Source organism: Cavia porcellus, unplaced genomic scaffold, assembly GCF_034190915.1.
Source record: "Cavia porcellus strain 051 isolate PalLab524CR breed Dunkin Hartley unplaced genomic scaffold, mCavPor4.1 scaffold_1, whole genome shotgun sequence".
NCBI lineage: Eukaryota > Metazoa > Chordata > Mammalia > Rodentia > Caviidae > Cavia > Cavia porcellus.
The window spans coordinates 239452723-239595897 of record NW_026947484.1 but is presented as its reverse complement, the minus strand read 5'-3'; the positions used below and the strand labels follow the sequence as shown (position 1 = coordinate 239595897).

Sequence of the window (143175 nt, the reverse complement as noted above, 5' to 3'; positions counted from 1 at the left end):
CTTTCGAGAGTGTCTTTCGATGTGCTTTGGTGGTAATCTCCATGTCCTAAATCAACAGTGACTGCAATTCTGTCAAATAAAAATATCACAATGTCTTCACTCTCCCCGCCCAGGAGAGTGGGCTGGGCTCAGAATAAGACAGAACAGGACTGGATTTGGCACCTTGTGGCTCCTGGATTTTCTCCAAAACCAAAATGACTGTGTGAGATAAATGTTTTGGATGGACTCAGGACGTCAAAATGACCCCAACAGCACAACCAAAGACATAAAGGAGGGCGCCCAGACCTGCCTTAAACGGTGGCAAGAAAGTGGCCGGAGTGTGTACAGAACAAAAAGTGGCACTTGGAGAGGGTTAATGACAGTGTGTCTTCCACTGCGATGCATTTTTTTTAATGTAAAAGTTCACTGTTTTTATCGTGTGTGTATCTAAATTTTCTTTGTCATGGAGTCTGTTCATCTTTCTTCCTATCTTTCTAATATTACTGGGATTGTTGGAAGGAAGGAAGGAAGGGAGGAAGGAAGGAAGGAAGGGAGGAAGGGTGTCTTCTCCATGTTTTGTATTTTTTAGGGACAAAACATCAGCTGATACCCTTGCCCTATTCTGAGCCCACCCACTCGCCTGTAGGGGAGAGGAGTGGACCGTCTGACGGGCGGTCGGGGAGGCCAGGTGTGCACACCTGGGCAGGCGTTTCTCTGTCTCTCCCTGTCTTTGGGACCTGCTGCAGGGAACAAGCGCTCCTGGAGGCCTTGGCTATGCCCAGGCTGAGTGGCACAGGTCCCGTACTTCGGGGGTGGGGGTCCCGCAGGCTGCTAGAGCTGCCTGGGCCTGGGTGACGGATCTGCTCCTCCCAGGGATCCGCAGTTCACATGGGCGTGGTGAGTCATACAGCTGATTTTGATGACCAATTTGCCTGCTCCTTCGTTAGTAGAGAAATTGGGCTGAAGAAGGGGTGTTACTACTCAGACCTCTTAGCACGCCGTGGAGATTTATAAGCCTTAAAAACCCAGCACCATACCTGTGGTATGATACCAAATCTATTTCCCAGGTTATCATTTATCTTGTCTTCTTTAACTTTTTTCTTCATTCTATGGAAATTTAGTCACATTATTTTCTGTTATGGATATTGGTGTTTTATGCTTAAAAAGCTCACTGCTGGACGTTCTGTTCCTGGGTTTTCTTCAGGTTGCAACCTGGCTTCAGTTTTTACATTTAAACCCTTACAAGGCTCTGCTGGGCGCCTGTACCTGGGGGAACCAGACTCTGGGAGGCAGCCGGGAAGGCAGGACCTGGAGAGACCCGGTCCTGAGCCCCTGCTTGGGTTGCTGCCACCTGGGCATGCACAGGTGCTGGTCCAGGGCCAGGCCCTGGGAGTTGCCTGAGTGGGGTAGTGGCCTTGCTGGGCACAGCTCTTGTGGCCTCCCTCTGCACCCAGATATCCGCTGGACGGACCTGCTCTGTAGCAGTACCAGAGCCAAGGGCTCGGGGTGTGTCTTCCAGACACACGGAGTCCAGGGTCCCAGGGAATGAACCTAGCTTTGAGGCCATTGGGCCCAGGGTGGCCTTGGAAAGCAGTGCTGGATGGTGGAGGCCAGGTCATTCTTGGATGCCAGGCCGAGTGCCCACCGGTGCAGAGGAGAGGGGAGTGGAAGGGATGAGGAGGGGTGGGGAGGGTAAGGGAGGGGACCAGGGAGGGGAGCAGCGAGGGGAGGGCCTCTGCACTGCACAAACATGGGGCCACTTACAGACCAAAGTCTCCTGCATGGGGTCCTCGTTACTCCGGAAGTTCCTTTCGCATGTCATAAGGGACTGTGCCTTCCGGGGGTGCAGCCGCCTCGAGGGGAAAGGGAGCGACTGGGATCTTCCCACCTGTCCACCTGCAGCCCCCAGCCCCTCGCTGCACCAGACAGGCCTCTTCAGCTCTTTGGTTCTCATGACCTTCACTAGTCCTTTGGTCCTTCTTTGACTCTGTTTAGAGGAATATGCGTGAGTCCCTGTGAACGCCACAGTGCCTTCCTCCAGGTGGGCCTGCGCCAGTTACCTGCATTTCTCATACTGAATCTCATGCTTTCTTTTCCGGGTACCACAGTCACTTCTCCGGGACTTTGGTTGTCCTTGCTTCCTGCCCATGTTCCCTTTCTGCTCAGAGCCTGAGCGGCCTCTACCTCGGCCTCCACACACAGCTGAATTCTCTGTGTCCTGCACCCCTCCAGGGCGCCGTGGGTTTCACCTCTACACAGCTGGCAGTGACCCTGGAGCCAGAAACTCTGGCAGCCCGGCCTCCATGCGCGGTTGGTCACAATTTACATAGACAATTCTAATTCCTTTGTGTAATGAATGACTCATATGTTATATCCTGGAGCCACATGGAAATGTTTTGGGGTTACCTGCTGTTCCGTATTATCATGCTTAACTCTCCCACTAATGCATGTGATTAAGACCCACTCCCGCTCTCAGCTGGACCGAGTCAAGGGGCTAAGAGGCCAGTGTCAGATGAAGTCCCTCCACAGCGAGGTGTAAGTGACTGAGCTGCCTGGCGCTCTGGGGACCCGGAGGTGGCCGACTACTTCTGGGAGGGACCCGTGGAGGCCAGGGCAGCTTTCGGCTGTGAGATTACCTCCGGGTGGGCGGAGGAGAGCGGGAGATTTTTTTCCAGGTGAAAAAAGAATAAGATGTCAGGAATTTTTGTGTCCTGGGCCCATCGACTCCCCAACCCAGAGGCAGGAGGGCAGTTGTTCCGCAGCAAGTATTTCTGTATTTGTCGTTTGGAAATTCACAAGTGTCCAAGCTGTCCACCTCGTGCTACAGAGGGGAAAAGGCCAGGCCACGGAGCCGAGGGACTCTGCCTGGTGTTCATAGATACCCTAAAGGGTGTTTGGAGGGGCTTAGTGGCAAAGCTTCTCTTACCGTAATGGTTATTTCAGATTTAAACCTGCTCTATCGACGTGGGCACCACTCGTGGGCACCATGCACAGTCTGTCCGTCACAGGCACCTCTGCCACACAGAGTGGAGGAGCCTCAGACGCAGGCATCACAGTGCTTTCTCAGGCGGAAGCAGGGTATGCCCAGGACCCGTGGAGGTGGTGCAGAGTCGAGTGTCTGTGGGGTAGTGTCACGCTGTGCCATCCTCAGGCATGCTCTGCTTTGACCCTGAGTTCTGACATTTCTGGTCCTAACTCCGAGTTCCTGCAGGTGCTAGGACTACCTGGCCGGTCTCTTTCCTCATGTCCCGTTTCTGCTTAGGTTTGCCAGAGTCGGCTTTTGAGAGGAGCCCTGAGAGGCATCCTGTCTGCTGCGTGCCTCAGTGGCTCTCCATGGCAAGCCAGTAAACTGCCTCTCTAGGGAGGATGGGAAAGCAAGGCCCTCGTTTGTGGTACTCGGCATTTGCCAGTTTCTGTGGACTTAGAGTTCCTGTTCATGGGCACAGGTGAAACAGTGACTTTCAAACACCTGCCTGGCAACATCGCTGAATATTTAGCCATTGGTGGCTGGAAGCCACCTCAAGCTGACATCAGCATAGCACTGCCGAGTCCAGGAGGCTGATGGCCAAACGTGGGCAGAAGGATGCCATGTGCTGTAGTCAGGGGTTTGCAAGGGGAAAAATTATATACAGAACACCTAAAAATAGTATTATTTATAATAGCACCTGAGGAGTCAAATACAAAGAAAGTGCAGGAGATCTGTCCACACATTAAAGACCTAGAAGACCCAGGTGAGGGCCTGGATCCCATCACAACATCCTGTGTGAGTCCAGCTGGAGACCCGGAGCCTGTAACAATGGAGGTCTGGAGCCCACGACAAGGACTCATGCGAGTCTGTGCTGGGAAGGCCCAAAGGTCAACAGTGGAAGCTAGAAAGTCTGTGCCAGCAGGGTGACAGTGCCAGCAGGCTGAGGGATCTGCACTGGAGCCAGGAAGTGATGCTCAAAATAAGGACCAGGGCTCCCCTGAAAAGCACCACGGCCATCCTCAGCGACAACGAGGTTCTGAGTTCCTCTAACAATGAGAACAGCTGAGCCTGTATCAGGAAGCCGGCGTGACAAGCTTCTCCTGGAGATTAAACAGACATCTCTTCCCCTCAAGAGCCAGAAAGTGGTGCTCACAATAAGGACCAAAGCTCCCTAAAAATCCACTCTCAATGACAAGGTCCTGAGCTCCTCCGATGATAACAACCGAGTTCATCACAGCCCGCATGGCAGCCTCCTCCGGGAAGGCCATCAGCTCCAACAACAGAAAACAGTGGCACTGCTCTTCCTCTCCACACCTTTTCCTCATGCTGGCAACACCCCTCAGGTGGGCCATCGACCCTCAGCACCATGCTGATGCAGTTCAGGTGTTTAAATTGGCCGTCAGTTTTCAATGAGGCATTCCTGGCCAAGGCCGCAGTGTTCTAGTCCTGGCCATGCAGAAGGCCAGGAGGATGACGGTGAGCTCGGGCGCTGGAGCTGGGCCAGGCCTGGACCACAGGGCAACTTCTCAGCCAGGGAGAGGCTTTCCTCTATGGTTAGGAGAAGAACTCTGTCTTCCCTGTAACCTTCACCTGGCTCACTAATGCCAGAAAGCTTGTGGACAAGCAGGGCTTGGTGCGGAGGCTGAGCGTGATCTGGGTGGCGGGTCTGACAGGGACTGTGGCTGCATAGGCTTGGCCTCCACATGGGGCACGGCTGGCCTGTGTGTCCATGTACAGTGTGGTGTGGTGGGACCAGCCCTGAGGACATCTAGTCCTTTGTGGCTTCCGGCACGTGTCTTGGATTACTGGGCCTCAGTAGGTGAGCAGGTGACAGAATCCTCTTTTAGAGGACTCAGGGAGGATTTGAATGTTTAATAAGAAAACGATGGTCAAAATATGCTATGAAAAATTGCAGAATGTCACTGGTGCGGGCTAACCTGCTCCCTCTGGTGTGTGTTGACGGGGTTTTGTAAACAGTCTGATTAATCCATGCCCTCTCATTACCTAAAATTCCACAGGTTTTTTCGTAGGACTTACTGTGTTAGCCAGCTGCAGGAAATCAAAGTGGATACTCAGTGATTTCCCACGCTTACGTCAGAAAACCCCTGATAAAGTTCACAGGCTCCAACAGCCTCTGGCCCCACAGCCCAGCAAAGAGTGGCCTTGCTGGAGGTCTGACACCCCTGGAACTTTGTACCCTGGGGGTTCCTGGTGAACCTGGTTGAGCCCTCTGTAAGTAAGCCAAAGACAAGGCGGCAGTGGTCATGGTGGCACAACCTGACTCACTCAAAGGACTCAAATCTGCTCTTCCAATGCCTGTTCCCTTCTTGGTTCTCAGAAGCGTCCTCTCCACGTAATCGGTGACATGCTGGGTAGGTCCTCAGGAGCAATGTTTAAACCTATGAACCATGTTAATCCAGAGCAATTCCAAATCAGATGTTTTCCTAAAGGACTGTAGTACAGCTTATGCTAGCTGGCACCATCAGGTGTCCAGCCTCTCACTGCCCACCGACACCAGCCCACCTGCACCAATCAGACTTCAAAGCTGAACAGGAGTTGGGGTGATGCTACAGAGGTGATGGCTGGAGGTCGCCTTCTGTGACGGCCCCAAGGAAGCTTGCAGGGTGGATTCCTTAGAGCCTCAGTCTCCTGCTGAGACCCTGGGTGCTGTGGCCTGGAAAGGAAGTCAGATCTCTTCCAGACAGGCCACGTACCTCACCCGCTCCATCCAGACTTGCTGGCTGGGAATGGTGGGTGTGAAAATGCAGAGGGGAGGCAGGGGAACCCCCTGATTTGCTGACACTGTGTGAAGAAGTAGCCAAAATGCTATTGGGCTATAAAGCTAAGAGAGAATGTGTATGCTGAAGATCATATGTATCCTGAGGGACAGGAAATGTCCCTTTCCTCCATCAAAAGCCCACGGTGGCAATAGTCTGGGTATTCACGTAGCCTTGAATTAGTGTCTGAACTTCCAACTTTGAAGGCCTAAAAAAATTCCTTTCTCCTAAAACAAACATCATGTATGCTCAGCATTAGAAACATAGAATTCTAGAGTTCAGAACTGCAGGAATCTTAAGGTTTATTTTACTAATGGGGAAACTGAGGCCCAAGGAAGGGGCTGGGTTGCAGCCAAGGTAAAAGCCGGGACTGAGGGCCCCTTGGGCACCAGGCATTCTGGAAGCTCCCCCTACACATCAGCAGGGGGTTGTGTGGCAGGTGGGCACCACCACACTGCTTTCCATCGAGTGTTACAGGTGCTTGGGGCACAGATTGGGAGGTGGTGTGAGCCCAGGGATTTGCCATTTCTTAAATTTCTAGGGCTACACAAAGCCATTGGCTTAATTGTGGTAGAGAAAAGTTAAATTGGTTCATAAGCAAGGGACTTAAGTTTTTGGTTTTGTTCTGGAAAGACCAGAGAAAAGATTGGTCCTATTTGGAAGGAAAAGATTTGTAAGTTTTTGCTTTTACAGAGGAATCCCAGAAGATACCAATAACTGGGGTGGACAGGGCCCTTGATGAGTCCTTTGTGCCCGCCATCTGCAGCTTGGCTCAGGACTGGCCGAGAGCCTCATGATTCGGAGGGAAGCAGCTGTCCTCCACTTCAGCTGGGCCTGCCCTGCCTGGAGTGTGTGTGTGTGTGTGTGTGTGTGTGTGTGTGTGTGTGTGTGGACTTCTCTTCCCTGTGGAGGATACATGACATTTCCACGGGGCCATTTTTCCACAGAGGCACGTTGAAGTAACATTAGAAAAGAGAAACGTATAGCTTTCTTTTTTTTAAAAAAAATGACCAGATAACTTGTATAGCAGCATTCATCAGCCTGTCGGTGCGGAAATAGGGAGGCTTTGGGGCCAGGAAGAGACAGGGGTGTGGGTCACATATGCTACTTGATGAGTGGGAAAAAAAGTGAGAAAGAAAGGAAGATGGCATGTTGGTACATTGGAAGGGTGCCACCGAAAAGTCCTCGCTGACAAATCACTGTGTTGAAGTCTCTTGCTTCATGCCGCAACCTTGGGAAGGTCCACCGGGGACGCTCACACCTGTGCCTGTGGCCTGGGCCTCCCAGCTGCCTCCCACAGTCCCCCCCCCCCCCCACGCCTCGAATACCTGTCTCCCACCGCTCCCTTTAGGCCCTTGCCTGGCTCTTGTAGGGCCCCAGGCTCCGACTGGTTTCTCTCAAGGGCTTCCAGAAAGGCTGAGGCTTTGCACAGGGGGGAGGATGAGGACTCTGGGTAGCAAGCCTGCCTGGGTCCTTGATGCCAGTGGTATGGGCAGCCCTTCCATAGTGTGGGCTGACCTGGGTCCTCATCCAGGCCTGCGCCCCACCCCCGGATCCCTTGGGTCTGTGCCTTGGGTGGACTCCTGAGAATGAATGCCTTGGCTGTGTCTCCCAGCTCCACTGTACCCGGGGTTGCTGGGAACTGGCAAACAGAGGCCTTTCAGGCTTTTATTCCAGCATGGTTCCATTTGAATAATTTATGATGGACCCTTGAATTATGCCCCAGCTCACATGCTGACGACTTGGGATATGACCAGAGTTTTAGGTTTAACTGATGACCAAAAATCTTGAGTTATGATCCAAATGCTGGCTGCGTATGTGGTTGTACTCAAAGTCTCCCAAGGCTAGAAAAATGCAAGTATCAGTGTGAGCCCAGATGGGTGTGGTTTTGGCCAGTGCTTTATATAATCACTATGATTACTGCTATCAGAGTGACTCCCCCAAAGCTAGGAAAGAAGCTAAGGAGGGAAGGGAGTGTAAAGAAAGCAATCACAACAGAAAAGAAGGAAATCATGGAGAAATAGGAGGGTGATGTTCGTGTGATCGGTCTCGCTAGTACATACAGCATGTCGAAATCCATCTTGACAACCTCATAGAGAAAAGGTTTGTATACGGAAGACGGCATGGCAAAGGTGCTACTCCAGTGACTAAGTCACGATCAATGGTGTGCAGGTCATAGCATGCCTGAGTCTATCATTCGGGAAAAGCCACAGCTGTAAGTGCAGATCCCCAACAGGATAAGCCATCCAGGATGATAATGGTGAGCCAGTGCCTGCCAGTAAGGGGGCTCACTGTTCTAAGGCAAGAGCTGAGGTTCATGGTGTAACTGGGCGTGGGGAAGCAGCCAGTGCCCGTAAAAGCGCTGCTGAAAATGACGAACACCACCGAGAAATGATGACACGACAAACGGCTTTTGCTCTCATCAGGTTTTCAACTGTGATGAAAGTGGCCTTTTACAGGAGAAAATGCCCAGGAGAACATACGTGACCCGGGAAGAGAGAAAATGTCAGGCCACAAGGCCCGGGAAGGACAGCACTTAACTGCTGTGTGCCACTGCGAGGTGAGCTCCAGATAAAGCCTGTCTCGGCTTATTTCCCTGAGATCCCCCAGTGTGCTCAGGAAACATCTAAGAACAGGCTGCGGTTACATGGGGCGCTAACGCAAAAGCCTGGGTACAAAGTATATATAGTACTTTTCCTTGAGTGGATGAGGGAGGCTTTCTGTCCTACTGTTAAGAAGTATCTGGGGGATAGAAGTTTACCACTGAAGGCTCTCCTCATCAGGGACAGTGCTCCCGCTCACCCTTGGGCTTCGGAGGAAGAACTGGCTGGAGAATTCCCACGGCTCTCCGTCGAGTTCCTCCCGCCTAGGAGAATCCTCCACTGCAGCCTATGGACCACGGGTGCAGCTCACTGTAAGAAGCTATACACCAAGGAACTGCTCCTGAAGCGCTTCTAGATGGTCTCGGATTTAAGCCTTAGAGAGCTCTGGAGGGAGCATTACCACACCTTTCCCCGTGTGGGGTTACAGAAGTTGAGAAATCCTGGGCCAGTGTCTAAGGACACTGAGACATTCCTGGAAGAAAGTGTGGCCTGAAATTATAGAAGAGAGAGACTGTGAAGATTGTGCAGGGGGTCCTAAGCCTTCGGCTGACCCTGCGGTGATGACACTGTCCCTACAGCAGAGTCCCTGGGCTTGCGGGTGGACCGTGGTGATGCTGAGGAGCTGGAGGAGGAGCACGCAGAGGAATCGTCTACAGAGGAGCTGCAGCAGCTTCTGGCTGAGCAGCAGACATGGCAGCCGAGGAGCTCTCTGAAGAGGAGGGGGAGTGTCAACTATCAGTGCAGCGAAGTTCTTCTGAAATAAGGGAAATCCTGAGACAGTGGACAGAGTGCGGACACTTGTAGAGGAAACGCACTCAGAGAGAAAAAGCTGATCTTTGTGTTCATCTGCTTAATGACAATGTCACGTTATACTGCAGAACGGTGTTAAGACAGAAATGGAGATCTTAGATGAGTTTTTAATTCTGAAAAGGTTGAGACGGAGTGAGCCTCCTAGGAGGCTACAGATTCTCCAAGGAGAGAAAGGGCAGCAGAGCTGGATTCCCGATGTTCTCATGGAGGGGACTGTCCTCCCAGACCACAACCACCTTCCATGCATCCTTCCCTCCTGCAGCCAGAGGCATCAACTTGAAGGGTGAGCACAGTATGAAATTGTTATTTATGGTAAACTAGGTACAGTTCATAACTTTTTGCTGGATACACTAGGAAAATTATTGGCATTTCTGGTAAATTACACACATTTTGCAATTTTTTTTTATCATGAGAGAGTTAGTTAAGGGGAGCTCTTGGAGGTTCAGAATGCATTGTAGGTATTTCCATGATTTCTTATGGAAAAATAGTCTTGACTTCAGCCAACATGAGTGACAACCAGCCCTCATGAGGGAGTCCAGGGTCCACTGTAATGGCTTGTGAGGCTTCAGCTCGGCTGTGGTGTAACATGAGCACAGTGGTCATTGTGCTGAGTTCTAGGTCTGTACCTTGGGCTTGGAGAATGCTTTAAGGTCGAGGGAGAGACAAGGGTATCACGTGGTCATCCGGGTGTTTTCTGGTTCTGGGCTTTGCCCTTGAGGAATACCTAAAGGCAGATACTGGGGCATCAGGCCTCCAAAACCCTCAAATGTTACACTAGCTGGAGGATGTATACGAGCTCTTCTGGTGGGCGTTACAGACCCCAGCAAAGGAGCCTAACTCTCACCTTTTGGATGGAAGGGGTTGGGAAGCAGCTGAAAGCCTTTCTGGATTCCAGGTGCTATACTTGGTCACTGGGCTCTTTGGTCCCCATGAAGGCCAGGCTTGTGAAAACCACTTTGCTCAGGCCACCAACCCCAAGACTGTGCACCCTCAGCCATAGCCCTAAACATAAAGATTAGGATCCTCGCTGGTGCCCCCCGTCTGCACACTTGCTCCTGCAGTGTGTGCTGTGGGGTCATTGTCCCTGGAGATGGTCCTCAGAGTCCTGGCAGCTGTGCTTCCTCTTGAGGCTGTAGCATCAGGGCCCTGGGAAGTCCGAGGGGAGGATGCTGGCTCCCCGAGCATGACCATGGACTTAGCCCCTCATCTTTTCTTTGTGTGACATGTTTTGGCACAGAGCAGAGGAGGCGGCGTATTTTGGCAACACTAAGCTATGGCCAAAATGTACTCAGCAGATTTTGACAGCTTCCCTCAAGCTAAAGAAAGGTTTTCCTGGTCTCTCCCCCATCGGCCCTCTTCCCCCACCCTGTGGGCCTGCTTCCTCAAGCAGACTGTTATAGACCAAACTGTGTCTCCCTCCAAACTCAGAGGTACGAGCCTGACCCCCAGTGCCTCAGAATGAGACCGACATACAGTCTATGAAGAAATAACTTGGCTGAGGTGGGGCCATTAGGAAGCCTTCTCACCTGCTCTGACTGCTCAGAGAAAAGGTGGCTGGAATGGGCACAGGGAAGAAAGGCCACCCACGAGCCCAGGAGGGAAAGTGGCCTCGGAAAGAGCCAGCCCTGCCAACACCTGGGCCTCGAACTTGCCCTCAGACGTGGGAGAAGTAAGTGCCTGATCTTCAACTGACCCTTCTGTGATCCTCTGTGAGAGCAGCCAAAGCCGTGTCACCCACTGCTCCCCAAGGTCCCTGGGACCGAGGCTGCTCCGCCTCATGGCAAACTGGAGCTGGCTCCTGGGACTGTACACGATCTGTAACCAGCAAGACCAGAGAGGGACCCCAAGTGACTCAGTGGACAGTGAACCACGTTGGAGCGACTCAGAGAAAATCAACTAAGACACAACTTTTTTCTTTTAGCATTTTGCTCATCTTTTTTCCTCTCTTCCCTTGTCTTTTCTTTATACTTTTCATGTGAATGAACCTTGCATCTAGTCTTTCTGGTTCACTTCACTATTCTTCACTTTCTCATTCATTCATTGATTCAATCATGTTTCCTTTCTCTCTATTTTTGGTGGGGCAGAGGGAACTAGGAACTGAACTCAGGACCTCACGCTTGCCAGGCAGGTGCTGTGCCACGGAGCTAAATCCCTGGCCTCGCTTTCATAATTTCTCTGCCGTCTGCTTCTCCAGCTCTTGGAATCTCGGGTGGTCATCTTTTGCCCGTCAGTCTTGCTTCTATTATACTTTTATTGACCTCTATGTTTTGTGCCCTATTCCTCTTAATTTACCCCCACAGTGTAACTTGTCTCTACTAAGGAACACTCACTGGTTTAGGTTGGATTTTGTTAAATAGCGGTAGATCTTGCTCTTGTGGTTAAAGATGTAAATAAATCGTTACCAGTTTGTCAGTTTCTAGGCGGTGCTTGCCCCCCCTGCTACGTTAATTGTGCCTCTTTGGCCAGGGCGCCACATCTGTTGTAATTAGTTGCTCTCCCTTGTATGACAGCACGGGGGCTGTCTGTGGTCATAACCATGGTGCAGCACCAAAGGACTGCGTGCTGAGACAACTTCTCATCTCAGTCCATGGGGAAGGGAGGATCTTGGGACAGACACCAAGACCAAGAGCCAGATACACCTCGACGACATCTCTGAGTAACCCTCAGTACTAGTGATAAAGTTATCTACCACAAGAAATTTGTAAGCACCAACACAGAAAACAAATTAAAATGTAACAGGCAAAACCAATATATAAAAAACCCCACAATTCTGCCCGCTTTTCAAGGTCCCTGTCCACCCACCTCATCCCGTCCATGCAGCTGCACCACAGTGAGCTGGGCGTGTTCCTCCCCCATCAGCTGTTGGTTCTCTGGGGAAGAAGCTCGTCCCGTGTTCCAGGGCCTGGCACAGGGCTGCTCCGTCAGAGGTGCTCGGTCATCGGCAGTGGCTGGAGTAAAACTCTGTCGCTGCATTTCCCATGTGGAAAGGAGAACTGAGCACCTTGCACCTACCTGACACGTCCCAGTTTGGGGTACGGGGAGCTCAGCAGGCTCTGGGCTCCCATGCAGGGACATGTGTGCAGGAGGGAGATGGCCTGGAAGGCTGAGGTGGTGGCCCGGTGAGCGTGAGGCAGCTGTGAGCTGCCCTGAGGGCTGCTGAGGAATGGTCTCTGTGCTTTTGTTAAATGTGTGGGGACTCCGGGGCTTGAGTTCGGAGGAGACTAAGTGCCAGGACAAGGCTGGGCATCCTTCCAGGTCTCCTGGCTCGCCCCCTGGAGACTTCCATCCAGGGACCCCTGGGAGCTAGAAGGCACAGCAGTGGCTAAGCTGGGGCCTCCTGCAGGAGCCCTGGTGGGTCAGAGCGTGTGCCTGCCCACTGGTGCCCGCCCAGCTGGCCTCCCGGACCTGAGGGGTGTGTCACAGGTGGCAGCAAGGCCCATGCTCACCTGCCCATGCCTCGGGGAGCAGCCGGGAAGGAAAGCACTGGCACCCTCCTCTCTGATCTGAGCACAGCTTTCTAATTTCCCAGTAAAATGCCCTTCTCCCTCTCCTTGGCCGGCTTCCCTGCCACTTCATTTCCTGCCGTGTTCTCATCTTACAGGGAAGGTGAGGAGAGTTGACCTCTCCCTGCTCCAAAGCAGAATAAAATGCAGAACAGATTTCTGTGGATTAAAAATAGGCCCGAATACCAGCAGCCAGTCACTCTGGGCTCTGCTTGGCCCATCTGGCCTGCCCAGCTCCAGCTCTGCTGCCCTGGGACAGAGCACACAGGCAGAGGGAGCTGGCAGGTGGCCGGGGCAGCTTCTCTGTAAAGCATGGCAGCACAGAGCCGCTGCCAGCCAGGCCCTGCACCTGCAGGGCAAACTCATCTTCCTCCTGGGGAGGGTAGCTGCTCCCCGCTGGGGTCCAGGGAGGAGAGGGTGACAGGCTCACACCACGAAGGAAGAGATGTGTCCTTAGGTGTGGGGAAATAGCAAGGTGGGTGGGACCCTCCAGAGCAGTAGAGGGCGTGCCCTTTGGGAGCCCTGCATTCTGTCTCTGTCTCTGTCTCTGTCTCTCTCTCTGATGAGCTGGCATCACAGGAGTCTGTGTCACCCTCTGGGACGTGGGCAGGATGGGGTCTCTTCTGAGGTTGGACTGCAGGGCTCGAACGAGATGGTGTGAAGGTGTTGGCTGTAAGATCTGTTACGAGTCCTTGCCATCAGCCTTCTCCCCACGGGACCCCACGCTGGCTTCGCCCCTCAGAACTGTGCTGACGCCCATGCCAGTCTTCCCCGGAGCCTGGTGTGTCCTCTCCGCATTCCTTGGTGTTGTCTGGTGCCCCTTCCTAGCAGCAGGGCTTTGGCAACAGGCTTCTGGCCGTGTCTCTGAGGCAGTGTCACAGTGTCCAGCCGGGCTGGAATAGAGGGGACACTGAGGGAGAATCATCGAACAAGTAGATGCACAAATGATGGCTATTTTTCAAATTGTGTCGAGGCAAGTTTACAGCCAAGGAATTGTTTTTTCCATGGCTTCATTCAGACAGCAGGTGCAGAGCTTCCTCACCTCGGGGTCATTTGTGGCCAGGTTAAAAGCAGAAGTCGTTTGCAAGATGCTTTTGTACCTGGATTTTGTGGCGCCAAACTCTGAAACTACTGAACAGAGTACACTAGACAGCTGGAGGGTTTGGGGAGAGCGCCAAAGAGGTGGAAGGCAGAAGGGGAGGGCGGGCGAGGAGGATGAGGAGGGAGGAGGAGAAGGAAGAGAAGAGGGAGGAGGCGAGGGTGGATTGTGAGGGGGAACCCCAAAGAAGAGGCCTGGGCTCTTGTCTCTCCCCTCCCAGGTCCGAGGTTTCTGGAAACTGGGTTGGGAGGAAGCCCTGAAGCTTCTGCTAAAAGCCAGGGGTTCCCAGTACACCCAGGAGGACATCGCGGAGTCTGTGCTCAGAGGGCACGGACTTCACCCTGGAAGCTGCCTTTGGCTGAGGGCTGTGTCAGAGCCAAGAGTGGCCTAGGGTGATGGGCACCTGGCCACAGTCGGCTGGGGCCTCGGTGAACCACGGATGCTACCTGCTCCGTGGCTAAGGTGCAGGCATTAGAAGGGCAGGTGTCCAGCGGGGCCCACTCAGAACTCAGGTGGGGACACCAGGGTTCTGTGATTTCCAGAGATCAGTGAGGCTTTGGACCATATTCTCCAGGACGCACCTGGGCCTGTATCTGGAGAACAGCATGGGCAACGCTGTGACTCCAGGTCCCAGGTGCCACAGTGACAGGGCACAGCACGCTGGCCCAGCACTCCTGGGCTCCACCTGGGGCAGCACACCCAAAAACTCAGCAGAGCCTATATGTTGAGGGGCCATTTTTCCAGTGCAAGGAAGCTCTTCATTTTTCCAGAGCACACCCAGGTCTCATGGAAGGATCCTCAGACCTAGCTGAAGTCCAACACCCGTCACTTTTCAGGGTGTCATCTCGGAACCTTGAGGAGATACCTGGAGGGGTCCAGCACCCCAGACATGAGCAGTACCAAGCTGCCTCTGGTTCAGGCCATGGAGCCCATTGGAAGAGGCCAGCAGTGGCCTGCTTCACCAGAGTTCCCAGGAGGCTGCACCCCACCTCGGGCCCTGGGGCCCTGGGCTCTGCCTGGGAGTGGGGTGGGTCCTCTTCCACTCCAGTCCCAGGGTTTCCTCCCTGGGTCAGTCATATCACCTTGTCCTTCAAAAAACCAGCTTGCTATACCATGTCACAAAGATAAAACCAGACAATTCTCACGGTGTGGCTTTCCATGGGGCTGTGGGGTGGCCCTTGCTTTGGGAGTCAGAATACATCATGATTATTTGCTTCTGAGATGAGGAAAATCCGTATTAGTTTCTTTTTTGCTGCTGTAACAGGCCGGCATGGTTTGCTAGCTTAAAACAGCACACGTTTATCATCTTACAGATGCACAGAAGCTGGGCACTGAGCTAAAACGAAGCCACTGGCAAACCGCTTCTTTTGGAGACTCCAGGGATGAGCAGGCCTGTGTCTTTCCCTGATCCCGGAGTGGTCTTCACTCCCTAACGTCTGTCGCCTCCTCTGTGCTCAGAGCTGGCATTTTAGCAGCTGGCTGGGCTGCACGTGGAGAGCAGCTTTCTGGTTGGTGGCAGACAGCTGAACTCGTAAATCTCATGTGATAAGTGAAGAAGGGGGCTCAGAGGGGGAGCTGCTCAGAAAAAGCCAGAAAGAAGGGGCTCAGAGGGGGAGCTGCTCAGAAAAGCCAGCGTGGGGAGGGCGGGAAGGCTGCTCGGAGGGAGCCTGGAAGGCAGTGCCCGTCCCAAGGCTGCTGTGGGCCCTGGCAGTGGAAGGCAGGGTTGGTGTGGCTTCTCTTCCTCTCTCCTTCCATGCTGAGCCCAGTGCCATGGACCCTGCAGATGCCCAGCAGGCATCACCACCGTGAACCAGGTCAGCACACTGTGTGAGTTTTCTTGTGGGAGCTGCAGTTGCAACAGGAGAAGGGGCTGGTACCCAGCTCGGGGACTGAGCCCGGAGCCTTAGCCAGGGTTGGACGGTGTCATTTTCCCCTACGTGCCTTTCCCTGTTGGAGATGAGTACCGGAAAGGAAGCAGCAGGTTCTGCGTGTAGCAGTCCAGCTGTGAGGCCTCACTAGGAGCCTGCCCTGGACGTCCTTTGGTTCAGGTGGGACATTAGGGACACTTGCAGTCAATCCCCGTCAGAGGAGTCCCCATAAAATGGCATCTTGGGAGCTAGAGGACATAACACAGCGGGGGACACTCGGCAGGGCCTCAGGAAGGGGTCTCTGGCAGAGCCCTCGCTGTGTCCCACGGCGGGACTGTGGGTGCTGTTTCCCACAGTGGGAGACGGATGGGCTGGCTGCAGTGGGTGTCACAGGGGCTCCGTTTTGGGCCCAGGCTCTGAGATCCTGGCCTTTGGTCAAATGCTTCTCGTAGTTTCTGCTGGGAAAGCCCTGAGCTGAGGGCCTCTGCTTACCCTTGTCCATGTATTCCTTCACCCCGACTTGGGGATCAGGTCCTGGGACCTGTGAGCTGCCAGGGAGGGCTGAGCACAGAAGTACTGGCAGCCCAGGACCAGGCGAAGCTCTTCATGGTGAGGCAGTGTTTGTTGAAGGAATAAAGGAAGGACACAGACGAAAGGAAGCTAAATGGCCAACGCTGTGACATTTCCCCAGACCGCTGTGCTGCTTCTTGGGCTGGAGAAGCTCATGTTCTGCGGACGCCCCCAGGCAGGTCCGGGCTTCCAGGCTGAAGATCAGAGTGTGCTCCTGCCTTAGAGGATGTCCTTCAGGTCACCTGTCAAGCCAGGACTGGCGACCAATGGAGGGTTTGTGAAACAACCCAGGAGTAGAGCGCCGCTCTGTGAAAACTCACATCAGCTGAACGCGTGACGTGAGGTGCTCACTGTGTGCTGCAGTGTGACAGGTATTTCTCACCATGCACCAAGGGGGACAGGCGAGAGCTGCCCCGGGGAAGGCCGGGCTCCCTGGGAGGGGAGCGAATTCTAACCACACACCTTACTCCTTCGTAGAATCAAACTCCATGAGCCACACACAGTGTCCTCTCGCGTAGACGAGGGGCACGGGTGGAGGAGCAGAGCCTCAGGGCGCTAGAGCCGAAGTCTGTCCGGGTTCTGAGCTTGAACCTGCTGCTGTGCACCGCGACTCTTGGGCTCTTGGGATCGGTTGCTAAGCTCTCCTGCTGCTCAGCTCTGCTGCTGTGCAGGGCAGCTCGCCGGTGTGCCCTGCTGCCCTCTGGTGCTAGTCTCTGGAACTCACGCCAGCCCTGACTTCTGACTTGGGTTTGATTAGCACGTGGTTCTCCGGATTCTCCGGTGAGCCTGGCTCTTAGGTGAGGGTACAACACCCTCCATGTGTGCTGTGAGGTTTCTGTGCAGCCCTTGCTATCCAAATATCCCTCCTCAAGATAGGCAGCTAATGGGGGTCCACCGATAGGCATGGACCTATGATGGGGGGGGGTGTCACCTGCTTTGGATACAACTGACGGGTCTGCACAGTGGTTTTTGAAGTTGCCTGGAGAGTGGAACCAGCTGTGTGAAAGTGGAACTTATTTGTCTTGTCACTTTCCTTGGCCTTTCCTTTTCTGATGGTATCTTACCCCTTGCATTTCCTGTTTAGATTCTAACAAAATTCCTTTTAGTATTTGACTAAATCATTTGCAAGAGAAGTGATTTTTTTTAAGAAAAAGAAATCTATACTTAAGCACAGTACTGCATTGCTCTGAGGCAAATGTCCAGTAAGTTAAAAGGATACCAAATGTTTCCCTGAGTGTTCCCCTGGATTGCAAAAGTTCAGCTATCTACAGACTGTAGACCTGAGGTCTCTCTAGGGCCTGGGCTTTATATCTTGTGACTGGCGCATCTTCAGCAATTGCTTAGAAAATATTTTGGATCACTGCATTCATTCAGAGTGTAATAATAGTTTGTTAAAAGGTCGAATGAATGAACAACAGGTGGAGCCTTGGAAGCTCGTGAGGGAGGCGTGGGAGGGCTGGAAGAGTGGGCCGCAGGGCTCCACAGCGGGACCCACTGGGCCAGACTCAGCAGAGTGTTCAGTCGCTAAGGCTGAGCGACCCCAGTGAACACTGAGCAAACCTGCAGTGGAAGCACTTTGAAGTGCTGCCTCGTGAAGATTGGGGTCTGAGAAGACAGTTCGCTTTCCTCCTGACTTCAGGAATTCTCACGATGGTTTAGTTCTAAGAACAGGAGTGGTCAGCCGTAGCCAAGAAGGGGTCAGTAGCTGCCTGTTCCATGCACGAGGTCCTGACTTCTGCACTGAGTTCGAAGCAGACTTTGTAGTTTCAGAATCCCCGAGGGTTGACCTTCCTTTACAACGTCCCATGCTGGAACCATTTTGAAAAACATACAGAAGAATCTGTAGACGTCGGGAGCGCCCGTGAAGATGTGGATAGAGATGCAGCACATTTCGGAGTCTTTGTCTATATCCGATCATGAGGACTCATGGAGAAAACGTCTCTCCTTGTTCTGGGACAGGAAAATGGTCGATGTGTGTCATGGGACAGAACGAAGCAGGGTGCTCACTGCTAGCACCGGTCGGTGTGCTGAGATTCTCCACTCACAGGGCCGTGGAAAAGGACTGACATAGCCTTGCTGGCCGCTTAACACAGTGTCATTTAATGCAATTGAATGAGGTTTGCAGGTGGCACCAGAATTCTGCAGGATCATTTAGAGCAACGTTGCCTACAGCCGTGGACCAGAACTGATGTGGCACTCGAGATGATTGTAGGCATGCTGTGGATAAACACCGTCATGTTAATGGTCACACCCTCATTTTAACACAGATTACAGAGATAGAAAATTAAAAGACCTTATCTGGGGGTTCATGAGTAGTTTTTCTCAGGACTAGGCTAAAGAGGCTATTTAAGTAAAAATAAAATCCTACCGCCAAAAGCCAAAACAAGAGAAAGAAGAAAACAAAAGAGAAGTTGTGTTAATTTTGAGAACACTAGTGCTAGAAATATAGAGTGAAACTTGTGATGCTGGGTTCTAAATAAGGAAGTCCGGGGGACCCAGTAAGTACACTGTGGATTGGAAGACGGGTATCTGCGTCCAGAGCTCTGTCCAGAGGAGAGGCCTCCTCCCAGACTGGAGCCCAGCAGACAGTGACAGCTCCAAAGCCTGCCCTCTGCCCCTGTTGGGGTGCAGCTCTCCCCAGAGCCACGGCACCCACAGTGCATCAGCGGAGGGTGAGCCCACAGGTCAGTTCTCCTCCTCCACTGGAGGTGCAGCCGGGGCAGGAGCAACATTGCCTCTCTTGGGGGACAATTGTATAGGGAGTGGGCTTTGCTCACAGTCCTGGAGGGTGCTCAGAGAGCAGCTCCACCCTCCGGGAGGGTCTCCTATGAAGCCTGGCCTTGCTCCGGACCCCTGGGTGGGGCTCAGTGTGCTGGCACAGGGAGGTACAAGGAGGCCTCACCTTGCAGAGGCTTTTCCAGAAAGGGGGCTCAAACAGTGCCCAGAGCCGGTGCCAGGATGCCATTTGGTGGTCTGGGAGTTGCTGATTGCTTTCTCTGTCACAAAGCCTTTGATTTCCACCGGCTCATGTGTACACATGTGGGTACCCTTGGTGGCCTGACCATTGAGCATAATTAAAAGAAATGATTGGCTTTCTCCTGATGCAAACATCTGGTTTTACTTGAAACAAGATGACTTAGCTGTTTCAGAAACATTCTTGTAACCCTGGATTCACATTTTCTTCTTAAAATATATATTTTCTCTGTTCGGGCCGCATGTTAATGTAAACACTCCGTGTAACCGACAACCGACAGTTTCAGAAGTATGTGGGGCTCCGAGCACCGGACGAACCGCAAGAATGATTGCGTTTTTGATTTGATCACTGGAAATCTGTTTCAACAGTCACTCTGATTTAAACAATTACTCTGATTTATACTCCAAATGCTGTAATTGGCCGAAAATGTAACCATGTGAGGACAGTTTCCTAGAGTGTGTCTTGGCAACTTTGTTTTGTTGTGATGTCATTTGCCTGCGTTTCAAGGAAGCACAGAGGAATGGCAGAGGGAAAACGGGCTGCTCCTTTTGATGGGCTTTGCTGACTCCAGGCCCAGGGTCCGCGGTCTTCCTGGCTTACCTGCCCCAAGGCCAACTCTGAAGAGCCTCGAATGCCATGCGGGACAGAAGCAAGACCCAGATCTGCAAGTCAAAAAGTGAAGTCCAGGAGATAAGGGGGCTGATCCTGTGGCCCCCGCCTGCCTGTGTAATGTGGACTGGACGGGGGAGAAGCCTAGTTTCAAACTATGCTCCGGCTTCAGTGCTCAGGAGGCTGCGAGGGTTAGTCACTTCACCACCCAGAAGTGTTCTGTAGATTAACAATGGTGCCCAAGTTCTAGTGCAGGTTTCTGTAGATTAACAATGGTGCCCAAGTTCTAGTGCAGGTTTGTGTCAGAATCAGGGGAGACCAGATGTCTGGGTTTCTAATCCACAGCAACCTCAGAAGTACAGACATGGGGGCCCAAGGTGGTCTCATTTTGTGTGGAGACTGTGTCTAACCAAGTGAGAAGGTAACGTCATAAATGTTTTATAGGACGCAGCTAAGGCAGCCGGAATGCAGGTATTAATTACCTCTGTTTGGCCTCCTGCCCTCCTCCACCAGCCTGCTCATCGCTCCTGGAGAAGGAGACACGGGGACAGCTTCGTGGATGAGAAGGTGTCAGCTCTGGGGAGCTGCAGTGGCCTCCAGTGGTGGGGCAGAGCCTTGACTCTCTGACCTCATCTTCCTAGACCATCTGTGTCCAGCCTGACCCCATCTCAAGAGAAAGAGAAAGATACGTTTCCAGTTACCGATCACCTCCTTCACGTCCCTAGGCCTTCACAGTTCCTGCAGATGTGACTCCAGTGCTGAGGGACGAGTGTCATTCTGAATTCCAGCTCCATCACTGATTTGCTGTGTCACCAAGAAGAGGCCAGGTCCTATTGCTGTGCCTCAGGGAGGATCAGCTCAGTAAGTGCAGAGGTCTCACCCAGTCTCACCACTCTGGATCTGTGAACCTGTTATTTTGTTTGTTTCTCTTATTTAAAAAGTGATAAAGACCCCGGGGGCCATTTCCTTCCCTGGACCTCACACTGTTGGAGGCCTGAGGGGTTCATAGAGAGCCTGGAGGGGAGACACTCAGCTCAAAGCCTATCTCACAACCTGGTGTGCTTTTGAATTGGACTGGTCTTTGCTATGACAAAATGCCTGAGATAGCCGGCTTATACGGAGGGAAGGTTTACTTTGGCTTCTGGATTCAGCCCACTGTTGCGTGGCTAGCCCGCTGCCTTTGGAATTGTGGTAAAGCAGATCAAGGCAGCAGGTGCCCAGTGGAGAAGGCTTCTCGCTCACAGAAGCTGGGAAACAAACAATGAGAGAGAGAGAGAAGAAGGGGCCAGGCTCCTAGTATCTCGTTTAGGACACAGCTCCTGTGACTTAGCTTTCAAAGTTTTCTCTGGCTGACAACCAAGACTGTTAGGGGACCCTAAGAACTAAACCACAGAGAAGTGTGTAACGGGGAGAACATGTCCTTCCATCTCCGAGGCACTGATGACCCTTTGATGTCTGAGACAGTGTCCATTTGTCTGGTCACTGACTGCCTTGTTGGCTTTGGAGCCCACCAGCAGAACCGACAAAGCTCATGGTTTGCCTCTCTGTACCCAACTGCCTTCCTTGCCTGAGTCAGGATCCCCTGCACCTCCCATCCAGCACTGACCTAAGAGATCCATCCACAGTGTCCGCTGCAGGGTCACTGTGCCATTTATTATGGTGGCCCATGCAGACTTCTTGGCTCCCAACCAGGTGGTCATATTAATCCCCTTTGAATGGCCTATGAGAAGGTCTGCACTCATCACAAAGAAACTGAAAAAAACTCAGAAAACTTACCCCAAATTTCTGGACTTCTCTCTGTCATGCTGCATAACTGGATTTACATTAGTATGTAGCAGACGCTTTCATAGTGTGGGGACCAAACATTTGAAATCTACGATTTCGGTGGGTTCAGGCCATGGTCGGCCAGCTCCGATGCAGAAGATGGCGGTGGAAAGGTCCAGTGGGGTAAGGAAACAGAGAGAGAAGAAGAACTGGGGACAAGGACGTGTCCTTTCAGGTCACGTCTCGTGACCTACCTCCTCCAAACACAAGACTTCTGGGGTACATCTTAGGACCACACCGTGACAACGTGGTTTTTGAATGTTGGTCGCAGGTAAACTGAATCCCAAAGGTGATACAAGGGAAAAGTCTGCGTTTTCTGGCTTCCTGCTCAGGTTGCCAGCATAGTGGGAGCTGCCCACCTTGCTCCCGGGGTTAAATTCCTACCTTTTTTCTTTCTCTACATACATCTGAGATGGGAAGCGACTGTCATAGCCTATTTATACCACAGGAAAAAAAAAATGGCGTGTTCTGAATTTGTTCAGATGATCTATGGATCCCTTTCAAATTTACATTTTTCTCCTGTCTGGACTTCTTACTTAGCATCTCAGATCTGGATACCTGATTGCTGTCTTGACTTTTCTGCCTGGATTTTTAATGGAATTGTAATCTTGACTTGACTGAAGTTGAACTGCTTTGGCTGCCTCTGTTCCACAATATCTTTACATCAATTTTAATTTAATCTTGGTGAGTGGCATCACCTTCAACAGCTGACCACGCCACAAATGTGAGTCCTCCCTTCTCTCATAGCTCATGTCCAGCTGAGAAGCAAATCCCACTGGCTATAACTTTAGGGTGCAGTTGTACCCCAATACACTTCTCACCATATCCACAATTACCTTATGCTAAATCACCACTTTTCTCACGGGACCACAGTGATAGCCTAGGATTCTTCTTTTTTTGTCCCTATACACTTGAGGATTTCATCCAGGGGTGATTTCACGCTCGAGGGACATTGTGATGTCTAGAAACAGTCTTCCCTGTCACTACTGAGGCAGTAGGGCAGACAAAGCTGGCATCTTGTGGATAGAAGCCAAAGTACATCCCAAAAATTCCACAGTGTGGGACAGTCCCTTGCAATAATTGTCTAACTCAAAAGAGCAACGAAACCTTGCTGTTGGCTTATTCTCTCAATGAGACAGGATGTTTCTAAGGGACGTGTTGGATCACCTCACTTCTGTTTCTTAAACAGAAACGCTTTCTATAGTTAACCTTACAATAAGAGCAAAACAGAAGTCATTTATGGGTCTATCATATCCTGAAGGACTCACCTCCTGTTGGCCTCTCCTGTTTCTTATTTCCGCATTCTGCCCGTTTATAGTACTCCAGCAGCATGGGCCCGTTGACCCCTCTCTAATGCTCTACACTTGCCCTTTTCTGAGGGCCTTTGCACTTGCTGTGACTTGTGCTTGGAAGCCTTTTGCCTGGTTGCTACCTTCAGCTTACATCAGACTTTGTCTGCTAAGTGAGTTGTATTGCCCAGCATCTTGCCTTCGTGTCCTGCCCGGAAAGACCCAGATGTGTGCCCTCCTTGCTCCACAGGTGCCCTCCAGCCAATGAAGGTGACAGCCCAGCGTAACTGTGACTGTAGCCTTTCCTCCCTGTGAAACCAGCCCGTGCCCACCCCTGTGAGCCACGCTGCACCCACATGACCCATTTGTATCTTTTTACAGCCTTATCAATACCTAAAATGATCTTATTTTGCTTGTTTTGTGGTTCGTCCCTCTGCTGTAAGTCTCCTGAGGGTAAGAATGTGTTCTGAAATAACAGGGTGGGCTCCCTCTGTGTTCCTGGCATTGACTGGTGGTGGTGAATGTGCCAAATGGAGCTCCAGTGAATCGCACAGCGTTCCTGAGCAGTGCCTCACTCTAACAGGCCCGCTGTTTTACTGTGATGTCTTATTTTAATAATACAAACTGAGGATTAGCTCTCTGTACACTCCCACTATAATAACACCTGACACTCCATTTGCACTGTATCCGACCAGTGCGTGCCTTAGTTGGCTAAAACACAGGTCTTATCCAGGAAATGCAAAAGACAAAAAAGCATATATTTTTAAATTGTCATGTTTTAAGATAGTGCTGTGTTACAAACGGACACATGCAAAGTACTTCTTTGTTACTGAAAATAATGCCCCCTCTCCTGCTCTGTACGCATTTGGCGAGAAGACTTGCCTGCCTTTGTTGGCCGGCTTGCCCTGGTTAGCAGCCCCCTCCCTGGCAGCACAACGTTACCTGAAGCCATCTACACTGGCGCAAAGGAAGTGGCTCCCTGCAAGTCTGCAGGGACGGCACAATGCAGGAGTGCTCAGAGGCTGTTTGGAGTAACAGGCCCCCTTTCTCAGTACAGACAAAGCCTGAGGGTGCAATGTGTTAGGGGAGCTGTGCAAGTGTGCATCTTGGGCACAAGTGTGTACATAATGTAACTATGTATGGTGACTGTGTTTCAGGTGTGATAAAAAACATACAGTGTATGTTGAAATTGAAAATCTTGTTATATGAAAGAACCATGGCTGGTAACCCTCCCCAGAATGCTCCCCTCCCTGAGACACGCTCATGGCGCCTTGTCATCTGAAGCAGTTTCGGAGTCCTTTCTTGTGTCTTTAGTTGTCCTGTCCTGGCTCCTAGATGTCCCGAATGGATTCCAAATGCAAACCTTTCACAGTCATTTGGCTTTGGGGAAGAGCCAGACACTGCACGGTGCCGGATCATGGCTGAACTGAGAACGAGGAGATGTCTCAGGGGCAAGACAGGCCCCAGCTGAGGCCACCTGGAGCCTTTCTTTTGGGATAGTTCTCTTTAATTAGCATTGTCTGTTGCTCTGAGGGGTCCTTGAACCCCTCCCTAGGTCCTGCTCAGGTTTCCTGCATTTTCCACTCAACTGCTTCCTTGTTTGAATAAATACGGGCCACCCTGCAGAGGGTCCTGGTCCCCCTGGAGCCCTAGAGGTCAGACCTCTCATCTCATTCATTTGGGCCTTTGCCGTGCACTCATTCGGGAGACTGGGGACCCAGGCACAGAGCCCGCAGGAGGGTTTTCTGAGTGTTAATCCTGGGGAGATGTGGGAGGAGCACTCTCATGTCCCCAGTATGTTGTTGCCCCTGAGAATTGCTGTGATGTGCTTATATAGACATCTGTAGCTTTGTAGAACTTATGTGCAAATTATCTATGTTCAAATTCTATCTTTTAAGAGAAGTTACTTAATTTTTCTGAGCTTCTGTCTCTAAAAACTGTCACTTGCCATTTGCTTACGATGGTCAAAAAGTTGCCAACACCTTGGTACCTACAGCGATAGGGCACAGTCCTGCAGGCGCTCGGCAGGCTAAAAGCATGTTCCCACCTGGTGGTCCCAGGTCTTCATTACCCAGATTGGGGGTGTGGTGTGAGGAGAGGGATCTGTGGGGGCTCAGAGGACTCCTTTTGTGAACAGCAGGGTGCTCTCCGGTGGAGGAGAGGAGGCCAGGGAAGGGAAATGGTAGCGGAGGCAGAGCCAGGGCTCGCTCAGCCAGAGCCGTTTCCTGCTCTTTGATGGAGGAAAGAGAGCTGGGGCATCTTCCCAGCACGAGAGGCACAGGCAGGGAGGGAGGCAGGGCAGACGGTCTTTCAGAGGGGCTACTGTGTGTTCCAGGCTGGGGGCATGTGGGGCTCTTCCTCATGGGTACCGTTCTCTGTACCTTTGATGCCAAACCAGAATTTCTTTTCTGAGATGGTCTTCTAATGACAGGATCCAGGAAACTAGACTTTGTTCCAGTTAGAACCAATTTGTACTTTTGTCATGAGGATTCAATGCGGATTAAATATGATTCTGAGTGTAAACTGTCAGCACCAGACCTGGCAAACATTAAGCCCTAAATAAAATTACAAGGTTTATTTTATAAGCCACAGTCTGATGCTAGCAGCTATGTTGTCTCTCAGAAGATTGTGTTAGGACTCAAGAGTGCATAATCTCATTTATTTAGTATTTACTGTTGGTCATTTACGTAACAACTGTTTTACTGATGTGTTTTCCCTCAGCAACCCCTACCCCAGTCTCAGAACTGCTTAGGAACCTCACTTAGAACTGCAGAACTGCTTAGGAACCAAGATTGCTTGGAGAATCAGAGAAATGGGGCTCAGCTTTAAGGCCACTAAATTCCCCTCCTTACACATGGGACGGCTTGCTTCCTCTGGAAACGTCTTCATGCGGATCAATGGAAGGATCATTGTACTGGGGTGCAGACACATTAGTTGGTTTTGCACCATGCAGCGTGGAGAGGGGTCTCGGCCTTTCCCTCTCTCTCATCCCCTAATCAGGCTCCGGTAGGGCCTGGGCTTGTGCTGGGGTTCTGGAAGTGTGATTTAGTTCCTCACAATTTGACAAACTTGGTTTCACCCTTTCCGAATGCTGCCTCAGGATGAGGCAGGACCCAGGAACACAATTCTGTGTCTTTGTGTGTGTGTGTGTTACTGGACCTTGAATCCCAGACCTAAACATTGAGATACACCCCAGCCCTTTTTAAATATTTATTTTTGAAACAGGATTTCTCTAAATTGTTAAGTTGCCCAGGTCGGGCTAAACTTGTGATCCTCCTGTCTCAGCCCCCCAGAATGCGGGGATGACAGGTGTGCACCACCATAGCATTTGAGGGTACTCATGGCACCCCAGGACCTGGCACACGGTGCCTGAGCAGCAGAAAGTCCTCCTCCAGCACTCGGCTGCCTTTCCACCTGGCACAGCACCACCCTACCATCCTGCCTCTCTGTCATGTACCTACTTCCTTGTTGTTTCCTGTTCCTCATGAGCTTGTCACCTACGTTCCTCATGCGGGGCAGGACTCCATTTTTCCTGGGAGGTGGCCTACAGAGGACTGCAGAGCATGGACGCAAGCATCAGATACCAGGAGTGAAACTAACAGCTCTTAGCAGCTGGTGATCCTGAGTCAGTTATTGAATCTCTTTCATTCCTCAACTTCCTCATCTGTGAAATGGGGGGCTTGACTATATATGTCCCACATATTTGCTATGAACATAAATGAGTCAATATTTAATTCTTCCTGAGACCACTGGGCAAGTGTCCGTGGGGATGATAATGGTGATAGTGATGGTGATGAAGGGGATGAAGGTTCTCTTTCCTTGTGACAGAGCATCCACCCAGGCCAAGGGCAGAGCTGGTAGGTATCTGTGATCCATTGCTGGGCACAGCCTAGCCTGAGCTAGGCTGTGAGGTAGCTGTGGGATGTGGGGAGGTGGTTGCGGTCCCTTAGCTGGCTCGTCCTTGTGAAGAGTCTTGAGCCACCTGCAGGAGTGAATGCCAGAGAAAGACTTTATGCCCACAGTGCAGTGAGCAGAAATAACATGGTGACACCAACTGCCAGGCCCCGGGGCCAGCGAGGGGCCTGTAGAACCCTAAACTCAGGTAGCAGCAGCTACTAAGGATGAAAAGGAAATTTTAGAATTTACAAGTCTGCCATATATATATATATATGAGAAGAGGCCAGTGCAGCCTGTTCCCTAATTAGCAAATGGCTTTCCAGTGCCAGCTGTGGCACGCAAGATAAGTGCAACTGAGACAAAAGTGCATTTTGTTAGGCTCTGCCATTCCATGGATTCAGGGCGATATCACTCAGCGACAGCTTGGCTCACTGTAAGACAGTGATCTATTCATTCCTCTTGCCCTGATTTACTTACTATTTGATAGAAAACTCCCAATTAACTTGCCTGAACAAAATCTGCCCCACAACACATGACAAGACAATGTGTAACCAACTATAGAAAGTCCTGATATCAACCTTCTGAGTATTTCCTGCTAGACTTTTGCATTTCCTGTTAACAACATATGTAAATGTTTGAGAACACCAAGATGGAGCTGATGATTTGGAATTGAAGTTCCCACCAGCCTGCCAGCATAAATAAAGCTGCCTGCCTTCCAAGTTCCTTGGCTCTGAGTGTCTTCCATCTGATTTGGTTCTGTTTTTTTGCAGCAGAGACATGAGGGACTCATTCTGTGGTGGCGAGCTCTTGTGTTTTCCAGGGAGTAAGGTACCTGAGTTACTGTGGGAGTAGCTACAGTATCTTCCCACCTAAATGCTTGGGCATTGTGGCACAGGCCACAGTGGCTGGACAGAAAATACTCCTTAGCCTTGTAGAAACTGCGCCTTAAGAATGGTGGTCCGCACCAGCCTGCCCAGTCTCCCCTGGAGAAAAGCTAAAACATTTTAGAAAGTTTTCATTTCTGCCACCAGGAAGAGGCCAGGTCCTGCCAGGGTGGACAGAGGAGGACAAAGTGAGCCAGAGGCCCAGAGGAAGGCTTGTTCACTCGAGCTATGTGAGCTCTGGACTAGTGTAAACTTCATGTAAATTCTCATTTTTCCTTTCTGTAGAGTCACATAAGAGTGTATTGTGATTTCTTGATCCAAGCATTTACTGGCCTCATGGGACAAAAGTGAGTGTCTGAGCTAGAAAAGAGGCCCCTGGGGCAGTGGTGGTGACCGAGAGCATGCACGCCGGAGCCGGCTGTGTGTTAGTGCTGAAAACTCTGGGCTCGCCATCAATGCCCCTGATTAAGCACGAGGTTGAGGGCTGATTGTTGCAGTGTGAGGCGGAGCCTTTCCCAGGAAGGCTGCCTTCAGTTCTCACCCACAGCCACTAATCACAGGGATGATCCGATCCATCCGCAATGTGGGAACAGGTGCGCTCTTGACGGGTGCGCTTCTCACTGACCCTGACCTGACTCGATGGGAAGATTGAAATGCTTTACACTGACTCTGCCTCTTACTTGGAACCTGGGACCCTTGCAATGGTCAGTGGATCTCAGATGCTAGGTTTACAATCCCATTAAGGATTTTAAATTTTATAGAAGGAAGACCTCACAATGTTCCTCACAATGGGTGGCGATAACTCAACCTTAGGGAGTACAGACTGAAAAAGAAACCCTGTTGTAAGAGCCGAGAGAATAAAACCAGACTCTCATCTGCAGGAGGAAGGCAGTGTGAAATGTGTGGGCCTAGGGCTCTGGGGAGGGGCTGTTTTGCTGAAGCGGCCCCTGATCTGACAATCCTGGTGCAGCCTTGATGGCATTAGTGAACGGAAGGCAGTGCAGCGGGTCACACATGGCACGGGCAGCTTCTCCTCGGGCCATTGTGGAGCTCTGTCTTAGGGAGTCACAGTCAGCTCAGCTCAAGCCTGCAACCGGGAAATGGGATGGGGACCCGCAGGCTGCTTCCTCGGGAGGTGGCACATGGCTGGGTGTGACTGGACATTTATAATCGGCAGTGACCCTGCTTGAGTCACTTCTTATGGTGGAAGCAAGGGGCGTATGGTAGAGGGAGAACACAGGTGTGCAGAGGAGAGGCGCAGGCCAAGCTGTGCCAGGGATTCTCAGACTTCTCAAGGAGAACCCTTTCTTAAGAGGTGGCTTCACACAATCATTTCTTTATTCCCTGCCTCCTTGGGCCAGCAATTTGGGCTGTGCTCTCTGGGCAGGCTGGGGTGCATTATTCTGTGCTGGGGTCTCTCGGGCACCTGTCACCAGCAGCACCAGGTGCTGCTGGAAGTGGCTTGCTCAGAACTGGCCCAGTGGGATGTTTGTCTTGGAGTTATGTGGTGTTTCATCTTCCACAAGGAGGGTCCGTGCTTCGGCACGGGATGTTGGTGGCAGAGTCTCAAGGGGGCACACAGAAGAATGCAAAGACTCTTGAGGCCCAGGCTTGGTACTTGCATAACATCATGGTCTTAGAATTCATACCAGACCGCAAGGTCAAGAGATAGATTCCACCTTTTTGGGGGGAGAAGCTGCAAAGAATTGTGGTAATTTTTGCACTTGACCACAGGTATCCTCTGTGCTTTTGTTAGCATTAAGGATTTGCTTGCAGCCATTTGAAGTCCATAAAATCATCCATGGAAGGGAAATCTGAGAAGAACCCCAGTGTCTGAGAGATTATAAGGATTCTTTTTCAATGTTAAAAAAAAATCTCCCAAGCTCAGCAGAATAGTCCGTGGATTTTGACAAACTAGGGTGAGAGAAATTACTAAAGGTTTCTGTAAATTTGAGAAATTTTCAAAATAAATTTGGATCTCTTAGTTATTGCAGGACTGATATGCATTAAAAATGTTAAAGTTCCTGTGAAATGAGACACAGTAAGGTTACAGTGATTGTTTAATGCGCAGCCAGTCCCTTGGGCCTCTTGTAGTAGCCTGAGGCCTGAGGAGGATCTAGGGCGCCTAGTGTGGGAGCCACCCGGTCAAGTGAGCGATAGCTTGATTAGATTCTGCCCTAGGGGCTGGGCTCTGACACGTATCTGCCTTTATTGTGAAATTTCATAAGAATCCTCTCTAGGCCCTTTATATCCACCCCCTCAGCTCCCAAATCATTTGTCTCTTGAGCCATCCAGTGAGATCTGAGAGTCACCTACAAACACTCCTGCCCCAATTGTGTGATTTCCAGGGTGACCCACGGTTCTCTCGGAGGGCGTCGGTGGCTTCCTCTGCAGCAGTCTACCAGGAGGGAGGAAGGCGGGAGCAGCTGTGCTTGCCGCTGGATGACACAGCAAGTTCTTTCCTGCCTCTGATTTCTGGCTTCTTCTGGGGGAGAGTGGGCATTAATCTTTGATACAAACAGGTGGCCGAGATAACGAGGGCTTTCCAGGCCATGCTGGGGGAAACTGGCTCCCCCAGTCTATATCTGGATGCTCCTTCCCCAAGTTTCCTGCCTTCACGAGAGGGACTTTTGCTGGGTGATGTTCGGAGGGACTGGGCCATGCCGTGGAAGGAAGGGTGTGTCACCCTCTCCAGCTTCCTTTGTCACTCTCTGCTTCCTGACACCATGGCACGGGCAGCTTTTCCTCCAGCACACCCCTCTGGAGCCTGGTATGGAGCCAGAGCCTATACAAACTTTGAGCCAAAATAAACCTTCCCTACTTTGAACTTGTTTCACCAAGAAAAGTGACTGAGTCTCTGACTATCTCCGCTTTGTTGCTCACCTTTAGTTTGTTCTCATCTCCTTGTCATCTTTCTGTCCCAAGACCTGCGTTCTCACTACTGGTACGGTCACCTTCTTAGTTGGAAAAATGCTGATTTTGACAGGCAGCGTCGCCTGGCAGGTGGGGCCCTGCTCTGCCTTTGAGGTGTCAACTGGATACTCAGGGAGCCTGTAACCGGAGTACTCTGGTGAAGGCTGGAGGACAGGTCACCCGTCTTAGACACAGGCGGACACAAGGAGATACAGGGGACCACGAAGGAGGAGAGGAGTGGAGAGCAGGAGAGAACTGGGTCTTGGTTTGGGGTGGTCGCCTTCTGAGTTGGGTTTCTCTGAGGCCTGGATGCCTCCTTCTCTTTGAAGTCACATGGTATCTTGTCAGTTTCAACACATGTCTCCTTTGGCTCGGGTCAGTTGGGGTGAAGCTATTTCACTGGTAATGTGGCGGTTTAAGACATACTGATTCAACAAATTACGAAAAGTCCATCTGATATTTGTCTGTCCTGTATTGTAGGAGCGGTGACATTTGCCATGAACTCTGCTCTCCTCACTGAGGTCTATACAGGAGACCCACATGCGAACAGATAACTCGAGTGTGGTGGGGACAGGGCGACCAAAACCAGGCGTGTGTGGAAGTCACAGATAATGAGGAGAAGGGGCCTCTGTGGGCAGGAGAGAAGGTGCCATCGAAGCCAGGTGTGGCAGAAATGGCAAGATCAAAGCCGAGGAAGAACAAAACAAGAGTGGGGTGGCTCCGGGGTGACAGGAGGAGGAGAGAGGGCGATGGGCTGGGAGCTGAGGCCAGGTGTGTGGAGCCGGGCTGCGGGGCCCGACTCGGAGGTCCCCAGCTCTGTGGCGCTTGGCGGTTGAGTTACAGAGACATGGAAAGGTGTATGTTCATTTTCCGTATTCTCACCGAAGGTGTAAGGTTGGGTAATGTGGGCACTCGATCTGTGACTAGAACACAGGTTACACAGACAGCACCCTTTAAGACGGTCCCGCAAGATAATGCCAGCGTTGAAGGGGAGATTGCAGAGTCAGGGCAAGGTGGAAACAGGTCGGTTAATAAGTTGCTCTGTCCTTGGCTCTCTCCTCTGTCCCTGCCTTCACAAAGACAAACGTTCAGAAACGAGAATGGAAATGGTGCAAGCGTCCCTAAATTGGACACCATCGTGGCCCAGCCTTGTGGCTTCTGTCACGTGTTCAGGAGACAGTGAGGTGTCCCGGGGTCATCAGCATGGACCCGCCAGCTGAGAACCGCACCATCAAAGCCTCCCCACTCCCGTAAAAACACCCTGGAAGCGGAGGAAGTGGTTCCCACCCCACCCTCCTCAGAGTCCCACGGCCGTTGCCACCTGCGCTGGCCAAACTCAAGTGAGTGTCCGTGGTGACATAAAATAGGAAACAGCCTTGAACTCTGCATGTTTCTCTTTCAACCGGAATGTTAAAAGAAGCGTGAACATTTCCTACAAAAGTGCGTTTCAGAGTTCATGTTTCCTCCTGAGGGGCTGCTTTGGAAGAGAACGCCTTATTTCAAGCTTGATTTAATCCAGGAAGTGCCTGGGGATTAGGTAATGCCAGCAAGAGCCAGCAAGCTGAAAACCTGCTCTACAGCCTCCTCCTCCTCTTCCTCCTCCACCCCCTGCCCGCCTTCTTTTAGTCCGCTAAGTCAGGGGTCAGCCTGCAGGTAGTTTCTGGGTGCTGACTTTCTGCTAGCTTTCTTATATCTATTGTCCTGCTGCCCTGCTTGTGCTACCATCCCCACCACTGGAAAATGTCCCCGTCACGTCAAGGTTATCGCTGCTGTGACCCCTGTGAGCCCTCACAGGGGTCTGTCCCCTCCAGGGAGGGATAATTAACACAAAGAGCTCGTGGTCTGCAGGGTCCTCTCTTTGCTCTCTACCCACCCTCCTGCAGAGACAGAGGAGCTGAGGCTGGCCAGGCAGCTCCGTGGTGGTAGCAGGCAGAATAAGCACTCAGCACCTGTCATCTAGGAGGAAGCCACAGGTTCATCTTGCAAAAAGAAGCCGCTGATGGGTGCTACAAACCTTCAAATCCAGCAATCCAGCAGCTCGGGGTTGGCTGGGCTGTCATGGGCACCAAAAGCATCTTTCTTTGATCAAAAGTGGAGTTTCATTTGTTCATTGTGGGCAGAGATCGAGAGGGCCCAAATCATGGGAAGACGGTGGTGGCTGGATATCCGAGTATAAACTCTCACCTGTGGGTGTGGGCAGGCACCTAGTGGGCAGGAGCTATTTTGTGTACTGCCTCAATCCGCAGGTTGGAACCTAACTTCCAAGATGATGGCATTGGGAGGAGGAGGTGGTCTTGGGAGGTGACTAGGGTGGGAGGGTCTGGCCTAGTGAATAGGATTTGTATCCTCATAAAGAGGCCTGGGGGAGCTTATTCACCTCTTCAGCAATGTGGGGTCACATTGCCATACCCTGACTGTGCTGGCCCCTAGCTCTTGGACTGCCCAGTCCCCAGGTCTGTGAGCAATGTACTTCTTTTGCTTACAAAATACCCAGGCTCAGGTATTTTGTAGTAGCAGCCTGAATGGACTAAGATGCTGATGCTCCAGACTATTCAGAGAAACCCGCTGCATCCCGTCCCCCCTGCTGGAAATCAAACTCTTCACCTCCTGGAGGCTGAGTCTTGCCCAGGAGGAGGCTGAGCCTATATCCTTCTGCAACTGCAGCTGCCAGCCTGGGAGTTTGCTCTTCAGGGGCTGTTTGGCGCTGTCTGGAGACAGCTTTGGTCTTTACTTTGGGTGGGAAGCATAATCACTGACATCACTGGACATGGCCCCAGGTTTGGACTGCTGTGGATATAGAGGGCTTTCAGGGAAGCTTTCTACTCATTAATACTCAACTGGCCCCAACCTACAGGAAGCTGCTATTTTCAGGGAGGGGGGGGGCGTGTGGGAGGCGATTTAGAAATTTGGGTCTGTGTACATGGATGAAATATCAGCTTAGCTGTCCATGGTCGCAGATGCCAGAGCTGGCTGAACACGCTCACGGGGCAGATATGGCCTTCATGGTCAGGATGGGCCAACTGCTACCCTCCCTGCATCACAGCGACTCACAGGCCATGCTGCAAAGGGCAAACCCTCCCTTCCTGTGCTCGATCTGGGATGGCACCGCTGTCGAATATGGCACCAGCAGATGCCCAGGGACCTGCTGCCTCCTTCTTACTGAATCCCCTTTCCTACCCTAAGAACGGTGGCTGTTAGCATGAAGACTCCGGAGAGAACCCCAGTCCTTGCTTTGTACCTGCGCCTCCTAAAGGAGACTGCTGAGTACTCCAGCCCCTAGAGGGCCTCAGATCATGAGCTCTGGGGTACAGGGGAGGGACTCTCAGTATTATCCCCAGCTCTAGTGAGTCCAGAAGTGGTGTATTACACACCAGAGGGAAGGGTGGGGGGATGGATTAGTAGGAAGGTTCAGGAATGGACAGTCAAGAGTGATCAGTTTCTCAGGACACTTGTTGGCTTCCTGCAGGGTAGGTAATAATTTGCTCCTCTTCCTGATCTCTCTGGGGGCGGGGAATGAAAGCAGGAGTATAAGGGGCCGCGGTCCAGCTGGGCTAGATTTGAAGAAGCAAACGTTTTCTTGCTTACAATGCTCTTCGCAATGGCCTCCATGGGTAGTCAAGCTGGCCATGACTGTGAGACCGGGATGGGCAGGGCAAGTGACCTGCCTTCCAGAGGAGCCCAGGACAGGTGGTCGTGAACGTGTACAATGTTCATGGTCATGCAAAGCTGTCGGCTTGGCTGAGACTGATTGGATTATAAGAAACAAAAACCACTCCTACAAACTGAAGCCAGATAGAAGAAGGACAGCCAGACCAGGAAGTCACTGAACAGTGACTGCTGGGCCTCGCGGTTCCTGCCGTGTGGTCAGGGGCTGCTCGTCCATCGGTGCTCTCTAGCTCACCACGGCGATGGCGTCACTGCTCTTTTGTGTCTGTTCATGCCCCCCGCAAGTCCTCCTCGTTTCTGTCCCCTGAGACATCAGCTTTTCCGAAACTACTTTAGCCAAACCTTTACAGACATTGTTCTGTCACTGCAGATCAGGATCTATCTGTATCTCTTAGTTCAGATTCTGGGGAGAGGAAGCAAACAGAGGCAGAGGTGGGACTCGATTCAGCCCAGCTCGTGCTCCCTTGCCCACCCCCTGGTCCCGCAGGCCCACAGCTGTGCTGAAACTCACACAAGAGGGGCGATGGTCAGAACAGAGCAGTGAAGATGACGCAAGAGAGTTTGCAAGTGTGTGCAGAGTGAGTGAGGTAAGCCCCGGAGCGGTGACCAATGCTCGGCATGTGGGGAGAGCCAAGGAGTCAGACCAACACGGCGCGGCTGGGAAGGGAGCGGGTGCTCACCAGAGGCGCTTGGGCTTGGGGTTTGATGGGAAAATGAATTTGAGGTTCACAGGGTTTCACACACTTCTGGAATGGGCAGGCCAGTGAAGCACTGGGGAGCTGATTGTACACGTGCTCCCCTCTGGGGGTGCTGGGAGGTAAGGGCACCTCAGCTCCTGGAATGCAGAGATGACTCTTCAGGGAAAAATGCAGGCAAAAAAAAGATTACCATGATGGGGAAAGACTGGGGTCACACAGTGTCCTCCAGTGCTGTGTCAGGGTGTGTGTTCCCAGGTCTTTAAGAGCGGAGACTGTTGGAATGGAGTCAATTTGCCTTGGGAGCCCCCAAAGAGCTTCACTCGTTGAGGTCATCTGAGGTTTGGCTGGAAGCTGGGCTAGTGGTTGAAAAAGGTGTAGCTACCCCAGGCCAGTCTGGAGGCCACAGAGTAACCACAAGGAAGAAGATAGGACTGAGAGAGAGAGAGAGAGCGAGAGAGAGAGAGAGAGAGAGACAGAGAGAGAGAGAGACAGAGAGAGACAGACAGACAGAGAGACAGAGACAGAGACAGAGACAGTAGAAGCATAACAGACTGGCCAGTCCTACCACACTGCAGACAGCACGCGCCTCTGGGTCCCAGAGGAGGAGCGTTTGGAACACAACGAAGGCCCAGGATGGGAACCCAGGGTTGGAGGCTGTGGGGATTTTTCTCTGTGGTCTGCCTGGTCGTCATCTTGGGCTGTAAATTGTCTGCAATCAATGTAAAATTTCTACTCTGCCTGAAAAATGCCTTAGCTGGGGGCAGGAACAGTGTGGAACGGTCTTCACCTTGCATCTCTCTCTCCACTGACAGGCATTAAATAGCTGCAAACCTGTGCTCCATGACGATCAGAACATTCCTGTTTCTCTACTGGAATGGTATCCTTCTTTTGAAGCAGAGCCTGGCACTCAAACTCTATGGCTTTTCTGGTGAGGCAGAGGCTCCATCTGTGGAACACAGCCCTAAAACTTCCCAGGAGAAGGACAATGGGGTGGACAGTGGAGGGTGGACAGAGAGTCTGCAGGCGTAGCCTGGGCTGGTGAAGAACACAGGTTCAGGAGTTAGCTTGGGTCCGGCTCACTGCACTCCACAGCTGTGGCTGACTTGGGATGATTTGCATTGGAGAATAGCGTGACAATAACACTAATCTAGAACATGTCACTGAGGATAAAGGAAAACATGAGGAAAAAACAGTTCTTCCTAAGACTGCTTCCCAGGACGGGCTCAGCGTCAGCTTGTTTAGGGTCGGATTCCTGGTGCTGGATGTGGAGAGTCCAGTCTTGTGGCACACAGAGGCAGGGGAAGCCAGCTCCCTGCTCTACACAGCACCTGGGAAGATTGTCACGTACTGGAGATGCCAGCCAGAGCATGTTCTGCTGGCGCCCAGCGCCTCATTGGTCCAGCTGTACCGTGTGAACTATTTATGAACAACAAAGATGCCCTCACCCTCACATTTTAGTTTTTCACATTTTAGTTTCAGGAAGTAGAACCACAGGAGCAAACTGGGTTGTGCCTTGGCTGCAGCCCAAGATAGGCTCTTCCGCCTGCCCAGCGGCCCGTGGTGAAGCACACGGAACGGAGGATCACTTAGGGTCAGTGCAGGGATCCACGCTGTTTAAAGGGCTGAGAACAATGCAGCTGTCACGTGGTCACGCTGTTCTCACAGAAGGAACAAACCAATTAACCCGTGGAATGTGGAGCCTCTAAGGGAAACTGCAGGGCTTCCGGGAGCAGGTGACAGGTCCCCACATGGAGGGCGCTGCCGCTGGGGCTAGCTTTGGCCTAGGAGAAAGCTCTAAAATGGCTGCGAAACATTCACCGAATGAATTCTGCTTATCTTCCTGCTAGGGATCTGAAAGGCACATCTTTCTGACGAGCAGGGTTTCTATGGCACAGCTGGACCCCAAACCCAATTCTTCTTTGGTGGCATCTAATGTCCCAACACTGGCATGTGTGCCCGGATCCGTCTTCTCTGACAGACTGCTAGCTCCAGTAGGGGTGCCAAGTTGTATGCAGATCTGAATCCCAGAGACAGAAGTGGACTTCTAGTGGGAGTCCAGAAGGATTTGGGGGCAAGTGAGCAGTCATCAATTAGCAACGTCTGCTTGGGCAGCGGCAGGAGCCACAAAGGTGACTCAGGATGGAGTGCTCAGTGATTTGCACATGTCTGTGGAGAGAGCAGCCACGTGCGTGAGGAGTAAAACGGAGTGAAATGTCTTCCTGACGGTCACACAGGCACTGTGTTTTAGAGCACAGACTAACAAGTAAAAATTACAATAAAAAATGAAATGGGAAAAATAAAAAATGAGAAATGTAAAAAGAAAAACAAAAAAAGGCTGTCTTTTGGGCTCCACTGAAAGGCGGTAACCAGCCCCGGGAGACCCTTGACCTCTCCATCTCTCAAAATCTGACTGCAGTGTCCCCCGGGGTGCCGGCCGGTCACACACATTCTCCGTGTAGCAGCCATTTGCTGATCACTGAGCTCAGTTTTTTTTTTTTTTTTTTTTTTTTTGGTATGTCGAATCGCATCTGGAAATGATCTAGCACTATAAATTGATGCTCAGGAAGATGATTAGAAAATTCTGATTGTGCCCAAATAAATATGGAAATATTTAATAAGGAGTTGGGGTTATGGGGTGCTGTGAGGCACATTCCTAAGTCCTCAGCCTCATTGCTTGGGCTTTACTTTGGGCCAAATAAACCAAAGAAAAGATCAGGAGTGCTGTTGGGTCCATTTCCCTGTTCTGGTGCGGAGCAAAGGTCCCTGCTGTCCTGCTCACTCTTACGCTGTCCTGATTTTGTCCTTCCCTCCCCTCTCCCTTCCTTGCTTCCTCTCACCCCCAACCTCTTTCTCCAAGGTGTTGCCATGTCGCTCAGGCTGGCTGCAACTTATGATCCTCCTGCCTCAGCCTCCTGAATAGCTGGCATTACAGGCACGGATCTGGATCAGAGCCTTAGGTTTGATTGTGGGGCAGAGTGTGTGGAAGGCAGGGAGGAGAAACTGGCTGTCAACGTGCTGGCTTCTCCCAGGAACACCCTGAGGATCCTGGGCCATGAGACCCCCACATGCCTTCTTCACCCTTTGCTAAGTGAAGCTCGAATGTCCTTTTGAGCCTAGTGTCATAGCTGTGACTAGCACAAGATCCTGTGACAGACCTGAGTCCAGTCGCTGGACTCCTAGTGGAAGACACTGAACTCTTTGGAATCCTGTCTCTCCTGAGCAGCTCTTGGGACAAAACTTTAGCCATCTGGAGGAACCCCAGCCTCCACCCACTGTATTTTAGAGAAGGAGCCACAAGCAGCGGGAGGGAAGGAAGGTTCAAAGATGTCAGATAGCACTGTGCTGGCCCCTATGGAGTGACTCTGAGCAGGCCAGGGAGCAAGAAGATGGAGCAGAGGCTGACGGTGAGGGGGAACGGGGTGCTTCCAGCAGCTGCAGAGAGGCACCATGCAAAGGCTGGGTTCAGGGTGTGTGTGTGGAGTGATGCGTTTATACATGTGTGTGAGTGTGCAGACATGCATTCATGCAGCTGCGTGTATCTGTGTGCAGGCACCTGTGTCAAACAATGGACATTTCTGCGTCCGTATGTCCCCACTCTGTGCACAGAACAGGTGGCAATATCACCTGTGTGCCTATGTGCCTGTGTACATGCTTAAGTTATTGTTAGGATATTTCACACCAAGGTGCCTGCTGGGGCCAACCAATCAGAGGAGACACTGTCAGTTTTGCTGCCTGGGCAGGAGTCCGGGGGTTCTCAGCCCGTCCCACAGGAGGGGACACGGTGACGGGCATGGGAGTATTTTGGGTATCTGGAATGCCAGCTATGAGCCAGTGGTCTGAATGTGTTTCAGGATTCCAATTTCTAGTAGTCTTCTCTGTGCTAATGGGGAAAACATCAGTTCTGCTGGCACTAAAGATAAACATGGTGAGCAATCAGGAAAATACGTCCTGGATAAGGTGGATTTGATTTTGAACCAAAGAAGCATAACAGGGTTTCTACATTACAGTATGCTCTGTTGACTTATATCTTGGGGATGATCATAACTAACTTTCTGTAAGGTTAATATAAAGATGAAAAAGACCCACTGTGCAGCTGGTGTAAGATGCCAACATCGGTGTCAGCTTTGTGCTTTACAATGACCCGGTCTGTGTTTCCAGGCATGTTTTGGAGAGAAGGCAGATCTAGAGCTTAAGCCAGTTGCCTGCTTATAAATAAATCACACAGCTGAAGCCAGGTGATCTTCCTGAGCCTCAGTTTCCCCATTCATGAGACAAATGCCGCACTCTGTCATTATGGGCTGGCCACCTTGCCCTAAGCTGTCTGTAGGTGAGTCCTGTTGTCCTGGAGACAGTGACTGTTGTATGGGGAGGGGGTGCTGTGGATCCCTGTAGTCGGCCAGAATCTAAAAGCCTCTGAGGCTGTGTCACTGCACGGAAGGCACTGCTGGGGTCTGGGGAGGGGTGACCTGAGCCTGAGACCTAAGGGCCCCTGGTCCTAGCTGAGGAGTTGCTGTCTGGGAATGGCTCCCCACGTTTGCTGAGTTGGGGTTCCATGGCTGAGGCTGAGGCTTTGCTGCCCCGTGAGTCTTTGGCTACTTTGGATGGACTGGCCAGTTCGCCCCCTCTGTCTTCACACACGTGATGTGGGAGACACTGTCCAGGCAGCTGGGTTCTTAGTGATTTGGGGGTGTGGGCGGTGGGATGGGACGGCCCCTTACGTGGCCTGTCCAGGCTGTCCGGCTGTGCTGAAGCCACCTCTCCTCTTCATGAGGCCTGCCCAGATGGTGCCTTTGGGTCAGTGACCTAGGTGTGGACCCAGTTATAGGCCTGCCAAGGCTTGGGTGCCAAACATTCCAGGAACCGACAGCTCGTTTCAGGGATGGGAAGGGAAGTGGAGGCTGATGGGTTGGCGCTCGGGGAATAGCAGCTTTCTGGAGGCGGATTGTCAGAGAGTGAAGGCAGTGAGTACTCAGAGGGCACTTACAGTGTCACATACTAACCTAAGCACTGGACGGTCTGGCTCATGGCTCCACCCCCATTTCCCACATGCAAGATGGAGGTGCGGGCAGCTCAGCAACCTGCCGCAGTGCATGAGAGTGCGGGAACTGGAGCTCAGGCACTGGGACTTAGGAGTAAGCTCTTGTGATGCCTCAGTTAGAGGACGGGGCAGGTGCAGAGCCTCTTCTTTCCCTGTGGTAAGAGGTGGGCTGAATGCAAAGCCATTGCGCGCGTGGACGTCACGTTAGGTGGGAGAAGCCCCCAGCTTTGAGCAGGGCCTGGGAGGCTCTGGGAGGCAGCTCTGGCCGCATTCCATGGAGGCTACGCGCAGTTGCTTGGAGAACCTGGGGATGCTGGAGCCTCATTAATCATGGCCTGGCCACGCTCGCCAGGCCTCTCCTCACTTGCTTACTTGTGAATTCTCACCAGGAAAGGGATGGCAAGAGGGGAGCGCATCCTCTTCTGGGATCACAGGCTCTTGGAGTCCTTGGGGAGATGTAGCTTGGACCAGCTATGCCCCAGGATTGGTCTAGAGGCTTTGCTTGTGTTCCAGAGGGCAATGGCAGGGACAGAGCTTGGAAAGACCAGCTTGGGACAAGGCAGTGCACAGGCTGCACCTTCAGGAGGACAGAGGGTGACTCTGTATGCCCAGAAGTGGGAAATAAGTGACCCTGGGAAGGGAAGGGAAGGGAAGGGAAGGGAAGAGGTAGAGGGCTGCTGGCAGAGTCCTGGAGCCGTTCATGAACCCTTTTCCTCCTGTGTCCTGGGTCCAAGTGCCCCCATGGGAAGGGGATGCCTGCCTCCTTGGTCTAGAGCCTATCACATGGGACCGAGCAGAGCCTGGCTCACTTCTGTGGCCCTTAGTGCCCAACCCTCCCAGCCCCCAAGCAAGCACAGGGTAGGCCTCGTGCAGATGGCTGAGGGATCCAAAGAACCGAGGACGAGGAACTAGGAGTCACCCGCCTCGGTCTTAGTGTCCCAGCAGAGCTCGGGGTTGGAGGGCTGGCCAAGTGGCCGTGAGGCGATATGGCAGCCTTGCCTGAGGTGACCCTGCTCTGGTGGTGCTGTGGTGGCACATGAATTCCTACTCCAAGAATGGGTCTAGAGGTGAGGGGCCAAGCTAGAGCCCTGGAGCCCCTATACCTTCCCCCAATCCAGACAGGACGTGGGGGGCCCAGGGGTGCACCAGGAAGAGGCTCAGTGGAGACCCCTGGTGACCACTGTTGCTCTTCAGCTTCTGGGGCAGTGGCTCCCCTGGCCTGGCCTAGTGCATACTACGCACTGTGGTGAAATTTCCTGGGAGCCAGGCCAGGGGCAGAGAAGGCCTCCACCTTCCCCCAAGGGAAAACCTCAAGACGGTCAGTCTCACCACTTTCCCTGCCTTGCAGAGTCTGACTGCTTAGGTGAGTGAGCTGGTCAGAGCCTCCTTCCCTGCGGAAGGACTGGAGTTTGGTTCTCTGCCTGTGGACAGCTGGGAAAGCTCACATCCAGTCCACGTCCAGCGGCAATGACCCTTCCCTCCTGTCCCTGCATGGCCAACGCAAACACAGTGGTCCTCAAGGCAGGTGGCATGGGGAGGAGAGAGCAGCTGATTCCCAGGGGCTCCCCGGGACTTAACCTCTCCGAGGTTATAGTCTTGCTTCCAGCTCTATATTTAGTCCGAAACTGCTCACCTTATTCTTTGGCACTTAATTCAACAGCCATAGAAAATGTGTTTTTTTCTCTTTTAAACTTTTTTCATCTTTTGGACCTAAGATCACATTGGTGCCAATTTCCTTTTAAAATAATTCATTACCTGTAGGCCACTGGTGTGAAAGCCCAGCAGTAGCCCCCCAATCCTCCCTCCGCAAATCCACGGGTTCCCTTGGCTGGCCCTGCCCTCGGGGGTGCTCGGCCTCTGTGTTTATACACTAATGTTTTTTCTCACACATTCATTGTGCGGCTTTCCTTAATTCGGTGTCCCACTGGGCGCCAGCGGGGAACCACTCACACATTATGTCAGTGATCTCAAAATTGAACCCCAGGGCTTTCTTCTGCCAGCGGTCTGAGCAGATGTGTGGCACACTTTATTAACTCAAGTACCCACAAGTTGAAAATTTCATTAGTTTGAGGGGAGGGCTAAGTCCCATCACGAGACCTGGTCTGGACAGATTCTTTGTGTCAATCTGACCCCTAGCAAAACGGATTATTGTTCTAAGTGAGACAAGTGACCTAATGTTCTGCCTATTATGCACACATGGTCTGTAACCTTTTAAAATACGAGTGTGGGAAAACAGTGCGTTCTGCTATATCCCTGGCCTCGGATTCCTGACAGGTGGCAGCCAGCCTCTTAGCAACGCCACAAGGAGCCTGAAATGATCCAGGGGCACGGTGGCTCCCTCAGGCCAGGTATGGCATGGGGTCACCAGACCACCTGCCGGGAGGAAGGAGCCCGGAAAGGCAATCTCAGCCTCCAGTGCCACCCTGTGACAGCTCGGCCTGGTGGAGATCTGCGACAGGTGCAGGAGCCCCCAACCCTACTGTTTATCCACCTGGGAAACAGGGCTGGGAGACAAACATGGAAGCTGATTTGGTTTGTTGTGCAAAAAGAATATCAGGGCTCCGGGCTGAGCCTCGAGTGTGGACCACACCCCACAGGCCACCTGCAAGGCCCCCCGCCCCCCGGGTCTGTCTCCCTCCTCATTGTAAAGGATCTTCTGCTCACCTGTCAGGCACCACAGTCCACATCTGGTAAAAGGATCGTGGAGAAATGGCACGCACAGTCACATCCCTGACTACAAATTCCAAGGACAGGTTGAGTGCAGCAGCCCTGGAGGCCTTCTCAGCAAGGCCCTGAACTGGGGTTTGTGGAGGACAACAGGGAGCCCCGCTGTGGGCCAGGCATAAGCTGGTTTGGAGGAAGCATAGAGGAGGAGCCCCAAGGCCAGCAGGGAGGGACGCTCCATACACAGAGGGTGGACGGAGGACAGCGGCTGTTCTGGCCATAGGACTTTGGGCGGCCCCAAGGGGAGCAGGACTAGAGCAAGGCTGAAAACAGGCTGCTGGATTGGAGCCTCAGAGGAGGCCGGGGGCGCGATACCTGTGACTGCCCGCAGCACACTTGGTGTGGATGGGGTGTGGGTCTCAGAGGCAGCGTGGTTCCCAGGCTGAGAAAGACACTCCCAGAGAATACTCCAACCACATTTCTGGTGGCCCCTGGTCTGCAGGGGGAGCTATGGAAGGGACAAACCAAGCCTCATGGGGTGCATGCAAAGGCTAGGCACCTCAGTTGCAGCCTCAAGGCCTGAGCTCGGGCCTACCAGAGTTTTGGTGACCTGGCCTCCCAGAGAGCTGGGCGTAGGACTGCACTGGCTTCTACCTTCTGACAGACACAGAGCAGAGCTGGTTGTAAAAACTTAATTAAATGAAATATTTTAACAAGAAATTCCAAGAACAGAATGCCCTGCTCAAGCAAGCCATTGCAAAAATAAAGCTGATGGAGTGTGTGTTCTGTCCAGCAAGGGATAATTTCCGCAAGGAGCAAGGGGATGTCTAGGGCTGCCCTGTGCTGGACAAATGGCGGGCAGGATGTCCTAGAGGCCGAGTGCAGTGCAGGGCTGTGACCTGGCTAGGGAAAGCGTGGGCCCCTGACCAGGATTCATGATTATCCAGGCCTTTCCTTAGCGCCTTCCGTGTGCCAGGCAGTGTGAGCAATACTGGGTGTGCAACGCTGGCCAGTGCACTCAGTGCTCCTGTGAGACAGTTTACAGGCGAAGACGTGGCAGGTCAGGAAGATGGTGTGGCAGGTACCTCGGAGGAACAGCTGGGACTAGCACCCAGAACCTCAGACCTAGGTGCAGGCTCTTCACTGCCCCACCTTCACTTTCCACCACACTGAAGGGGGCACCGCCTGGGTTTGCTTGTCCACGAAGTTGCAGCTGGCTCAAACAGGGGTAGCCCCCGAGCTGCAGTGCACCATGCAGCTGTCCTGGGGAGGGGAAACAACCAATCTTCCTCAAGCAGAGGAAGGTGGGCTGGGTCCCTTGTTGACACCTGTAGACCCAGGGAACCAGTCCTATCCTGCTGAGGTGTCACATTCAGTGTCATCGTAGAGGGAGCATCGGAGAGGGGTGGAAAGTTCTGGAAGGTTCTGAAACAGGTGGGACTCAGGGAGGGCGATTACAGTGAGTGAATCCCAAGTGAGCAGCAGGCCTGGCGTGTGTCAGGCAGGGAGAGGAGCCCCCTGGGGGGTGAGGGAAGAGTCTGGGTCTGAAAGGTTGTGGTTCAGGTGCGAGCTGCTCCCCAGGGCCTCCTGTGTTGAGGGCTTGGTCCCCAGGACAGCTACGATCAGAGCTGGGCCCTCGGGGGGCTGGAGCATGGGGTGCAGACCTGCTCAGTGGAGTCATCATGGATGCATCTCTGGCTGATTGGGCTATCAGGAAATGAGGCCCTGTGGGAGAAGCAGGTTATTGGGGGTGTGTTATTTTTTTTAACAGTGTCCCCCATCCTCTGCCGCTTCCTCTTTGTCTCTGATAGAATTTTTTGGCGCAGAAGGGAACCATCTGATAGGATTTTGGCATGCCTGAAAAGATAAGAAATATGAAATAAAAGAGACCTTTATTTTAAGAACATGGGAGAGAGACCCCCTGACCCTCCGGGGTCTGGCATTCTCTCTCCCAGACACGTGGTATGGGGGCATACATGTAGCTTAGGTTTGGGGTGGTGCTTAAGGGGCATTAAGCCGATTGGTATTCATTTGGCGCCACAGGTAAATTGCCTAGGGGCAGGACAAGCTGACCTCAAGACAGAGCCCCTTGGTTTCGCCTCCAAGGCTTTACCAGCTGCAGCATCCCAGCTGGGGCGAACACCTTTCAGTCTCCCTCTCTGCTCCTGGGCTGCTTCCTTTTGCCTTGCCATGGGCCCAGAGGCAACATAACCCCAAGCAGCCATGGACTAAGGAAGGGCTCTGAAACCATGAGCCCAAATCCACCTTTCCTCCTTTAAATTGGCTTCCTCAGATTAGTGTCACAGTGATGAAAATCTGGGGGCACAGGAACTGACTCCCCAGGGAAATGTGCCCCCTTCACCAACAGGGACCTGTCCCTGTCCTGTGTTGGTCCATGGCCTGTGTGAGAAACACGCCCCCCACACACAGGCAAGGTACCTTCATTGGCTCTCTTGACCGATTATTTTCTGACCTAGAAGTATTTCTTTACAGCAGACTCCAATCCCTCTAGACACTGGGTGTATCCATGGCCCACCAATGGCTTCAGTAGACCTGGATTGGTATCAAACCAATTTCAGAAAATTCCATAAAAATGCAATCTGCGAGGAAGATTCATCATAGGCAGAATGTCCACAGTGAGAGGAAACTTTGCCTTCCAAAGGTATTTCTCTTATGTTGTAAGTTTGAAAGATTCTTCGATTTCTTCAGGTGAATACCAGAAATTTTCAGGAACTGGTGAGTGTGTAAAGTTAAGCAGGGCTGGGATTGGCTGAGAGGTAATATGATAGTGTAAGTGACAGTTTTTGTATGAGTTCTTTCTTTATGCAGGGAGGGGTGAGGAGAGTAGGAGAGAGAGAAAGACACAGAGAGAGGAGGCGAGGGCAGGGAAAGGAAGGAAGGGAAGGAGAGGGAGAGGACAGGAGGGAGGGGAGGAAAGAGAACGTCTTCCCGTGGACTGGATCCGCAGGGTCCCTCTCCTTGCAGAGAGCTACAGATTTCACTCACTTTCCTCTGTGCAAAGAGCTCTTCTTCTGGGGAAAAGCAAGTATGCGTGGACCTCTCTTTTTTCTTCCAACTTGCTCCGTGAAAATTGCTTGAATTTTTTTGTTAAACCGATTCTTTTACAAACATGTAGCTTGAGTCATTGCCCTATTTGATTTATAAAAGGAGGGAAAAAATTAATGCTGGCTGCTGTTGGAAGCTGTCGGCCTAAAATCCAATACACAGAGAGGTCTCCTAATTGGAGGAGTATTTGCTTAAACAAACAAACAAACAAACAAACAAACAACAAAAACAAAACCAGTGCAACGGGCCTGTGGCCTATAGTGTGTGAATCTCTGCTTCTCCCCAGACACAAGCTGCATAAAAGAGCTCTTCCTGCGCTGGGTGGGGTGGGTGGGGCCTGGGAACCCAGGTAGGTTGAGGGAGGGGTGAGGAGAGAGACAGAAACAGCTGGCTCGCAGGGCCAGCCGTGGGTTGGAGATGTCCAGAGAACCTCAAGGCCCAGTGGGTTTTGTAAGATATGGAGGAGGAAGAAGAGTCGGGAGGCTGGAGAATGTGGGCAGACTCGGCCCTTAGCCCCGGCTGATTGTGGGCTCCATCTCTCTGTGTATTGGATTTGCTTGAAGCAGGCACCTGCTTAAAGAGTGGTCACATTCAGTTTTCAAACTGTCATATTGTGAACGCCATAAAGGTGAGACTTACGGTGGGACAGTTATCTAGTCAAGGTCACAGAGGCCAATGCATCAGCACCACAGGGACCAGAATGTAGGTCTCCTGACTCCTAAGCAGAGGTCTCTCCAGTCACATAGAGAGCCCTAAGGGGGCCAGGTTTCCCCTGGGTTTTTTTCAGACCTCAGAGACTCCATGGTGGAGCCTTTGGTTTGTGCAGAAAGAGAGGGGATCCCTTTGGTGGGAGGAGGAGTTGGGGCATCTCAGCAAGCACCATGGCTTTGCCTCACATAGAGGACTGTGCCCTAGAGTCTACTGTACCTGTCAAGCAGAAACAGTCAGCTGGGCATAGCCTGCTGGACCTGTGAAGCAGGAGAAGGTGAGAGAAAGGAAGAAAGAAGGGAAGAAAGAAGCCAGCTTGTAGGAAAAGAAAAGCAGAGCTTTCCTTGAGCAAACATGTGTACCTGCTCCACCAGCTTTTATGAGGTCCTGGAATGTTATTGGCTGGTGACCACCCAACCATCCCACCAACAACTGGAGCCCTCAGAAGGGAGCTGGAGCTGACCTCGGAATGTGAAACAGTGCTTGGGGAGATGAGCTAAGAGGTAGGGGTCTGTGTCTACCCATTTATCTCTGGTTATTAGACACTTTTAGAGGGAACATCTGTTTGTCCCCTTTGGCACCACTTGAGGGCCATTTGGGCCCCTTTTTTGACTGAATGAGGCCTTGGCCATAAATTAGAGAGGGGCCCTAGCATGGGAAGTTGGAGGGATTTTTTCTTATCGGAAAAGAGGAAGAGATGATGCTTCTATTGATTAGTCTTCATGTCGAAAGCCGAAGGAAAGTGGAGAGTCCTCCAAAGACACCTGGTCACACCCTGTCCAAACGGGCCCATTCATCCCGAGGTATCCTGGGGACAGTGCCACAGTCTATGTGGGACCTGAGGGCCAAGCCAGAGCACACAGTTAGATCTTACTTCTGAAGTGCCAGGGACTTGGGGTGGGCTTCGTTATTTGATTTCTTCTTCAGTTTAAAACTTGAATACTTGTGGTATAGGAAGAATATCCACTCACGTTTTTGGCAGGACTTTCCCACATCACCTCATGGCACATTTTTAGGAGATTTAAATGTTGATCTCAGAACAACAGACCAATAAATGGTACAGCAGGAGAGCTCTTAGTTTTCTAATTCCATTTCTGAAGATCTATGAAACTGATATACTAATTGGTTGAAATTGTCATTTGCTCTGGATATTGTTTCTCTAGCCTATATCATCAGTTTTCCTGCTGGAACGTTTTCTACCTGGGCACACCACTGCAAACTGAAACTTATCACACGAGCACACAGGCCTGCCCCAGCTCTGAAAGTCTGAGTCCATACCTTACATTAATAATTACACTCTTAACATATTCATGACTCTATTTTTGTTCCATAATTCTCTAGGTTACACAGGTTCAAAATGTCACAACTGTGAGATTTGCTTTACTCTCTGCTATAACTTGAGTGTGCTCTCAAAATTCACGACTTGGGAAGTTAGACCTCAAGGCAGTAGTAGGAGTTGAAGTCTTAAGCGGATCTTATGAATGGGCTAAGGTTTTCATCAAGGAAATGGGTTATTAAAGGAACGAGTTCCACCTCGCCTCCTTTCCCATCTCAAGCTTGTTTGTCCTGCTGTTATGGACACAGCAGAAAAACCCTCACTAGAAATGAGAGTTGTGCTTTTGGACTTCTTGGCCTCTGTGACTGTGAAAAACAAATGCTTTTTCTTTACAAACTATTCTCTCTGTGGTATTCTGCTATATCAGGAGAAAACAGACTAAAATACGTATTCTTCCCTTTTCTGTCTCTCCCACAACTCTTCCAATGCCTACCTCCAGCGACTTTGACATAGCTCCATCTCTAACAGTTGTTGTACTCATCTTTTGTGTTCTCAGTAATCAGCCACCTGATCCTATCATCTTGGCCTCATGGTGCTATGTTTATCCTCCTCTTTCATTTCCACCAGTTCTAACTGGACTGAGGGGCTCATCAAGTCACTGATGGGTCTTTCTTGTTCTTGGACTCCCATCCACCACAACTCTTTATGTGTATGTTGGAAGGTCTCTAAGTTGCACCTTATCAGGGGCCTGACCTAGATCCCTTATCAGGGGCCTGACCTAGATCCCTAATCTCCCAAACGAGTGTATGGCAAAGGCTTAAATAAAATGAGACAAGTGGTATGATTTTAGGGCTCCAGGAGGGTCAAAACCTGTTGTAGTCAGGGGTTGTACTCAGAGAACAATTAGGATCAAGACATGGAGTTTATAATATTATTTTTATAATGGTCACCAGGAGTTAACACAGGGAAATGCAGAAAATCTATCTGCAACACCAAAGACAGATTATTTAGTCAAGAGCCTAAACCCCATAGCAATGTCCCACGAGTCCAGATAAAACCCAGAGCTCAGGACAGTGACTCCCATGAGTCCATCTGGAGGTCCAGAGCCCACAAGAAGGACTCACACCAGTCTTTTTTATGGATCTGTGCCGGGAAGGCCCAAGGGTCAGCAGTGGAAGCCAGAAAGTCCATGACAGCAGGATGAAGGAGCTATGCTAGTTGGATGAGGGTTCTACACTGGAGCTGAAAAGTCACACTCACAACAAAGATCAGGGCTAACCTGAAAGGTACCACAGCCATCCTCAGCGACAGAGGCCCCGAGCTCCTCCGATGACAAGCACAGTTGGGTACATGCCAGGAAGCAGTGTGATGCATTCATCCTGGAGACCAAGAGGCACAAATCTTCCCCTCCAGAAACAGGAAGCAATGCTTGATGTGAGGACCAGAGCTCCTCTAGGAGAACCAATAGCTCAAACAGCACTTGTAGGAGAACCCACAATGCCTCCTTAACACCTCAACCCTCAACACCTCCCTTCTTCTCCACCTATTTATCCTGGCAACTTTCCTCAGGCGGAGTATCTCCGATCAATGCCATGCTGATGTAATCCAGCTGGCATTAAGTTGACCACTAGTTCTTAATCCATAACAAAACTCTTTAGCTGAGTTCAAGACTCTGAGGGCTAAGACAAAGACTTCTCTGGACCACCATATTTATTAGGTCCAAAACAAAGGGTGGGGAAACTGAGGAAAATGTGGGAAATGAGTCGGACCTTGGGAGTCACTTCAAAGACTTCTCCAGGTAGTAAATCATGTCAATTTAGGAGACTGTCTTATCTCCAAGATGGCATTTGTGGTAGGAGTGACTGCAGGAGTGAGATACCTTCAGCTGCCTCCTAGTGGTCTCCAACAATCCCTCAATGAGTGTGTGGTGAAGGATTTAAACAAATGAGACAAGTGGTATGATTTTAGGGCTCCAGTAGCTGAGTTCAAGACTCTGGAGGCTGAGACAAAGAGCTTATCTGGGTGGCCCATATTTATTAGATTTTCAAATATAGAAGGGACACTGAGGAAAGCACAGGAACTGAATATGACCTTGGGGGTCACTTCAAAGACTTCTCCAAGTAGTAAACTGCCAATTTAGGAGAACTGTCTTATCTCCAGGATGGCATTTATTGTAGGAGCGAGAAGGCAAGAGTGAGATTCCTGCATTTGCAGTCTCTATCTACTTAATTGGGATTGCAGCCTGGTGTCCACAGCTGTGGCCTCATCTTGTCCTTTCATGTATCTCTGGCCTCTCAGGCCACTACAGGTCTCAGCCAGGACCAGCGAGTCATACAGGTTCACTTACTATGAATCAGCTGCCATCACCAGGCAAGGGGCCGAGTCCTAGGACAGACTCACAGATAAATATAGAAAGCCACTTAGGAACATTTGTGGTCTGCAGCAGCACCTGATATCAGTCTCTTCCCCCAAACCTCTCACTGCATACCCTTCTTCAGGGATTCCCTTCAACACTGAAGCCTGCAATACTGCCATGCTGCCCTTTCCAGTGTCTCCCTTCTCCTTTTCCTGTACCCTGGCCAAAGTGCACTGACCACCCGAGCGTTCCTGAAACCCATGGATGGCTACTCGTGAGTGTCCTGATTTGCAGCTGCCCTTTCTCCTGCATCTGCTTATTAAAGTGTATGTATCATGAAGATCCTTCTCAAGTTTTTCCATAACAATTTTCTCTTCTATTCAATAGTTATCATAAGACAACTCACACCAGCTCCAATGAGACATGGAAGGATGGCAAATACCTGGTGAAGGTAGCCAGATTGCTGAGAAAGACTGAGTGAGACCTCAAGGCAAGAGCATCTTACTGATGTTCGTCACCTCTGGAGATCATTCGCACAGTACTCAGCAAAATGGAAAGGTGTTCACACCTCCATTCTCTCTCCATTTAATAAGTACTTTAAAAATTATCTAATAATTAAAAAAATCTAATAATGACATTTTCTTTCTACATGATATTAAATGTTATGAGATTTCCCCCCATATATTGTTTCAAATTGACGTTCATGCAGTCCTATAAGACAGGCAGGGTAGATACATAAGGTAAGCAAGGCTCAAGAGGGTAAACAATTCACCCAAACTATGAAGCCATTGTTTGAACCCCAAGAGGATCCTCATACTCAGAAGAAGACCAAAGAAGGATGGAAGGAAAATCTAAGCCCTCCAAGGACCCTTTCCTCTTCCAGACTTCTTCAAGATGGTAAAGATACTCTGAGAGCTTTGAGTGAGGGGCATTTCCAGCGAGTCTGCTAAGTGGTTCTGTGCGGCCCGATCACTTTGAATTCATGTTTACTTTTCCCTAATATCATCCCAGGAGTACAGGGACTGTAGACTTCTTTTGCCCTCCTAGTCTAGCTATAGTTCCCCACCTCTTTTCTGTTGAAAACTCCATAAATTCTTGTTGCTCTCAGATTATCATGGAAACTAATCTTAGAACAACTAAACTAAATTTAGTTTACAACAGAACTAAATTTAGAACAACTAATGTATCACGCTGTGCTCTGTATTCAGTTCTCCTTTAATCTCATCCTCAAAACTGACCCCTTCTTTACATACTTATCCATCCATCCATCCATCCATCCATTTATTCATCCATCTATCAAACAGAATGTCTTTGAATATCAGATTCACATACTACTATGTATTTGACTTCCTTAGTTTCTTTCTGGCTTGTTAATTCCAGAGAAGAGAACCCTGCTAAGGTTCCGATAGGCTTGTGCATTTTAACAGTGAATTTCATCAAGAGGCTATAAAGGCTTAATGGGAAAAGGGGGAAGTTAGATAAAAATGGGTCTTTTCCAAAAGAGACTTTATGTAGGACACAGTGGCCAGTAACCTCTAATTTGTTATTCTCCACAGGCTACATCACACTTTTCCTTTGGTGTCTGATGCCACCGAAAGCAGTGTTCTGTGTCATAGCTACTTTCTCCAGTTTTGTTAGTGAACGTTGTGTTGTGTGAATGCTTTGAAGCTTTCACAAGGGCTCAGGTTAGAGTTCTAACCAAGATTTCTAAGGTTTAAAATCAGAATTTGTAGTGGGTGCATGGAGCAGAAAAAGAAATCTTTGACTTCTGATTACATTTGGGATGTTTAGATATTGCATTGAGGAAAATAAAAAAATTCTTAATCACAGAAATGCTGGGAATTTTCTTCCCCATCCCTCCTCTCTAAACCATACTCCTTTGCCTCTGGTGGCTCCTGGCTGAGTACAAGGAGACTTCCGGGTCCCTGTTGCCATGAGGCCCACGAGGCCAGGTTCGGCCACCCCTTCACACTGTGGCATGCTGGGTGAAATAAAGAGGCTGTTGATTTACCTGTCTCAAAGCCTAACAGAGGCAGGCAAGTGGGTAGGGAAGCCTGTGTGGCACCTGAAGGTTAATGAGATGCTCCTCATGATCAAGTTATGTAAAAATCTTCGGGAGTACCTTTTCCTTCTCACTTAGCAAATACAGTTCCTGAGATCAACTGCCTCTTTTCTCTAGGTGATAAAAGACTCTCTTCATAATGTTCTCTTTCTCTTTTCTATCACATAAGTCATGATATGGGTTCTACTAGAGGCGTTGAAATGCCAGGATAATTGAATTGATACCTCAACTGTGTGATCTTATAATACAGATGAGCCACATCGAGTGGTATGATACAGAATACAGAATCCATTTATTTGCCCCTTCCCCATCCCGGGTTTAGCAAAATAAGTCAGATCCTGATTTTATTTAACTTGAAAAAAAAATGCCACCCCAAGTTCAGAGAGCTTAGAGCCCCCACGCCAGCCTCAGCACAGGTCCAGTTCATGTGCGTTCTGCCTTTAGTCAGGTGCCTTTGCAGGCTGGTGCAACCTGTGTTTTATCAATAGTTTGAGTTTCCCACTCATTATGTGCGAAAGTTTAATTGTCATACACCCATAAGTGAGGACTGCTTTGAAAGATTAGATAGTAATGATAAGTTCTCCTGAAGTCAGCTGGATGGAGGGGCTCCCACCCTTGGCTGTGGCTGCTTGTAGCTTTGCCAGTACCTCGGTGATGTATCTTAGCAACATGTGGTAATTTTCAATGGATAGGTCAATCAGTCCTTGGAACAAGGCAATGACTTTTTCATGGTAATCAGAGAATTGGTCTGAAAGCTCCTGCAGTTTAGATGTGAACTGCTTCTGGTAATCAGAAACAATCTCCTTCATTGCAGTGGTCAAGGTTTGAATTCCTTCCTGAGTAGTGTTAGAAAGCTCTGCAATCTTCACCCTCCCCTTTCCGTCTGCATCCACAAAGATGCTAAGATACTCTTGGACAAATCGCTCAACCTGGGTTGAGAGCTGGGAGGCAAACTTGGTAGCATGGGCTGTGTACATGGAATGGAGGTCTTTGAGGGAAGCTGCTAGGTGCTTGATCAGGTCAACTATCTTTTCTTCAAGTTCATAGTATTTTACTGTCCAGCCGATGATGCTTGGGTCAAAATACTCTTCACGAAGCGCCTTTACATAGTGATGGATCTGCAGCAATCCCTGGGAAGTAGTCTGAAGATAGAATTCAACAAGCTCATTGATGTGAAGGGATAGGCCCTCTTTAAGCACACCATATGTAAATGGGATGTATGTATTGATGACTTCCCTTACAGTATTAGTGAGGTGACTAAGTCTGGTTTCCTTTAAGGATTTAATTTCTGCTTCTATCTCTTGGAAAACGATTTGTAAAAAGCTTTGGAGGTCACTTAGTTTCTCTGAAAATTTGATAGACTGGAGGTCAATTAATGCCTTTTGAACTTCTTGTGATAAATATTCCAACAGTTTCCTACAGTTCAGAATCACTTCTGTTAGTTTGTAGCGCCCTGCATCATAAGGAAGTTCAATCTGTAGGTCTCTGATTACTTCTGATTTCTCCACTAGGTCTTGGGTATAGGAAAGCAGCTTCTCTAACCCATTTTGGAGATTTGAATATACCTGAGACAGTATTTTCCCTATTTCCCTCATGACTATTGTGCAGAGTTCATCCCTAGTGTATGTTCCATTCATCCCCGGAAGCTGGATTCTGGTGAGCTTCAGGAAATCAATGAATGAGTGGATCAGGTGCTTGGCTGCCTTGTGGTACTTGTGGGTAACTTGTATCAAACTGTCAAACACCTCATCTTTGAGTCTCTGGGAGTTGTTTTGTCCCTCCTCAGCTAGCAGGTCTTGGTACAGATCCTGGGCATTTTTCTTCCACTCCTGGTAGGCTCCCGTAGTGCTGCTGGCTGCAGTCTGGACCTCTGCCTCCAGCTCCTCGAGCTGCCTCCGGGCTGTTCGGAAGGCTCCTTCCGCACTCTCCCGCACACTTCTCTTCAGCTTTGCAGAAGCGTCTTTCAGGTTGAGTCCCGTGTACTCCTGGTGGTATTTGTCAGCATAGTCATACAAGGCTCCTGTGGCCTTCGGGACATTGTCCTTTAGAGAGCTCAGCAATCTGGAAGCCGCTTCTTCTTCCCAGTTAAATCTCATCTGGGTTTTGTCACCAGATTCCTGGTACTTCCAGTCCATTTTGAGTATGGTGAGTTTTTTGTCTGAAGAGGACTAAAACCAGAAAAACAAAAATAAAAACAAAAAAGCCAGATGAGAGGAATATGTTTTCAATTACTCTGATTATGTCATACACTACAGTAAAACTTCATTAGCCATTAAAATAAAGATGAAAAGATCTTTCATAATCTGAAGGGGATTTATCTCCTATATGTCAACTCATGTGTTTGTTTTATGGTTAAACAACCTCACTCCTGTTAATTTCTCTTTATCATACGCACTAGAAAGAATTAAAAACACACTGGGCGTTTGACAGCAACACTTAACATAGAGGCCTTCCTGGGGCTGCAGTTTGGAAGAGGAGGGAGCCGAGAAGGGAGGACAAGGACAATCAGTAGGAAGGAAGTCGTGTGGAAATGAGAAAGTCCTCCAGGGCCCAGCCAGCAGGCCTCTGGCCCACCGGTTTCAGTGTCACTGTCCAAGTCCATGACAAACCGTTAGTAACAGAGTCCGTCTCCCTTTTGGCAGTAGCATCTTCCATGTGGCCCTGGCAGAGCTTACAAATGACATGAGAGGAATTTGATGTGCATCCTTCAATAATTCTATTAGGCAAAAGAACTGTGAAACTCAAAAAATATGTTTTGAGATTTAGCTCAATGGCATAAGCGCTTGCCTTGCAAGCAGGAAGTCATGGGTTCGGTCCCCGGTACCGATAAAAAAAGGAAAAAGACAAAAAAAAAAAAATGTTTTGAAAAGCAGTGTACTCCTCATAAGGCAGAGTTTTCCATGCATTAGGAGGGGGAATCGGGAGGGGGTGTTAAGATGTGTCCTGGGTGTGATGAAACTTAGCGAGCGTCAGGTACTTCCTGGAGAAGTCTGCCATCACCCGTCACCTAGCTGGAGGTTGCCCTAAAAGACTTGTCTGGAGTTGAAGGTAACTGCTCGGATTTGCTCTCGGGTGTGTTCATCCCCAGGACTCACCTGAGGCTGGAAGTAGAGGTTGCACTTGAAGCTGCGGTCACCTTCTGTTTCCAAGTCCAAGCCCACAGTGCCTATGGCCGGAGAGGCTGCCGAGGAGGACATGCTATTCCTGTCTTCTTGGTAGCGTAAGTGGAGCTCGGTGAAGGCAGGGCTTCTGAAGTCCAGGCTCGCCTCCCCTTCCCAGTCCCTGAGAGCAGAAAGGCGCGTGAGTCACAAGGAGAGGGGTACAGAGACGGTGGGCATCGCAACGCGCTCTGAAGAGAGACAGAGTTGCAAGGAAATGTCCTTACTCCAGTCCTTTGTATTTGCCATCTTCTTCGTATTCTGCACTGAGGTCACTGTGGTCCAGCGTCCCTTTGATCTTGTAGCTCAACATGGCATCATCAATTTTGTACGTTCCCACAACTGTATAGAAGGGATTTGATGTTTCATTAAGTGAATAATTCCGAGACACAGACATTTTCATTATGAAAGCTAGGAATATCATACCTTAATCAGACATCTTACATGTTTAAAGCATGCCATGTGGGCATAGTTTTTAATTTTATTTGTTCATTTTAGTGGTGCTGGGGTTGAACTCAGGGCCTCACCCATGCTAAGCAAGGGTTTTACCACCCAGGTATACCCCACTACTATAATTGCCATTGTCTTTTATTTTTATTTAATTATTTTTCTTTTTGAGATAGAGTCTCTCTGTGATATTACATTGGCCTCAAACTCCTGGACTCAAGTGACCCTGAGACCATAGCAACCCAAAGAGCTGTGACTATAAGTACAGGCCACATTTTGTTTAATAAAGAGAAGACATTATTAGTGCTAAAATCATTATAGCAAAATCTCTTTGAACTATTCTTCTTAAACATCAGAGGATTTTCTATGATTTGGTTTCTGCATATGTATGTCCTATTTTCTTTTAAATTTTGTTACAGAGAGTAATTGCATCGCTAGCCATCACTAAGTAAGTAATTATTTCATCACAACTCATGCTGCAAACATAGAGTAGCTGGGAGAGAAATCGGAACTTTCCTTACCGTTTAGGTCATACTCCAGGAACTGTAAAGTTGAGCTGCATGTGGAATCCAGGAAGGTTTCAACATGATCCGCATTGTTTTTCAACCCAACATTCCAGGTGGCATTATAAAGGGGAGAAGCCACCCCAAAACGTGCAGTCAGGGCTCCAAAGAGAGGAAGGAAAACTCCGGCAGGTACAGAGAACTTGATGGAAGGAATCTCAATTGTCTGCTCGGGCACGGTGATGGTGGGCAACTCAAAGTCCCCAATCGTGCTGGCTACCTTATTGAGATCCAGAACAGCACCGGCAATCCGAAGACTCTTTGGAAGCGTGAACTGGGACACAGTTAGCTGAACTTCAGGCACAGTTATCTCAAAATAGGGCACTGAGGAATTTCCTGGCTCAGAATATTTTGTGAAGACATTCACTTGAGGGACTTTTACCTTGGGCAGTTTTGGTAGGCTGACAGCAAATGGTGATGAACTTAACTTCTTGTAGATTTTTATTTCACTGAAGTCAAGCTTGAACGATGGAACCTGAAGATTCGTAAATGGTACTTGGAATGTGGGTGTGATGAGATCTGAGTACGGATCATTCAGTTTCAGCCCTGGGATAACGAATTTATCAGTCAGTTCTTGCACAGGGGCAGACAGAGGAAAGCCCTTGGGGTTTTTGGTGTACACAAGAGCCGTAGCTGCATGAAGATGCTGTCTCTTTCTAGGGCTGGTGGTTACATCCAGTTTTAGGAGATCCCATAGACTCTTGTCATACACTGGTAGGTTGATAAATTTCAGGAAGTGTAGGTGTCCTTCTAAGGTTCCCGCAATGTCAAAGCGTGCTTCTTTCTGGTCATTAGAAAGCTGTAGACTGTTCTTGAGAGTCCCAGAGTGAATCTGAACCTCACTCTTCCAGCCGAACTTCTGGTTCTCAGTGTTAGCGTTCAGGACCACTTCCTGGCCAACGTGAGGAATGTCAAAGAGGGAACTGAGCTGGCGTGCACGGACTTGAATAAGCGCTGACACTGCTCCCGGGAACAGTTCCAGGGTAGCTTTGCTTGTATGCTCTCCATGTGTGGAAAGGAGAGGCCGTAAGCGGTCTTTCATGCTGTGTTCCCACATGGTGTATATCCGCAAGGGAGTGGCTTCCCCAGCGAAATTTTCCTTTACTTCCACGTTCCAGATACCATCAACTTTAGAAGAACCTTGCAGCTTCACAGAGGACCGGGTAGCCTTGGAATTCAGGTAAGTGCTGGCCTCACTAGCGAGAGCTCCTGAATACTCCCGTGAGAGGACCAGCCCTTTGATATCTGCTTTGGTAGAGGACTCAATGGAAAAGTATGAAGTGAGGCTTTCTAAGCTGAGCTTGTGGTCAATCGCCCCTTTTGCAGTGGGGAACATCTCTGGGGCATTGAAGTCATACTTTAGTTCAATGGATGAAGAGGCAGCAGGTTTTGACTTGGTATTTCCATTAAGCTCATGCTTGAAATTCATTCTCAGAACTGGGACGTGGACTTTTGCACTTGTGGTTAGCGATGCTTCCATGTTTTTCTTGGTGAAGCTAATGGTACTGTCATGACTGCCTTCTACAAATTTGTTACTCAGAGACAGAGCCGTGGCTAACTTCAGTCCTCTTTTCCTCGTCAAACGTAAAGTGCCCTCTAATTTGTACTGTAGTGCATCGATGACAAACGAAGAGGAAGAAAGGAAATGAGCCACAATATCTGACTGGTTATAAAGTCCAGCGTTGGTATTCAGGGTGATGACACTCGATTTAAAGGAAAAATCATAGGTCATGTTGCCCATGGCTGGAATAAAAAGACTGCTTACATCACTCAACTCCTTGAGATCTGGGAGAGAAAGTTTGAATAGATTCCTAGGGATATAAAGCTCTGGCAGTTCGATGGATGGCAGAACTAACGTGTATGAAGGCACAGAGAAATCAGAACTAGGGACAGTGGAGCTAGATGTGTTGATTGCTTTGGGAATCACATGGCTGAAGGGCCATATCTCTGCTGAGAACGGAGACACCTCAATGCTGATGACTGGAATGGTGTATCCAAGATACTGAAAGGTCCTGGGGGGAGCATTGCGGGATTTTTCAGCTCTAACCTCATCCCATTTAAATTTCACTGCCTTGTAGGCTGTAGTAAGGAAATCCAAAGAATTATCTCTGACATTCGCAACATAGCTATCCAGGGAATTGACATTCTCATTGATAAACTTATAAAACCTTCCCAAAGGAATTGCAATGGAGTGCTTGTCTTTGTTTTTCTTATACTGAATCTTTACATTTAAATCAACTGATTGCTTTGTTGTTTTCAGGAATTCTTTCAAGCCAGTTGCTTCCCAGATGTTGAAATCTTTCAGTGAGGGAGTTGTGAGTGCTATGTAAGATACATTCATTTCAGGGATTGTTAAAGGAACATTTAGGAATTCCAGGTTGGCGTCTCCATTGATGGACACATGAGCTTCAATGCTGTTCTCATTGTTAAGGGCAGAGAAGTTTTGATTGTACTTATACTGATTGAACCTAGCACTTGCCTGCCAGTTTGCCTGCTGGGCAGCAGGACTCACAAGTAGTGCATAGTTATTTAAAAAGTCTATCTTCCCTGTCAGCTTTAAGGGAAAGCTAACTTTCAAATTTCCTTCATTATTGGCGGACGCAGTCATCTCAAATGGCTGGGCTGAAACGAAAAGAGAGTTTTTCAAAGTTCCAATCACTTTTCCATTTAAATGAGCATTGTGGTCTCCAGTTATTTCTACCTTCCCTTTATCAAGTAGGGCGATGCCTTTAGCGTTGAGAACACTATGGCCCACATGCTGGGATTCCACATCTGATGTAATGTCAAATTTAGAGAAGTTCAGGAAGCCAGATTCATAAGCCAGGTTCTGGGTCACTCTTACGTGTTTGCTGTTGATCTTATTGGCCAATTCAAGGGAGGCAAGGGGTCCTTTCATGGTAAAGCTGATTTGTGACTCGTGTGTCCCCTCATCTGAGAAGTTGGGACAGGCCCATTTCCATGACCCTGCTCCAGAAGAGGTCAGCGTTACGTGTCCAGCCTCCAAGCGCGTGTTGACATCATTAATCAGCTCGGCCTTGCTGGAGAAGTCTAGTTTGGGGATGTTCAGTTTGTGGGAGTACTTCGTGAGGCTATCCAGGGTAAGCTGGTCCTTTATCTTGACTATCATGCCATTCTTAAGCTCCAGTGTGTTTTTTTCGGTATGAAAACTTGCCACGGTGCCTGATTTTCCCTCAATGGCATTTGTAGAAAATACTATTTCACTTCCATGCCCCATTCTTAGGTACTTGCTGGAGAAATTCATGGATTCCTTCAGAAGCAGTGGATCGGTCATAGGCTCCAAGAGTTGTGCATTTGCTTGAAAATCAAAATTGAAAATTTCGAATTTGGACTCTCCTTTGGCACCGATGAAAGCTTCAATTCCCGCTTGGTGCTCTGAAATAGTCACATTGTGTACATTAGCTTGTGCATCTATGGTGAAAAGGGGAAACTGGATTTTCAAAATGCTATTGAGCTTGCCAAAAGCAGGGATCTTGGCAGTGTGTGAGATGGGAGGAAGCTGGAATTCTGGGATGTGAAGGTCGGGAACTCGAAACTCTGAAAGGTTGAGATTCGGGATTGCAAACTCTGGGATTGTGATTTCTGGTAAACTGAAATCTGGTAGCATGAGTCTGGCAGGAAGGATGTTCTCCACCTTCAGGTCCCTTAGGTATACTTCGGGGACCGGCCACCGGAGCTCACTGCTCAGCATCTGATCGATGGTTCGGATAATCCTGACTTTTATGTCTTTCAAGTCAATTGTAAAGGAAGGGATGTGGAACGTGTTGAGGATAGTGAATTGAGGCGTGGAGAACCTGGATGGGATTTTTATGTCTTTCAGCTCTTTGAAGTTTATCCGAACTGATGGAATCTTCAGATCTGTCAGGGGAACTACGAAGTCTGGAGTCTGGAAGGTGGCTTGCTGAAGAGCACGAAGACTGACTTCAAAGGCAGGCATGGTCCCAAGAAAGGTCTGGATTTTAGGGACAGTGAACCCTTGTTCCACCAAAGCTGTCACATTTGCAGCCCAGGCTTGGATAGAATATTGCTCTGCAAGGTCAGCGAGGTTCTTAGCAGTAAGACCCCACCAGTCAGAGATGTAGGTGACTAACGTGTTGTAGACCTGTCCTACCAGAGACAGGTATCGCTCAAGTTCGTGCTGGATATCCATTTGGTAAATTCGGTCTCGCATGTCTTCTAGAGTCTCTTGGAATTTTGCTTTTATGGGAAGGAAATATGCAGAATTTAGTGCATTCTGTAACCAATCAACAAATAAGGTTATTTTGGTGTCCTTCAGCTTTTCCAGAAAGGCAGAAAGCATGACCTTGACATCCTCTATAAACAATTTCAGTGCTTCAGCTTTCTGTGGTAGGTCCAGATAACTATTGGCTAGCTGAATCACTTCACGGATTGTGTCATTGGTTTCATTTACAAACTGGTGGTAGTCAAATGACCTTAATTCCTTTACCAATATATCAAGCAAATGGTTTACGTCTTCAATGATTGTTTTAAAAGAAAATTCTTTAAGCTCCCTGATAATATCATCAATAAACACAAGCAGTTTCTCATAGCAATCTTTTATATCAACTTGTTGTAGAGCATTGCTTAATTTCTGAACCATGTCCTTCAGTTTATATTGGTGGGCTAACTGTACTGATTTATCTATTAAAACTTGGATCTGTCTGTCTATGTCATATTTCTTAATTAACTCATGGGCTACAGCTCTAAAGGCATTGATTTTCTCAACTACTTCAAAATCGTTGATAAGATTTATAACGAAGTATTTGACATGCTCAATAATAGTATTTATTTTTTGAACTGGAATTGTAGCTCTGAGTTGATTTAAAAGTTTTCTGATGTCAATAGCTTCAACCTGCTGTTTTAACTTTGCAGCAAGCTCCTGGATATCTAGGTTCTGAATCTGTGTTCTGATCTGCTCTAATTTTTCCTGTATTTGGACTCTGATTTGGTACTGAGTATCTACATTTTGAATCCAAGATGCTGTACTGCTTGCCATTTTGTTAAAATCAACATTTTCAACAAACAAATATAGACTGTGGATTGTTCTTACTAAAGTTACACGGATCTGATAACGTTCATCAAGACTTTTTAAACGTTTAGTAATTTGATCAATAATCTTAGCAATAGCTCTTTTTACATCACGTAGATCATAATTATTTATAATATAATGATCAAATTGCATCACATATGTCTGAAACTGAGAGAGTTTTTCATTAAGGTTGATTTTGACAGTATTCAATGCAGTTTGTAGATCATTTTCTGTGATTCTGTAATTTTCTGCAAAAGCAGTCAGTTTCTTCTTGGCACAGGCAATTTGTCTCTCCCAGTCGAGTGCATTTAGATGCTCACTAACTTGCTGTGGGAGTTTGCTCAAGCCTGCACCGTATTTCTTCACAAACTGATCAATATCGATGCGTTTCAGTTCTCTCTGTATGATTTCCAGTGTAGTTATAATTATTATTCGATTTCTCTCCAAATATTCCGGCAGTGTTTTAAGGAATGGGAGGCTGATAGTGTGGACATCTTGGTTCTTATCATATTTCACAAAAGCAACAACTGTGAATTCTTGGGGCTGCTCGATGGCATCTTTCATCTGTAAAGCATCTATGACATTGATGGGCTCACTGAGCAGAAGTGGCACTTTAATTGGGAAGTCTAGCACGGTGAGGTCAGCCAGGCCTCGCCCGCTGAGCTCCACGCCGATTTTATCTTTGGTGTTGTAAGCATCAAAGTCTTGGCTGTATTCATGGTTGTTCAGCTGGGTCTTGAGTTTCCAGGTGCTGGTCTGCTCGGTCGGAGTGAGCAGGGCACTGAGTCTGTGATCAAGAGCCGCACTGATGCTTTTCCCGGACGAGAGATTGTGACTCGTGGATCCTTTGTAATCATGAGAGAAAGTAAGAGCCAAAGGTTCTGCTTTCAACAGAAACTTGCTATACAGCTGCCCGGTGTGTTCTCCCCAGAGGGCCAGTTTCCCATTGCCATTCACATGTGCGTCAATGGCCACGGTAAACGGGGCCAGCGCAGAGTGGACAGCGCTGTTGAACCGCAGGGAGTCCGAGTGATAGTTCGTACTGATGTCAACCGAGGCGGCCAACCCGGCGATGCCCGTGCTGAGCCGATGGCTAAACTCCGCGCCCTGAATCCTAGCTAGAGTATCTGCTTTGTAGCTTGCTGATAAGTCAGCGTAGGAAATGGTGTAGATGTGCTTTATTTCATTATTTTGGTAGGCTGCTTTCAGGTTACCGCCCACGTTCAGCTTCAGTGGTTCTAGGCGTAACTTTCCACTGCTGGTCAGATCCAGAGCGCTGTATTTCAGGTCGTTGTTTAAAGTAGTTACAAGAGAGAAGGGCTGAAGCTGAAAGTTAAAATTCTGCTTGTAAAACTTGTCAGCGCTATAGATGTTGTCAAGTTTGGAAGAGAACTCCAGCGACAGTCCTGCAATGCTCAGACTGTTGGCGTGGTCCAGGGTCATTTCCCCATAGGAGCCCATCAGGTCGTTTGAGACCTTCAGTCCTTCTCCACTGAGTCTGAAGCTGAAGACATTCTTGCTGTCCACACCCATTAGCATGGCCTGATAGGCACTTGCCAGGGACACCTCTGTGAGGGCGGCTTTTCCATCCACGCTGAATTTTGCGCTGTGTTCTCTGAAGCGGCCGTTTGCTGCTAACTTCATAGATGCCCCAGAGAGGCCGAGTGCCGCATTCAGTTCGTTCTCCAAAAACAGGGGGCTGTATTTCAAGTTGGTTGTTGCACTGGTAGAGATCCCATCACGGGTGATCCTTAGGGTGGCCTTGTGAGCACCTGCATTAATTTTGTCAGTGCCCAGAATGTCTGCGTTCAGTTCAACGCCCTGGGAATTCAGGGATCCAGCCAGCAAGGAAAAGAACTTTAGTGACTTGTAATCAGCCTGATACTCAGAACGCAGCAATGCGTTTTGCTTAGAGAAGGTCAGGTCCACCTTGTTAGAGGTGGCCAAGTTCTCATAGTTGCCACTGGTGTCAGATTTCAGGGTCAGCTCGTAGTTTTCGTACTTCAGCGAAGCGGTGTTTTTAAGGGTGCCACCTTGGAGATTAGAGGTGGATGTGAGGGACAGGGCGCCATCCTCATACACTCCTGTCATCTGGTTGGTGCCCTGGAGGTAGGAGGAGTTAAATCTCAGGTTGGACTCCCCTCTTAGCTGGCCAGTGGTCGGGTTCCTCTGACACGTCAGGCCATAAGTGCCCTCAGCATAGAATGAGGAGGCCCTGAGCTGTCCGTCAATCTTGACATCTTTGACAAACAACTGCTGTTTCATTTTTGAATCCAAATGGACCGAAGCAGACATCTGTGGTCCCCAGGTACTAGATATATCAAATGTGAGTACACCTTTGGAGGCTGGGTTGTTTCCAATTTTTTCTACATGACTGAGCTTGACATTTGAGTCCAGCAATTGGTGCCGTAGGGAGCCATCACATGACAGTGTAAAGGTATTCCTGTGGTCATACGTTGTTTCTCCCGATCCTAACACAAAAACAAAAGACACTGGTCAAATTAAATCCATTTTCAGAACAATTTCTATGCTAAAAGTCACTAAGAAAGTCTCATTTCTCTGAGTCAGTTGTACAATCGTCTTCCAGCCTATAATTCAAATGTAAATTTGGTGCGGAAAGGGATTCCTCTAGGAAAACTTCCTGAAGCTGCACAGGGCTACTGAGTAATTCCACTGAGCCTCTATCACTGCACTCCCACACCGAATCATCACTCCTGGTTTACACAACCACTTTCTTTGCTATTGTCTAGAAGAATATCTAACACACACTCTGGGCTTAGTAAAATATTTCTATTGGTGGAGTGAATTCGTAGATTTCCAGATAGCAAGGAAAGTCACAAAGCTTAAGTCATTTCCCTCTCAGAGGCGTCTCTGCCGTGAGAGCTTGTCCTGAATCAGCCTGGCTCAGTCTTTACCTGTGCATGGCTCACCTTGCAGGCTGTAGGACAGCAGGTTGACCACAGAGTCAGCCTTTATGTGGTACCGTGCTTGGAGGCGGAAGTGATCTCTGCTGGTGTTGCCACCAGTGTAGGAGGCGGACAAATTGTACAAGTTGCTGTGCACATTTGTGGAGAGGTCTAGGACTCCTAGTAGAGGCACTCGCAGCTGATATACTTCGGGAATGGTGAACGAGGGGACCTGGAACTCTTGAGATGGTAGCTGAAATCCCAGGGATTTGAAGCTGAGGGCTGGTGTTCGAATGGTCTCTAACATCTTTAAATCTCTGGATGATTTGCCGCCAAAAGGCAAAGGAATTTCAACCTTGATGCTGTTCTTGTTCAAGATATATTTGATTCGCCCATCACTGAAAAGAACAACAAAGACCATATTCTCTAGTCAGTCATCAAATCTATCATCAAAACCCTTGACCTTCTGATCTTCCAAGCAATACTGCATTTGCTCTGTCCCCAGACCCACACTGTGTTCTGCAGTGTGCTGCTCCTGCTGCCTGGTGGACCCCTTTGTGTTTTCCACTATTTTCTAAATAAATTCATCAAAACCTTTCCCAGAGCCCCTCCCTTTCCATCATCACCAGCCCACCTAAGTACAGATATTTTCTCTCATTCTCTTGATGTAGTTCCTGATGCCCATCTCAAAGACTACGTCCCAGTTCTGCTCATGTAATTAGCTATTCATTCCTTTGCTGGTATCTGCGTAGTATTTTCCCAGGAGGAAGGACTGCACATTATCCAGTTTCTATGTTTTTACCACAGTTGGTCTAGTATTTTATACTGAGTGGATACTTCATATAAATTTTCTAAACTGAACTGGGACAACTTGATATGCAGAAAGAACACAAGTGTAAGTCAGTAAATTTGGGTGATACTCTTTATGTTGCTAATGGGAAATATTATTTGAATGAATTAGGTTCTGTGAATCTCTCTGATGTTATGTGCAGAGTAGAGACTACGGTTCCCTTTCTGATGACCTTGTGGAAACGGCTTTGGAGATCAAATGATAAAGAATATCTAAAAGCACTTTGCAGCATTTTCAATATTATGCACAAGCAATGGACTATAATGAAAACATACAAATCAAGTAGGATGACAATGTTCAACTATTCTAAGCCAATAAACTGCTGCATTACTGTTGAGAAAGGAGCTGAATGTTACCTACCCAGGATTCTCACATTCAGCAAGAAGATGATCAATGGCCAGCCACTAAGACGCTGTCCGATTCTGGGGTCCCAAACACCAACAATGAAAACAGTCCCCTGTCCTGTGAAGTTATCAACTTCTATTTTTCTTCAGTAGTGTCTGTCTATCCAGGTGTCTGGGCAGATTTCAGCCCTTTCACAATGTCTTTAACTATTACACTGTGGTGTTTAGTCATAGTCTACAGAAAGGGCTATGTAACGAGGGCCACTTATCTTTTAATCTTGAAGACATTCTAAAGACCAATACATTTAGACAAGACTAATTTTTTCAACTCATGCTCTGATTTTTTGTTTTTATGACATAAAGTAATCAAAGCATTACATATGCTTTTGAAATATAAAAACGGATTGAGCAGTTTGGAATTGGATGCTCCTGGAAGGGTTAAATGGTATCATTAAACTGAATGTCTGTCAATGTTCAATATTGTTTGGACCTTCCATGACTCAACAGTAGGCTGTAGTCAATAATTCCTCTTCCTATTCTTCTAGGTATTCTTTATAGCCAAATAAGTATGAGCATATCCTGATGCAGAAGAAAAAGGACATTTACTTGTAGTGGAAGAAAGCTAAATGGTTCTCAAATCTGGCTTGTAGTGAATAAAATATTTTAGGACAAATGTACCTAATAATATTTCAATTATTTTCTTAGCTTCCTCTTGATTGGGTTGGTTTTTACATTTGGATCTTATGTTTAATAATGAAAAAGTATCACAGAGTTTATGTCACAGTTATTTGTCTCCTTATGCATAAATTATTTCTCAGAAATTTAAGTTAAAAACAAAAGTCTAAATCACGTTCAGTAACATGTTCCACTGAATTTGCATGGCCTGGGAAAACTCTCTCATTTTTCCTCTTACCTTTTCAAGAAGAGGTTGTCAGGGAGGTGGAAATACGGTAACCACATTTTTTCGAGGTTCAGCTCTTTTAAGCTGCTGAGATGATCTTGTAAAATCTGGGCATAAGGAAGTCCATTGGCTGCTTCCTGGAGCCATGTGTTTGTTGTCTAAAAATGACAGAAGATTTTTGGAGCAAGGACTAGATCTGCATGAGCCTCAGAGTATGGCTCACACTGGGTGACATTCTAGATTTACCAGGTCAGTTGTCAAGCAGGACAGGGTGAAAATAAATTAGGCAACTAAATAAAAAGGTAAAAATAAATTACGGAAAATTGCCAGTCAGTGAGCTCATCCCATGTTTTGTAAAAATAATATAGAGCCCTAGTGATTGTCCTAAAGGCTTCTTTGAAGCCTCTAGTTTGTTAGGTACAGCAAATGCTTCTGTTTAGTAGTATTCATTTGGTAACTAACCAGGTAACTAGGCACACACAATGTTTCCTTCCTTCCCAGGAATTCCCCAGGGCCAGGAAGCATGCTGTATGTATCTCTGGACAGTCTCCTTCCTCTGAGAGTTGAGGATGTAATTAGCAGTTATAACCGTCCCTTTTTCTGACTGATTCATACTTACTACTATTAATTTGGAGCCCATCTCCGAGAAAGTCATGCCTGTTTGAGGAATCCTGTGATCTAGCAGTTTATTGGCATGCATATGCAGGCTTCTGAGATAATCAGAGGGGTCCACAGGGAAACTGGCAGCCGCTTTTTTAGTATCTACATTGGTTCCTGTGTTCCACTGGAATTCGATCTTCTCATCATCTGAAAATGCACAGGTGGGGAAGCTGTCAGCAGTGCCAGGTCAGCAGTAATCGTGGCTCTGCACTGACGGCTCCCTGTGGAGCGTTTATGGGGGGACGGAGGCACATACCGTAACGCCACACCACCCTCTTGGAAATGGCCGAGCCGTACGCTGTCGCCGAGGAGTCCATATGAAGCAGCAGCTTGGTGGGGGACCAGTGGGTTGAGATCTCACTTCTGGCTTCGGCTTGCAAACGGGGTATGGAAATAACGCCTTTGATTTTGCCTTCCCCATTCGTGTCATGACTATTGGGAAGACAAGCATCTGGGATCAATGGTTTTATCCATTCAAGGGGGCTCACAGGACTCAACAATTAGAAATTCCACCTTTGGTGACAAAACAATGTACAGGAATAGATGTGACCACAGGTAGATCAAGCCCATTAACCTCTCAAGCCAATACTGAGCAGAAGTGCAGTGCTTTTTGGGGACGTCTGTACACATTTTGATAGCTATTTTAATCCTGCTGTGTATTTCCTAGTTCAACAGCCTTCATCAGATGATTAAACCCCTTTTTGCTACTGTTTCCTGGTCTATAACAGAGAAAAATCATGTCTACCTTGAAGTTTATCATGAAGATTGATATTTTTAATGTACTGAGCTTAATAGTTGGTAGTAGGTAGTTAAGCACCTAATAAATGGTAGACGATGCAACGGAATACGTGCAGATTGTGTCAAGGCGCTGGAGGCTCCTTGTGCTACTCAAATCGCAGAGCGAAGATGCACCTGGCATTATGGGATCTAAAGCTGGAGGACACAGGAGAAGGTCCTGCAGGGCCTGCAGTTCAGGTCAGGTCCCCCAAGCCTTCCTCACCTTACGTGGCCCGTGAATGCAACTTCAGTGATTTTCTTGTTCTGAAAGTCTAGGTTGAGTTTGTAAGACTTTTCATCGTTGGAAGACTCATCAGTGACCCTAAGGATGGTGCCAAGGTCAATGTCAAGATCTGGAATTTGCATTTCGCTGGATAAGGTCTTACTCCTTCGGTTATACTTGAACACTAAAGTAGCTTCGGTTGTCTTCTTCCCTGGAAGAGTGTGTAAGAGAAGGAAGAAAGGCGTGCTTAGAAGGGATGTTTAGGAAAAGGGAGGAGAGGAAAAGGCAGGCAAACCATGAGCACTCAGTGCGCTTGCGTGCAGGCGCAGTTCAGGATTTTACTTTCCTTCTTTAATGTTGTGGTTATTGATATAGTCATAAGATTCTCTAGTATTTACTGATGGTCTATCACGCACCAGGCACAGAGGAGTCTATCTTTGTAGAGCTTACCTTTGCGTGGGAGTAATCACAATACGCAAGTCAAATATTCATGTGATATGGCAAGGGATGTTAGGAAGAAAAAATTAATCTAGATATGAGGAGAAAAGATGGGAATGAATTGAAAAGTACTATTTCATCTTTGGTGGTTAGAGAAGCTCCCTCTGCCAAGGTCTCTGGATGGAGACCATCGGAAAAGAGGAGCTGAGCCATGCTGGGTGCTGGGGGTGGGTGCTGGGTGCTGGGTGCTCCAGCTGGAGGGTCAGATGTGCGAAGGTTCTGAGATAAGGCATGGTCAGCATGTTCAAGGAGTGCAGGGCTAATCTTTAAGCATGGTCACAAGCTGACCACTTCTCATGGCTCCTCTGCTGTGACTCTAACCAAAGCATCCTGCCTGGATTGCTACCATAAACTACTCACTAGTTTTTCCTGTCCTTGTCTCCTTGTCCTTGTCCTGTCTCCCTAAGCTCTGTCTTCAACATAAATGTAAATTAACTCATGAAATAAGTGGCTTCTTATTTCATCCACAGGGATAGTCACAGGGTTAGGGTGCTGGGACTTGCTGCTGAAGACTTGTGCCCCAGCCTGGAGGACTCAGGAAGCTCCTACCCTCCCCAGCCAGTGCTACGGCCACTGGAGACCCAAATCTGAATCTGAAGAGCCCCAGAATTGAAAGCCATGCCCAGGACCTGCGTTCCCCACAGCATAGGGCAACAGAGGTAACGACTAACAGGCTGACCTGATTGAGGAAGAGACCAACACCCAGGACATGAATGGCCAATGACCACACCAGAAAAATAGAACAAGCCCAAATAAATAACCGACTGACACACCTCAAAGTCTTAGAAAAACAAAAAGAATTACAAACCCACAGTTTGCACAAGGATGGAAATTATACAGACCAGAGCAAAAATTAATGGAATGGAGACTAAAAACAATATAAAAAATCAATGAATTGAAGAGCTGCTTTGAAAGAATAAATAAAATAGACAAACCATTTCCTTATCTACCAGAAAAGGAAAGAGAGGCACAATTATTGCAATTAGAAGTGAAAAACAATTACAAAGGACATGACTGAAAACCAAAAAATTATGGTAACTGCTTTATGAACTTATATGCCAAACAATGAGAGAACTCAGAAGAAATGGAGAGATTCCTAGATACATATGAATTGCCAAAACAGAACCAAAAAGATTTTAAAATCTTGATCAGTCTGGGCCACAAAGTGAGCCCAAGGCCAGGCTGAACCACATAGTGAGAGCCTGTCTCAGAAAGACAAAAACAAAATCTTGAACAATCCAGTAACAGGTGATGAGACCGAAGCAGTAATAATTTAAAAACTACCAAGAAAAGCCCAGAACCTGACAACTTTATAGCCAGATTCTACAAGAATTTCAAGGATGGCCTAACACTGACATTCTTCAAACTTTTTAATGAAATTGAGAGGAAAGAAGTGCTTCTGAAATCATTCTTGGAAGCTAACATCATCCTGAATAAAAAAAGTAGACAGGGATTTAACCTAAAGAAATATGGACCAATCTCCCTAATGGACATAGATGCAAAAACCCATGACAAGATACTAACAAACACAGTGCAACAAATCATCATGAAGATCAAACGTCATGACCAACTAGGCCTCCTCCCAGGGATGCAGAGGTGGTTCAACACACACAAATCATTAAATGGAACTCATCACATAGAGTCACAAGAACAAAGTCACATGATCATCTCAGTAGATCATCTACTCAGAATATTCTCCCAAACAATCAGATGAAAGAAAGACACAATAGGGACTTGTGTAAGAAAGGATGAAGTCAAAATATTTTATCTGCAGGTGACATAACCCTTTGCTTACAAAACCCAAAATACGCCACTAAAAGACTCCTAGAATTGATAAGCAAATTCACCCAGGTAGCAGGACAGAAAAGAAACACACACAAATCAGTCCGTGAACCAGCACGATGCATGGGCCACCAGTGGACTGGGAACAGCCAGACGCCAGCCCCGTTCAGGGTACGGGCTGGCAAACAAGAAGTACCGATCCCCACCACCCCCACCACCACAAGCCACTGGCTTATCTGGAGAGACACAGGCTGCAATGAGCTCTCTATCGTGTCTTCTCTGTGTATTTTCCTCGGGGTTCCTATCATGAGTGAATGTTGGATTTTGTTGCACTGTGAGATGTAAGGGTCTAGAGTGAATAGTCTGCATATGCATAGACAGTTTTCCCAGCATTATTTGTCATTTCTACTGAGCTATACTCCTTGACCACTTCTAAAATTTATATGGAATCAGAAGAGATCCAGAATAGCAAAAGTGATCCTGGTAATAACAGCAAAGGAGATGACATTACAATTCCAGACTTGAAATTATAAAGTTATAGTTATTAAAACAGCATTCCATGTCTAGGTGTCTTATCAAAAGAGTTAAAACCATCACAGAAAAGGGCTAGATGCATACTCACGGCTGTAGCAATGCAGTTTATAATAGGTTTGCACACACACACACACACACACACACACACACACACACACACACACCCAAGTGCTTCCCTGGCTGATAAGACCATCTTTTCCCCACCATCCTCTTCCTCCTTTGGTCCTGTTTTCTATCCCTGGTCTCCCTGCCTCAGCCATCCGCACCCCGCACCCCTGCAGCCCTGCGTTCTCACAGCCGCAGGCCTTCCCATGCAACACGCTTTCCCCACTCCTCGACTCTTGTCGCCGCCCATCTCTTCCCTGCCTTTACTTCCCCAGGATAATGCTTCTTGTCATTCCCAGTTTCCCTGGCGGTCCTCTCCCAGCATTCCCTGGGTCCCACTAAGCACCCCAGCTCTGCTCCGATGTCCTGACTGTTGACTTGGTTGTCGCTTCTGTGAATTCCAGTGGAAGCAGAGACTGCCCACTGCTCTCTGTCTAGCCCCAGCTCTGAGGCCTGGCACTCACTGGGCACTCCGTCAACACGTATTTTATGTTAACTGTATTCTCCCTGGGGGTCCAGGGACTCAGGGCAGAGCCAGAACAGCCTGGTTCTGGATTCTTACCTTCTGCCTGGATGGCAAACTTCAGTCTGTCCACTAGGGCATTTTCCTCTCTCTGGAGCTCGTAGGTGGCGCCCACAGAATATTGTTCTACGTCTCCGGTGGGCCTCAGCTCCAGCCCATATCTACAAATGTCACAACAGACCACATAATGTTAGAGTCATTTTATTTTCTTTTTTGGTACTGGAATCGGAATCAAGACCTTAAGCTTGCCAGGCAGGCACTGTGCTGCTGAGCTGTATCCTCCCCGGCTCAACATTGGAGCTTTGGATAGTGGTAATAACATCCCCCAAGCAATTCAGTCTTAAGTGCAATAAAAATATAGTCATTATTTTAATGTTCTCTCTCAACCTTAACTAGTAATGAGCTTGATGATTCCCATCAGTTCCCCCAAAAGCAAAAGGCAAGGGATGATCCCGGGATGTCCAGGGCTCCTGGAGACGCACAGCAGTACAGATGAGCACGAGAGGTAGGAGTGGGGGATGGAAGACGAGGAATCCCAAAGCACGGTGCAGGCTGAGCACATGGGCGAACCCTGAGACCCTCAGACCAATGGGTCTGGAAACTCAGAAACTCTCACAGTGAATTAGGATCGAGCTGCAACCTGCTGTAATCTCAAGTGAGGAAAAGAGTGGACGGCCAGAGGACCAGTGCTTTAGACATCTGAAGAATGGTACAAGCCCAGAAGCATGGCGACCCAGGTTGATTCCACAGGTCACTTCTCTCTGCGCCGTCAGGTGACTGTGTGTGGAAGGTGAGCAGATGTTGGCTGGGCACCGAGCACTCCTCACCTGATGTTCCCTGTCAGCGGGTAGTAGGAGGCAGACTCTGTGGCGCTGGCATTGGAGGGGGCGTCGGTGCTGCAGAAGTTGAGGCCAGGGATAAGAGGCCTGCAGTTTACCCAGGACTGCTTGCCGTCAATGAGGGGTGGGAGCACTTCTGTCTTGGTGGTAGAAACCAAATGCAATGTGTTGCTGGTGGAGGAGGAAAGATCTGAGTTACCTTCAAGCCGGGAGTTGAAATGAGCATCACTGCTTCTCCCCGTGGACCTGTCCTCTGCTCCTCCTCTGTACCTCTCTGTGCACACCCACCTCAGATTACTTGATTTATAAGAAATAAATAGCAGAGAGAACATCAGTGACCAACAACCAGTGACCTTTACGTTTTGACACTGCCCTGAGTCTTTATGAACTTTTCTCTCTCTCCCTCGCCATGGTAGGGGCAGTCTTCCCATTTTATAGGGAAACAGAAGCTGGGAGATGGTGGCTAACTGTCCCCGGGACTGCATTAGGTGACAGGAGGCCTCTCTCTGCGTGGCTGGGATTCCTTAGGTTTCCCCACGAGGCCTGTTGTTCTGAAGATCTGGCTGCTGCTGAGCCTCCCGGGAAGTGACCGGGTCATGAGGGTTTAACTTTGCCAGTGGGTGAATCCACTGATGAGATCACTGTCATCACTGGAGGTGGGAGAAACAGGAGTGGGGTTCAGTGGGACCCAGCTGATCACAGAGGTACCACCTGGGGGCTGCACCCTCCCCTGGTCCTTCCCGCTCCGGCTCTTCCCTGCATCCCTCCTGGCTGCCGTGAGATTTGCAGCCTTCCTCCTTCTGTCGTGATGTCCTGCCTCACTTTAGGCCTGAGCCGTGGAACCAGGAGGTCGGGGACGGAAACCTCTGGAACTAGAGCTGAGCAAATTTTGCCTTGCTGAGCTGTCTGTCTTAGCTGTGGCTGCAACCACAGACGGCTGATCAACTCTTAACGCTCTCACTGCTGCTTCTCTTCGCCGGCATTACACGTGCTTAGCTCTCTTCCCGTGCTTGCTCTCTCTGACACACACACACACACACACACACACACACACGTGCAAACACACACCCCCTCTTCCCTTCTAGCCCGTTCCTTTCTCCCTCACGCACAAGAGGTCATTTGCCTTTGTAGGGTTCTTCGGGGGCACTTTCTTCTTGTTCTCTCGGAAATGTTCAGCAGAAGTGTTCTGACTTAGGGTCGGATTAAGATGTCAGAGTCTCTAACTCTGAAAAGATTATGGTGCTCTCTTCCCATACCCTCGGAAATGGTAGGGTACCACACGTGCTTTAAAAAATTAGTAAGTACAATTCTGAGGATGTGTTCCCTTACACGTAATTTTCTTGCCCCCAATTGCTTCCTCATGGTTGGTGGTGCTTTAAAACCAAGCTTTGCCAGTGGGCCGGGCCCCGAGTGCCAGCATGCGCCTGGCCGTGTGGTCCTCTGCCCTCTGGCTCTCGTGGCTTCTCTGACCCCTGCCACGGCCTTCACCTTCCTTGTGCCTCTCGGCTCGCTCCTCCTTCACACCTCTCGCTGCTAACTCTCTGTCTCCCTTTACATGTTTATATTCCCCACATTTCTGCCCTCATTACTCGCCTCTTACTGCAAACCAACCTCACCTCTACCCGCTGATGACCCCCAAATCCGTGTGGGAGCTCACCACTCTTCACTGGGCTCGATCCAGAGGTGAACTGCCACTTAAATAGCTCTACACGGTTGCTTTGTAGGGCATTGAAGGCAGCTCAACTGAGTTTGCCACCTTCCTCTGAGGCATACTCTCTCCTTCTGTGGCCCCTGTTGCAGGGAAGGGCAGCGCGTCCTGTGCCCTCCCTTTTTCCCTGTCCCCAGATGCAGACAATCGCCAGGCACCCACGATTGTGCCTCTCGCAGTTTATAGCGGCCGCTCCGCCCTCTCCCCGCCAGTGTGGGCATCATCACTTCTCACCCACGTTTCTGTGCAGTGCCCACCTGGTCTCCCCTTGCTTCCTCTCCGCCCTTTCCTGCTTCCAGCCCGCCCAGCTCCTCTCAGACAGCAGAACATTTTATTATGCTTCCCGTTCCAGCCTCTCTGCCTTCAGAAGGATCCGAATCCCTGTGGGTGGCTTTCCAGGCTGGGCCTGGTCTGAATTGGGCCACCTCTCCTGGCCATCTCTCGTTTAAACTCCTGGCACCCTTTACTCGACTTCTCCCGCTTCCTTGAGCAGTTTCTTTTTGCTTCATGCATGCTTTTCCCTCTGCCTGGGATGCTCGTTCCCTTCTCTTCTGCTTGGATAAGGGAACAGCCCTCTATAGCGGATCAAGTGTCGCGTTTTGGAAACTGTTTCCCAGGACCCACAGGCTACGCGGAACAGAGCTTCACGCACCCTTGTGGCTCCTCCCACCCAGCCTTCCCTTCACGGCTACCATGTATGTCCCTTTTCTCGCCAGCAAATTTAACCTCTGCAAAGCCAGGGACCTCGTGCATCTCACTCAATATGCTGGGCTCCTGGTGGACAGACACTGTTCCTGGTGGACAGACACTGTCCCTGAATGAGCAAACGGGAGCATCCGAAACAGAGAGACTTAGGTGAATCAAGGGTGGAGATTATCATTGAAAAAGGACCTCTCCATATGAGGCTGGGCCCCCAAATCATGAGACTGAGAGTTTCATGCTTTATCCACTGAACCGTTTACCACAGAAATGCGTACGTTGTGTGGGTTTTTTTTTCTTTTAGGAGAGATTGTTCATTCTTAAAAAAAAAAACCCTACAACGTAGTAATAATTGACTAGGTGTTAATTAAGCTTCAATGCAAAATGATATAGGCTAATTAAATAATGTTCTGCCAATTAAGCAATGTGTGTAAAATAGAAGAAAAAGTAATTATTTAGTGGGTCTGAGTCTGGGTTAAAAATAAGGTAACCAGGACCTCCTCTCTGTCCTCAGAGAACCTGAGTTATCTCAGTGGGCTCTCTGTCCTGGCCAGATTCTGCAGATGCATTCGCAGCTCTCTTTTAAACTGACCGGGAACTCCTGGCTGAAAGTATTACCTGATGCTGAACAGCTTGATGGGCCTCTTTGGAGACACAACGATGAACCTCAGCTCCCCAGCTTTCAAGGCCACATGGGCCTCCAGGCTGGACCCACAGAAGACGTTGGTATTCATTCGGACCCCACTCCGTGCGAAATCTGGCATGATGATGCCTATACTTGTCACAAACTCCACGGACACGGAGGGCCTCATCACCAGGTCAGTTTGCATCTGTAGGCCAGAAAATAACCCCTTACATTGTGTTGCCTATTTCAGTCTTTGGTGGTCAGATCGGCCATGCTTTCCTATCTTACAATGCAAATGTCTGGATAACTCGTATCTCAGGAACATCATTGTAAGTTATTGGGAGGAAAAAAAGCCAAATTCCCATTTCTCCAGAGCTAGACTCAACAGGACTCGGAAGCGCCTCAGTCAGCTGGAAGCATAACCAGATACAAAGTGACAGAAGTGGGCGCGGTTGGCAGATCAGCTGAGGTCTTGTTTCCCGGCCGTGCCCAGCTGGAGGTGGAGAGCTGGAGCATGCTGGTGGGATGCTAACCCTTTTATAAGAATTAGCAATGATGATACCCTTTTTCTGGCACTAGAAGCCCACTTCAGAAATGCGTACAAGGAACTCACTCTGGAGGGAGAGTGACAACCACTGATTTGTCTGCAATGGATGCAAACGGTGTCTTACTTTGGCCATTTCCAGTTTTACTCCAGCTTTGGTCCCCAGGGTGGTGACTCCAGATGAGGATACTTGCAGCTGTAACCCCATTCCCGTGGGGAGCTCGAAGGTATTGTCCATGAAGATGTAGTAAAGGAACAAGTCATTCCTCCAGCCTTCCCTAAGGGCCTCTCCAATCTGCAGACCCAAAGGGGAGACCCGCTTAGAGTCAGCCTCGTTCAAGGACAACTCCCAGACTTAGACGGTGTCTTGTCTTTATCCAGAAAGGAGAGAATTAGCATATTCCAGTTACCTGAATGGTTTGGTAAATCAGTTAACTAATGCTGATTTCAATACACTGGGATATAAGAAATCACTCTGGATTGAATATAGTAGAATCCTTTTCAACTGGTGATTCAGAAGGCATTTGGAACACTGTCGGACCTCAGAGCTTTTTGAAATTTAAGTACCATGTACAGCATGGCTGAATTCCTATTGTGTTGAGTCTGAATGTAAACAAGAGTTTACTTGAAGTATATAATTTTATGGTAAAATCAATCTTTGAAACCAAGAGCTACTGAAATGATGTAAATAGTCATATGGATTGGCTTTTTTTTAAAAAAAATAACATTTCCATAAAGTAACTTGAGATTTGTTTTCTCAAAGTCAACATCATTAGTTATCTTATCATAGGGAGCATGTTTCCGTATTTCTCCCTTGTTTGTAAATTATAATAACAAAGTTATAACACATATTTTGGTAGTAGACTACAGTTTGACAATTACTTTCCTTCATAATCATCATTTTATTTCAATATTAAAAGGAGCCTTCATCATAGGTAGTGGAAGAAACACTTAACATTGTTTTCTAGGTCAAATGAAAGCTATTAAACTAGCTACCATTATGGATTGCTTCATTTCTTGTGAGTCAAGAATCATTTTCATTGGAGTTTGAGACAAATCAGTGTCTCTGAAGGAATTCAAGCACCTTTTCTGACCAGCATGACTAGACCTGAAAAGAACCTGGGCAGTCTAAGAAGAGGAGCAGCCAACTACAGGCCCACGATGGGGCCTCGGTCACTCACCATCTGGGGGATTCCCCGCAGAGCGTGCACCCCACTCAGCAGCAGCCTCCCCAGGAGCCGAAGATCTTGAAGCCTGAAAAAGCTAAGCTCTTTGCCCAGGATACGGAGGTAAGCTCGGGCTTCTGGGAGGTCTCTTGATTTCAAATCTTTAATCAGCTTGTCGACGATGGGTATGATTCCATTTATCATGTCCTGGGATTCGAGTAATAAAATGTCCCGTGAGCTGTTTGCTCTAACACCTTTAGATTCCTGAGGTGGGGTCTGTCTACTGCAGCTATGATAGAAACATCTGAGGTGGGGGGAAGAGCAGGCACAAAGATCAAGCTTCCTTCCACCTTTCACTGAAAGAGAATTTGTCTAAGCAGAGATGAAAGAAACCTGTCTTATCAGGGGCAATAGCGCTTTCAAAGTTCCCCTTAGTGTGGAAAAAATGTAGGAATAGTAAGGTGAAATCCATCCTCCAGGATGCCTGTATCCCCAGAATTCCTCAAGACCAGAAAACACGTGGCACTCCTCCCCTACTCAGCCCTCTCTCCTTAAATTGGAGGTTTCTTGAAAATATGTAACTGCTACATAAATCAGCTACAAGCTTGGGAAAAAAATCTGTTTTGCTTAGAAACGTGAAGAACCCGATACACTGATCCAATGTATTGAAAAAGAGATCAACAGACCCTAAACAGCTCAAAGATCCTCAGTTTTAAGTAGAGGCCAGGAAGGCAGCAGGGAGGGGGGACCACTAGTGACCCCAACAGCAAGTTACTGTGGTGCTTCCCAACTTTGAAGGCGGACCCGAGTCCCCTGGGGTCTAATCAAAGTGCGGGTTCGGATTCGGTAGGTCCTGTGTGGGCCTGGTGACCTGCATTCCTAAGAGGCACTCATACAGCTGATCACCAGACCACACTTTGGGCACCAAAAAACTAAGGAATAAAAAGCTCTAGATTATAGCATCTCGTCTCTGCTCCTTGGGGGGTTCCATTGCTAGGTTCACAGTGGACTTGGGGCCATCAGCTAATACACTGATGTGAATGAGAGCTAAAGAGAGAGGTTAAGAATGACAAAAATACCAATTTAAACTCATGATAGTATCTGCTTATCGAAAAATCAGTCCCTGTGTTGGGTACTCTGCCTAGTATTTTATACATTATTCCATGTAGTCTTTAAATAGCCTTGGAAGGTATGGGTTATCACTGGTACTCGGGGATCCAGGAACAGGTACAAATATCAGGCAGCTTGTCTGCGAGCACACAACTTGTAGCCAATGAGGTTAGAATTCAAAACCATTCCCAGACTTGACACTCAAATCATTTCCCTGAAGTGCCCCTAGCAAATCTGGGTCCTGGGTACCCTGAGTTCCAGGGAAGCCCATGACTGCGGAGAACTCTGGCTCTCGTGCCCACAGGACTGCTTAATATACAGATACAGCCATCATTTCAGGTAGGCAGCACTTCGATGGCTTCTAGGCATAGAAAAGAATTCTTTTTCACCGGGACCCACAGCCTTCCTTAACAAATACATACCTGCTCGTGTTTGTCATCTTTGGTATAGCCAAAGTGGTCCACCAAGACCTTGGAGACGCCATCAGGGACCTGACCATTGACCCAGTACAAAGCCTTGCTGACGCTGTCTGGGAAAAATCCTTGCTTCCCGAAAAGAGCTTCTAGCGTTGGCTCGAAGCCTTTTCCTTCTAAGCCAATCTGAAGAAGAGAATCAGGCAAGAATAAGCCACTGGGTTTTTGGTTGTTGTATATGAATCTCCCGTTCCCATGCATTTAGTTAAACAAGCCCTTGGGAAACACTATAGGAAAGAGCTGAGCTTAGCATGCTTCGCATGACCCCTAGTGGAGAGAGAGGAAGCGAGGAGAGAAGACCTCAAAGCTACAGCAGGAGCTGCCTGATGATTCCAGCTTTCTCCAGGAGGAATCGTGCTCTCTTGACTTTCTGTTTTGGTTTTGTTTTTAGATAGGGGTCTCCTTACATTGCACAGGCTTGTCTCAGCCTCCTGAGTCCTGAAGCTACAGTCACACGCCACGTAGTAGGGGCCACCCAGTGGGTGCTTCCTTGACTGTTTATAGTGTTGTTCGGAAAGGACCAAGAGCTCCATACTCCGGCCTCACACGTACCTCAAAGAGGTCAGCTGAAGCGAATCCGAAGGCAGTCAGGGTTGTTTTCAGCATGCTTTCTTTCGGGAGATAATTATTTGGATCAAATATAAGATTCCCTTCAATTTTGGCCGAGACTGGGTCAAGTGAAGGAAGAGAAACAGATTTGGAAAATTGATAGTTCCGGGAAAATTTGCTGAAGTCCATGATTGTTGGAAGTTGGGAATCCTTCAAAGCTTCTTTCACTAAGGCTTTCAGACTGGATGAAAAGAGGAATGAATACTATTTGAGCCAAAACACACTGTTATTCATCGTCTCTCATGTTCCAAATAAGTACGAATTTCCAATCACTCTGAGACACATGGGATTCGTTTGACCCCAAGACTTTGGTTCAGAGTCTGCTTCATATTCACAAGTCTTTGCTTGGGAAGAGAACACAGCCCTTTGGGCACTTCCTGTACAGAATGGAAGCCTGGAATCCCATCCCAGGCCCTCAGCGGCAGATGGGGGAAATTATGCCTACTTACCCTCCAATATACAGCTCTTCTGAGCTCAAGATGTTGGCAATGTGAGAAACCACAAAGTTCTTCACTTGCTCGTTCTCCTCTCGTGGGAGAAGCTGGATGAGTCTGCCGATGTCAGACTGGGAAGGCTTTTTCATCAGCGTGAGGTAGGCGGCCAGTCGCTTGTCCCCTGGAGAGGCGCTGTCCACGAAGGTCTGGAGAAGGAGCTGCTGGGCCTAGGGCCAAAAGAGCAGGCCGTTACCCCTCTTCCTCAGTGAGCACCCAGAACGCGCCCGGCCCGCCGGCTCTTCCTGGTGGTAAATCAGCGCTACTTTGAGAAACCCAGAAGACCTCCTTGGAATATCTGCTGAAGTCAATTGCGCTAAAATACACAAATTACCATCAAGCTGTGCCACTAAGTGAAGATAAAGTTGTTCCAACCTATTGTGTGTGGGGTTTGTGCTAACAAGTAAAGCAGTTTCCAAAGCTCTGGGGTTCTGCCAACTAAAGTAGGCGGAGTTTCACTATCCTAGTTTCGTGACACTGGGGAAAATCAAGCATGCTTTCCCAGATCATAGTGCTGGTTAATGTGGTGGCGGAAACCTCATGCCCTGCATGGCGAGCAGCAGCAGGGTTGATAATGTCTCTCATGCCCGAGCGATGCGAGACAGGCGAGCAAGGGACTTGGTATTTGTCATTAGAAGACATTAGAACAAAGTCAGTCAGAGGATGAATTTTAGATCTCACACGTCCCCAAACCCGGGTCACTTACCTCGTCTCCAAGTTGCATCTTCCGCAGGGCCTGGATAGCAGCTTTCTGAATCAGCATGGATGGTTTTGAGCTTCCGATACATCTCAGAATGGAAGACTTGATGGTTGGTGTTATGTTGTCCAAGGTTCTACCCATATTTCCGATGACCTGCATTGAAGAAACAGAACCCATTACAATGAAGGAGAAGGAAGGGGCATCCAGGGCGAACATTTCTGCAATGATGCATGTTGTACAAAAGACGGAAGGTACCCTCAGAATCAAGTAGGTGTGTTCCTCATCCCCAGCGCATTCATCCTGGATCTGCTCCTGAAGGTAATTAGCAATGTCCCGCAGGTCCTGGTTTGGTGTACGAGTTGTCTCAAAATAGCTATGGAATAAAAGAGGAGCATTAGCACTTAGCATGCATACTCAGGCTTCCCTTAAAGTCCAAACTTAGGTATGCTGGCTTCTTAGTCAGCATTTCCCCCCGCCCTCAGAACCACCAGCAGAGCAAGAGTAACCACCAGGGATTCAAGGCGGAGGCAGGCCACTGTGCATGACATCGATGTCTTTTTTTCCTGGTCCCAGGAGGAGCACTCCTGGGGAGACTTACTTGTTGACCATGTGGCTCAGCGCGTACAGGGTGGCCCGGCTCAGCTGCTCCTTGGCTATGTTGAAGGTCTCGCGCAGCATCTGTGCTGAGGGGTCTGGGATCAGGGCCACCAGGTAGGTTACAACGTCTATCAGAAGTGGGTGAGCTTTCTCACTTCTTAGCCACTGAAGGACGTGGGTGTAGCACTGGGGCTGGCCACACTGAATCAAGGCTTGCAAAGTGATGGGGCTGGGGAGAGAGGACAGAGAGACATAGAGAGCATCTCTGAGGCACATGCGTGTTTGCCCCAGCTGTGCTTGTGTCCAAGAGCGCCTCCTGGCATCCTTTCACAGTCCCAACTATTTTTCAAAATGCAACTCAGAGGCTAAGAATCATGATGGTTTCCCTTCCAGCTAGGGAAGGCTAAAGGAACCCTGGACCTGAAGCCGAAGGAGCACTGTGGTTGCCATCTGTGGGTCAAGACATGTCTGGCCAAAACTGGTGAGGTCCTTTCCTGCCTGTGGTTCCTCTGTGACCTTCACTGCATTTAGATTTGGTGCCTAGAGATGACATGATTTTGTTTGCCTGAGTTCTTTCTCCACCCAGCCTGTACACATGCAGAGAGTGCAAAGCTCTTTGCGTCTTAAACTTCTCAGGGTACCCACAATAGAACTAGGAATTACAACACGCCCGTCAAATACTTGTCTGGCTACAATGCAGTCTGTGTGTGAACACATGTGCACGTGTGTGTGTATGTGAGTGTGTGTATGTCTCTGCCCATGCAACACTAAGCACCTCAGCTGATATTTGTCTACCCAGAAGATATCACAAAGAATTCACTAATTAACTGCAAAGTTCTGCCAGCTTCTTGGGGGTATCTAGGAGCCTGAGCCGAGACCCTCAAAGTCCTACCTGGATACCTCGATCAGCCGTGGCAGCAGCGACGTGATGTCCTCGCTGCTGAGGCCTCTCAGGTTGGTGACCAGCTTGCTGAAGAGATTTGCTCTCTGCACCTGCGGCTCAAAGCCTGTTAGTTTTTTCAGTTCCTGGAGGGTCTTCAAAACAGCTTCGGCCTGCTTTGGCAGGAACGTGGATTTGGTGTTCTCAAAGGCCAACCCCACCTTCAGGGCACCTGGAGGGAGCAAAGTGTCAGAGGGACACAGCACTGCTTCCTCCTGCTGTGTCTTTGTGGAAGGGGAAGGAAGCCAGGGAGGCACCACAGTGGGCAAAAGAGAAGAAACCAGCCATACTAGGCGTTTGGCTTTTTAAAACGCGAGTCATTGTAGTGACTGAGGGCTGGAATCCTCTGAGGTAGATCAAAGGCCTGGAGAAAAGTAATGCTCTTTGGAAGTTGTCTTCCAGGAACTCTCCGGGATCCAGTGCAAGCTGCTCGGAATCTGGTGTCGGATCACCCTCTGCTGAGACCCTCTAGAGGAGGCTCTGCTGCCAGTACGGCAGCTCAGTGGTCTCCTGAGGGAACCTTCTAGCAGCTTACTGGGTGGGGTGACCTCTCTGCAGCCCCTCCACCCTTCTCTGACCTGTGCCAGGGGGAGGATGAGAGCCAGCATGGAGAGGGGCACTGAGCAACCCCCTGCCTCCCTCAGACCGGGCCCCCTCTGCCCTCCCGGTGAGATTCCAGCCACTGAGCTACCCTTGTGTCATCTCCTGCCACACAGAACAGGTGTAAGACCTTGGCTTCTGCTGCCTGACACCACAGGAGAACAATGAAGTCTCAGGACAAAGAGTTTTGACAGATTAAATGCAATCTGATTCGGGGTGAAAATCACTGGAGTCCCTTTTAGCTCTAAAGACCAGTTCTTGGAATCACTGCTGGCCTGTGCCTGGGGTCCTTTCCCACTGCACGCCTCCTCCAGGAGGGCCCTCAGTCCTGTCACTGGTCATATGAGCTTACCAATTCTACCACAGGTGCCATGGTAGACTTCGGGTTCCAAGTTTTACCTGTGCAAACCTAAGTAGCACTCTCCCTGTGGCACTGGAAAATAAACACGCTTTCTCCCTGGTGGTAGCTCAGTGGACGGAATGTCACGGTTCATTTCTCTCAGTGGTCAGTGGGCATTTGACAGTGTGCAGATGCCAGTTAGGCCACGACTGGTGCCTCCCAAGCTGCATTTTCTAGCTTGGACATGAAGTCTCACCTTCACCAAAGAATCGACTGTTGATCTTAGGTGTGTCTTCGAGTTTCAAAGTCTGTGTAACCTGGGTCATCATCCCGTACTTATTCCTGGGGACAAAGGAAGCACACGTGTCACAGATGGACAGACCCCCGGAACACACTGTTCTGCTCATGGTGAAATTCCCCATCTCTGTCCTACCCACATCATGGCCACTTTCCAAAGAACAGTTAAACTGAGCCAGGCTCAATCCGAAGAGGATAGCCATAAACTCCTATCAGAAAGATAAATACTCTGTATACCTTAGGTCAGTGTAGAGTGAGGGTTGAGATGAACAGATACCGTGCCTCCGTGTCTCCCAAAGCACAGTGCCAAATGCAGCAGGCATCCAATAAATATTGGGTAAGTGTCAGTTTTCAACGTGGATTTGAGTGGGGAAATCACCACTCAAATTCTTCCATGAAACTTTCTGACCAGGGCACCTGTGATGACCCCTGCTTTCTGGATCCACGGCCCTTCATGTCTGGGTCTCAAATTGTTTCAAGCGCCGCTCTGTACCCCCTGTGCCCACTCCCAGGTACAGCCTAGCCCGAGATGGGGCTCTGGTGAAGCATCAGCCCAGAGTGAGGTGGGGAACAGTGAGGTGGGGGACGGCGGGCGTCCTACTTGTAGGAGAAAGGCAGGAACAGGTGCTGCTCCCTGCAGACGGCTTCTGACACGTGCTTCCTCTTGGGGTCCAGGGTGTACTGGCAGGACTGGCTGCTGCTGACCAGGGTGGACAGGGGGCGGGCCTGTGGATGGCAGGAGAAAAGCGTTTTGGTGAGACCCGCTGAGGCTTGAGCCCAGGGCTGCTGTCACCGGGATTTGCCTCCTGGATAGCAGGGGATGGGACTCCTGCACTGAAGAAGAGACCTGGACGCGTAACGGTCAGTGAAGGGAACGAGGCAAGTGAGCACGTGCGACTGCAGACCCTTTTGTTGCCCTGTACGGACACCTCGTGTCCTGCCTGCACCCCCCAGTACACGCTGTGGCACACGCTGTGCTGCTTAGGGTTCCTTTGCCTAGAAGCTCATGCTTTCACCTTCCTCCCGCATACGCTTCCTGTGTCTGCTTCAGGTTCACACCTGCCACCCCCAAGACTTTGCTAGTACAGTGTCTGACTAATGCTTTATCCTAGGTCAGGCACAGACCTGAGGCAGCCTGTGGTCACGTTCCCGAAGGAGTTACCACGGCCAAGCAAACACAGGTGGTACAGTTGCCGGCGACGCCAGGCAACAGCAGAGAAGGTTATATTACTGAGGGGGTGGCCTGGTCAGGAGGCCGAAGGCCTGGCCTGGTCAGGGTCATACTCGGGGTGGAAGGACATGAATTTGGGACATTCTCAGCTGCGACATTTCACGGGATGTGAGAAAGGAGCAAACAGCTTTGGGGACTGCCTAGGGGGCCAGATGCTTGGTACAATCAGCCTTTTGACAGGAAGGGACAGTGGGTGGATTGTCTTCTCAGGGATGGGCGGTCAAGTCACCGCAGATGGTTTGGTGCTCTGACAGAGGACAAGAAGGCTGCCCTGGGTGGGCCGCCATTGGGAACCTGACTGCAGGCCTGACATAGTTAACGGTTACCCATGGTCTTGGTCCTCCTTCTCATGTCCTGCCCAGGACCTCACCCGTGGTCTGTGTAAGATCCAGGCTGGGCAGACTGTCCTTGGAGTCCTTGCTCACTAGGCCATGGCAGAATTTTCATGAGGCCGCGGCCATGCGCACAGCGATGTGACAAGAGACTCACCAGGCCTCTGATGAGGGCCAGGGGGCTGGCGCCGGTGCTGCTGGGCTGGAAGCCGGTGCACTCCTGCAGGTTTCTGTCTGTGGACATCTCTGTGGCCACGTTTCCCTTCCTGGTCTTCACCACAACATGTGTGGAGCAGTTTCCGTACACCGTGTCCTGTGGGGGCCGAAGACCAAGTCAAGACACTGGACACGAGAAAACACCCATGAGATGCTGGCGAGAAGCTGGGCAAGAAGCCCGAGGGCCACAGCACGGGAGAGTGAACTCAGGAGGGCTTGGGTTCCTTCAGGCGGAGGTGGCATCGTGAGGCCCTGCCAGCCCCAGAGCCGCTCTGCCTCCAGCCACAGAGCAGGGCAGTACGGGCCCCACAGCACCCATAGCGGTGAGGTCAGTTGGCTCCATGGCTGAGCTGGAAATCTGTGAAGTGGCCAGCAACTTATCTCAGCCTTTCTTGGTACCCAGGATACACACCAGCTTTATTGTGCTATAATTTACGAATAGGAGGGGAAAAATCAAACCAAAGCAGGCAGAGTGGTTGATTCCCCAGCAACTGCATTAACACTAAACCAAGAGCAAAGTCAAAGACGCGTAACAGGAAATAGGGAGATGGGAAGGGACCGAGAGAGGGAGAGCGGGAGGCGACAAGCTAGGCCAGGAGGTCTCCCCGCCGGCCAGGGGATCCTTGTGTGCTAATAAAAAATAAAAACTGTTTAACAAAAAGAAAAAATGAGACCCAGTGGCTCGGCCTCCCCAGGCAGCGAGGCCAGGGCAGGAGTGGGTGGGGTCGGAGTTTCCCAGCAGGGAGCCCGCGATGGCCCCCCCCACACCCAGGGCACCGCAGTCCTGCCCCAAGGGGTGGGTAGAGGGTCGCGGCATCCCTCTTCTAAATTCTCACCAGAAACAGCTCTTGCGTGTCCTCTTCCGTCTCCGGGGGAGCCAGGAGAGCAGACACGATGCCCCTCTTGATGTTCAGGATGTGTTTGGGTTCCTCCTCCTCTGGGTAAAGGAAGACTCGCTTCCCCTCGGGGAAGGCCAGCCGGAGTTCGTGCCTGTGGCAGAGAGACAGCGGGTTATGGGGAGCCCTTCCCTCTCCGCTGCGGGCCTGTGGGGGGAAGCGGGAGGCGGGCGGACCCCCCTCAAGGTCACCCCTTTAACTTCATTTTAAATACATCTGCACATGTTTTCAAAAGGTCTGCACGTGGAGGGCGAGTCGGGCACGTTTAGGTCCCCTTCTGTTTTGCTTGGCTCCTGGGAGCCACCCTCACTGCCGTGGACACGGGTGGAGACGGCTCGGTCCCCCCACGGTCACGGCCTCCGTGTGTGCACGCGGGCCACATTCAAAGATTTTTGTCAGCGCCTGTTCTATTCACATGGCGTTTTTCTTCATTTTGTTTCTCCCATTTATGAAAACCCCAAGTCGTTTGCTACAGCTCTTCCTAAATGTGTGTGCCTCTCCCGCTGTGGTTAGCATAGTTTATGCAACACTGTCTCCTAGGCGTTTACACTCTCTCGGAACCCCTACTGCCCCATAAACAATACCGAAACCAGCATCTCCCTGTCCTGCTGCTTTTACATTCCGGGGCTGCAGTCCTGGAGGCCGGGGCTGCTTTTCCAGAGGATCTAAGCGCTTCCAGCCAGAGCACACAGGGCCCGGGCACTGGGCTCCCGCAGCAGCCACGGAATCCACTGGTCCTCTGCTGGCTGGCCACACGGGTCATGGCTGCTCTCCATCCCGTCCCTCAGTCTCAGGGGTGTAAGGTATCCTCTCCTGACATCGACCTATGAGTGCATTTCCTGACCGCTCGGGGATCTGAGCTTCTCCTGGGGCATTAGTTAGACCTTGTGTACGGCCCAGGACAGTCCCACGGGGAGAGGACCTGCTTCAAAATGGAGACGCTCGGGGACGGAGCCTCTCGATGTGGCCAAAGGACCACATATCTGCACGCACACACAGGGCTTCCTAACTTTGAACTGGGATTGGGGGGCTGGTGTTGAGAACACTTTGTGGCTGCTGCAACGTGAGCACTGACACGCCAGGAAAAGTGCCAGCTGTGAAAAACCGCACTGATTCTGGGGCACAGTGGCTGTGTGCTGGCCCAGGGCAGGAGAACAGTTCGGGCTGGGGCTGCCCCTGCCCTGCCCTGCACAGACCCTGTGACCCTGGGAGCTGGCCACGGCAGCACCACCAGGGGCCACGTCAAACACCCCGGGCTCCATCCAGCTTCTGTGATTCTTCAGCAGAAAAACACATGTGTTTAATCAGAAGACCTCAGGCTTATTATCCTCAGGAGTTTAAAAGCATGGGATCTTTTAGAGGCACATTTAAATGATAACTAAGGGAACTTAACCAGGGGAGGAAAAATAGTGCTTCCTTCCTTCTGGTGCTTAGGAAGTCTCTGCAGTTCCCTTATCCACGTGGAGACAGAGCAGGAATGCTTGGACCCTGGAGCCTGGCTAACAGGAGCGCACGTTCGCACCTCCACGCACACCCACGGGTGTCCCCACAGCCCGGGGCACACACGCCCATGCCTTACCTGGACATGGCAGCTGCAAAATCCTCCGAGTTCTTGGTCTTCTTCAGCAGAGCCTTGCCCTCAAGGTTTAAGCCGTGTAACTCTTTCAGGGTGCACTGGCTGGTCTTCAGGACGAAGCTGCAGAGCTGGGGAACCTCCAGCTCAACCTGAGGACGGAGGGAACAGCACATTGAGGTTCCCATCAGGGACAGGGCCAGCCCCACTGCTGGGGCTGGAGGGAGGTGCTTCTGGGGAGTATGGTTCTGTGCCCACATCAATGTGCTCCAAGCACCCCTTGTGGGTCTCGGGGCATCACCTGAGGTTTTGGTCTTTTCCTCCTCCTGGGGTGATATGTTTATTAGATGAGGACTCCTTAATTATACCATCTAAGGTACAGAGAGGAGACTGTCATGTATCAAATAATGGGACCCCTAAAATTTACTGCAGAGAGCCTTGGGGACATCAAGAGTTGGCATTGTATAGAGACCTTGGTGACCTTAGCAGAGAGGTGGAGGAGGGGGGAGAGTTAACAGAAAAAAGAAGAGATAGCATCATTGTTGCTACTGCCGGTGTCTCCTCCTCACTGTCACCCCAAAACCTGCTTGAATCTATGAGTCTATTGAGAACTCTTCGGATAGCAGGAGTTAAAACAAAGGATGCCTGGATGTTATTCAAAGAACTTCCGGCCACAGTGGAAATGCTGTGTATCTGCCCTGCCTAACTTAGCTCAGGCGGTGAACGCCTGCCTTAGGTGACAGGAAGCCCAGAGCCGCGGCATCTCAACTTCTCTTCCCTGCATGGACCTCAGCAGTGGCCTTCAATCCACTCCACAGCTGTGTGGCCAGGAGTACAACCAGTCTCAATGGGAGGAAAGTTGTATGAAGAGCAAACTGCATATTTTCAGCGAGAGATTCTGTCTGCCTTGGGTCACACACACTGCTTTCCGGAGCTGCCCAGCTCTTAGCTCATCTGCTGGGCCGTGATCTAGTTCTACATCAGACTGCACGGGAGGGCTGGGCCACGCCCTGCAATTCCATTTTAGGAGCTAATGAGAAAATCAGCAGGGCTGCTAAGGTGTCTAAGGCTGGCTGCTGCTCAGCAGGGGGGCTGCCCACCTGTGGAGGGCAGGGACAGGGTCCGGGCTCCAGGTTCCTCCGGCCCCGCCCTTCTTACCTTGCAGTTAATCTTGGTGATACTTCTGGAATCAGCCTTCCCGGGGATGCCACTGGAGCTCTCTGCCTCATAGCTGTATACATATTTCCGGAGGTGCTTGAATCGAGTTGCCTCTTCTACAACGAGAAGCAAGTCAGCCACGTAGGAGGAGTGACTCTCTCCTAAGACAGTCAGCTCTGAGCTGACAGGGGAAGTGGCGTGATAATAAAAAATGATAATTGAGTTTAAATTATTTTTAATTGACTTTACATCACATTTGATGTTCCCTTATAGATTTAACTTCTCCACTATGTTTTACGGAGACTGATGTTTAGTTAGGATTTCTTAGCTATGTCACCTGAAGTACAGAGAGGAGGTTTTCACATATCCAATAAGGGGACTCCCCAAAACCTACTGAACAAACCCTTTGAACAGAAAGGGTTGACATTAGTAAGGGGTAGTGCTATTTCTAATCCTTTCTCAGCTTTACAGTACCATAATTCTACTCTGATTCTATTGGAGGCAACGTTCATTAAGCACTAAGGATATCTGGTTGATTTGAAAAACCCTTAAGGAATTTCCGGAGGATTCTAGTCTGCTTGAGAGGAATTTTGTGAACAGTATGAGAAAAATAACATTTAGGTCACGAGCTCGATGTAGTGATGCCAGATGGCCACGAGATGGCAGGGCTGCTCCATCAGAGGCCTTCCTGGTCCTCCTGCATCCCAGCCGGTTCCTCTGACCCCTGGGTCAGGTAAACACCGGGCTGTGGGGGTCTGAATTTGTGCTCAAAGGTTAAAGTCAGCATTTCCTCATCTGCACAAACTTTGAAGCAATGATTAGTCACTGATAAACAGGACACTTTATCTCGAAAGTGTCCACAGTCTAACGCGGTGGACAGTCCTCTTCTCCCTGCCCCCGCAAGCCCATCTTTTAGAACAGGACAGGCAGATGGTCCTGAGAGCCCTGCCATGGGGCGGGCAGAGGCACAGCAATCCGAGTCTTGCCACCGTGCCACACAAGTGAGGGGCCCTGGTGACCAGAAGGACCAGCTGGAGCGGGGCTGGGCCCTCCACACCCCGGGGAGGGATGCTTACTTGGACAGCTTGGGTTGACATTTTCTGGCAGTTTGTCTTCTGCAACAGAAAGAGAAAGAAAATGGCATCTTCCCATGTCCCCTCCCTGGGCACAGGGCTTGGGGGAAGGACTCTGGCATGGGCAAAGCAGTTCTGGAAGACCCCACCCCCACCCCAGCGCCTCCAGCTTGGCCTGGCTGTGTGTGGGCCCTGGGACCCTGTGGCGCCCTCCCTCTGCCCAGGCCTCCTCTCCTCATCCCAGCCCCTACACTCACCAGCCTGGGCACCCGCGTTTGGGAGCAGCAGCAGCAGCAGCAGCGGCAGCAGCAGCTCGGGCCTCGGTGGGCCCATGCCGGCTGCGGGGTGGTGCAGGTCCTGTCAGCTGCCCAGCTGGCTCCGTGGGCTCCCCGGGACACACAGCGGGCTGGGCTCTGGGCAGGTGCGGCGAGAATGCCTGTCCCGTACCAGCGCCCCATTTATAGGAGGCCCTGGCTTAAGGAGAGTTGCAAAAGGTCCAAAGGGCAGGTCCCCAGCCCGCCCTGGCCTGTTTGCTTTTCCGCACACGCTTGCCTCCCGGCCCAGGAGGGATCCTCGAAGCCGCAGCTGCCCCGGGCCTGGCCTTGCCCACTGGCGTCTTGGACAGTGGGCCCTGGGCGGAGGGCTTAGGACCCTGGCCTTACCCTGCCCTGGGTGCCTGCAGGAGATGAACGCACCCAGCGGCAAAGCCTGCCTCCTCCTGCTCTGCCCGGGGAGGCCTTGGAGAGCCAGGCCTCGGCTTCCTGGTTGGGACATTTTTCTACACTATTTCCCATTTTGGTGGACGGTGTGTTTGTGTGGATGGCCCAAACCTGACCAGTACTTCTGGCTTTGGGGAGAGAAGAAAGCAAGGGGAATGGGGAGGCATGGTAAGTGACAGCGTGGCCCTGGTGGGATGGACAGCTGACCTGAGTCCAGGTGACAAAGTTTTCAAAAGCCTAGCCAAGAGCGTGCTAAGGAGAAGATGCGCCCCCAGGCCCACCTGGGCAGGGCATCCTGGAGAGCCTCGGACAGGGGTTCCCCTGTGCACGACACCCAGAGGTCTCCTGGGGTAGGGGCACTCCAACAAAGGAGTGTAGGGAGAGGGCTGGACCCAGCACATCCCCAGCAACGGCCCAGAACCTTCGAGCCAATCTTCTCCTCCTCTTCCGGGCACTGCCCAGGCCCTCAGGAGGGTTTTCCCAGCACCCTGTACTTCCGCTGGGAAATCACGCCTTGGACACCTCTCTGCAGCCCCAACTGGGAGCCGGGCCTGTCCGGAGAGGCTCTCGGCCGGCTGGTACTGTGATGGGGGTGACTGTCTGAACCTGGCCGGGTGGGAAACGAGAGGCACGCGGCATGCAGGGAGCGTTCCACCCTGGGGGCTCGGCCGCTGGGGCGCACAGCAAGGCGTGAGGGTGGCAGGTGTCCCGGAGGCTGCATCGGAGTGCGGGTGGGGGAGAACCCTGGAAGCACTGCTGGGGAAGCCCCTGTGTTGGTTGCAATGTGTTCATTTTGTTTGATCTGTAAGATACACCCAGATGTAGCAAGCTACTTGTGAAATAGCTGAAGTCTTCTGAGGATGCTACAGATGGTCCACAAGTGATAACTTTAAACCATACTCGTGTATAAAGACCATTGTTCCTTCAAAGGAGACCTAGGCACGTGACATGGGTCTTGTTCCCTGCCAATGGGCCCCATGGCTCGCCTCATTTAGCTACTATATTCTGTGGTCTGCATTCCCCCAAGGACGATTGATCGGTTAGGGCAGATGTTCAGGGGTCTCAGCTGACGCTGCCCAACCTGCATCATTGCATCAGGAGGGGTCCGAAAGGCAACAGCCCCCAAGCACCACTTCTCTGAGCATTTTGTTCATGTCATCTACCATGTTTGACTTTCCACAGGACAAGCACCACTGTGTCTGAAGAAATGGTTCCATTCCAAGCAAATTCAGTTCAATAAGAGTGAGTGAGAATATTTAAGTAGAGAAAGGAGAAAGAGACGGCTAACGACGATTAGCAAGCACGTGTCCAGGGCTTCTCTGTTGGACAGTAGATAAAACCAGTGTCCAATGGCCAGCACGAAAATGAAACATAACTTTTATGAAGTTGAATTCAAAAGTGGGTGGATGTTGGGGAAATTGAAACGCTGGCATTGCCTGTGAAAGAGCTGTCGCCATCTGTGTTTGAGCAGAGCTCGGGGTTCACGTCCCTTTCTTTCCCTGGTAGCCTTTGGAAATGCCTCCTGCCTGGGCCCAGGGCCCTGTGCAGCTCCCTAGTGAGGTGCAGACGTAAGCGTCAGAGAGCAAACGGCAGGTTGCTGTGCTGCCTTGACTCCACTCGGAAATACAGAAAGGATTACGGTGCAGAATTGTCTTAAATGACACAGTCTACTTAGAGCCTAGAAGCTACTTAAGAGCGTATTGTTTGACCAGAGATCTCTCCCTCCTCCCGTTTCCTCTGAGAAGAACATTTCTCAGTTGACTCTCATAAACAGGTTCTAAGTTTCAAAGGACGTGAGCCAGTTTTCAGAGAAACTTCAGGTACACCCAAGAATCAGGCAACCTGCATACCAGCCACTCATGGTACAGAGAAAATCCCGGTTGGGTTTTGGGAGCCAAAGTGGGGATGAGACACAGGAGGAGCTGGAGCTGTCTCAGTGGGGCTGCACGTGAAGCTTGTAACTTCTGGTGGGTGGTGGTGCCTGCCTGTGCCCCTCTGTGCTCTCAGGATTGATGGTATCTGACTCCGTGGGACTTCAGTGAGAATTAAGTAAAAACAGTGATTCGAACTGAGAAGCATCTAGCGAGAAAACCGGCAAGCAGGAGTCGTGATGGCTATCACTCTGGCAGAATTTCAGTGTTTGTTGGGTGCTTCTTTGCCTATGCTAAGCTCGGCCTCTAGATCTCCAGAGGTTAACAGGACACGGGTAGGAATGGAGGCCAAGGGAAAGGGCAGGCGTGGAACAGGAGGGCCAGGAGGGCAGTGTGTGGCTTCGGCAGAGCATCTTTTTGCCTCTAATGATGCCTCGAATTTCTGGTATTTGAAGCCACTTTTGTTTCTCAGGCAAATCGAGACCTTACCAAAACAAGCAGGCTGGTGACTGTCATTTCATGGTCACGTAGGCTGGTCCCTATGATTTATTTACTGGGATTTATCAGCTTGTGAATTCAAAGTCCTGCTGGGTGAGCCATCGAGCTGAGTAATCGCAGGACTCCAGGTGTGCATCGGAAAGACACCTCACTAGTGGAATTTCCAGGAGTCAGCTCGTGCTAAACGGCCCAGCTAGTCTCAGAAGCAAAGCTCTTCACTCTGCCTGTATGCAGGTGACCAGAAGAGATCTGGCAAAGTTTGGAGAACCATGAGAGCTATTAAAGGTCCCCAGTAACCCAGGATTCCGAATTTAGTGCAGAGCACATATTGAAGCAGGTACTCAGTACATCATTTGCTGAACATAATGAATGAAACCAAGCCATTTAGTTATACCCCACTGCTTCCGGGATATTTATGTACAGTGACCACAATGCTAAATAAATGTTTTCAGTGACATAAAGCGAGGAAATACAATCTGATGCAAATTATTCCCAGCCACGCTGTTCAAAAAACTCATGCGGCAAATGGGGGCCAGGATTGACAGTGATTAATCAGCCTATCTCCTCTCTGCTTGGGACAGCATTAGAATTGCAAATTGCATTAGAAATGCCCACAGGCTGGAAAGTGCATTTCAAGAACTGTGGATGAAACTATGCCCAGTGTGGTCTGCACATGCCAGTGACAAAGTGAGCGTGCACACACACACACGCACAAGAAGTGTCCAGATACAAGTGGTGTGTGGAGGCGAACCGTTCAGGGGAAGATGATAAGGTAGGTGAGTGTCAGTCCAACGCGTACAGGAAGGTGAATGATTATTAATCTCCCACGAGGGTACAGGAAGGAGCTCCCTTACCCGTCCCTTTGCTCCCCGAGACACTAAGTGACAACATGCCGCAGCAGTTCTTCCCGAGGAGAGAGTCCGGAGCCAGCGAGTTTCCGTGTGAAGCGAGGCCCTCCGTGTGCGACTCTTCACTTGCGTGACCCGAAGGGCTCACCTGCCAGCCCCCGCGGCTGTGTCCCCTGATGAGCGGTTTCTTGGGATCAGCCCAGTTCTCCTTCGTGGCTGTTGCACTTGACCTACTGTCTGCTGGTTTCTCTAAAGAATCACGAAGAGCTCTGATGGATCCTTGTTACCCTGAACTTGGGTTTGTTCTCATAATGTTATTTAATGTTTTGTCTGTTTAACGTGGGACCTTCCCGTCAGAGAGACGGTGTGGTTTGCACTTTTCTATGCACACCTTGTACGAAGGAGCACGCACTGCGATTGTAGTGTCACGGGGTCCGTGTGAGATGGCTTTCTGTCCTGTGAGCTTTTACTTTGGCTCTTGGGTGACACTGATTACGTTTGTGGCTGACTTTAGAAAGCACGGTGGACTTGGATCTATGAGAGGAGCAGGGTCTGAGCAGGGCTCATGGGACACTCTCCAGCACTGTGTGACGGGAAAGCAGGGCTAGGCGGCTCAGCTACCCCTGCTCTGACTCCTGTGATTCTACGAACACAAATACGGAGATTGCACGGAGCCAGGCCCAGGGCGGTCAGCAACCCTGGCTGAAGACTCAGGATCACTGAGCAGGTGGCATTTTCTGGTGACCCCTGCAAAGACCTGTGCTTATGCTACCCAAAGGGACAGACAGAGCCTCCCCCACCGTAAACAGATTTCTAAATAAGAAGGCGCATCTTCGTGGGGGCGGGTGGCTGGAGAGCGCTGAGGTGCCACTCTTGGGAGGCCCTCATTCCTCACTCCGGGCTTCCCTGTGTGGCCATCTCAGGCTTCCTGGGCTATCACTTGGTGCTGGATGCTGTTCTTTACTGATTCATTTTTAAAAGTTTTCTTTATATTTCCTTGAGAGACTAAGCATCAGAACACAGCCAACCAGATGGGTAGACAAACCTCACCACAGCCCATGACCACGGACTCTCCTCACGTATCCTGGGGGCCCCTGGGCTCTCAGGGAGCTCGTGGAAGAGGAGAAGGGCGTGGTTACACGTCACGGCCTGTCTCGGGGATGTGTAAAGTGCCAGGACGAGTTAACCCATTGGACTGCAGGGTCCAGCGTGGTCTCCTGGATCCTGGAAGGGTGACACTTGAGTTGAGTCTTGGATGGGAAGACAGGATTTAGGTCACTGCAGGGAAAGGCACTGCTGACAGACTGGTGGCAGGAGATTATGCTTGACGTGTCTGACAGCTTCGGACTCAGCCAGCCAACTGCATGCAGTCCAGAGAGACGGTGGCTGAAGTGAGGGATTGGGAAGGAACACAGCTTGCTGCGTTTGAGCCAGGACAGAGCTGGCAGGCTAATTAAAATCTGTGATTTAACTGGTGGTTACTGTAACACTGCATGTAATATCCTTGGCACTAGGTGTAGGACATATGGCATTAAAACTGCCGCCCCTACAGAAGGCCGTGGGGATGGGGTTCCCCCTGTCAGGAGCTGGGAAGGGAGGAGTAGGAGGTGGAATTCACAGAGTCTCAGACCCAGTGAGGATCTCAGACACCAACTCTGGACTGGTAGTTTGACTTTATAAATAGAGAAGCTAAGAGCTAGACAGCCTAAGTTTTTTTTTCTTTACATTTTTGGTTTTGTTTCAAAGATTTTTTTTTGGTTTTGTTTTAAAGTTTATTTTTATGGCAAGGACTGGGCTGGGGTCTCATAGATTGTTAATTTTTATTTTACAGTAGAATATTCTGTCTTCTGCAATTGTACAAAATTTGTATTTTGACTTCGTAAAGTGGTTGAGAGATGCTGTGTAAGGATAGATTCTTGATATCAGTTCCTGTAATTCATTGCTTAATTTGATTGTTTTGGTGTGTTTTTAGAATACAGAGGACTACAGAGCTAATTATGTAGAGTCACAGAAGTGCGGGACTCAGAGGGCTGTGGGTCCCTAAATCCCGATCTTCTGATCCTAGAACACCTGGACATCCTCAGTAGGGTGCCTAAGCTGCGGAGTCAGAGAAATTAGGTAGTTCTGTAGTCAGTGTAGACATTAAGGATCCCCGAAAGGGAAACTTCTCCAGCCTGTCTATCTGCAGATAAGTCCTGCATCTGCACCCACATCTGGGTCCGTCTCAGCTGTTTCTCTCTCCCTCTCGGTCACGGGCCACCCATGAAGGGAAAGCTGGAAACTTTGTCTGTAGTGAATGGAGCTTGATTTTCAAACCCTGTCTTTGCCTACAGTCAAAACCCGATCAAGTCATTCAAATGGTAATGCAGTATCCTCACTACCGTGCACTTTTAAAAACATTGCCTTGAATATTTAAAACACCCACTCGAGAAGTACAGAAGAACCTGAGAGAATAAAGGTCAGCTGTCTGAGGTGAGGAGAACCAGGTGCCTGAGGATGGGGCGGCACAGAGGCTCCTTCCTTGGTGCTTTTTCTCTAATTGTTTGACTTTTGGAACATAGGTATTTTAAGTATTTGTAAATAAAAAAGCACGTGTATACACATATGTGCTACAACCCAGGCTACACTGCCTGTTTTGTCCTGTGCATCTCTCCCTCCCTAGCACCGTGGCTGAGCCCAGGCTCAGAGCCCAGCCTGACGGTTATGTGGTCTCGCTTGGATACTGAATGTGCCCGTGGCTCCTGTGTCAAAGTCTCGGTCTGTAAAGCGCCACTGCTGAGGAGCACTGTCCAGCCAGCGTCTCCCTCTTACTTGGTGGTACAAACCCTCCCACACATCCACCCCCGTCACTTGGGTCACCATCTGCCACTCACCAGAAGCCGAACCGATGATTCCCGCTCTGTGCATTTCAGAATCCAAGTCTATGACTAATTACATCTTTTCTCTTTATTAGGGAGCTGCCTTGGGTACTTTGTAATAGTTATATGAAGCTGACTAATAAAGTCTTCAAAGCAGGAAGTTGGTAGAACTTTGCTGTTTAGAGTCAAAGGTTCTTTGTCTTTCTTTTGTTTTCAATGGTGGCATTTATCTTCTAATAAAATTACTTTTAAAAATAATGACCACCTTAGTTGCTCTGAGGTCTACACTGCAAAAGAACTTAATTTTTAAAATGTACAAAATCCATATTGACTTTATAAAATGATGTATGCAGTATGACCATCGACGGACTATTACTGTAAGAAGGACAATCTCGGTGGAAATCAGCGGAAAGATCCTGAAAACTCTAAAAATAGAAATTCCATTTGACTCAGCTAATCCGTTTAAAAATTAATTTTATTGGCACACTTTTGACCTACATAATGATCACATTCATCACAGGGAATTTGTGCCTGTACATAATATATCTTAATTCTTTTTTGTCCTTTCCTGTTAATGGAAAGGGACTTTTAAAAAACAGTTTTATGAAAAAAATTCACATACCCTAAAATGAACCTACTTAAAGTATACGATTCAAAGATTTTTGGTGCATTCATAGAATTGCACAACCATCAGAATAATACGTTTTAAAATATTTTTATCACTCCAGAAAGAAATCTGGTATCAACGAATCATTGCCTTTAATCTCCCTGCTTCTCCGGTTCTAGGCTGGCTTTTTTCTCTAGATTTGTCTCTTTTGGAAATTTATATCAGTGGGGTCATACTGTCTTTCATGACCGTCCCTTTTCACCTAGTATTATATGGTCACAGGTCATCTATGTTGTAGCATTTCAACCTTTATAAAAACCTGTTGTATTTTTAATGTAGCATAGGTAGATACTAATGAAGAAAGTTTGAATGATAGTCTTCTTACTCCTATGAAAAAGTAAATTAAAATAGAGAATAGCGCCAGTTAATATACTTGATATAATGATCTTTAAAAAACAGCCAACAAGTTACTCATAGTATAAACCAGACAAAACGATTCCCTCTTACAAAGAAGAAACAAAGAATAAAAGATCATAAGTTGTTGCCTGGCGTGGTGGTACATGCCTGTAATCCCAGCACTTGGCAGGCTGAGGCAGGAGGATTGTTTTGAGTTTGAGCCTAGCCTAGGCTCCAAAGTGAGCTTAAGGCCAGCCTGAACTACATAGTGAGACCCTGTCTCAAAAAGACAAAAACAAAACAAAACAAAATTTCTTTTCAGTGGACAAAGAGAAACTGGTAGTATAAATGAAACTAACATGCATCTTTTTAAAAAAAATTTAAAACGAAAAAGAATAAAAACGTTGATCTAGAATTTCAAAACAAAATAACAGGAGATTAACAATGGTTCATATATTACATATTGTTATCTTCGAAGTAGTTGCTCATACTACAAAATATAGGCATGAAAAATGATCATTAAAAGCACAAACAGTTCTTTTTTGATGAACTAACAGATTAATAGTATAATTATCTATCTTGTATATTTATATCATCTGTATTTATATCTATCTTTTCCATTTTTTTCTCTTCTCCCCAATCCCAGTTATTTTTTCCTTTTCACGATCACAAATTAGTACATATTTTAAAACAGTTTTGCAACAACACAATAAATGATTTGGGGAATTATTTGAACTTTTTCCACTTCCTACTTATCTAATTTCTCTGTCTCTCTTCACATAAGAGAAACCACGTGATATTTAAACTTCAGTGTCCGATGCATTTTGTTTAACACTGTGTTCTCAAGCTGCCTCTATTTCCCCGGCAGTGCCTCGGGTTTACTTTCTCTGTGACAGAGTGTTACTCTGCTGGGTGGAAATGCCACCTTTTCCTTGTTCATTTATCTGCTGACGGACACATACGCTGTCCCCAAGATCCAGCTCTTACAAATTGTGCTGCTGTAGACATAAACGTGCATGCGTATGCAATGTGATGACTTTATTTTTGGAAGATACCTAGAAGGAGGTTAGTGGAGTCAAATTAGTTTCTAATTTTGAGGGTTTGGAGGGATCTCCACCCTGATTTCCACAGTGGTGTCCCAGTTTACAGGAATACCCCACTCTACGGACATACCGCACTTTGTTAACCTCCTGGACAAACGGTGGACACTTGTGCTGTTTCCGTGTAGCAGTGACGGTGCTGTCAGCACTTGTGGTGAGCCTTCCTGATGGCATGAGCTTTCCTCTCCCTGAGGTGTTTATCTAGGCGCAACATTGCTACAGTAGGAGGCCAGTTCTCTGTTTAATCATTCAGCAGCCTGCCAGTTACCTTCTGAAGTGTCTGCACCGTTTTAAGTGATCACCAGCAGTGCAGTGAAGAGTTCTGTCATCCCCCCCGCCCCCCGTCCCTGCCTTTTTGATGATAGCCCTGCCAGGCGTGTGGTGCAGTGTTCCATGTGGCTTTGGTTGGGTTTCCACGATGGCTCACCCTGTTAGGCATCCTTTAGTGTTCTGGCTCACGTTGTGTGTCTCCTCTGGAGAAATGTCTATTCTAATACTTTGGGTTTTGAATTTTTTAATTAGGCTGTTTGGGCTTTTGAATTATTAAATTGTAAGAGTTCTTTATTTTGTATGTAAGTTCCTTATCAGTTATAAGGTTTGCAGATGCTTTCTCCCATTCCGTGAGCTGTCTCTTTTCCTTGGAAGTAAACCAGTCTTAAAGTTTGATGAAATACTTTCTCCTGTTGCTGGTCAACGGGGTGACATCTCTGTGAAATCAGTGCCTACGTCAAGGCTGGGAAAACTTGCTGTAATGTTTTCTTCTAGAACAGGTACAGGGTTAGACCTTACATTTAAGCCTGCAATCCACTTTGAGTTCGGTTTTGTGTTTAAAGGCTCCATTCTAAGCCTTACCTTTAGAAGATTTTGAGTTCAGTGAACCTGTAAGAAGCCTCACGTCTTCCGCCTCCTGACTCAGGGGCGTGACCTGTGCCCCGAGACGGTGACATCAGTTTTATTGCTTAATGAGCAGATCAGTTCTTACCAAGGTGCACTTTTCCATGCTGCTTCCAAAGCACTGGCCAATCAGCTGGGGCCGCCAGCCACAGTCCTCGAGTGGACGCGCTCTGAGCCCTTTCAGGAGGGAAAGAGATTTTCCTGGCTCCTGGTCCTGAAACCGCCAGCTCTTCCTGGAGCTCACAGTGCCGGGAACCATTCCTTCCTTTTCCTTCTGAGAGTGTGTGTGGTGAGAGAAACAGCTCTCAGCACAGCCCAGTATGTTCCACAGGAAGCACAGGATAATACAACACCAACCAAAGTAACAGGACGCTTGCTTTTGGTGTAAGGGAGGAGATTAAGAATTAGGAATGGCCAGGGAGAAAGGAAACAAAGCAACCAACACAAGGCAGGGCCCGCGGTGTAACAGATGTGGGCAGAAGCGCCTCATTTCTGCTCTTTAGCAGCCCCAAGAACCGGCCATCGCATCATCACGTTATGTACTTAAAACCCTAATATTTATTAAGCACCAGTCCTGGGTCCACACACACACACACACACACACACACACACACACACACACACACGAGTTGGCTTTTATCTGGGGAAATAAGCAAACCTCTTAATAGTGAGAGATAGTGAGAGATGAAACTGAAAAGGACTTTGCTATCTGTTACTTCTTCCAATCCTAATAACTCTGAGTTTTTGCTGCACATCATTGGCAAAACACCTCAAACTCCGTGGAGCTAAGCACCAGGATCACCTGACATATAAATAGATGAGCTGGAACTTAAACCCAGGAGTTCTGACTTTCTGCCTCTGCAGCTCATAGCCCACTATCCTGAATCTCAATGAGAGGATTAGGGAATCCAAGGCTTTCCAGGGCATTTGTTAGAGAAATGAAACAGGAGCTTCCTGGGCCATAACTGGCTCCCGCGGAGGAGGATGCTTTGGAGGATCAGCGTGACAATGCCTTGGAGAGCTGCTGTGGGCAAAGGAGATGGGGTTTAGGGGCATTTTCATCTGTGTAGCTTTGACAGAGTCAGGACCTCTGATGAAATGTGCTCGGGGAGAAGCAGAAACGGTTGGAAACCCCTGTGGTCGCTTCTCTTTGGCTATATTCTTACTGTTAATGCTATTTATTTTCACATTCCCTTCCCAAGAGGCCTGGTGGATTTCCTCCAGGTAGCTGAGTGAGAAGCCAGCGTGGACACCTCGGCTCCTGTCCCAAGGTTATCCTGTCCTTGTCCGATGTGGCTTGTTTAACTACCATGGGTACTTACTATCTGATGAATGGTAATCTGAAGTGTGAGTCAAGCCCCGCACCCAGAAAACACCAGAGAATGGGTCAGAAAGAGTGTGTCATCTCATTCTGAACCAGGTCCAGCTTCTCCACTGAATTCCTTGGGGAAACCCAGGCTCACAGCGTTCTGTGGCCCTTAGGCAGAGATGGAGGCCATGCATGGCATCTACTTCTGACAAGTCCAATGTGAAATGGTAAACTGAAGCAATGAATTTAGATCCACCTCTTTACGCCTGTGTGTCCTCCGCCAGGTATGTTAGCTGGAAATGGTGATGGATGCTTGGACCATCCGGATGATTGATTACTTCCTCCTCCTCTCTTAAATAATACAGCTGCGTCCCCTTGTGAAAAGGGAGGTGAGTTGTTTGCTTCCTCACTGGACAGAGAAGCTACAAGAGAGAGCTGAGAGAGTCAGCACAGGCAGTTTCCTAGCCCCGTCCTGCTGATGACCTGACCCCTGTCATTAGGCCAGACCAGCAGCTCTCCTTAGCCCTGATGCCCGCCCAACCTGGTGGGGAGGGAGAGCCCCCGAGAGTGAGCCGTTCCTCCCCAGCCTCCCGTCTCTCTTCCCCCTCACTCTTCCTTGGGGTGCACACTCTCCCGGTTCGGAGCCCCAGTCTTCACCCTCGATCAGTGCGCTCTGTTCTGTTCCTCCCCTTCACATCCTCTTTCTCCTGCCCAGCAGCTCTCTGAGCTAATTTACCTTCTGAGTTGCTGCAGGGCCTGGGATGTTGGGAGGGCTGGGTCTCCACGCAGCTCAGCCCTAGCCATGACGAAGTGCTGTGGGCTGGGAAGCCAAGGAGCAGGACTTTCCCTTCTCACTGCCCTGGACCTGGAAGTCCCAGTGCAGGTGTTGATAGGGGAGGTTTCTTTTGCATCCTCTGCCCATGGCTTGTGGACGGTCGTGTTCTCTGTCTCTCCACATGGCCTACCTTCCATGCTTGTCTGTACTAATCTCCTCTCCTTATAAGAAGATCGGGTGTTCTTATAAGACCCACCCCAGTGACCTCCTTAATTACCTCCTGAAAGTCGCTGTCTGCAAGTACGGACACTGTTGAGGTGCTGGGGCCTCAATATATGAATTAGTCTGCTGGGGCTGTCAACGTAAAATACCACGGATGGGCGAGTTAAGAAATAGGAATGTGTTTGCTCAGTTTGGGAGGCCGAGTCTGAGCTCAGAGTGAGAGCTTTCTTCCCGACATGTGGACTCCTCGTGGTGTCTTCAGCGGGAGGGAAGGCGAGGGGCACAGAGCTCTCTGGTGTCATTCCAACGTGACGGTCCCATACTCATGGCTGTACTTACAGCTAGTTAATGCCCAGAGGCCGCACTCCGCATACTGCCCTCACAGGGGAGGTAGGGCTAGAGTGCACGGATTTTGAGGGGACGTCTGGGCCCACAGCAGCTCGAATGTGGACTCTACTAAGGAGACAGAGCTCCTCACACTGGACAGTAGAATAGGTCTCCTGAGAGGGCTTTGGAAAGCGTCTCGAGGACTCGGTCAGCACACTTGCTGACCAGAGACCACCGTCTGAACGCCTCGCCAAGCGTGGCTTCCACACTGTACAGGGACCTTCTGAGTGTGGCCAAAGAGACAGTTTCATGGAAAGGTACTGCTTGGGAGCACCTCTAGGTCACTGCTGGGCGGCACCAGTCCTGCAGTCTGGTGGCCACACAGCTGTGGAGGCCTGCAGCGTCCACTCCGGGGGTGGGGCAAGCCCAGAGAACTGCCCTAGCGCCCTGAGATAACCCAGGAAGGGGAATAACAACAGTTTCTGACTTTTGTCCTTTGGAGGATATTTTTCTCCTAGCAGAATAAAGTCCCTGGGGGATTAAAGGCAAGCCCCCAGAGAGCTGTGGGCGCCCTGCAACTCAAACCTCAGTTCCCTGAGCTCAAGAGACAACACAGCCATCGACCTTGGTTTAACCAGGGAGGGCAGATCAGTGCTTCCGAGTTACACTGTGGTGAGGAAGAGAGGAATAAAGGTGTCATTTGCTGGAGAAGAATGAACTTAAAATCCAGCAGCTAGAAAAGATTTGTGTACAGAGGATATCAGGCTCCTTCGAAAAGTGGCAGGAAGAAACATTTGTGACTATTTACTTAAAAGATTTTTGAAGCATCAACCAACAATAGCATGTTTGATACAAATAATATCAAAATAAGACAAAAATAATATTATGTTGCTTTCCTGAGTACTGTGATTTAAACCAACAATTGTTTGAGTTCATTATGTTGTGAAGATTTACTCTGTATGACTTTGAGTTCTAAAAGTGCTTGAAAGTTTGTTTATGTCATATATTGGTGAATGTTCCATGAACACTTGGAAAAAATATGTATTCTGCTGAGTTTGGTGTAGTTTTGTATAAATGTTAATTAAATCTTGTTGATTGATGGTTTTATTAAGGTTTTTTATATTCTGGCTGATTTTTATTTATTTGTTTTATGAACTGCTGATAGTAGGATATTGAAATTCCAAACTATATAAATTAAGCTGGAGTTCAAAAATAAGAAGAAAAATCATAAAACTCCCTAACTGTGGAGGGTTAACTAGTGGTTGTCCTGGACCACCCAGCTGACCTGAGTCAGCGTGGTACAGGGTGTGGAGGGCCCACCTGAGGATGTCGCCAACAGCAAAAAAGGAGACCTGGAGGGGAAGGTGGTGCAGTTGGTTCTCCCGGAGAAGCTGTCACACTGGCTTTCCTGATATGATCTCTCCTGTTATCACTGGAGGAGCGCGGGTCCTCGCTATCACTGAGGATGGCTTTTCATGGGAGCTCTGGTCCGTACCTGGAGCGTCACTTCCGGGCTCCAGTGCAGATGCATCAGCCTGCTGGACAGATCCGTCACGCCACTGGCACAGACTTTCTAGCTTCCACCACTGACCTTTGGGCCTTCCCAATGAAGATCCTTGATAGACACTTGCACGAGCCATTGTCGTGGGCTCTAAGCCTCCAGCTGGCCTCACTGAGGACTTTGCCATGGGCTCTAGTCTTCAGTTGGACACATGCGGGGCATTGCTGTGGGGGCCAGGCCCTCAGCTGGCTTCTCTGGGTCTCTCATGAATGGACAGGTCTCTTGTACTCTTCTGCATTTGACTTTTCATGTGAATATTACCAAGTAATTCTACAAATTATGTGTCCTCTATTAAATATCTTTCCTTGCAAACCCTGACTACAACATTAGTGTCAATTAATTGGAGAGTTAGCAAAAAAGCATTTACCAATTATTTTCTACATACTCAGCCTTGCACAGGGCAGAGAAAGAAAGAGGAGACGTGGGCAGAGCTGAGACTAGGTGCTTACCTCATGTACGGGCTTGATGTACTTGGGCTCAGGCTGATACACTAAGTTCCCTTTCTACAGGTTGTTCTTTGTGCTTAATTCATCTGATTAGGCAGAGTTGGTTCTAGGCAACCACTTGTAGAAATAAACAGGAAGACGAGGCTTCCCCAGGTTTTGGCCCAGGGAATCGCTTACTCTTGTGAATAAGCCAACCCCGGGCACATTCACAATAGACCAGTTTGTCAGAGCTGGGAACCAATGCTTTCTCTGCTCGTGTGTCTCAGTTTTAAAATCTTCATTACAGAGCCAATCTCAACCTACATCCACGTTCTCAATGTATATTTATTGACTGTCAAGATTGGTGTGTCAGGGCAAGGATTTTAGGATTCTCTATCAAAGGAATATTTGGTAAGGAATTCTAAATGTAGAGAGATGACTCCTGAAGAAGCAAGAGCCTTTAAAGAGGGAAAAAGACACACAGAAAAGAAGAAAAGCAAGAAAAGAGAGAGGAGCAGAGGGGTGCCTGCCCTGCCTGGCCTCCCTCCACTGAGGGATGGACCGACACTGAAGAAGCTGACAGCCAGACTCTGCTCCAGCTTGGTCCTGAGCCCTGAGACCACGTCTTGTGAGACTTCATGGGATCCCATCTTCACTAATTCATCAAGGCAAAGTGGATCTTCCTGTCTTAAACCTGGTTCTACTGAGCTCAGTGAGCCTGAGCCCCAGGGCTGAAGGTACAGCTTCCGTCCAACCAGAGTGCAGACCAGTGGTTAAGGATCAGGCATTTGAAGATAGCCTGCCTGGGCTTGAATTGTCCTCTGGCATTTATTAATGATGGAATTGAGCCAGTTGCTTGACTTCTACATTCCTTAGGTTTTTCAGCGTGAACTTGGTGATAATCACAGGCCCCCTCACAAAGTTGCTTTTCTCATGAGGATAAAGTGAGGTAGCACAGACAAGCAGTATCTGGAGGTGCCAGGCAAGATCTGATGTGAGTCCTGGCTACGTACATGGCTACCATTCTGTGTGCTCAGCGCTGCTCCATGCTCCAGTGCCACTTCCCGGTGGGTGGCCAATGTGCATCTGCCAGTCCCTCTTCTGTCACCCTCTGCTCTCACCAGGATCATACTTCTCTGGAACACGAATGCTTGTCTATTAGTTTGAAGCTTCTGTGACACTGTACTTTTATAAGAAAATCTCTGATGGTTCACCTAAAATAAGTAATGCTCTTGGGCATAAATCCTGCACCAGGCAGCTCCCACCTAATGCTGTGACTTATGTCCTTTGAGAGGCCCATCCTTATAGCCTTATGAATTCCCCAAATCCTGGAATTACCCATTTTTTTCTTGTTGCTCCCTGCATCAGTCCCTGGAATAATAATAAGTAACAGTAATACCATAAGGTTCTTTATAACTGAAGGCTATAGATGAGAGTCCCAAAGGCAGCAGAAATCACCCCGACTTGGAATAAGTTGGCTGATATGTTTAACCTTCATGGCATGGTATAGTTATAATATGGGATACACATAGACAGATGGTAGTTTTTATCTCCTATATCTTATGAGGGTCTCTAACTTTGAAAAATGAATGACAATGTAAGTAACAGAAGTTGATAATTTGTAATTTACCATTAAAATACTTATATGTGTTGATTCCTAGTCACAAGGTAGTGACAATCACAAAAGCCAGTTCTTTTCACATCAAGAGAAACATGAGGAGAGCATATTAACAGTTCACAAAAGGCTATGATTCTTGAGCATATGAATTTTTAAAAAAATGATTCTTGATCTGCCTTCATTGTTTAAGGTTGTTCTGTGGCAGACTGTACAGCCCTTCCTTGGCTTTGCAGGATACTCACTTGTTACCTAATACATAATGCTATTAATGATCTAGGGCTGGGGATGTGGCCCAAGGTAGAACACTCGCCTAGCATGTGCGAGATCCTGGGTTCGATCCCTGGCACCACACATAAATACACAATCTAGTATTTCTAGGCATGTCACTCCAAATCAACGGAAATGAGAGTTTTGGTTTATGAATAAATATTTTTAAAACTTGGAAAAAAAGTTAGCATTCACTACCTTTTTTTATCACACTGCACGCTTTCTTTGTCTCTCAGCTCTCTCACCTGCACTATGGAGGTGCCAGTGTCATTTATCCCGTGAGAGTTAAGAGGGTCAAATGAACTGTAAAGTGCTTAGAACAATGCCTGGCACCTAGTGAGCACTCAATAAATATGAAATATCTCACAGAATTATCCTGAAGATTAAAAAATCAAGTGTAGGGAGCGGCACGACCGCCCTATCGCTGCCTCCCCACCTCTCTCCTACGGGCATATGATGCACCTGCCTACATTAACCATAATCCTCTCCTGCTTAAGTCATATACCCGGACATGACGATGACCCTGTTGTATTCATCCCCATAGCCTCTTCCAGGCCCACCAGCCCGCCCTTGGCCTATAAAAGATGTGACCACTTCCTGAATAAATGAGACTTGATTGGAATCCTCATCTTGTTTCCATCTCTCTTTGTCTCCCCCATTTCTATTTCATCCCCATTCCCCCTCCAGGTACACCCCACGGATTGATCCGCAGGCTGGATCAATCAGGTATAAAAATGATAAGAATAATGTCTATAGCATATTAAGCTGCTTGCTTACACAATCTATGAAATCTCTACTGTTTTAGAAAATGGATGTTTGAGGCAGAGTTGCTGGAGATCTCCCCCTGTTCCCTGTGGTTGCCTGCAAGCTTCTCCATACACCTGGTTTCCATTTTCGCACCTCCAGTCTCCTCTGGCTTAGGGCACTTCAGTGTAGACACCCGCTGACTTGTCAGCATTGCTAAAAACTGACTTAACACACCCAGGGGCAGCAGCACCTTCATTTTCCTTCTTGACCTGGCTACAGCTCTTTTCTCCTGGTGGACAAAAGCCTAAGTAGTGTATGTACATGTTCAGCACCAGTTATCAGAAAAATGCAAATCGAAACATCATTTTACCTCCGGTTAGCTTGGCTGTCATCAGAAAGACAAAAAATGACAAAGTACTGGTGAGGATGTGGAGAAAGAGGGACCCCCCCCATAGATGGCGGGGATGTAAATTAGAATGGTTGCTGGAGGACATGCTATAGAGTTATAAGAAAATAAAACCCAAGTACAGCATTTGGTCTACGCCTCTTCCTTGGGGACCTACGCGCAGGACCCCGCACTGCTAGCTCTTTCCTGCCTTCATAGAGGAAGAGGACGGCTGCAGCCTCCCTCCCCAGGGTTGCTTTACCTCTGCTTTCCACATCATCTGCTCCTGGACTCTGCTCCTCCTCTACCTCCCTACACTGTGATCGCCACTTCTAGCTGTGCGCCAGGGTTCCATGTTCACATCCTCAGTCCACATTTTCTCCTCCAGGCTCCTCCTCTCTGATTGTGGCCAATCAGACACATCTATCTGGATGTCCTGAAGGCATACCAAACAGGTGACTTCAGAAACTAAAAGCTAAATCACCTCACGCATCTTTGATGCTAACTAAATCTCTTCCCCGTGTGCCTTTCGTGTAGTGAGTGGTGCTGCTGTCCCCCACCAGGCAGAGCAGGACACACAGCAGACAGGGTGGTCCTGTCACCCAGTGGCTCCTCCACCCCAGTCCTCGAGAAACACAAATCCCACTTTCTACATAGCTCCTCCCCTTGTTCCTCTGGCCCTTCGCTATGGCCACTGATCTGAACACATCTCTCCTGCACCATTGCAATAGCATCCTGGGCGCAGGCTGTGGTCACACTAGACTTCTCTAGGTATTCCAAGCTGTCCCCTGACCCTGAGCCTGTAAGAAGCCTGTCTTTCCGGTTGGAAGCCTCCTTCATTAGTGTGACAAAATCCTCTGTAGTGCTTCTTTTTTCTTCTGATGGTTGCGGCATATTTAATTACTACTTCTAATGCTGCTCACATGCTCTGTGTTCGTCTCTGTCAAGGAAACACCTGACTTTACCGCAGTGGTTCGTCTTGCTGTCTTAGTGCTAGGCACAACAAAATGCTTGTGCCTACACAATGTCTCACACGTGTTTCTAATGTTATGTTTAACGAATGAACAAACTGATTCGTGGAACAAATGTTTTCCATCTTCTGTATTTGAGTGTACAAAATGTGATCCCTTCATGATGGGGGAGATTCATACTTAGTTCTCATCTGTCGTTTATGGCATGTCCCCTTCACAAGCTTCAACAGTCTACAGTGGGTGACAAATGGAATTCCATGAACAAATCACTCTTTGAATTAAGTCACAGTATTGATAGGAACACTTCCTGGGTGCACAGTTGAATCTGAAATTTAACAAAGACATTAGTCTTTTTAAAATGTGGTTTTCTTTTTCTTTTAAAAAGCAAAACAGAAAAAAAAGGATAAAAATACTGGAGAATTTCAAAAAATAGTAGGAAATTAACACTAGTTAATATATTGCACATTGTTACCTTAGAAATAGTTGTTCTGGTTACCAGATTTAGGCATCTAAATGATCAAACAATGAAAGCACAAACTGTTCTTTTTGATGAACTAACAGAGCTTAATAGTACAGTTATTATCTTGTGTATACACACATACACACACTCGCACACGTATATGCACGCCTATATACAACCTTTTCTATTTCCTTTCTCCTTTCCCCATCCCAGCTGTTCTTTCCTTTTGAGCATTTTCTTTCCCTTTCATTATCACAATATGTACTGTGTATTTTGGATCTTATGACTCTTCCGGTTTTTCTTTACACTAAGGAGACAATATGATATTTACAAATGTGAGTTTGATTTATTTCACCCATGACTACGGTCTCAAGTTGCTTCCAATATAAAAGTGTCAATATTATCCTTATTCACAGCTGAAATATCCCATTGTATAAAAATACCACATCTTCTTTATCCATTCCATGATTGATGGGCATTTGGGTTGTTTCCAAGATTTAGCTATTACAAATTGTGCTGCTATAAACATGTGTGCACATGTATCACTGGAGCATGATGTCTTCAATTTTTTCTGGGAAAATACCCAGAAGGGGAATATCTGGGTTGGACAGGCCCTCCAATCCTAGTTTTCTGAGGAATCTCCAACTGATTTCCACAGTGGTTGTACCAACCTACACTCTCTCCAACAGTGGAGAAGGATGTCTTTTTCTTCAGAGCCCCACCAACATGTTATTGGTTGATTTTTTTTAATGCAACCACTTTTTCTGGAGTCAGATGGAATCTCAATGTTGTTTTAATTTGTGTTTCTTGAGTGACCAGTGCTGTTAAACATTTTTTCATGTATTTATTTGCCATTTGTATTTCTTCCTCTGAGAAGTGAATGTTTATCTCAGATGTCCATTTTTGGGATGGGCTTTTGAATTCGGAAGGCCTGATGTTTCTCAATTCTTTGTAAGTCCTATAGATTAAGTCCTTTGCCTGACGGACAGCTGGCTAAAATTCTTTCCTTTCTTTTCACTCTGTTGGTGGTTTCTTTCGAAGTGCAAAAACTTTTTAATACTATGAGATCTCAGTTGTTGATTCTCTGAAGTACTTCCTGTGTGGTTTGCATTTTGTTCATGAATTCTCTGCCTACCCTTATGCCTTCCAGTAGATTCAGTGTTTCTATTTTAATATTTAGATCTTTGATCCATTTTGACTTTAGTGTAATACATGGTGACAGGCATAGATCTGGTTTTAGTCTTTGGCATGTGAAAAGCCAAATTTCAGGTGTATGGTTTCCAGTGTCCTCTATTTCAATGTGTCCTGTACTTATTCCTGACGGGCTGGGTGTCTGGGATCGCATTTTGCTTTTTCATTTTGTCATTTTCACCTCTTGGTTACTATTTCACTAGTCTCAGCTGTCCATTGTGTGTGTCTTAGGGTCCTACTCTGTGGCTGACGTTCACCCAGCTGGGCTGTAGGGGAGGGGCCAGCTGCCTGGATTCCTCCTGCAGAGCCTGTTGAGTGAGCCCTATATTCTCTCTAGGCTGACTCCTTGGTTGATGTAAGCCAACCCTAGGCTCCTATTGTTACTGTGGCTTCAGGCTGTTTCAGGCTACCAGATCCACTTGTCTATAAGGTGTGCCACAGCTGGGACCCTACCATGTCACGTGGGGTCTTGTAGGCCTTTTGGGTTCCTCTGGGTGGGGGGTGGCCTCATCAGTGCTCTCAATGCTCACAGAGAACCCACCTAGGGTTCTCGGTGTGGAATACGGACTCAGCCACTCTTGCTGGCTCACCAAGGTCCTTTGTTGGTGGGGAAGGGTCTCTGAGGCTCCTGTTGACCCACTGAGGTCCTCTACTTGAAGAGGAAACTCACCACACTGTCACTGGCCCACTGAGGTCCTCTGTGTGGGGGAGGGGCTGCGGAGGCTCCCCTCTGCTGCTGAGGTCGTCCAGATGCCAGGGAAGGCTGGCTGAGGATCCTGCCAGCTGCTGAGCCCTTTCAGGTGCGAGGGAAGGGCCTGTCCTTCTCTTTTTATCTGATGTGCATCTGAGAGATTTTCAAAGACAGAAATAGAAGAATCATTTGCAGTTCACTTTTTAAAACATCTGTGTGTGTGTGTGCGCGTGCATGTGTATTCATTCAGAAAATCTAAAAGCATTTAGTGAGAGGTATGATTTAATCCAGCAATTTCATTTCTGGAATTTTATTCAAAAGAATTGGAATAAGGATCTTACAGAGACATTTGCACTCCTGTGTTCACTACTGTATTATTCACAATGACCAAGATATAGAAGCAACCTTGAAAGATGTCTGGATAAGGAAAATGTGACATATACAAACAATGGAATACTGCTCAGCCTTAAGTGCGAGAAAATTCTACAATGTACAACAGTATGGATGAACCTTGAAGACACTGTGGTAAGTGACATAAACCATCATAGAGAGACAACTACTGCATAATTTCATTTACAGTGAGGTATCTAAAACAGTTAACTTTGTGGACCTAGAGTGTAATGGTTATTGCAAGAGGTTTGGAGGATGGGAAAGTGAGGTTCCTAATCACCAAGTTTCACCAGGGGAGATAGATAAGTGTTAGATGCCCACTGTGCACTGTCTTACCAATAGACAATAGTGTATTATACGCTTAAAAATTTGAATACAGATCTCATATTAAGGTTTTTTTTTTACCATAACACAGTACAGTGTTTAAAGAATTTTGAAAGAAAAATCACATTACAATATGCTGTACATTTTTTATCTATTTCTGCTACTTGGTGAGACTTAACCTAGATATGCCCTTTGGAGTCCTGTGAAATCCTTTCTGGACTTATACCATACAGAACATGGTTCTACTGTGAGAAGAAGCAGAGTACATTCTTTATTTCTTTTTGTAGGATTTAGTAATGAGATCCAATTTTCACTTTGATAAAATTCTTTGGCATTGTAAGAAATAAATAGTTCAGAATCGGGAATGTAAATTCTCTAGTGCAGGGACCACCAGCGCACCCCTTTAACAAAAGAGTGCATCATAGTAAAAATAAACCCGACAGCTGTGAAGAGTGAAATGTATTTCTCATTTCTCAGCAATCTGAAGAATGTCACCGGGTAACTTTAATCCTCTTCCCATTACCATGTAAATGTGTACTTGACATAGAGCACCCTAAACTAAATGGATATTTTTAAATTGTCATCTTATATTTTCCCTGGTCATAAAGCTAATACTCTTTGCTACTTAAAGCCACCAATAAGAGCCCACTTCTACAAACCTGCCACACCTTTCCCCAATCAGCATTACATAACTGACGGCAGGTGACGTGGGTGACTGATAACCTCCCGGCTTCTTATCGCTCTATGAGCAACGACCCAGTTACGAGAAGGACAGCTCGCGAGGAATAACACAAAGAGGCACGGATAGAGGGCAGCTTACTGTTTCCAAAATCCAACTTTTTCTCTGACAGATGACTACTCTTAGTGAATAAATTAATTTTACTGTTAACTATCTGTGAGAAACAGTTAACTGCAGATGGTTGAGATCAAACGAGGTCCATTTCTGGGCGTGGCTTTCTTTCTGCTTATTTATTCATTAGGTGAGGTATTACGGTACAAAGAGCAAGAAATAATTCCAGTTGAGGGATGGAATTTACCTTGTTTAGTTTTGGGAAGTGCTCGCCCAAACTCTACGAGGAGTAGTGATGTGGGGCACGGTACTTCTCAGGAAATGCAGGATGGGTATTAATTTCAGCCAAAGCACTCTGACTGATCTCCCAGGGGGTACACAGTCCTGTGCAAGTGGGGACCCTGATCTCTAGAAGGACTCTGATCCTAACAATTACTTGTCAACCAGATTAAGAATTAAAAACAACTTCTCTTAATCTAAAGACTTCTCTCGCTCTCTGTATGCAAGATGATAGGGCTGCTTCTTACTGTGAGAGTATGTAAAAATCGCAGTTGAAAATAATCATTTAATTTTTTTTAACCTCTTGGCTCTCTGATAATCTTATATAAACTAGAGTCATCTTAATATAAAAATTACAAGTGCCCAGAAAACATTTCACAGACCTGCAAGAGGTTATGAAGCCCTGAATTCATTGAAGACCCTGGCAGCTCCTTCACTGAGGTGTTTGCTGTGCTGGCCAGGGGATTAGGTGTGTGTGGGCCCCTTCCTAGCAGGGACAGGCCTGCAGGTGGTTGTCAGACACTTCAGGAATAAGTAATTTATTACTTATTGAGCCAGGAGATTGGGCTGGACTGGTGGCTGGAAGCACAAGGATGTTGGTAGCACCAGGGAAAAGCCTCCAGGCCTCCCTGCCTACAGGCAGCCATCTCCGGGGCTCTGATGTCTTCCCACAACCGCCTATTTTCAGGGCTGGAGAAAGAAGCCCTCCAGGTACCTGGAAAACCTGGAACACCATGAGTGCTGGGTGCAGGTGGCAATGAGCAGGTCCCTCCTTCTCATCCAGAGTGAGCACCAACCCCCAGCTGGCCACGCAGGCTGAGTGTGGAGCCGGGACGCTGCCTGCAAGCTCACTCCTCCTCTGGCTCTTTTTCCCATGCTGCTGGGATATTGGAGATTAGAGTATCACTTTCCTTTAGTAAGCAGTGGCTTACTACTCAGGTATCATGAATAAGTCTCTGGAGGGATTCAGGAGAAGCAGAGCACTGAATTACCCTTCCAGAGCACACTGTTGTGATAGGAAACTTGTACTATGGATGAATTCTGGAAATGGCTTTGTTTTTCTCCATGTTCAAGTCTTAGAATCAGATCATCTTTAAGTTAGAGGTGAGGGAGAGAGAGAGAAAGAGAAAGACACAGAGAGAGAAACAGACAGACAGAGAGAGAGACAGAGAGAGACAGAGAGAGAGAGACAGACAGACAGACAGATAGACAGAGAGAAGGAGCTCCCACAGCTTCGGATCTCTTCGTGTTTAGAGTGGTATTTCTAGTCTAGCTCATGTCTATGAAGACTTTTCCTTTAGCATGGTGCCAGGGTCTCACCCTGCCTTAACTCTGCCCGGACAGTGCACCGTATCAAGTCACGCAGGCAGGATGTGTCACTGATAAGTCGTAAGTGCAGATAACAAGTCTTCTGAGGAAGCCCTAGCGGCAAAGGTCCACTCCAAGCACCACTCAAGGACACAGTATGGCAGGTCTGCCTGAAGGTTGTCCACAGTGATCTATTTTCAGCCTCTCACCTTTGTTGATAACTGGTTGGTGTCAAGCGACCAGCCAAGGTCAGGGATGAGGGAAGATGACCCAGGGAGAGGACATGCAGCCTATGCTGGTGGGTGTTTTTAGCTGGGGTAAATCCGGCAGGCTACACTCTTGGACACAGGAGACTGACGAGATGTCTGTCTGAGCTGTCCCCTGCTTCCCTTCCCAACGCATCAGGCGGCTGCCTCTGTGGCTCAGGGAAACTGCTGAGGCACACGTGGCTCCCTGTCCTCTTTCAGCCTCCATTCCTCTTTCAGTTCCTCTTGTTTTGTTTCTCCATGAACCAACCCCCACTCTTGCTTCAGCGATTGCTAAGCACGGAGCTCTGGGCAGTGTTGTCTCCCGGCCAGCTCAGCCTCCCCTTCTGTGGCTTCCCGTTACTGAAGACTAATTATTACCCTGTGTGGCATTTAAATATACTCAATGTTTTCCGGCTATTTCTGGTCATTCTTTTTCCATAAGCACAGGATGTGTATGGGCACCATCCCTCGGCGACAAACAAGAAATGCCAGACGTAGTGAGTTAACGATTCAACTATTGAAAGATCAAAGAGGCAACAGATTAGACTCCAAATAATTTTATGAGCCTCTTCAGTAGTTTTCAAACTTTTTTGAAACCGACTGGCTAAAAGAAATATTTTGCCCTCACAACACAGTAAAAACATGAACCAGCACGTGGTGGTCCCGGTTGTTGCATCCGGGGGACAAGCACAGCTGCTCTGCTGTCTGAGTAGCCATCAGGACCGGAGCTCAGCCCCTGAAATAGATTAGAGGGACAAAGTCCAGTGAAAGGAGGACGTTCTATTTGTAAAGAGGAAAAGGATGAGAAAAGAGAAGACTGATAGCTACCCTAATAAGAAAGAACATGGGGTGGGGGGCTCCAGAAGATGGGGACCCGTGGGCCCTGACTTTAGCTGTTCCTACAGGGGGGGTGAATGATCCGGAACTTCCCATAACTGGATTGGCTTCCGGGCACCTCTGTCTAACGTCGTCTCTTCTGGTGGTGTGTGTGTTGCTTTTTTTTGTCTGTTTTGCTTGTCCTTACCTTTCAAGGCCTTATCTTTGGGGAGGTGGCCAGTTGGTAAGGGGGTGTGTTGTTTCTGGTCAGCTTAGAGTTAATAAGTAGGCATGTGGGCATCAGCTGTATTCTGTAGAGAGCCTAGAGTGAATCCCATAGCGATTCCAGTGTGAAGACACATGTATCTGAGCATCACTGCCCAGGTGGAGTACCTGTGGCCTTAAAGTTAGACACCCCCTGGCTTCCCTTGTGTTTTACTGGTGGTGGGGCAGCCTACTGTTTGTGCCCCTGAGTTTTTCTCTGTGCTCCATTTGTTAGCTCTTTTTTCTGGTCTCTTGGTGCAAATCCCAAAGCCATTTGGTGTCTTTACTTTAGCTTTCTTTGTTTTTGTTTCTTCCTTCTCCTGTCTTTGACTTGCTTCCCAGGAGAACCGCTCTAGGAAAGTCTGTTTTTTAACTCCTGCTAGTCAGGATTAGCTAGAAGACCCGAAGAGGCATCTGCTTAATTTCCTGGTTTACAGACTCCGTCCTTACGTGGTCATTCTGGAGGCTGAGCTGGGGAGATGGCACGTGTTAGAGACCAGCCTGGGCAACACGAGAAGAGTTTCAGTATAGTTTTCCTTTCATGAATACATAGGCCATGGAAATAGAAAAGTGTCTAATTTTTGTGATGAATAATGAACAGGTATATGAACGAACGACTCAGAACGTGAATGCTGTACAGTGTTGATTATGTTGCTATTGAGGATGTCTCGCAGGCATTTCTGTGAGGCTGTTTTCCTGGTGGCCATGAGGCTAGAAGAGGGCAAAAGTCATTCTGCAGGCACTTGGGAAAGGTGGAGAGAGGAGGGGAGGTGGGAGTGAGCAGGGTCAAGAGAGGATGAGAGGGCGGCACCTGCATGGACAGCAGGAAGTGGGCCAGTCCCCGAAGGCTGATCATAATCTTTGTTAGCTCTGGAATCACCTTTATCTCCCTCATTACGGAGATGCTTGCTAAACTCAAAGTGCATGTTTCCTATGATGGAAGTTCCCTTGTTTACTGGCCGGTTTTAAAAGGCCTGGTTAGTCATCCCGTCGTGCTCCTGTAGCTGATGTGCTTGCTTCTGGGCCATGATAAGGAAGGGGCAGGTGGTGCTGTGGCTGCCCAGGCCCCTTTTTTGGGGAGGAACTAGTAGACGGAGAAGTCTTTCCCGAGAGCTAATCAAACAAGACCTCTGAGCAGGAGGAGAGCAGGTGGCGTTGGCATGGCTGCGTTTGCCTCCCCCTGCTCATGTTTGATAAGGTTTTTGGGAACAGAACTGCATTCTTTCCAAAACCAGGCCACAGGTCTCTCCAAACTTTGGTTTCCCAATCTGGCTTCTGTAATGTCAAATAAACAAAGAACTTTGCCTCAATGAAACCATCAGCAAATATCTCTTTGCTCTCCTCGGGACTGTGGTGTCACACAACCTCTTCCTGATTGTCTCTTCCTACCAAAATAAGAGTTTAATGGTTCAGTGGCGCATATGGTGATGGTGTGGGAGCCAGGAGTTCTGGGGCAGAAGAGGAGGCTGGTCCTCTTGTGGGTCCCCGAGAAGTAATGGGATCGAGAGCACAGGATATCTGTACCTGAAATTGGCGAGGGCACCAGGTATGAAAGTTTCCTCTCCTTCTTGTACTTTCTAGGAAAAATGGAATAAGGTAATCTCATGAGAACAGACAGCAAATTCAGGTAAAGGCCTTGAAATAGCACCTGCATAGAATAGACAGTGGAGGAAATACTAACGATTACCAGAAGGTAGGAAAAGAAGTAATCATTCTCTCCATGAACTGAACGGAAACTTTGCTACACCGGGCCCTAACCGGGCGGACAGCTGAGCTCCCCAAGGCCACGCAGCTACCTGGTGACTGATTCAAGGCTGGAGACCTGGCTTCCTGGTCCTGGAGCAGTCTCCCTTATGCTCACCTCCTTCCCTGCAGGAAGAGGTCCAGGACCAAGAAGGGGCCTCAGAGCAGTGATGGCCCCTGGAATTGCAGTAGCCCTTCGATGGCTCCCTGACCGCTACAGATCCCGTCTTACGCTGCTTCGTTCATTCATTCTGTGAGGCTGTCTCCAGAAAATACAGAAAGCTCCAACAGTCTTTGTTTTTAAAGGATTCAATTGCAATAGGGGCAAAGATATGCAGAGGTATAAGTTATGCAGCAAGATAATCATTTGTATAAAGTGAAATGCATCAGAGAATTTAGGTGCCTCTCTATGAGCAATCAGAACCCATCTACAGAGCTTCTGACAAGGTTAGTAAATTTATGAATGACTAACATGAATGAAGCCAAAAAACAAACAGACAAAAAAGATGCAGAATACTTGGAGATTACAGCAAGAAGAAAAATATCTGCCTGGAAAGATCAGAAAGGTCTTCAGAGGAAGTGGTGTTGGATGGGGGCCTTGGGCATGATTAGGCAACAGAATTAGAATGTGACATTTCCCCTTCTCCATAAAGCATTACTTTCTAAATGTAAATATATGAATACCTGTATAAAGGTAATACATTTTTTATGAAATACAGAAAAAAGGTGAGTTAAAAGTGAGTCCAAAAGGCAAGTGTTCCGGGCATTTCCAGTCTTGTTCTTCCCAAGGCTGATGAAGAGGAGGAGGGCTTGTTTCCAGAACTACGATCACGCAGGAACGCCTCTCTTTCTCTGAGTCACAGAGGAAGGCCGTCCTCCTGTGGAAGCGCTGCAGTGATCGGATTTGGAGATTTCTGGCTCCTGCTGCCACCCGTGACTTGTGCGTCTGGGGAGACCCTGAAGACCCAGTGGGATAGCACTGCATGGGCTGGGAGAGGCCACTGCAGGGCTCTGGGCTGGGCAGGACAAAGGGATTAGAACTGGGGAGGAGGAGCTTGGGTGGGTAACCAAGCAGCTCTGCATCTTTTTCTTCTCACCAGGAATGAAGGGGTGCCCATTTGTTCACAGCCACATTATCTGTCTCCTGATTAGCGCTGTCCAGGTGGGGTGACGCATTATCTTACTGTGGCTATGATTTGAGTCCCCTGTGGCTAATGCATCTTTTCATGGGTTCTTCAGCCATGCGTGTATCTTCTTTGGAGAAAGGTCTGTTCTGATCCTTTATTCATTTTAAAACTGAGTGAGTTCTTAGTTTTTACTCCCTGTTATTTGTTTTCTTTTCATTACAAATGCATCCTGCATTCTTAACTCGAGGATGTTAGTCCAGAAACAACCTTTACCACCAAGAAACCAAGGTCACATATTTTTTTCTAAGAGTTTTACAGTTTTAGCTCTTCTACGCCAGTCTGTGGTTTATTTTTAGTCATTCTTTTTCGTATGGTTAAAAAAAAAGGAGTCTAATGTCACTTTTTAAACATCAGTTTTTAGAACAGTTTTACATTTAGAGAAAATTTGGGAACATGGTACCTAAAGTCCCTTACACTCCAATGCCCAGAGTCTCCTATTAGTATGACATATTTGTTAGAGTTAATGAACCAACAATGGTACATTATTATTAACTAAAGTCCATGATTTATTCAGATTTCCTAAGTTCTATAGAGAAAATTTTTTCTGTTTCTTCAGGAGAGACGTTGTGTCTCGGATTTTTCTGCCTGTGTAGTGTAGTTTGTCAGTGTTTTCTTGCTTTTGTAGACCTTCATGGTTTTGCGAGGAGGAGCCCCCGTCAGGTGGATTGTAAATGTGGTTGTAATGCATCCCTCCATTGTGACTCACAGATGTTTTCCTTGTGGTTAAACTAGGCCAGTGGTGGTGAACCAGTGGCACGTGGTCTGCAGTGAGCTCCTTCCTGGCACGCGTGCCAGGCTGTCCCAACACCACCCCAGCAGCCCCAGAGTCCGATGATCATGTACTTAGTAGCGGTGCTAGGTGAGGCTGTCAGGAGGGGTTTGGGCACTGGGGCTCTGAAGGCTCATCATCCCCAACCGAGGATTACAGGGCTTCAGACCAGAGCTGTGAATTTTTCATGGGAGACCCCAGAGAAGAAGAGACGTTTCCACCACAGCATACTGAGTGCAACACTGTCAACCTGACATTACCATCGATGCTGACTTGGATCACCTGAACAAGGTAAGCTTTGCTGGATTTCTCTGGTGTAAAGTTGTTCTTTGTTTCTCCTCCTTTTCATGTTCTTCTTCTCTCTTTCTCCTCTTTCACAGCACTAGGGATTGAACCCAGGGCCTTCACATTGGTCCACACCCCTAGTTTTACATTTTTTTTTTTTTATTTTGAAACAGGATCTTGATAAGTTCATAAATTTCCCAGGCTGGGCTCAAACTTGTAACCCTTCTGCCTCAGCTTCCTGGAGTGTTAGGGTTATAGGCGTGGGCGACCATGTCCGCATTCTGCTGAGCCCTTTAGAAAGAAGTCTCTATGTGCCTCCCACTTTTGAGGAGTAGGAAATCGTAGCACACCTCCTTGAGGATGGAGAATTTACATCAAGTATTTGGAAATTTCTGCATAGGAGAGTTATCTCTTCTCCTTATTTACTTATTTCTTAATTATTTATTTATACCAGTATATTTATACTTCAGATTATAACCTAGGATTACTCTTTTGTTGTTCAGTTTCTTCCAGTTTTGACTTTTGGGAATTGTTTTCACTTGTATCCTGTCTAGCCTCTCTCTGTCTGTCTATCTCTCTGTCTTCCCCCTATCTCTCTCTCTCTCTCTCTCTCTCTCTCTCTCTCTCTCTCTCTCTCTTCTGTCTCTCTTTGTCTCTCTGTCTCTCTCTCTCTCCCCCTGTCTCTCTCTCTCTTTCTCTCTTCAAGGCTGGAAACCTGGCTTCCTGGTCCTGGTCCTATGTCTCTCTCTCTCTCTCTCTCTCTCTCTCTCTCTCTCTCTCTCTCTCTCTCTCTCTCTCTGTGTAACTTTTTGTGCAGGCATAGAATCAGATGTTTCTCCAAGGGTTCCTGGGTTCCTATTATTGGACAATGGTATTAGTAATTGAGGTCTGGGCACAAGGTTAGTCTTTGCTACTTAGGTATCATTGTCCAGCCTTCTCTCCTGACAGAACAAGGAAGTATGTGTGTTTATGAACTTATATCCAGGCGCACGTATATGAATATTTCTATATGTAGCATCTTCATCTATATTAAGATAAATCTACTTATGAAGTATACTATGTCTTTAACCCTAATCCATCCCCATCTAAATCATCCTGCTATGTTTCCTCTGCTGATTTCTAACAATGAAAAACCTCGCTTCCACCATCCATGGAATTCTTTACTAAATTCTTCAGTTTCCCTGCACAGCAGGATCCGGACTGTTGAGTCCCACTCCCACTGGAACACTTTATCAGCTGGAACATCGGGCCTGCACACAGTTTCCTTAGCTTTTAGTTTTACAGATTCCATCATTTCCAAAGGGACTCAGGTCAGCACCGTACCCCTGCTCCCTGCGGTGAGGGTGGTTCACACCTATTTAATATTATATTGATTTGTAATAGTATTCATTCCATTCTGGGATTTCTCCGACCTCCTAAATAAGTTTTTAGTAGCTGCATACATGAAGATTTGCTCTTAATGCTGTAAAGTTCAATAGCTTTTGACAAGTACACGATATCATACACACAGGATTACGGTAGCGCATCCAACGGTTTCCTCTCTCCTAATGTCACCTTATGTCACTTACTCAAACCTTCCCCTTATGTCCCCAAATTTTTGGCAACCATTGATCTTTTAACCATCTCTACCACTGTGCTTTTCCAGAATGTGATGCAATTAAAATCATATTATGTAATTTCACATACATCCCCTTTTCAGATTGGCTCCTTTTATTTAGTAATAGCATTAAAGATCCCTATATGCCTTTTTGTGGCTTGATGGCTCGTCTCTTTTCTACCACTGAGTGGAATTCCTGGTGTGGATGTGTTGGGATTTGTTTATGCATTCATCTGTCGCTAGATGTTGTTGGTTTTAGTTATTGGCAATTATGAGTGTATCCACTGTAAGTATTGCTACGCAGGCTTTTATGTGGACAGAAATTTTCAAAAGCAACTTATTAAGAATCTAGGAGGGCAATTGGTAGAGTATGCAGTACAACAGCTCATAGTGGCTGTGCCATTGTCCATCCCTACTGGCAGGAGCATGATTTTCTTTTGCTTCATAACTGGTATTGTTAGTGTTTTGCACATTCTAATAAGGGTATAGTAGATTAACGGCTTACTTTGTAATTCTCAAATTCTGAGATTATGCTAATTTTGCTAGCTGTATGTCTAGTATGGTGGGGTGTCTGTGCAGATCTTTTGCCCATTTTAAAATTGGGTTATTTTCTTATAGTTGAGTTTAAAGAGTTCTGTGTTTATTTTGGACACATGCTTTATTAGATATGTTTTGCAAGTATTTTTCTCCCAGTCTCTGTGTTATCTTTTCATTATCTTAGTGGTGTCTTTAACAGAGGAAAACTATAATTTTAATAAATCCCAATTTATGTTGTCTCCAGTGTAAAAAATAAATAATAGTAATTAAAAACTGAAAGAATAGTAAGATCCAAAATGTACAATAGGTATTGTAGTAATCAAAGGGAAAGAAAGTGCTCAAAAGGAAACAACTTGTAGATGTGCATATATAACTGTGTGTGTGTGTAAGTGTGCAGACAGATAACCATACCCCTAATTCTCTGTTAGTTCATCCAAAAGAATAGTTTGTGCAGTCGTTGCTTGATTGTGTGCTCATTTCTTATGCTTTGATTTTGTAACCTGAACAACTACTTCTAAGATAACGATGTAATATATTAACTGGTGTTGATTTGTTCCTGTTTTTTTTTTGAAATTCTGTATTTCTATAATTTTTTGTTTTCCTTTTTAAAAATAAAAAAAATTAAAATAAATTCCAGTTTATTATTTTCTTCTCTGTTTTCCTTTAAAAATTTTATATATTTGGAAATTTGGATTTTTGCTTATGACCCTCTTGGATGATTTAAACTGTTTAAGGTCTCTGTCCAGTTTTATATTTTTACACACAAACTGTTGGTTGAGCTAGCACAGTTTGTTGAAGTTAACAATCCTTTTTCTATTGGCTCCTTTTTGTTCCTTTGTCAGAGACCAGTCGACTCTGTGTGTGGGTTATTTCTGGGATCTCCATGCCGTCTTCATGATCTTTCTTCTATTTTTTCTCCAGTACTACACTGTTTTAGTTATTGTCTCATCAAAGTAAGGCTCAAAGTTAGATAATTCCAATCTTCTGACTTTATTCTTCATTATTGATGAGCTATCCTAGGTCTTTTGTCTTTCCATAAAAATATTAGTATTAACTTATTGATATGTATACAATTATTTCTTGAGATATTCATTAGGATTATCTTGAATATATATATTGAATTGTATAAAACTGATGTACTAACAATGTTGAGTATTCTAGCCCATGATCATGGAATATTTCTCTCTGCATTTAGAGTTGTGATTTTATTTATCAGAATTTTGCAGACTTTTGTGCATAAATCCAGAAACATATTTTGGTAGATTTATTTCATTTTTGGGTATTATTATAAGTAAGATTTTAAACATTTCGAATTCCAGCTGTTGTTGATCTACAGATAGGCAATAGACTTGTGTGTATTAATTAGTCATGTACCCTTTAGATTTGCTATAATCATTTATAAGTTTCAGGAATTTTTTTGGTATCATGGATCAAATCCAGAAGCACTCTACTACTGAGCTACATCCCCAGCCTGTTTTACTTAATTTACTGTATTCTGAAGCAGAGTCTTGCTAAGATGCCTGCATGAGAGTTGAGCTTACAATCCTCCTGCCTCAGCCTTCCTGAATGCTGGAGTTAGGGGTATGTGCCATTGCTCCTGCCTGAGATTATTTAATTTTTGGTGATTATTTGAGATAACCCTACCCTGGCAGTCATGTCATCTGTGCACGAAGATGGTTTTTCCTTCCCAACAGGTGCGTGTTTTTATTTCCTTTTCTTGTCCAATCGCACTGGCTAGGACCTGTAGCCCAGTGCTGAACAGGAGGAGGAAGAGAGGAATGTCGTTGTTCATAATATACAGCAGAAATACCTGGTCTTTCAATGTTATGTTTGGTTCCTTTTTATCTCCTAACAAGTTGAAGAAATTCATCCGTATTCTTAGTTTGTTGGATTTTGCCAAATACCTTCCTACATTAATTGTTGTTGTTGTGATTTTTCTTTTTTGGCTAGTTAATGTGGCAGGTTATATTGATTTAAATGTCGCGTCAGGTTTGCACAATTGAAATAATTCTTCATTACTCATGTCTTGTAATTCTTTTATATGTTGTTAGCTTTTATCTCCTAACATTTCTAAAGGCATTTTATTCCTAATATTTCTTAAAGGACTTACATTCCTGAGAGATACTGGTCTGTTATTTTCCCTCTTGAATGTCTTTAGAGGATGGCACCAGTTGGGTGGTGGCTAAGTGTTCAGGAGGGGAGCGTCCTGTGATCCTGTGGCTGAATTTGACTCTTAGAGAGCCTGAGCCTTGGTCTTCACAAGTGCGTATTACTGCACCTTCTGAATTTAGGGCAGACTGATAGGCAGAGGGCCTGGAGCAGGACAGTGGTTCCCCCCGGTGAAGCCTTTACCCTAAAAAGCAGGTCTTGCTAGTGGAGAATGCTCAAGACTAATTGCACAAAAGAAACTTTTTTCCTGCTGTACATGAGCTGGGTCCTGGCTCCTCACTGTGAGGACACAGCGGGCCTGCTGAACGTCAAGCTCCTGAACCTGCGAGCTTGCAGGTCTTTCTCTACATGGAGGCTCTGGGCAGTTTTCTTGTCTCCTGGGAGACCACTGCGCTTTCGGGGTTTGCCAAGGCTGCCTTGTAAGGGTTCCTGTCAGTCCGTGGCTCCATCTCATGGCTTCTGCCCTGGCAAGCAGGTCTCAGTGACTCTCTGGATTCAACTATGTCTTTAAATTTTGGGTTTGTTGCTAACCCTACAACCTCAACTCCCTGAAGCGTCCGTAAACAGCCATTGGTTTTTACGTTTGTACCCCTGAGCCTCACCCCATCACTGTAAGACTGTAAGTTTCAAGCTTTTGTATGTAGGGCCTAAAGTTCTGACTTCTCCCTTTGCATTTGGAAATGTAATTACGGGGCAGCAATCTGCTGAGACCACTGTTCTTTCCCTGCTCAGTCTTCTGACACTCTTGGCAAAGGGCATTTGACATAACTGTGGGGGCTTGTGTGGGGCTGTCAATTCCACCCCACTGATCTGTATTCTCCTTTTGCATCACTCCTGCAGTCTCTTGGCTGCGTGGTTGTGCAGAAAGTTTTGAAAAGTGTGAGGCCCCAGCTCCGACGTTGTTTTCGGCTGTTCTGGCTCAGTTGTGTTTCCGTGTGAAGTTTTGGACAGCTTGTCAGTTCCTCCAGAGAAGCCTGATGGGATTTTGAAATGGTTCCCATCGAATCTGTAGCTCCATTTAAGAGTTCTGGCTGTATTAACAATATAAATCTTCGGACTCCTACTACTCAGGCCTTCCTCGGTTTCTTCCCATGGCGTCTTTGCACTTTGAGAGGCAAATATTATGCTTCTTTTTAACTAAATATTTTATCCCTTTGAAGTTATTATAAATCAAATTGTTTTATTTTTGGATTGTTCACTGGTAATCTATAGGAGTAAATGAATTTTTATATATTGATCAGATATCCGGTAATCTTGCAGGACTTATTTATCAGTTTCATCTTCTTTTCAGATTTCTTATTTTGTGGTGCTTCTTTTAGAGTAAGCAGTTAAGGCTTTCGATGACGCAGGCAAATAGGATTTTCAAATGCCCATGAGAGTTAGCAATCTGATCTATCGTTATATGGAGAGAGCGCACTCACGTTGGTGATGGCAAGGTAAGCTGTGGCTGTGGGAGTGCCCGCGTGGAGTGGGGCGCTTGGCGACGCTCGTGGTGAGCAGAAGGAGACAACGAGCCAGGAAAGAAGGATCTGACCTCAGCGAAGAAAAGAAAAGAGAGAGCTGAGAAGGGGAGTGTCAGAGTGAGAAGGGAGCGGGTTGCCTCCGGGACTGGTTTTGAGACACTTTTAGGTTTATCTTGTCTTGGAATTTGGGAAACGGGCTAGAGTTATAGGAGTCAAAGAGCAAGTGGACTAGAGCACCTCGTAAAACTGGTGACAAAATGCCCTGAGCTGACGCCAGGTCTTGATTCCAGCTTCTCCAGGACAGAGTGAAGACTTCAGAGGAGTGTAGCTTGGAATAATTATCTGGAAAACAATTTGGACTATGGGAATTAAAGTAAGTCTTCTTACAGAAACTTTTTAAATGAAAATTCTCCAAGGTTTTTTTTTTACAGTGAATTTTATTTCAAAGTCTTTTAATAAAATTTTGTATATTACAGAGACAACTAAAATCAGAGCAAAATAAAATCAGGTGTATAAAAACCTGTGCTGTGTTCTCACCTTCTGGATAGTTTGCCAGGAAAGCCTAAGGGAAATTCTAATTAAGCACTATGTGAACTATCCTGTGTCCAAAACTCAACTGATTTTGTGCCGTCACCCCTACTCTCTTCCTGTCTCTGACATGCATCAGAGGGAAAAGAGTTTCTTTCCAAGCCTCTAAAGCGGGTAGGACACTTGCTGTGTACTTGCTAGGAGGATCTCATTCCTGCCATGAGATTTAAAAAGAAACCTTGAAATACATTCTCTGATTTAAAAATAAGACATCAGCTTTCACATGAAAACCCGTAATATGTTCCTTAACATCTATTCCAATCAAAAGTAAATCTTGGGCAAGTGTATTTTCTTTTTCCAGAATTGCGCTTTTGCACATAGGGTGCTGCGAATTCATATGCTGAAGTCCAAACCCCTGACGTGGTGTGTTTGGAGCTGGTGCCTTTGAGAGCTAATTAGAGCTGGATGAAGTCGTCAAGGTGGGGCCCCCCACTACCGTTTTCTTTCGTGTTTCTTTTTGATCCTCAATGATTTCAATTTTTTGTATTTATATCTTAGATCAATCTGGAGTTTATTTTGGCAGAGGGAGTAAGGAAAAATCCAACCTTAATATCGTTTGCTAACGCCATTTATTGAAGAATCCATTTTCTGTATTGATTTGAAGCGCCGCTTTGTTGTATGCAAATTTCCCACACATACGGTCTCCCTCTCTACTTTCTACCTCATTGATCTGCACGTGTACCAGCATGCTAATTTCAAATGATTTCACGTTCTCAAAGCAGTGTGCTGAGACGCAGCGGGTCTGGAGTCAGTGTCTGAAGCAAAATGTGCACCCCGTCATTCCTTTGTGTGTGATGAGATGTCTCCGGTATTGGCTGCTGGCTTCCATCCCTAAATTGAAGTCACAGAAGAGAGGGGTGGCAGGGGCTTAGAACTGTGCTTAGCAAGTAACAAAATTTCCATAAGGATTCTTGGTCAAACGGATGGGCTTTGGTAGCTGGGAAAAGGAAGCATTGTGAGCAACATTTTGGAGAGAACTTGAGGGAAGAGATTCTGGTGTTACCGTCTGTGTTGCCGTAGGGGTGATGAATACAGAGATGAGACTGAAGGAACTGAGACTTACTGGAACTAGAATTGCTTAAGAGTGTCCCTAATACTCTGTAAGTTTGGGGTGAAGTCACTTTTTGGGTAGGGGATACAAAGTACTCAGGGTAGGCTCTCAAAATATACGACAGTCCAATTGCAGCGGAAGGAAGGAACACACACTGCTGATGGAGCTGCAGCTCCAGGTTCCTCCTGCCCAGTCAGTGCCTTCTAGGGAGGAATTTGAAACTGATAAGAACAGATACTACACTTGATCTCATCCTAGAGGCTGAGAACGGCTTTTGCAGCATCAGCCGAGGCAGTCCAATAGCATCGTGGAGCTCAAAGCTGCCTGGGAAAGGGAACCCACCCTGAGACAGGTGAAATTCCAGGGCTACCCAGCTGGCAACGGGCTGAACCACGGTGAACACTGTGTGTCTGAGTAGAAGGAAGTGGCTGTGTTCCTACACTTTTACTCCATTAGGGAGAAGTTTTCAACGGTGATAATAACAATTTCCCTGTTACCTTTCAATATAGCATCTTTGGAACCTAAAGGAGTTCTTGTTTTTTTCTTTTTTAAAAATAATGATTAAAGTAATAGTTACAATAAAAAATCTAAAATGTTTCCTCAACGGTACAGAATACTAAAAGAAAAGGAGATGCTTAGCTGTTTGACATTATTTTGGATAAATGTGCTTTTCTGACAAGTGAGTGGAAGGTCTGTAACACACTTAGAGACCTTTTGGGGTGTGTGTGTGTGTGTGTGTGTGTGTGTGTGGTAGGCTACATTTCTATAATGAAAAATGTCCTTAAAACATAGTTAGCTAGTTTACATTGTATAGTGTGTTAAGTATTCTTTAGTCAACATTATTTGTTTAAAAGCATGAGAAATTAACTTAGATTCATTTAACTTAAAAAAGAGATTTGTTTTGGAAAAGCGGATGCTATTAAATGGATTCCAGGCATGACCTGAAGAATTGGTTAAAAGAAACTTTGGATCCTTAAAGACAAGAGTCCACAAACTTCCTGCTTCGAGTTCTACCGAAAGCTAACATTACCTTCAAATTCCAGTGTTCGTGTTCTTCAGATTTAAGAAAAGGTCAGGTGTCTGGGCCTGGACTCCGTGAGAGGAAAGATTCACGTGTTACACAACCATTCCTACCCTTGACTTGCAGGGTTAATGTGACCGTGGCTGCCAGAGCGATCCGAGGATCCAGCAGGCTTGGTTTTCGGAGGATGAAACGTGAGCACGGGTGAGCGGAGCAATCAGGAGCAGAGCCAGGGATACGGCTACAAATGAAGGTGCACCAGCAGGGCTTCTGCTTCTCTTTCCCTCCACGTCCCTTGATGTCACCTTTGTCTTTGCTCTGAAATGTGGCATGTTAGAAGAGACTTCTAAGTGACCATGACCTCCTCAGCCTGACTGTGGCTAAACGCAACTTTTGACCTCTCCCCCAGAACAGTTAGGACAGAGTTATTCTCTTTATTGAACTCAAAGTTTCCTGTGGTTACTCCATGTCCGTAGGTGAGTCCTCACCTGAGTGGTGCATCCCAGATAACTGTTTTCTGTACAGTTCTTTTTCAGACATCACCGTTATTCACTTTACCATTTCAAAGGAAATTTTTCTATAACAAGGACACCCTCAACAGAGGCCAACAAGCATGGTGTTTTCTGCATGGTTCAAGGTCATCATTAAACTTTTCCCTTTCTTCCAAAACCATTTGTTAAGCAGACATTAAAGAAAGTTAATGTCTTTGATAGACAATGCAATTTCTGTATGAAACAGGAGTGGTGTCATTTTCATTTACTTTTAAATAATTAGAAATTTCAATTTTGATATTACCTTTATCAAAGAATTAGAAGTGACCTAAAATCTATGTACCTGGGGTCAATTTTTTTAATGAACATTATAGCATATGTGACTTGTTCAAGGTCATAAGAAGGTAGCTTCTGAAGCCAGGGATCTGGAATAGTTCTTATGATGCCACCATTCATGACTCATTCCATTCAGGGGTGTGTTCTAGTGCAATTGGAGGTTCTTGGAACCTCCAATTTCAGTGTAAAGTTAAGGAATTGATTAAACACTATGTAATCTCTGACTTCCCACCTATGTTAAAAATTTCAAGGCTTCACATTACCTTCCAAACTTCATCTTTCCTAACTCCTTTATACAAATCTATCTTCATTTTTCATATGTTTATACCATTTTTGCTATTAGAGGTACATTTCAATATCATTTCAGAAAGTATAAAGTTCAATATTAAAGTACTAAGGAGCAAAAGACCCTTTTTCCTTTCCTTAAATGGAATTAATTCAGTGTTTCTTGTTCCATAAATTGTCACTGATAATTATTAATTTGATGAAATCATTTATGTACAAATACTACAAGACAATGAGAAATTACATAGCAATAGATAAAATCTTAGAATAAAATACTCTGAACTAAGTATGCACAAATGAATAAGATATAAGAATGTAATAGAAAAGCACTTATGCCCGAGGAGTTAATTATGCATGCCCCTAGAGGTAAAATTATATTAGAATTACTGCCTCTCCATTCTGTTTGAGTTCAAAGACCTTCATATTATGCTTTGCTTTTACATTGGGAATTTTTCCCTAAATGTAACTCTTTTATAATCTTAATTACTTTATCATTTCTTTCAAGAAAAGATTTGAAATACTAGGATGTAACTTATGATTATGAAGCTTTACAAAATTCCAAACTGAGATTCTTGATCAGAATCATCTTAGCTTGTGCTTTTCTGTGTAGTTTGTTTTTGTAGTATCACCATTTTTATTTGCTTTGCCATTTTAAAGGAAATTTTTCTAGAATGAGGAAATCCTCATCAGCAGACAACAAACACAATTATTTTCTTCATGATTTAAGATCATCATGAAACATTCTTCCTTTCTTTCAAAATCATTTATTTAGTAGATACTGAAGGAAGTCAGCTACACAGACTCTGTGTAGAACAGGAGTGGCGTCGCTTACATTTACTTCCAGTAATTGGAATTTCAATTTTGACATTATCAATGAATTATTTAGGAGGGACTGAAGTCTAGACACCTGGGTTCAGTTTTAAATTTTGAATTTTAATATACAGTAGTCAGTAATGTGTGTGTATTTGTAACTTTCTTTATGGCTTTCTGTAGGACTCATATTTTTGCAAATGTTACCTGGATGAATGTGCAGACTGTGTATTCTTCGTTGGAGATAAGTTCTATTAGCATAAAACCGTTAACTGTGGTATTTAAACACCAGCCTCTGAGTGCAGGGATTCCAGGTGTGGCCCCATTCCTGGGTTTTGTGGGTTTACTTTGCTACCCACTCGCTTGTTTGAGCAGAGGGAGGGCAGGAGCGGGAAAACGCTGTCTAATCATGACCATGAAAAGCTGTGGCCCTGGATGATGGGTTGGGTTGTGCAGCAGGCAAGGTCCTGAGACCATGAGGGGAAAGCAGAAACCGCTCGGAATCTGGGGTGCTCTCCCTGGGGACGTGTCCATCAGCCATGCGGGAAGAGAGGTGGGCAGGGCAGAGGACCAGAACGCCTGCCCTGTTTTCACATTGTGCCTACAGCGAGGGTCCACCGCTCTGCGTCCAGTGCCTCAGTGCGGGCAGCACAAGGAGACCCTGGTGGCCAGCCGGTGCCCAGCCTGGACTCCTGTTGCTCTGATCTGATGTTCTGGAGCCCACACAGCTGGTCAAGTTCCAGGAGCGGCTCCTGAGTGCACAGGGGGTGTCACCTGAATCGTGGCATGCAGAGCAGCTTCCTGTAACCGAAACAATCACCCGAGCTAGGTTGTGCAGGAAATAAGCTTCTTGGGTGTTTTCCTGGCGCCACAGGAGCACAGTGCTCTGGGCTGCAAGCTGTTAGGCTTTCTGAGCTGAAGAAGTTTACTTGGCAAGAAGGCTGACATTGTTTTAATATGAAATGAGTGTCCCATTTATTTAAAAATCTGACATTTTCAAGGATATCACATAGATCTTTTGCAGTTGCTCAGTGTAATAAATTACAATTGTTACAGTAATCAAGTCCTCAGAGTACAATTATATTTAATAAATAAGACCATGACATTGTGTTGAATGTCATGCTGGATTTTACCGTTTATAATTTTAAGTATACTCAAATATTTTATTGGCTTGTAGTTTTCTTTTTTTTTAGCCTATCTTGTCCACTTTTGACATTGAGCTTATGCTAAACATAAACAGAAATTTCTCGGCTTTCTCTTTGGTCTTAAATAATTTATATATCATGAATTATGGGAGCTCTGTTTTCTGAAGGATGTAGTTTTTGTTCTCATTCTAATTTGTTAAATTGTTATTGACACAGTCATGTTCTCCATATTTTGTTGACTCACTCTTGGTAACATCTACTTTCTCATTAACTTATTTTTTTATTTAGGTTGTCAGATTTGTACTATGTCCCTTCTTTTTTATTGAGAATATTTTTCAGCCTGTAATCCCAGTACTTGGGAGGCTGAGGCAGGAGAATTGCTGTGAATTCGAGGCCAGCCTGGGCTACAAAGTAAGTTCAAGGCCAGCCTGAACTGCGTATTGAGACCTTGCCTCAAAAAGACAAAACAAACAAAATAAACAAAACGTAAAAGAATATTTTTCATAAACAGTCACATCTCCTTTTAAATATCTGTTATGCAGTCTGCTTTCTGCTTGAAGCTTCAGAGGGTTTATTTATGAACAGAGAATGTAAGTTTTAACAAATTTCTTGTTGTCTGGATTATTTTTACTTCTATTTTTATTCTTTTTTAATTTTATTTTTTCTAATACTATATCTTGGTGCTGTTCATTTAGTTTGTCTTACCAGAAGACATTTGAGATTGGAAACTTTCTTATATTCCACAAGTATTGATTTGTAGTATTATTTCAGTATTTTATTTTATTTTTTTGGTACCAGGAATCAACTTTAGGACCTTGTGCTTTCCAGGCAGGTTCTTACCCTGCTGAAGCTATATCCTTGGCCCTAAGTATTTTAAAATTATTCTTTTAATTCATAAAATTCATCATGAAAAATCTATCAGAAATGACATGCTGTGTACCTATTGCTAATTGCTACCAAATAGAATATCTTTACATCTCTCCATAGCTTTTGGATTATGTCGGGCTGGACCTTACTTCTCTTAAGCCATACTGTGTAAATGAACAAGGAACCCAGCCAACACCACGCTCCTCTCCAGCCATCTTGGTATTATTGAGATCCAACTATAATCATACACATCACTTTTACAATGATAGTTCTACTATAAAAAAGGAGTCTAATATTTTTAGGTAATCTTTTTCTTTTGCATTATTAATTAGAAAATACACATATCAAATTATATCTGCATTCAAACATTTGAATTTTAAAATTATCAAAATACGAGGGCCTTAAGCTATAAAGACTGGTATACTTTATTTTAAATATATAATTTGCCTTATGTGTAAAATGAAGTGTCTTATTAATTTGATATGATGACTTATGTTTTATTATCTTTATCTGTAGAATTAGTCCAGCTAGAAATTTAACATGATTATGAAAAACCTTAACTATTTGATTTACGTATTTTACTTTATTTTGGTTCCGGTGTTGAAATCAAATTATACTCCTAAATTATATCCTCTGTGTAGCTATAGGGGTTTAAAGATACAGTTTTGTCTGTGCTTCTCTAGTCACTTCATATATTAGAACTAAAGTTAATAAGCTTCCTCTCTACATCAAAACAGTTTGTGATATGGATTCCAGCAACAAAAGTTATATGCTTTGTGATATTTGGCAAATATCTTAACTTTTCTGTGCTTTCTTCAAATATAAAGTAGGTGTAATCATAATAACTATCTCCTGGGATTTGCCCAAGAGTTAAGAGGTCATGATATAAAGAACTTAGACTGCTCCTGGGCCAAGTGTTAGCGCTGAGTGTGTTAGCTATTTTTATTACAATCTAACAGGGATCATAGATGACTCTATTGAAAGCTTTATTGCTAATTTTCTTCTCATTTTTATAGTGCCCTTTCTGTGTGAGGAACATTATATATAAATTATCATTATCTTCTTCCAAATCCACTGATGTACGGTTATTACTTTCCACATGAAAATCTAAGAAAATCATTGTTCAAATTCACAAGGTAGCGATGGAATTGGTATTTGAATCATCATCTGTCTGTCACTAATATGTTTTCCCCCCCGTATCATTCAGCCATGACTTCATGAAATCCACTCTCTTTCTGCCATTGTTTGTCTTTTTATGCTGAGAGCGTTGCTCTTCACAGCAGCCACGCAGCACCATTGTCCTGGGACTGGACTGCAGGTAAGTGATGACGTTAATGAGCTACCGCAACTCATCTCTGCGTATTCCATGTATTTCACCAAAAAATACTCAGCCTTTGCATTTTTCTCTAGGTCTCCTCCTTTCAAACAGGTATGTAAGAGTTTCTGTCTCTAGCTTTTTGAGCAGCTGCTTGGCTTCGGTGCTATGTAGAAGCAAATGCTTACTAATGAATATTGCATCGGATCCAGGAGTCCCAGTTAGAATAGGAGGAAAATGACTGTTCTTCAATATGGGGAAAAGAAGAGTGCTCCCTTGACCTTAGTGTTACTGGGGTTTTGTTTGTGCTGATCAGAGACTCCTGCTCAGACTGAGTCTGCAGACACGTGCTCAAGCCTTCTTCATCACTTCTCTGGGATGCCCACCAGCCACCTCTCCCACCGAGCATTTCAAGTATCTGTTTGGTCTCTTCAACAGTGACTTCTGTAGTGCTCCTTTGACATCTGCATTCCCCATGTGCTCTCCTGAGCGGGAACATGTAATGGATGTTATCTTGGTGCTATGAGAAAAGCTGGATTCTGTGTTCTTAACCCCCAAATTGCATAAAGTCTACATTTGTTTTTTATCATTTTGATTATAAAGTGTAGCAGTCAGTGGTATTAAGTGCATTCACATCATTTTGCTTCCATCACTGCTGTTTACTTACAGGTTTTTCATCAATCTAAATTGAAACTCTGCCCACTAAATCCCACTGTCCGTCTCCCAAACCCTGAGAGCCACCATTCTGTGTAAGTACCGTGCACTAAACGATCGTGCCCCTGGAGCTCCAGAACCTCCATTCTGATCTCCCTGAGTCTGACTACTCTAGATATGTCAAATAAATGGGATCACACTGGTTTTGTCTCTTTGCATCTGATTGATTTCATTCAGCACAATATCCTCACGGTTCTCCCATATTATAGCATGTGTTAGAATTTCATTCCTTTTCATGTATTTATTTTTATCAGTGGACATTGAGTTTTTAAACCCATTTATGCTGTCAACAATGGTGCTGTAAACAATGGTGCTACACACTTCAGTTGATTACATTCTCCCTATTCTTTGGGTATACATGCAGAAGTAGAATTGCTCAAAGTTTTGGCAATTCCATGCTTAAATTTTTTGAGGAATTGCTCTGCAGCTCTCCATAACTAATGCAGCATTTTGTATTCCTATCAACACAAGGATCTTAATTTCTCTTTACCATCCCAATACTTTATAATAATTGGCCTAAATATTACGTCTGTATTACAAAAAGATAAATTGGAGTTTATAAATGTTATATCGTTTGTCCAAGGAAATATTGGAAAATGTGGAAAAGTGGAAAAGTCAAAACCATAACTCTATCCCTGATTCTTTTTTTTTTAAAGCAGAATTAAATCATCTGTTGTTTTTGAAAGTCTTCTCCACATACTCAGTGTACTCTGAGTCACAGGAAAAGGCAACACACATCAAGAGAGGGCTTCAGAAATGGAGACCTTTCTCTTCTCCTGTGTTTCTCAAGGTCAGAGAAAATAAATGGTTAAATAAGTAGTAGAAAATTTAAGTTAAGTATTAACTGAGAGATTGATATTAGGGAGATACTGGAAAGGGTTATTGAAGGTTACTGTGAAAGAGTTCAAGTCCTAAAAATGCTATGGATTGGATTTTATCCTACTAGATGTTGGAAGGCACAAGGAATCATTCACTGAGTCCTGGTTATTAAAAGCAAGTAGTAAACTGGATGATGTTATATCACTTTTTCAAATTCTCTTATTCTACATACAGGTGGCTGGATCTAGTGTGTGTGATGCTGGGATTGATTCATTGTGCAGTGATAGGCTCAAGGGCACTAGAATTAAGGGTGTTAGTGCTACCCACCCTGAGAAGCCTGAGTAAAATACAGGGGCTAGAAAGAGCTGTGGTTGCCCCTAACTTCCTTTGCTACTTTCTCCCTGCCATAAACTTTCTTTTTTCTGTGATGTGATGCCTGTCTGACATGCCACTATCCCTTGGAGCCAGCCAATTATTGACTGAAACTTCTACAACTGTGAGCTAAATAAAGTTTTCTTGCTTTAACTTTGGGTGTCTGGTACTTGGCCTCATTAAAGAGAAAGTAGCTAAGATAATTTCTTAAATGATATGTAGAATAAAAAGCCTTAATTTCAACATTGTCCTGGATATATCTGTAAAGTACTTGGAATGAATATTAATTAATTTTAATTATCATATTAAATGTAGTAAATTAGGAACTTCTTTTATAACATGAAGAAAGTAAAATGCACAAATAGTAAACATATAAAGGAAGAATAGCTGGTCTCACAGGGTCACTAAGGAGTATGCGATTATAGTTCTGCAGGATTGAGGAAGAACTGCTCAGTATGAGCCATGTACATAGACACTTAAGCTCCCTTTAGATTGCTCCAAGTTGGACATTTCATTAGTGGCAGAATCTAGTTGAATACCCAGATAATTTAACTCTGCGCTGGTTGTCTTTCTTCTAGATTTGCTACATTAAAACAGCCACCGTTTCTCCACTTCATGCTCCTGCAATGACACTCATAAACATTAAATCCCATGATTCCATGTCCAGTTTGCCTTGTAATCTGTGGCAAGTTGTGAACTCCGAAGGCCTTGGGTGGCTCCACCCTTCCAGCATTGCCAGCGGTTGTAGCTCCTATGGCTGCTCTCCTGGGATGGCTCTGCTTCCTCCTTGCAGCTTTCCTCAGATGATTCATGCTTCTGGCTTCTCCAAAGTTCTGTGGCGTCCACTGTACCTTTGGCTTTGCATTCACAGTTTCACACATTGCCCTCTCAGAGGCACCCTGCCTGGTCTCCCATGCCCTCTTCTGAAATCTGGGTGGAAGCCTTCCTGACCCCATGACTCTTGCATTCTGCATTCATCTAAAACCATGTGGCTGGTGCCAAAGTACGCTGTGAGCTGGAGCAGTAGCCAGGATTCCTTCTCTCTGGGCTGCAGTGGTTGAGCAACTATGACTAAATCCAGGAACAACTACCCTAGGCTACTGACATTCTGGAACATGGTGCTCTGGGAGTCTTTTCTCAGGGCAAAGTCACCCAGTGGTGACTTTGAAGCTTCAAAGGCTGGAATTCTGTTGATTCTCGTGATGTCCTCAGGCTACCTTTTCTGTTTTCTGAAATATTTGGTGTTTTTTGCTAACATTTTCAGCAACGAATTTCTCCTCTGTTCCATCTTTATAGGCCAAAACTTTACTGGAGCTTCCTTGCTGGCCAAACTCACAACATTTTAAATCATTCTTCTGGGCTCTTTGCTCTTGATTCTCAACATAAATCTGTCTAAAGGTTTCCAATAGGAGACATGCCACTGCCTCACATTAGTCTGCCTTGAAATTTTTTCTGCCAGATTAACTAGTTGCCGAACTTAATATCAATCTCAAGCAAAATCCCTGAACATGACCAAAATGCAGACAAACTTTCTGTCAAGGCATAATACACATTGTTTGGAGTCCAACAACCAATATAGTCCTTTTTTTTCTTTTAAAGAGAAAAAATAACAGTAAAACAGGATTTCAAAACAAGCTAGTAGGAGAATAACAATAATTAATGCATTAAATATTGTTATCTTCATGGTAGTTATTCAGAGTACAAGACATAGGGATGAAATATTCAATATTAGCACAAACCTTTCTTTTCAATGAAGTAAGAGAAAATATCTGTACAACCAATATCTTACTATTTTGTGTATAAATACTTTTTCTTTTTCTCTTCCTTTCTCCTTCACCCCACCACAGTGTATCTTTTCTTTATAAGAGTTTCTCCTTAATTCACAATATCTATTGTACATTTTGGATCTTATTTACTCATTCTGTTTCTCACACTAGTGAGACAATACAATGTATACATGTGTGTTTGCTTTATTTCACATATAATTATAGTCTCAAGTTGTATTCATTTACCTATAAGAGTCTCAAGTTTATCCTTCTTTATGGCTGAGTAGTATTCCATTATATAAGAAAAACCCATATCTTTTTTATCCATTTCTCAGTTGATGAGGATTTGTGTTGTTTCCAAGATTTAGCTATTACAAATTATGCTGCTATATACATGAATGCATATATATTTCTGTGGTATAACATTTTAAATTCTTCTAGGAAGGTACCCCAGAAGGGGAACAATTGGGTTGAATGGGACCTCTAATCCTAGTTTTTTGAAGAATCTTCACATTGATTTCCACAGTGGTTGCACCAGTCTACACTCCCACCAACAATGGAGAAGAGTTCCTTTTCCCCCACAGCCCCACCAGCATTTGATATTGGTTGATTTATTGATGATAGCCCTTTCTTTTGGAGTGAGATGGAATTGCAGCATTGTTTTAATTTACATCACTTGAATTACCAATGATGTCAAACAATTTTTATGTGTTTATTTGATATTTGTTTTTATTCATTTGGGAAGTGTTGTCTCAGATGCCCATTTTTGGACTGGATCTTTCAATTTGGGGAGCTTAATTTTTTTTGATTCTTTATATGTTCTAGATATAAGTCCTTTGTCTAAGGGTTACCTGGCTATAGTTTTTTCCCATTCTGTGGGTTATATTTTTACTCTGTTGGGGATTTGTTTTGTTGTGCAGAAGCTTTTTAATAAGGTGAGATCCAGTTTGTTGATTCTCTGTAGTATTTCCCATAAGGTCCAGGTTATGTTCATGAAGTCTCTGCCTATACCTATGTCTTCAAGATTTCTACCTATTCTGTCTTTCAGTAAATTTAGTGTTTGTGTTTTAATATATTTAATCCATTTTGACTTTAGTTTAATGCATGGGGATAGACATGGGTCTAGTTTTAGTTTTCATCATGTAGAAAGCCAGGTTTTCCAGCACCACTTATTAAAGAGGCTATCTTTCTCCTAGTGAACACGTTTGACTCCTTTGTCAAAGATAAGATGGCTGAGTGAGTTTGGGATTGCATTTACATCTTCTTTCTCTTCCACTAATCCTCAGGCCACCCCCCACCAGTACTATGCTGATTTTATCACAGTAGCTTTGTAAATATAATTTCAGGTCTGGAATTGTGATGCCTCCTGCCCAGAATCAGCGTTGTCCTTTTCCCAGAAGAAACTTCCTGATCCTGGTCTTTACTGGCAGAATTTCTACCAGCCTTCTGGTCTTCTGACCTCTGACCAGGATCTATCATACAGAACAGCCTAAGTTGTGCAGCTCTACTTTTTCAGCCACCATGCAGAAACCTTTCCTTTCTCTTTTGCTTCCCAGAAGCCAGCTCCAAAAGCTGCTAACCCACGTGGTCAGATACAGTCACAGCAATGACGTCAGTTCTCTGGGACCAACTTTGTCTTAGTTACTTTTCTTGTTACCAAGACAAAATCCCTGCTACCCAAGATTAAAGAAAGAAAGGTTTATTTAGCTTTCAGTTTGTGGAGGTTTCAGTCCATAATTGACTGGCTCCAAGGCAGGTTGGCACAGCAGACAGGCACTCAGGGGAGACAGTTCATGGTGAGAAGGCGGCAGCGTAGCAGGTGAGGGCTGACCGCAGCTCTTTATCCCTTGTGTCATATCTAGGCTACTTAGTGTGCGTTATCCAGGCTACTTAGGGTGAGTATAGCACTCGTAAGTACCCTTAAACTTACCGTTACTCTATGAATCAATCCCAGTGTCACACACTGTACATCCAGACACCTCTGCAAAAGCCTCACCAATGACTGCTCGAAGCTTTGGGGGAACATCTAGACATAAGCCATAACAGAAATGCTTACCAAGAAATTAAAAATACAATGTGCTATGTGAATAGAAGTGGTAATTAGAAATGTGTGCCTGAAACTAAAAAATATAAGCCAACTATTGACAAAAATTAGTGAAAGTATTATCTCTATCTTTCTTTCCTCTTTTATTCTTTTAAGCCCTTGTCGGGGCCCTAACATCCTAGTTAACAGTAAATAACTAGGCTTAGACAGCAATCACTGAAGCATCATTTAGTAAATATTCCAGGTTTTCCCATAGGTAAGCACTGTGGACCTGGAATACCGATCACACTTTTTCTTCCTGATGGAGTTTGGCTGTGGGATGCTCCCAAAGGTCTCTGTGTGAATGACACAGTCCCTAGAGTGGGAAGCGGTGGAATATTTAAGAGGAACTGTCTACCAAGTGGTCCTTAGGACTGTGGGCTTGTGCCCCCAAAGGGGATTGCCCACAGTTTCCAACTTGGCCCTCTTCTTGCTTTCTGGCAACAAGGGGAATGGTTTTGCTGTGTCATGTGCTCCTTATTTCAGGTACAAAAGTGACTGAGTCAACTGACTGGAATTCCCCAAATAGAGATCAGATAGCTCTTTTGATCTCAGATGTCTGTGTGATGGAAGTTGACCACTGTACTGCTTAATACAAGATATTTGGTCTTTAGAATCATACACCATGGAAGGCAGAGTTGGGGAGAGAACTTGGAGGTGATTCTGTCTGTCCCATCATTGCACAGATGACAAAAATAGAGTGAGGAGAGGCATTCATTTCTTTTTTATCACTTAAATTTCAGAGTTGGCATTTGTGCATTGCAATGTAAAGCTACATGGAAAGGCAAAGAGGTGTTCATTAATCCCAGACTCAGTGGGCTGACAGTCAATGCACATGCCTTTGGATGGCCACTGGGCTCATCCTCTTTCTTCTTTTTAACTTTTGGTACCAGGGTTCAAACTCACAACCTTGTGCTTGCCAGGCAGGTGGTTTTGCTGTCAACCTAAATCCTCAGCCCTCATCCTCTTTCTTACCCAAGTTTCCTGCTCGCTCTCTTCTTCTAAGATAATGTCATATATTATTAGAAAATACTCCTCAAAGATCTGTCTCTTTCCTTCCACAGAGGAACTGGGGACTGTTGGCACCCTAGACCTGGCATGATGAACAAAATCCACAGACCACCGTTCTTCTGTTCTTACTTACTTGACTGTTTTCTCTCAGTTTTAATTGCCTGGATTTTAGTGTCTGTGGTAAGATCTTTGGGGTAATGTCACACACCTCTGAAGTCCCTCTGCTGATTGCAGGCTGTGCACTCCAAGCAGTGACAGCCGCTTCTGGAAAGTGAAGAGGACAGGATTTTCTTGGCTCAGCCAGGACCTCACAGAGACTGCTGTGCCGTGTAAACTTGCAAACAGCTGGCTCGATTTCACAATTTTCACATCCATTTCATTTACCGTACTGGCCTTCTTCAAAAAAGTCTCTGTCCGGTATACTTAGATGTCCTGTGTGATCAGTTGTAAAACAAGATTTAAACATCTGAAGTGTGAAAGTACGATTTTCTTTTTCATTTTATAGCATTTAAATAATTTTACCATTTAATTTTAATCACAAAAGAACACGCTAAACAAAAGGTGTGGTGATAGAATTATGAAAAAATTCAATGCTTTTATACATGTTGAAATGTTCTGCAGTGAAAATGCATTTCACTTGCTTTGTGAGTTATAAACAAGGTTTTAAAGCACCTCATGAGCCGCGCTGGGAATTGTGGAACGCTGTGACCTTGCATCTCTATCAAGCCCTCACCTCTAAAATGAGGTCAGCACTGACTTAGAGGTTGTTGACTACTTTGGAGTTTCATGACTCAATGAAAAATCTGCACTCATCATTGTTTAGAATTAGTTTTTAAAAAAGAACTGAAAGGAAAACAATAAGAAAAGAACTTTTGCAAATGAGAAGAGGAGCAAGAGTTGGAGGGAGCAGGAGGAGAGGGGCAGGAGTAGGGGAAGGATATTGAAAACAAGAACCGAGATGTGATCCATACGTGTATCAACAACCACAATAAATGTCATCGTGATCACTGCAAACATGAACCAACAACAAAGGGGAAATAGATTTCTAAGTGCCGGGAGATGACTTCCAAACTAATTTTATCATCTACAACCCCAGATTTAGGGCTGGAACTTCCTGTGGAGCCTCGATCTGAGGAGTGGAGGTGACGGCCAGGACAGGAGCTCACAGCATCAACGCTTCGTCTTTGTGTTTCTCTGGTGTTTTGCTCTGGGTGTCTAAGCGAAATGCTCTTTGTTCTGTGTTCCAGAGTCAGAGGCATCTGTGCCACGTGGCATGTAGATTTATAACTCTGGCCAAAGGTTTCAACAGATACAGATTTTTTCAATCCAAAGTCCACTTGTGTGTGTGTTTTCAGAAATTAAAACAATACGTTTCTGTCTGCTTCTCTCTTAGCCCAGGAGCCCGTGGGACCTTGGCAGTGGTGAAGGACTTCTTACAGGTCTGGTGACAATGACCGTCTCCAGCAGGCTGGGGCTGCCTTGAGGTCACACAGGGCTTTACTTATTATTGTCTTTTTTTGAACTGAGGTGGTATCTGCCTTGAGACAGGCCGTGTCTAGAAACAAAGACACTGTACCTGTTACGATGCTTCCTAAGTTGGCTTAAGTGGAAATAATCTAAAGTCTTCTTGCCTGACAGTTCACTATAATGTTGTAATTGGAGGAGTTACCCAGCAAAAGTATGAGTTAAAAAACAAAGAGGACAAGGGCTAGGATTAGGTCTGGAATATGCAAAGAACGCCAGACAGTTTCTTATTTAATACCCACAATCTAGGTACACGATCTGAAAGATGAATCAGAATCTTCGATGGCTCAATTACCCTGACCCCCACCCTGCCACACTCCTCCCATGCAGACAGGTGACGGCTACGGTGCACGAGTTCTTCCACACCCTGCGGGTGTCACCGAGCAATTTTTTTTTTTTTTAGCATCTCACATATACATGGCTGGACTAATACATAAATCTTACGGGGGTACCCAAAAAGGAAAACATGGTTCACGTGTCTGAAGTCTGCTAAACAACACTTCAGACAAATTTCACTCAGAGTCAGCCTAATGAAACTGAAACCTCTCTAGTGCACAAGTATGTGTAAGAAATCCACTTTGAGTCCAGCCCAAAGCTGGTGAAGCTAGGTACTACAGTACAGGGTGGTTTACCACTAGGTTTTGTGGCAGAACCCAGGTATGCAGCTAACCTTTGAATTACCTAATCTGGGAAGGTGCCGGTTGACCTAAGAAACAGCTGAAAATGAAACTCTGTGCACCAGAGATGGAAAAGTACACCTTCTTATATTTTCATAAGAAATCCTTGAAAACGAAAGTGATATGAATCAGTTCTGTTTTGCTCTTGAGAAGTTTACCATCTAGAAGGAAAGCAAACAAAGAGTAGCAACCTTAAAAAATAATTTAAGTGCTGTCTAAGTGTATATCAGGGGACTCTCAGAACTCGCAATCCAGACAGAAGGTGAGGGTCAGAGAAGGGGAGGGTCTCTAACTAGTTATAAGAAATTCAGAGCACAGTTGTTACATCTTTTTTTGAATATGACAGTTGCCATCTAAATAAATCAAACAATAAGAAAGAACTAATGCTTGATACATTGTTTTATTATTTTTAAAGTTGTATGTATTTATGGGGTACAGTGTGATCACTCAGTATCTGTAATGATCAAATCATGGTAACATTTGAGTTTTCTTAAACACTTACCAATTCTTTGTGTTGGGAAATGTCAAAGCCTTCTAAAGGATTAAAATTCTTTGCCAAATGTGTAAGAAATTGCTTTCATCTGTGGTGTCAGTATTTTTGGGATCTCAATACCTTTCTCTTGAATTAATACTCTTCCTTAATTTTTTAAAATAATAATTCACTTCTTTCACATCTTCCAAACCATGCCTCTGCTCGCCTTCACATAATTCTGTCATGGACCTCTTTCTAACCACTCAAACTGTTTAAATTCACGGGACATTGTTTCTTCTGGAAGATAAAGGCATGATGGCTTTTAGTACAGATTTTTTTTTTCCATTTTGGCCGCCTTGACTTCACCTGCCTTTTGTGGTGTCGCCCTCCTTCCCGCCTGTGCACTTCAAGGTCTGCTGAACAGTCACTGCTCCAGCAATGTGAGCCTGACCGTTATTTTCAGTACGTGATCCCACTTTATAAGTACAACTTAGGGACGTATTGATTTCCTATAAAGTTATCTGGGTTGAGTGAGATTAAAACTGGGGAATAGGGTCTATTTGGGAATGAGTAAAAGCCCTCTTCTCATGCCCTGACAAAGCTCTTTCTGTTCCATGGCTTAGGATGGTTTTATCCAAACTAGGAGTCTGACCAGGGTCGGACCAGTCTAACAAAACACAGTGGACACTGGAAATGTCTTTTCCTTCCATCATTTTTCATCAGCAGAGTTGATGTGTCTATTATTCCTCTCCACAGCAGATGCTGAAGGAATCAGGAATTTCAAGGATAGACCCTCTGATTTGCAGGCTGGGGTTACCCCAGGGGTGTCTTTTACATTCTTTCGTGTACTACAATGTCCTACACCCCTGAGAGGGGGGTGATTTTGTTGAGGAAAGGCAATCCTTAAGTATCTTTAGCTTGAGTTTGGATAAAATATAGCATTACTTCATTTATCCTAGAGAGGAGGGTGGTGGTAGGTAGTGGAGGGGATTTTTGGAACAGTATTTCCAAAAGCTACTTCCAGTTCAAAAATAAATACTTTGCACCAACTGATATGATCAGGCAGATTTTCTTGTTGGATCGTTAATGTGATGGATTATACTGACAGGTTTTTGAAACAGCTTTATTGAGATATAATTCACTTACTATAAAACTTATCCAATTAGGCATACAATTAAATGATGTTTAGTATAGTCACAGAATTGTTATCAGAATTTAATTTTACAATGTCTTCATCATTTCCGAAAGGAACACTGTATCTAACAGCTCTGAATCACACTAGA

General features: G+C 47.2%; 1 protein-coding gene and 1 long non-coding RNA gene across 2 annotated transcripts; one reads left to right on the top strand and one right to left on the bottom strand.

Moving 5' to 3' along the window:
- Positions 1-52369: 52369 nt before the first annotated feature.
- Apob (apolipoprotein B) lies at positions 52370-90078 on the bottom strand. Its single transcript, XM_003473159.3, has 29 exons — positions 89894-90078; positions 89640-89678; positions 88564-88679; positions 87412-87557; positions 85773-85926; positions 84878-85033; positions 83759-83883; positions 83117-83202; positions 81873-82092; positions 80982-81209; positions 80639-80756; positions 80390-80536; positions 79642-79853; positions 79136-79373; positions 78533-78709; positions 77016-77207; positions 75962-76129; positions 75284-75495; positions 72247-72429; positions 71459-71580; positions 67978-68188; positions 67234-67409; positions 66937-67124; positions 66330-66475; positions 64247-64620; positions 56228-63787; positions 55487-55601; positions 55197-55383; positions 52370-54269 (listed from the first exon to the last, which is right to left on the bottom strand). Exons 1-29 carry the CDS (start codon positions 89967-89969, stop codon positions 52662-52664), a joined length of 13680 nt encoding a protein of 4559 aa, XP_003473207.2. The 5' UTR covers positions 89970-90078; the 3' UTR covers positions 52370-52661.
- Positions 90079-116162: 26084 nt separating this feature from the next.
- LOC106028368 (uncharacterized) lies at positions 116163-142102 on the top strand. Its single transcript, XR_002791999.2, has 3 exons — positions 116163-118785; positions 127332-133958; positions 139273-142102. It is a non-coding gene; the product is annotated as an uncharacterized LOC106028368 (long non-coding RNA).
- Positions 142103-143175: the final 1073 nt, after the last annotated feature.

What these genes read in the sequence shown, in the direction of transcription:
- Apob (XM_003473159.3), bottom strand. Translation starts at nt 89,969, where the DNA reads ATGGGCCCACCGAGGCCCGAGCTGCTGCTGCCGCTGCTGCTGCTGCTG. An exon ending in AAACGCGGGTGCCCAGGCTG is followed by an intron (nt 89,679 to 89,893) that starts GTGAGTGTAGGG and finishes TTTCTGTTGCAG; the next exon opens with AAGACAAACTGCCAGAAAAT. An exon ending in CCTGGAGTATGACCTAAACG is followed by an intron (nt 55,602 to 56,227) that starts GTAAGGAAAGTT and finishes CCTTCTATACAG; the next exon opens with TTGTGGGAACGTACAAAATT.